General features: G+C 39.9%; 2 protein-coding genes and 1 non-coding gene across 3 annotated transcripts; 1 reads left to right on the top strand and 2 right to left on the bottom strand.

The window, feature by feature from the left end:
* Positions 1-32,685: 32,685 nt before the first annotated feature.
* LOC127017465 (U6 spliceosomal RNA) lies at positions 32,686-32,792 on the bottom strand. The gene has a single exon (XR_007766599.1). It is a non-coding gene; the product is annotated as a U6 spliceosomal RNA (small nuclear RNA).
* A 29,011-nt stretch (positions 32,793-61,803) lies between these two features.
* GPR65 (G protein-coupled receptor 65) lies at positions 61,804-62,841 on the bottom strand. The gene has a single exon (XM_050898319.1). It carries the CDS (start codon positions 62,839-62,841, stop codon positions 61,804-61,806), a length of 1,038 nt encoding a protein of 345 aa, XP_050754276.1.
* Positions 62,842-71,193: 8,352 nt separating this feature from the next.
* Positions 71,194-111,105, top strand: GALC (galactosylceramidase). The gene is made up of 17 exons (XM_050897299.1): positions 71,194-71,403; positions 72,377-72,445; positions 74,358-74,421; positions 76,425-76,538; positions 77,945-78,084; positions 80,360-80,398; positions 90,313-90,443; positions 95,904-96,059; positions 98,165-98,289; positions 99,535-99,662; positions 100,135-100,224; positions 101,526-101,615; positions 101,955-102,099; positions 102,632-102,812; positions 105,594-105,757; positions 108,105-108,181; positions 109,958-111,105. The coding sequence occupies exons 1-17, from the start codon at positions 71,194-71,196 to the stop codon at positions 110,099-110,101; spliced, it is 2,067 nt and encodes a 688-aa protein (XP_050753256.1). The 3' UTR covers positions 110,102-111,105.
* Positions 111,106-144,179: the final 33,074 nt, after the last annotated feature.

Raw genomic sequence — 144,179 nt, 5'->3', positions numbered from 1 at the left:
ACTGCCAATGAACTGAAACATGCAGAGATGGAGACAAGTATTAAGGCCAAAGGAGACCCACAGCAGCTTTGCTTACCTGCAGGGTTATGTCAGGTGTCAGATTAATTTAACTTGGGAAGAGAGCATGTTATTGTATAGCATGGGCTAGAACAGGTCCTGCAGTCACTGGGGAAAAATCCTACCAACAAGGTAGCTCCCTCCAAGGCCCAGCGTTCACAAGTCCTTCTTATTCCTTCTGCTGACAGCACTGCACTCATTTCACTGAAGAGTTTAGAAGTAGGAATGCTGATGGGAAAACACATATTTCAAAATGAGAAATTTAAATACGGATTTTTGATTAAATTTCAGAAAATATTCCTGTGGATTTAATGGATAAGGACTGAGGGAAAAGCAAAACAGTTGATAGCCTTTGCTATGTATAGAATGAAATATCTGAAACAAATTTTCTTCTTTTCAAGAAGTGAGGTCCTGGACTACTGTGTAAAGACTAGCTCCTGTACTCTTAGGTGTGTAAATCCAAAATGACACTGCTGGATTTACATACCAGTATAAGTATACAGTGCTGTGTCTTGGATAAGGATGGGGACTTCATTTCAATATGGCAATATGTCTCTGAGGACCCTTGCTAATGATAATCGATAAATAAAATAGGGCTGCGCAGGTCCAGTATCATCAATACATGTTATCATGCCATGCCACTTCAATGAGATTATCTGTTTATCTATGCATCAAAGGGGAGCAAAAAATGTTTAACTTGCTTCAGTGAGCTGTAAGCAGAAGGAGAATAGGTGATAGCTGAGGGTTTGGAGCACACTGCATCATATAATATCTCATTCAGGAAATCTTCTGAATTATTGATTACGCTTTTCTTTTTTCATTTTGCGAGTCACTCACCACATTCGTGTTAGCCAGCCATAGTCTTCTGAGGTTATCTGCATTAATTTACAAGTGGCTTCTAACTGTCACACTAGTTCAAAGTGGGATGTGCCCTTTTTTTCTGAGATCGTCAGCAGCCAGTATGGAGTGATTAATGAGGATTCCTGCCTGCTGCAGAATGGCTTGACAACAATACCTCCTTTCTGTTGTCTCCTAAGCAAGTATAAAGGCAACAAAGGCCTTTGGTTAATGAAAGAAGCCAAATTCAAATATGTCATTTAGAGGTGTTCACGTCTGCCTCTTTTAACCAGACCCATGAGGCTGCCTGTCTCCCTCCCCCTCTTGGGACTTCATACATTTTTACTGAAGATTAACTTCAAAAAGGGCTTGTGTTGTTTCATCCAGAGGGATGTACTGTCACTGTGCCTGGCAGGTGCTGACTGTCTGTCATGGGGACCAAAGTATCCAGAAAGTGAGGTCTGAAGGTAGTAAGAAGCCAGAGGAGAGGGAATGAGCTCTCCCATTTGAACATGGACTACGGCATACCACCTGGGACCAGCCGTCCTTTGTGGCAATGCTATTGTGCATGCCGGATGCTTTGTGATAAAGTGGTTTTAGGCAAACAAGGAGATGACAAACCTGCTCTGCCCTCCATTGCTTAGTGCTGTACGTGGCTGCCTGGTACTCCCTCCACTCCGCAGTGGTGATTAGCTGTGGCTCTGAAGCGTGAGATTCCCCAACGCTGAAGAAATAAATGCTGGCTTCCTTCTAAGCTCAAGGGACCCACAGGAAAGGGAGAAAGAGATGAAATTGTCTCTGCGGAAGTGTCACTGGCTCCTTGAGGTCTCAATGTTCAGCTAAATGGTTGAGTGATTCCTGATGAGCCTGCAGATAATTCAAAGGACTATTGGAAACCATATGGCTTGGTCTTTTGCTTACTTATTCTAATACATTTCAGTCTTCACTGTACAGTAAATACACAACTAGCAGATGGTAGGAAAGCAGAATCTACTCACCAAGATGAGATGATCATTTTTGCATGAATATGCCCTTGCATGTGCTGGGGTGGTTCTGGGCTTTATTGCCAGCCCTTGGTGAGAGCGGTCCTGGGTGGCTGCTGTGCCATGCCATGCCATGTGGCGCCTGCTTGGTGTTCCTCTGGCCCTTCGCGGGGGGCAGCTCCTCCCCACCGCAGGCCCTCCCCATCTGCCCTTTCCACGCTATGTCCTCATGACTCCCACAATGAGGAGGGAGAGGATATCGGATGCTCTTCTAGTCACTGAAAAACACTTCTTTTTTTCAGTGTGGGGAAAAGTGCAGCCATTGCCTGGACTCGTCAGAAGCACAGCAAGGAAGCCATTGTTCCTTGGGTCTTACCTTTTAGAGTACTTATCTCCTTTTAATATAGCTTTTCCACTATGTTGTTATCAGAGGAAAGTCTCTAGTCAACACGTGTCAGATGATTGTGTGGATTTTTATACACAAGCTTTTGATGTTATTTCATGTTGTTCATGATATACTTCTTTTAAAAGAAGCCACTGGGAGCTTCTTATTACCTCCCTTTATTGTTTGTTTTCTCAATGAGACAGAGATGAAATTCCTTCTCTGATCATCTGAAGTCTTGCTAGAGCTCAGCATCACTTATTTAAGGATTGCGAAATTACTGAGCCTGCCAGCTGATGGCCAAAAGCCTTTTGCTTCAGGCTCCCAAACCATCTCTGCAAAGTAAGTTCTGCTCCTCACTCCTAATTAGATCACAGCTAATTGCAGTGCCTGGTGCTGCATAAAGTGCAGCTGGGGAGAGCTGCCACCTGCTCCCAGGGCAGGTCACGGATCACCAGACTCGTGTGTGGACAGAGACCCTGCTGGGGTCAGAAGGGGAGGGAGTACTGCCAGGACACGCTTGTGGGCATCCTTGTGGGTAAAATCCATTGTGCTGCTGACAGTCATCACCCCTTTAATTCACAAGCCCATGGGAGAGGGAGAGCCTAAGTATCACAAGGCAATATTGACAAGGTTTTCTATTCCAGGAGAGTAGTGAAAATCTTTCTCAGGTATTTAGTGGAGTCCTTCACAGAGCAGACTGACTTGAGAGTGATGAGCATCTATCAAGTATTTGCCCTACAGTCAAAGGGACTGGTGCAGTTTAAGCTGTTCCATCAAAAATGATAACTAATACCGGGGGAGCAGGGTTAGCACTTCAAGTCACATGCTTTGCCTGCTAAAAACTATGAAGACTGAATTAATAAAACCTCTCATCTGGGAAATCCAACCCACAACGTTCAGCTGAGGAGATCCAACCACTACCAAGTGTCTCAGACCCACTGCAGCAGCACAGAGCATCCACGCCAGCTGTGGGTGTGCTGTTGTATTTGCTCTCCCCAAAGTCACTGTGCCTGGATCAGCCTGGATGGTCGATCTGATACACTCCAGTCTAGTTGGGGTGCTCCTCATTCAGTTTGGAGAGGAAGGGAAGAGTGGCCATGAAGCAGCTCTCCCCATCCTCTGGGTTAGGAAGAGCTGTGCGCTAGGAAAGCAGACGAGCCAGAGGAAGGAACTGAGCATGTGAGATGGCTCTAGCTGTGGGTGGTAAGAAGCTCAAGTGCCCTGGACTAAACTGTTTCCAGCACAGCTATTTACAGCAGCGATGTCACTGGTAGCAACAAAACCAATACATCTCAACAGGAGAAGAGAGATTTTCCACACTTCAGTAAAAAGACTAATTAACCTCTTTACTGTATTGCACCCAGTACACTGCTAGTCTGGCACCTAAATTCTGTACCAGAAGTCTTTGAGATAGGTTGAAAATCCCAGTGGTCTCACATTGCTCTGTGTTTGAGCTTCCAGGGTTCCATGACAGGGAAGCAAAGCTGTGCCTTCACCCTACTGCTCAGGGCAAGTGCATGGAGCTCACCCAAGCCACTCCTGCTCCAGCCAGCACTCAGGCTTCATCCACTGAGAGATAACACTACAGCGATGTCTCCACTTGAGAAAATCAGCATTAATCACTGCGATAGCCCCTGGGGAAACCACGTGGCTGAAGTTGACTGAGGACTGGAGAACAACTGGATGGTAAATTACAAAGTTCTCCTGGGAGCTGAGCAGCTTCTCTGCCTGAGCAGCCTGCCATAATGGGCTCTTATTTTGCTAATCTTCACTCTCTGGTGTTTTTCAGGCTGTTCCCTGACTGAGATTAAGACAGAGCTACAGCATTCACCCCCAAAGCGGAGTGAATGTAGGTGTAGATGGGAGGGAAACCTGCTGTTCTCTCCTCTGCACTAGCTCCCCCACCTGCCACTCAGCATGGAGTTGGCAATCAAAAGAAGAAAAAAGGGAGTGCTGCACATTGCACGAACGAAGGCCATCATCCCCAGGGGTAGAAGATCGCTTACCTGTTCAGTCCCTTGCCTGAGCATCGTGATAAATCCAAACACTTGAAATAAGCTTGGCAAGACCCAAGTGGTTAGTAACGGTGTGCAGTCCTCAGAGGCTCAATCCAAGGAAAATAAATACTGCAGAACCCTACTGGGAAGCTAGTTGTCTATTTGAGGATCATAAAGCATTTTAGAAATGTGCTTTAGCTCTCCATATCAAGTAAGAATATTGTTGTGCTGGGCCAGACCAGGTGTCTACCTTGGCTTTATGTCTCACTAAACTCCCTGTTAGATTTTACATGACAGTGCCATGAGATACAGAGGTAGGAGTGGAACATGCACCAAATCCTCCTCCTTCTGCTTGCTGCTTCTCCTCTACCTCCCTGTTCAAACTACCAGACAATATAGCTCCACGTTTTCCTTTTCCCACTGAGACCTCCTGGCTGATTATTACTATTAGCAAAGCAGCCTGACTATACTTTTCTCCTCCTTGCTACATTTTAGCAAAGGTCACCAGTGTTAATAATTGAAGCAATCATTTATATTACTACTTATCATCCAGACGGCTCAAGGCAGTAGTGTAAAATACAATAGGAAACAATTTAAAATAAATTAGTTCCTTTCTAGATTTAACAAAGAAACATTTTGACTCTGATGCCACAAATAGCAGGAGCTGGAACTTCAGAAGGTAACACGGTGATGGTAAATCTTTTAGTGCTAAAAAAATACGGCAGAAGCAATTTCAGGACAGCTAAGCATCCCTGTAGCAGCTTCATAATAGCTAGCACAAGTAAATAGGAGCAGACCTAGAAAGTGGGGGTGAGGGGACTGTTACAGATCCAGAAGAGTAAGTATATACACCAGCTGAATGGTGCTAAGGAGAACAAAGCCAACCCTGGAAATCTGCACACTGCTTGGCTTGCAAGGCTGTGTGGGAGTGCATGTGGCTGCATTGTCCCTGCTCTTGTTGCCTGTGCTACAAGGTGAGAGCAGCAGGATACATATCCCTGCTGCCACGCACCTGCAGCAGTGCGTGTAGACATGCTCAGGCAGGCCTAAATTTCCATGTGTCTTGCACAAGCTTGTTATGAAGATACAGTCCCTTATTCTCTATTATAATGACCTATGGGATCAATTTCAGTACATATATTTCTTTTTCCTCAGCCAAAATTTTATCATCAGGGTTAGATACAGCTTGTTCCTTGGGAAGTGAAACAAATGATGAGAGCAGATAAATCTGCTGCTCTGTGGAAGTTGTCTTCCCTGTGGGAAGCTCTCTCTGCTTGTGACCCCATCTGAAGCCAGATAATATCAAAAACGTAAAATGCACTTGAAATATCAGCCTCCATCACTCTGGACTGTCACAAATATGTAAACCTTCTGGTTTTATTGTTTATGTTAGGTCTTGCCCAAACTCTGAAGGAGCTGCCTGCTCTGAACAGACTCCAGCCTGGAAAGCCTGCAGTGGCTGAATGACAGTCCTCAGAGCTGTGCATTAACCGTGGCACTGGGTAAATCTGGGTGCAATTCCTTGCCTTGCCACAACTTCGTTTGCTTTACTTTTTCATGCCTCTGACTTCCATTGGGGTGTTATGAATAGCAAGATACTACAAGGAGAGGGACAGTATAAAAGCGCAAATGGCTGAAAAGTGGATATCTGTGATTAGAAGCCTTCATCAGGTGAGAGTTTAGACACCCAGCTTATGTTCCACGCTACGGGGAGTACTGAGGTGAGAAGTCAGTAGGTGTCTACTTAGGTCTTGGTGATATGCATTGCTCTGTTGCTTGTGCTTGCTGGGTATCCAATGGCCATAACTTGTTTAGTGCTTCAGTAGATGTCTAAAGATAGGTGGCCTGATCAGGACCCACTGCCTGAGATGTCACATCCCATCAAGGCTGGCTCGGCAGGCTGTCTCTTGCCAGCTATGGTGAAGTTTCACACCAGGCAGCTCCCCCGTGTGCTCTCCAAAACCAGGGTGTGCGGCCAGGCCCTCGCTCACCAAGGGATGGCCGCAGTAGGCCTGAGCACACCTTTCCAGCCCCACTATGTTGCTTACATGTGCAAACGGAGGAGGAAGGGCAGGGCTGCCTGACCTCAGAGAGCCGGGCTCGCTGCACTTACGCAGGGCTAGGAAGGGCAGGGCTGTAGCCACGCTTCCTCGGCAGTGCACACACCTCCCGGCTTGGCTGCAAGCACACCGCGCTGGCGCTTCCTCTGGGGCAGGCAGGAGGAGATCTTTGTTTGCTTACATGGTATTTAGCTCTGACAGCACTAGCTGCCCTCCCTTCCTCCCCTGCAAAGGTGCACAGGGCTGCCTGCCGGTCCAGGGGAAGGAAAGAGGTCAAGGGCAGGATCAGCTCGTTGCTTCTTTGCTCTCCTTGTGTGAATTAAAGACATTTATTTCCCTGCTCTCTTTTCACTGGTTTTTTTCCTCCTCAAAACATTCAGGGGCTCTTTTATCACAGTCCTCATGTGTTTTGTGTGTATGGGTGGTGTGGAGTAGAAAGAGCATATGAGTGTGGGAAAATCAGATAGACCTATGAGCTGGCAGTGGTGGCAGGAAGGAAGGACGCCAGTATGTGGGTTAGCATGCTACATGAGATAAGTGGGGAGGGACAAAGCTGGTAAGGCTGCAAGACAGTTACACTTTGATTGAAAAGGTGACATCAGAGAAGATATTACAGTACAAAGGACTCATACTGTAGCGTGTGGGTGGTTTTTGTTGAGTGTTTTTTCAAGAGGGGATGGTGATTTCATAACTGTGTTCTGCAATGACCCATGCACAAGAGATTAGAAGTTATGAGGGATTCGAGTTCTACTGCTGTGAGCAGAGATAAAAGGCTGGTCTCTTTGAAATGGTAAATACTGGCATGTTCATTCTCCCTGGATGTGGAGGTGATGGAAGAAAGTCATGAGCACCTGTTTTGAAAATGGAGATAATATTACAACTGAGTCTAGACAGGTCTGATGGCTGAAATGCAAAAACTTCCAATATCTAATAAATGGAGTTATGAAAGCATGATGAATATTTGGATTTCGGAGAGAAAACTCCCATCGTATTTTTTATGTTTGAAAATACAATTAGGAACGTAGGTGCCTTTAAGGAAAACAGTTAATCTTGTGATTGCTAAACACTGTTTATCTCCACCTTTTTCATGCAAGTGAGATTTTTGCATAAACAGAAAATAAGATTTCACTCTTTATGAATGAGATGGTTTTGGCTGGGATAGAGTTAATTTTCTTCTTAGTAGCTAGTATAAGGCTATGTTTTGGATTTGTGCTGAAAACAGTGTTGATAATGCAGGGATGTTTTAGTTATTGCTGAGCAGTGCTTACACAGAGTCAAGGCCTTTTCTGCTTCTCACCCCACCCCACCAGCGAGCAGGCTGGGGGTGCACAAGAGTGGGAGGGGACACAGCTGGGACAGCTGACCCCAACTGACCAAAGGGATATTCCATACCACATGATGTCATGCTCAGCATATAAAGCTAGGGGAAGGAGAAGGAAGGAGAGGACGTTCGGAGTGATGGCGTTTGTCTTCCCAAGTAACCGTTATGGGTGATGGAGCCCTGCTTTCCTGGAGATGGCTGAACACCTGCCTGCCGATGGGAAGTGGTGAATCAATTCCTTGTTTTGCTTTGCTTGCATGCACAGCTTTTGCTTTCCCTATTAACTGTCTTTATCTCAACCCATGAGTTTTCTCATTTTTACTCTTCCGATTCTCTCCCCCATCCCACCAGGGGGGAGTGAGTGAGCGGCTGTGTGGTGCTTAGTTGCCGGCTGGGGTTAAACCACGACAACGAAATATAGGAGCTCATTGTAAACAGTAATTATTTTGGATAGACCTATTTGAGACTTCTCCCAGGAGAGCCAATGATGCAATTTGGGGAAACTCATGTGACTCCAGTGTAGCTAGAGTTTAGCTGTTTTGCAAGTTATTAGAAGTAAGTACAGCTGTATTATAAAAGAAAAAAATGCTCCAAACTCCTCCCAAGAGAACTGTGGAAATATAATAAACTCTTGATTTATTGGCAGAGGGAACCATTATGGAGGAAATCTGTGTACTGAAACAATCTTTCTTAAAAATTCAGTCAAGGGCAGATGAATTCTGCTTGAATATCATCATTACAAGCAAGGAAATGCTATTTGTATTTGTTTTTAGTTTAAAGCAATTAAGACAAAAACTTTTATGCTTGAAGTTACCTACATATCACCGATTTTCTTCAGATAACCTGCCCAAAGGAATTTATGGGCCTATAGTTTCATATTCGTGTTCGTAGCTGTGACATTCAAGGGTTTTTTTGTCTCATGACTGCTAAACAAGTTCTTTAAAGATCTTGACTTCTTTTTCCTAGTCCCCAGGCAGTTATTAACTCACTTCCAAGCATCTTCTGTTTGTCAAAGTTGAAATACTGTGCTGATCCCAGATATGAGCTCCAAAACAAAAGGAATCAATGCCCCTTTTCCTCCCAAATATCCCATAGAACTGATTTTATGAGAAATTTATGGAAAATGTTAATCATTGAAAATGGCAAATTGAAATACTGTAAAGCCAATATTGCATTAAAGAAATGCTCAAGGTAGTATCACTTAACACATGAAGATAAACATCTTCATGCTGGAATCCTTATAAGCTTTACAACATTGAGAAATGCTAATATGTGTCCAGGCCACGAGTGCTGAACCTCACCCAAGCTGTTGGGCTTGCTAAGCTGAGAGGTAGCAAGGGCAGGAGCCTCAGCATGACCAACCATGAGTCCAGGGCCACAGGAATGCTGTGCCTGGGCACAGCCCATCTTTATTACCTGACCACTAACGGAGAGCTTCATCATTACAGGTATAAGTGGGTGTAACTAAATTATCAAAGTGTTGTTAAGCAAACTAGTTCTAACCTTCAGGCTTATTTCTGTATCTGTGGTTACCTAAGCTAGTCAGATCTCATTCTGGGAGCCTCTCTAACGTGTAGGTGAAAAGTTCACTTCTAGTGCTTCCTCTTGCTTGTGAACATTTCCCTTCCTCTCAGGTCAAAAGGATATGATAAAGCTTAAGCTAAGAGTCTTACTAAGCCTTAGTTTATAAAGCAGCCTAAAAAAAGAAACTTTAAAAAGTCTGTCAGTGCTACATACCCTGTAGCATTTCCTACTTATTATTTGTATTAGGAGCAGCACTCTGCTAGATAAGTCTTGGTTTCAGCTGGGATAGAGTTAAGTTTCTTCTTAGTAGCTGGTACAGCGCTGTGTTTTGGATTTAGTGTGAGAATAATGTTGATAACACACTGATGTTTTAGTTGTTGCTAAGTAGCGCTTATCTTAAGCCAAGGACTTTTCAGTTTCCCATGCTCTGCCAGCAAGCAGGTGTGCAAGAAGCTGGGAGGGAGCATCGCCAGGGCAGCTGACCCGAACTAGCCAAAGGGATATTCCATACCATAGAACGTCATGCCCAGTATATAAACAGGGGGGAGTTGGCTGGGAGGAGCGGATCGCTGCTCGGGCATTGGTCAGCGGGTGGTGAACAATTGTATTGTGCATCACTTGTCTTTTCTTGGGTTTTATTTCTCTTTTTTTTTTGTTATATTCCTTTTCATTACAATTATTATTATTATTACAGTATTATTATTAGTAGTAGCAGTATATTTTATTTTACTTTCGTTGTTAAACTGTTCTTATCTCAACCCATGAGCTTTACTTTTTTTTTTTTTTCCGATCCTCCTCCCCATCCCACTGGGAGTGGGGAGGGGGAAGTGACTGCATCGTGCTTAGTTGCTGGCTGGGGTTAAACCACGACAGTGCTGCACAAAGCACTAGCCTGTGACCAGGACTCCTAATTTCTGCCAAAAGTGTAGAGCAGGTGGAGAATAAGTGCAGATCTCAGAGCTTTTTTTTCTGCTAATACTACTCAGGGCATCTCTTCACATTACAGGCATAGTCTGTTTAGGCAAGAAGGTATCTGATCTGTACCAAGCTGGATCTATGCTGGGAAACATAAATTTCATAGGTTGTGAGAACTGTAAATCTATGTCATGATGCAGGAAAATCAAACAGACCAACACAAGTCTTCCCATAACAATTTGTTCATAATAGCCCTGAAGTCTTCCTCAATTACTGGAAGGCAGATAGGACAATTTGGCTGGTTTTTCTTCATGTTTTGATGTTGAGTCCTTCCAATGCAAGGATATCTTCTTTTTGCCTCTGTCACCTAAAAATTACCAAAGTGAGATTTGGTAATTAAACCAAAAAATTTACTGAGATCTACCAGATATCTTTTGGGTTTCCCAAGTCTGAACGCTACTTTGGAGAGTTTGCAGACTGAGAGGCCATTCTATGTTTTATTAATCTGCAAAGTCTAGCAGTATTTGCCTATCTCTTGCTTTTCATTTCTTCTCCCACCATCAAGGATCCTTCAGTTAGAAGGTGAAGGCAAAGAAATAACACCCCTTCCACGCTACTCTCAAACCTTAATAGGTTAAAAAAACAAGAAGTGGGAAGTTAAGGACCCTCCCAGGCTCACTGCTATGGGATCATTTCTAATTTACACTATCATTTGTTGCATTCACCTGAGAGCCTTTCTGTGGCAAGTTCAGCCTCATTATTCTCTGGATTGGAGAAGTAATGGTGTAGAAGTGCAGATGAAATTTATCCAGCTTCAGTCACAACTATGGAGCATCAAATACTATTTCATAATAATGCATGCAAACTGCCAGCCTACTGAAACCAAAGCACAAGAAAAATTGCACTAAACTCACAGTAAAAATGTGTGACTAACCACTACAGTGGTTAGCCAACGGGGTAGAGAGAGGAAGGATTGACTCATGCTAGGCTTTCTTGTAATGCTTCTTGAGGGGAAGAACACAGCTAGGGGAAGATACCCCCAGTGCTTCCTCTTTGGAGGGAATACTGAGCTTTCTGAAACCCATTACCCATCGCTTTTCCCTGGGAAGCCTTGAACTTGAGTCTATCATCTCCCCAGAATGAAAGACTACATCCTAAAAGTCTTTGGCTTTCCAGACCCACATGGACAAAGTTCATAAAAAAGGGATTCTTAGACTTACAGAATGATTTCTTTAAAAAAAAAAAAAAAGGGTGGACCAAGAATGATAAATTTTGATAGGTATGTGATTTTTCTAGAACCATGCTGGTCAACAGAAGAAAGAAACAATGTAGGGAGGTTTTGGCCTCAAAAGAAGGACCAAGTTCCTGTATAAGCAGAATTAGATAGAGTTCTAACTGGTACTCACATGCATAAAATGCCAGATCATGCACTTAGTACACTAAGAAGAACAATTTTTACTCTAAACTGTGGACTTGCCAATTTGAAGAATACGAGAAAAGTCTGGGTGGATTGGTTGACTGGATGATGATTAAGAAATGCTCAACTGGTTCATCTCTGAAAAAGAATTTTAGCTGATGTGAACCTGCTTTTACCACTCAGTAAGCTTTGATTTGGAATACTGCATATTGCTGTTGAAAAAGGGATTTAAATTAGAATAGATGGAGATAAGTCCACTAGGATGGTTTGGGAGCCTGATATTTGAAGCAAACCCTGGTTTGTTTAGCCTAATTAGCCAGAGAGAGGGTTAGAATGAGTTGTTGTAAGTATATTTCAGGGACAAGATGGGGTGATGGAAGGAGAATATTGTTTAAAGAAGAAAAAGCATTTAAGTTGTGCCATAGATGATGAATCTGACTGATGGGGAAAAAAATATGTGATGGAAGTTATTGTAATTTTCTAGAGTCAGTTCCTTTGTGTGAACTTCTCCCAGAGCACTAACATTTCTGACCTGAGAACCACATGTGTGCTTTGTGTCTTGTGATGCTTGGGAACTTCAAGATACAGCTTGATTTATAATAGCAACGACTTAATTAGAGACCTGTGGCATCAGCTTTTGAATTGATGTCTCCTTATCATTTCCTGTGGCACATCATATAGCTGTGATTTTTTTGGTCTTTACCACAGTTCTTAATTTTGTTGAAGGTTTTGGGAAGTGGCTTGTGCTGTTTGGTGGAATATGTTGTAGACTTCCCCTTGATGCTCCTCAAGTAGATTTGTATGCAGCACATGGTAGCCTAAGAGGGCATCAGTCTGGATGTGACTCCTAGTCCTGTGCTCTCAGTAAAACTTCTGACGTACAGACCAGATCTGAGGAGCCCCTGGGGGAGTGGGCAGAAATATATTTCCTTGATGGAAGCAGCCTACTCCTGCCCATCCTTTTTCCAAACTATTTCTCAGACCCAAATAGGGATTGGGCTGCCAGCAGGAACAGCTATATACAGAACTAATATTTCTTAGGTATGTAATAAATTATATTAAAACCAATTTATGATATTTTTGTGGATTAATGTGTATGTAGAAGTGTCCAAAGTCAGGCCTTGGTATCATTTCCCCCCAATTTCATCAAATGGTTGCATAGATGACTATTACATTGCAGAACTAACAACAATTTTGGCCAAATTCGTATGAAACAAGTGCTTGAAAGACCACAGTCAAAAAACAAACAAAAAACCCCACTCCCCAAGGCTTTCCTGAATGGTGATTCATTTCTATATTTACTTTGATGAACATGTATTCTGCTTTTAATAATGACCAGGAAAAGGAGAGTTTGGGGGGAATTAATTATTTTGTGGAGATAATGATTTGTCCATTCATCTAAGCTGGTAGTTAATTTCCAGGAAGTGGATCCATCGTACTTAAACAGTAGTCATATAAAATTTAAATTAAAATTACTTCGGGAAACTTAATTCAACATGAGTGACTGTGGGAATATGCTACCCTTATCTCAAGTCCAGCTGAACTGCATTCTAAAGACTTATTTGAATAGTCCTGTTATGAGCAGGTGTTCCTGGCATACCCACAAAGCCACAGATTTGTTATTGTGGCTGACATTTTCACAAATTTACAAGCTTAGGGCAAACAGGTACAGCCAGCTTTGGTATGATGTAAGAGCTCGATTACAGGTTACGCTTGTTTAACTCAACTAACAGGAACTGCATTGTATAGACACTCCTGCAATGACTTTGCTAATACTCCTCTGTGTCATGTATGGCTTTTTAGCTGTATCAAAAGCACCATATTAAATTTATATTTTGAGGTGATATGGTAAAGGAGTCTCTGTCTTAAGAGGTGGATGTTACATAGCAGTTCTTGAAAACTGCCTCTGAAGTTTGTGTAGTTTTTATGGATACATGTCTTTTTTTTTCCATGAAGCCTATTTTGCTCATCTTTGAAAGGAAAGTTTCTAGAAGTAGGATGCTGATTCTTTCTCCCTTCTTCAAAAAGTTTGTTCTTTGTTGCTTGTACAGTTTCTTTTTCCCCCCCCAAAAAAGAAGTAGAGATCATACCCCATTGCTCTTTACATAAGCTCCTTTCTTCTCCACTTCTCATATGATGTTATGTTGTTCACAACCCAGAAAAAATGGCTTGTGCGTCCCCCCCGGCGGAACAGAGGGATATCGTTGCAGAACGGAGAAGAAAGATTAATCCCAGCTCAGCTCCGGACCACCAGTGTGCTGACACAAGGTTGATTTAGAAAGGCATTACAGCAACTAGAGATATTATTGTCTGAACAGGAAGCAGAGAAGGAAACAGCCCAAAACTACCACAGAGAGTAGTGAAATCCCCTCTAGTATTGACCTGCTTAGGTCACAAATTGCTTTATTTCTGAGAACAGGGCCTGTTGCTTCCTGTCCTAAGATTTTTTGCATTTAGTTGCAAGGATAATAGGATAGGCTGTCCAGCGCAACTACTTCACCGGGTAAAGGAGCAGGTCACTTACCTTCTTTCTCCACCCACCGTTACCTAGTGGCTTTCTGTCATCAGGGTCCCAGAGTGAGCACAAGCGCAGCAGGCAAGGTTGTTCAAACCAGTCTGAGTGATCAGAGACTGTTTAACAAGCCCTGCTAATTTTTATCCTTTAGAAACTATTTCAGATTCATCTAAGTCAACATCTAAAGAGGCTAAAAAATCCCCCTTAAGATCAAAATGGAATGCTACCGTCTTATGGCAAATATTTTAAAACCCCATGAAATTAAAAGGTAAATACAGGGCAAACATGCTGCATTTTCCCGAAGCTCAGGTTTTCTGCCAAACAATTCAGATGGTAAAATTTTAAACAGCCTTCTGTGAGCTGCCTTTTTCATCTGGATTGGAAGCAGAAACTGAGAATTCTCACTCTCCATCAGACTGGAAATAAAGGATCTTCCACTCTCCAAAGTGCAGTACTCACTGAGTTCTCTGCTTATTTGTGCCCACATATATCAATCCTAAAATGGGCATGTGTCTTATAATTTGTATGCACATGATGAGATATGCATTTATTTAGAACTACATTCTCATCTGATGTTGCTCACATATGTAGTCAGCAGTTTTCAACTCAGAGCTCTATCTGAGAAGGAGCATCTGACTACAGCCAAAAAAATACGAACAAAAAAAGGACTGGAACAATGTCAGAAGTGGAGAGTGCATTAAAGATAAAAGTCAGTGTAATAGCCTTGAATATCTGCTGGCAGGTAACAGTGACTTTAATGGAAGTTTGATATAAAGTAAGGTTATGATGTTTCTTGCCTGATTTTTCTTTTCTCCTAGCCAGAAGCAGCAGATGAAAAATGAAATTTCTCAGCCCTATTAACCATTGATCTTTGTGGATTGTGGAGACATATTTTACCAGGCTGTTTCAGTTGCAATCCTAAACCAACAGTTTGTTCTGTTGATAAAAACAATTATAGAATTAGGTAAAACTAACAGTTTAAAAAAATGCATAGTATGTATTTCAAGGTTCCTTTTTGCCCTAATTTCTTTTTGAAAAATAATTCAACTGTCAGGTAAAAGAAGCAACTAGTTGTCTATGGCAATAGCTAGCTCTTTGACGGCTTCTTGAGCTGCATTCCCCATCCATCACTGAACAGTGACAGTCTGGCCACTGTTGTTCCCTCAGTAACCCCATTTCTCTGCAGTACTTTATAATAGAGCTCCATGTTTCAGATGGATGGTTTGATAATAAATACTGCAGTGATGCTTAGATTGTTCCTAGATTTTCTCTTTCTCTGAACAAAGGATTCCAGATTTGCAGCCAACAGCTTTTTCTGAAAACAAGTACTGCTATCTCTTCCCCCTGCTTTCTTTTAATGGTTTTAACTTTAGCTGAGACTGTACAGGAAAGGAGAAAAGAAAATGTATCTTAAAATCTTTTTTTTGATGACTGCTTCCATGTGACAGCTTTCTTCTGCTGTGACCACTTATTCCAAGATGCTTTCTGGTTTCTTCAGACCAACACAATCTGCAGTGTGAGCAATAAAATTTGCAGCAATGGCAGGAAACACAAGAGAAGCTGCGTTTCAAAGCGAGATGAACCTCAGCCATGTATTTTGTAGCACAGCAGTGATTGCAAATGTCCTCTGATGCTGAACATATTTGAATCTCATTTTTTATTAGTGCCATTTTACAAGCAGTCTTCTCCGCGTTTAGCTTTTCAATGAAGGCTTCTGACATTTTCTCCTACGTTTCACCTTTTCTGGCTTGTTCTAACCCCATCAAAAGACAGCTGTTTCAGCAGGCCACAGTATTGACGTGGCAGATGTGTACAGCATGGTTATTCACTACCTCACCCTTCAGAGCTCTGCCTAGAGAGCACTGGGCAAGCCTGATTTGATAGGTTTACTGTTGGTTTGAACGTGTGCAAATACTTCTGCAAGGGCCAAGTTGCAGAGAATTTGGATACAGTGACAGCAAGTTTAGAGATACTTAGGTTCCTGTCTTTCTACAGTGATGTTCAAGCCTCAAAGCTCCCTGTTTACACATCAAAAAATGGGTACATACTGTGTGAGGGGACAATTTTCTTGTGAATAATAATCATTGTTTTACAAGTCATGCTGCTTTTGTTTGAAGGATTTAATTCTGTGACAACCAGAAGGAAATGAAGGAAAGACAGGAGAATATTCCTAAATATCTATAGCTAGCAGAAAAAGAGAAAAGATCAAGGAGATTTCAGTGACGTTTCATATTGAGATACCTTATGAAATCCAATACATTGCTTATTGTTGTTTATAATTCTTTCTAAATACCTGCCTCTAACCGCTAACTTACTGCTCATGTCTGTAACATGCTTGTAAGATATTTTGCAGTTAATCCTTTTGAATGGAACGGTGTTAGAAAATGCCACTAAAATTTAGAAATACCAGCTGACATGGGCAGATTCTTAAACATAGATTGAACACAGGAAAAATATATTAGTAAAATTTTTATTTAAATTACAGGTGTTTCCATGATACGTAAATATGGGAAAGGGGAAGTGCCCACAATCTCACTCTTACCGCTTTTGGGTGAAAGATCATTGAGGAATGATCAGTGTTTCTGGTGTACAGTGGCTACCTCAGGCACATTGTGCTGATCTGCTCTGGCTGGCTGTGAATTACAGCAATACTCAGCCATGATTTTAATGAGTATTCTGCATTTGTAGCAGGAAATAACATTTAATTTTGGTTGTCCGTTGAGGACCTTCCTCTTCAGTACCAAAGCTGGTTTGTATTGACAGGGTGTATTTGCTCTTTCAGTAAGGTGGGGCCTGGCTTACTGCTGGAGAACACATGCAGTGTTCAAAGTAGGAAAGCAACTATGCGTATGAAAGTCTTTCAACAGTACTTAAGGATCAGTACACTGCTGAACAGAGGGGGTTTTGCATGTTTATGTATTTTAAATGTAAGCATACATACTTAATATTTTGCAGAATTAAATACTACAGCAACTTTTTCCAGCTATCCAGAATATAAAAATACGCTTACCTATATCATATGCTCCTCTGCTGTTACAGTATCTGATAGCAGCTCCTTTAGGTGTAGTGAAATGTCTGAGGGTAAATGCTGACTTTCTAATGGAAAACACTGCAAATGGAATAGCTATTTCCATGAAGTTATTCCTCAGTGTAAAAAATGTAATGAATGAACTTCATTTCTCTGTTCATAATAAATTGGTGGATTTCATTATAGCATCGATTCCCATGCCTCCCCCCAGCCCCTAATAATCATATTCAAAGTCTCCCAGCAGAAACCATATGAGAGGGAATACAGTTTTGTCTTGCCAGCTTGCAGTGCTAGGGCACTGCAGACAGAACTTTAATAAACATGTGGTTAAGTTCATGATTTAAAAATTATTTAATTGGTCAGGAATTTATATTCTGAAGTCCTCCTTAATGCCATTTGATTGCAGTAGTGTGCCAGGTAAATTAAAACAAACAAACAACCCCAAAGGTATCTCATTATGGCAAATCATAGTTCCCTCTGGATCATGTAAATGAGTTAATATACTACTGTATGCTTCCAAATGTATTTATTAGCAGTTTACTTTCACAATGTTCTTCAGTGAGCTGTTTCTTCTACTAGCCAGCTGTTTAATTAGATATTCTCTGTATGTCAGCAAATGATATCTTCTGTCACTTAAAATGTTAATGGGTAGCACAGGACTGATACATCTGTTTGAATTGGCAAGAATGTAAGAAAAATCCCATACTGTGCTGGTAGGTTCCTTCACATGACTGTTCCCACTTCTTTAGTGCAAACAAACTGTACTAATTTAAAAGATTTGCTATTATAACATTCAATCTAGATGAATCATAAAACTGCAGCTTTGAAAAACTGTAATGCCAATGTAGAATGAAATTGATGTAGAATAAAAATAACTTGGGTTGGTACTCTGTGAACTCTAAATGGTGTTGGAAGCCGTATCTACACTGCCTTAGCAAATGCTGCCTGTGTCTGGACTTGAGTTTGGAAGCCATGCAGAAGTGTTGCATCCACCATTCACTCTAGTGCTGCTTGTTCCACTCAACCTTGCATTTCTAATCGTGTGCCCTTCTTGGGACTGGGTCATGCCTCATTTGCCTGCTTTGAATGAAGCTGGTTGCTGTCTGTCTCTCCCCAACAGGCCTGATTGATTGACAAAACGAACTATATCAACCATGTCCACTCTGAGGCTGTCTCCCCACTGCACTGCAGCCACTGCTGGCAGATCAGTACAGCCTCTCACAGGGATGGAGGGGCCCATGTCAGGGGTCTGCGTGAACCAGGGAGCCCCATGGTGAGCAACTCCTCAACTTCTACCCCACCTTTCCTTCCAGGAGATATGGCAGATATCTTCCTGGGAAGCAATTTCTTTCATCCACCAGTAGCTGCCTGAACTTTGACTGAGTCTAGTCTCTCCTCTAGAAAGTTTTGGTTTTGGAGATGGTCTGTCAGCATCCACTGAAAGGACCCTCTTTTCCACTCTAGCATGCAGTGACACAGACGGAAAACTTCTGGATGAGGTAGGTCATGCTCGATACCAGGTACCTGCTCTGCAGATACAGCATTTTGCATGTTTGTCACAATTACCTCAATTGTAGGTTTCCCACAAAAAGAATGAGTCCAAAACAATTGGTAGGAGGGGCAACCAAATTCCAAAAAACCCACTTTACTGCTTTAAGCACACTTTGCACAGCTGAATTCAGTCCGAAAATGGTGGTGGGGCTGGGGGGGTGGGGGGCACGAAGTCCAGAGCTTGTTGACATTTGCTGACTGGCTTGAGTTTGGAAGGTCATCTTTTCTCAAAATCAACTGACTCTATATCTTGTCCGCAGACTTCACTGTCAATTTTGTATTGTATTGATACTTTGTTATTAAATCAAGCTACCTCTTAATTTACTAGGTGACTATTTTACTACTTTATTCTGGTCTGAAGGCTCTGTGATGCCTGAAGTCATCATCATTAATGCATTTTTAATAAAATCAAACACTCCCTCCATGAACTGTTCCCATGAAGTGCTTGTTTTTTGTTTTGAATAATTTAGTTTTGCAATATCCAGCCTTACACTGAGACACTTATTCACCTACTTTCAATGAATAATATAAGACCAAAGCTTTTCTCTTATTTTTCTTTTTTCTTCCCTTCCTTTCCCTTCCTTCCCTTCCCTTCACTTCCCTTCTCTAAAATACTGACATAAGTGAGCTTTGTCCTGAAATTCTCTACTTGCATTTTTGCAATTGTTTTGCACATTAGGGCAAATATGATCATAGTTAACCTGTTTCTGCTTTTGAACATCACGCAGTGGTGGCATCTTTGCTTGTCCGACTTCCATTGCCCTTCCAAACCGGTTTCTTGCTTGTACTCTCAGAGAGACAATTGGAATCATGTTGATGACTTCCTAAGGTGCAAAAATATATGGCAGACAATGGACAGTTATTTAACTTGCACAGAGGAAAAGAACTACTAGTGGTAATGATGCTGGTCAACAGGGATTTTAGCAGATGAGGATTCCTGTAACATAAGAGGACCTATAACCGATAGCCAACCTTGTACCACCTAATTCCCTGTCAAGTGTAAATGTAACAATGATTTGAAGGACACACACACAAAAAGTACTCAGCACCAACACTTCTTGGGCTTTCCTGACAAAGGAAACTATAGAGGCAGTGAGAGGAGAAGGATATCTTTGGGGCCATATACCTTCTTTACATTGCTGTCAAAGCAAAACAAAATGAGCAACAGAAGTCATGAATCTAAATTTGTTGCATGACTAAAGCAGGTGGGTCATGACTAAAGCTGTTATGAGACTCCACATACCAAACTGCCAACATTTAGTAGAAGGCTGAACTGTGTTCCTAACAAATATTAAAAGCACAAGTGTACAGTTGCCAAATATGTCTGGCTTGCAAAGTTCATTCTGTTTTATTCTAGCTGTTTTGTCCCCATCCTGCCCACTCACATCCCCTGTCATCAGTAATCCGTCTGGTGTCTAGAATGATGACGATTCTGTATGACTTCTGAGATAACAAAATCTTGATTAATAGGAAGCTTATTGTGAGAATTTCTGTTATAGAAGACCACTGTGGAAACAGCCTGAACATGCCTGCTTCTGCCAGCTTGAAGGTAGTCACTTGAGAACCTCCTGGGTGCTGGGCAAATGGAGAACTCGAGAATCTATCCAAGAGAAACTGAGAGTCTTTTTGATCTACAAATGGGTATATTGAAAAAGCAGTTTTTCCCTTGCTCACTTCATCAAACCTGAGTTCTGGCTTCCATAATTTCATTTTTTCCTCAATAAGAGTGTGAGATGCTTCTGTCTTTCTCCATTTTTGTATGATACTTTGCAGATTTGGTGCTCTCTTGGTGTTCAGAGACTGAACTGTGGACAGAATGGTTGAGATGAACAGTCCTAATGGCATGGTCCATGAGGCAGGCAGTATTCTGATGGAAATTAATTTTAAGAGAATTAAAGGTCATTAAAGAACAGTAAGCATGCAGGAAATCCCTTTACTGGCTGCTACTGCACAACTGGATAGAGACAGGCATTCCATGGAGAGCAAAATCAAAACCAATGTCTTGAATCCTGAAGTCCAGTATCTTGAAATCATGAAGTATACTTGCCTGAAGTCAGAAGACAGTGAACTGAAAGCTATGTTTATTTTAAGGCAAAAATGCAAGGTGAGTTTGGCAAAGCAAAGAGGAGTTTCTCCTTCGGTTCTAAATGGAAGTGTCACACAACATTTGTGTTTAGACAAGATGTACTGGATTCAGGTAATGAAACACCCAGAAGAAAGTCCGCATGAATCTGTTGACTTTATGAATGAATCCTGCAGTGTGTTTCAAAGGTACATTAAACACAAATAGTCTGTGACAGGCACATTAAACTGTTCATGCGTGTTCTCACCACAGAAAACAAAGCACAGCCAGTGGCTGGGTGATCCTGTAAAAGCTTTTCTTTTGGTTATATGTCTTTTTATTAAACCTCTTTTCTTGATGGAAGAGACTGGTAGAAAAAGAATTACTTTGGATAATTTCTATTTACAAAGATCAGGCACTTACATATTTTTTTTCTGTGCTGCTTCTTCTATTTTAGCTCTGATCTACCCTTCCCACTGTCACCTCCAAATTAATTTTGTGCAGTCTTATAGCAAAAACATTGATATTGAAGAAACATTTTCCCTGCAGCCATTTTGAGACTGGCTTACAGAGATATCTCATGAATGAGTGCCTGACAAGAGTCTGTGTAGGGGGACCAGGAGTAAGAATGGCTACTGCTCCATACAAGCTTTGCGATGGACGCTAAAAAATTCCTGTATACAGTGGAGGGAACAGGATTTTCACTGAATAATAATTTGAGGAGTTCCAATTTTCCTGAATTGACTGACAGATTGCAAAGTCTTGGACCTGTTAATTATTAGATATGTGAGTTTCCTTACTGGATAATTCTCCGGCTCCAATTTATGTGTAACGCAATAAATAAGCAGCTGAGTGTGTGAGGTTAGTTACTGGAGTTGTGTTCTGTCCTTACACATGTAACATGAGATTTATAGTGCAGCTTGCCACAGAATGCAAGAAAAAGCAGCAATATATGAAATATTTCCTTGGAGAATACTGGGGCTAATAGTGATCTTTTCACACACTACAAACGCCACTAGAGATCAAGACTGCAGCCGGTCCAAAGGAGTGTTCATCACCAAAAAGTCTCTAGCTAGTAGTAGGTATATGTAAACTAGCAAATTAAACCAGAGCTGGATTATCTGATACAAACACTTAAACGTGATCTTTTCTCTTCCTTTCTCTCATCCTACCTACAGTAGAGTGGGGAGATGTTCTGCCTCAGTGATCACAAGAAAATCATTACAGTAAACACAGCTGCAGTGTGCATGCTATGTGAGCAGAAACATGTGAAGGATGGGGCCCAGATCCTCCTAGACCCTCAGTGTCAAAGACCCTTGAAATCAGGGCCTCCATTTCTCTCAGATGGATGAATATTATTTCTTGCCACTCTCACTTTTGGAGTCCATGAAGGTCATGACAGAAATCAAGATGGATGGTTCTTCCACATCTGTAATGGCAGGGGATGCTGCGAAATGTGGCTCTCAAAACCCTGCAACTGAGTTTCATGCTGGACCCATTTTTAGATGGTTTGGAGTTAGGATGAACAGCCACACGGCCCAACACCAGGCAGGCTGTGAGCAAGGAGACAAGTGTTTGAGACTACAAGGGGGAATCCGAGGAATAACATAGTCATTAGAGTGGGAGCTTGCTCCAGGCATGGAGCTTGTTATTTCTGCTTATGCAGGGGATAGGCATGTCCGTGGATGCACCCATGTTTGTGTTAAAAAACGCAAGAAATAGATATTAGGTGAAACAATCGTTGGCCAAAACCAAGGCCCTCATACCTCAGTATCACCTTATACCTTGGGAATGGTGGGTCTCACCACCACCAGAGCTTCATAAACCTCAAATTTAAAATCCTAAAGTCATGTTTCCCTCCTGTGCTACGTGGTGATGACACACACGTAACCACGTCACACCAAGACACCCAAGCACACCATGCCCGCACAATAACCCCCAGCAGGGATCCCCATTGGCCAAAAGGCTTTAGAATCATCGCTAGCTGGAAGTAACCTCTTACTGAGCCAAATGCTATATAACAGCTTACAGTACAGGCAGGTTATAACCTCAGGCTGCAATGGCTATAACAGCTGATCTGAAATGATCTAGCTCAAGCTTTAACTTAATTTTTAATCCATCACCCTTGCACCATACCAAGGGCGAAGCTGCTGACATCTGACTCACTGTTTCCTGCAGCATGTAGGTGTTTCTTGGAGCTCCATCAAACAGTGACCCATCCTGAAGCTGCTCACCATGCGAGCTGCCTCTGAGTCACAGCCATGGCACCAGAGTACTGCTTAAAGCTGGAGCATCAAGGCTATTCATATAGAATAACAGAACAGGTATCTAGTAGCTAAATGCACCTACTGTATGTCTCCTACTTTGTAATATTTTTGCTTTGTTTTTGCACATTGAAAACAAAAGATGGAATTTAATTTCTGGTAGAACCAGGGTCATTGCAGTGGTGTTGGACTAAAATGAAAATGGCTCCAAAGATTTGGTTCACTGGCTGCAAAACTGAATAGCAGAAGGATTAAATGAATTGTAGAAGGCAGACAAAGCTTTCCCTGCCCGTCACTAAAAGTTAAAAGCATTACAATAAGTAACATGGTTGTCATGGTGACTGAGTGTTTGTTTATGGTAAAATACATCAGACAAAGCTGAAATGTTTTTAATTTAAAGCTCAAATGACAGGGAACTGAGTAGTGTAGGCAAGAGCAGGAATATATTTTTGGTAGATACATGCAAGTAATTATTTTTTCCTATGAAAATTCCTGTCACTGCTCAGTGTTTTTCCTGCCCCCTTCTTATCTTCATTCAAGTTCTGAATATGTTTGCCTTCTGCCAGTGCAAGGAGCCAGCAAGACAGGTTTAAAGGAAGATGGAAATGGGCGCTACTCATAGGCAAACTCCTGGTAGTAAACAGACAATAGGTCCTCTTATAGTAATGTTTTACAGAGAAGAATAATCCTTAAATCTGAATGCTGCACTATACATTCTGTGGTCCTGGCACCTGCAAATACATAAGCACTCAGCTGAACAATCTGCAGCATAGCATTAGTTCAGCATTTTTTTCTCCTGAAATTGTCAGATGACTCAATTGTCTGGGCTCCATGGACTAAAATTCAGTTTTCTTTGCCTAAAAATAGCAGTCATTAAAAAAAAAGTTAATGAAATATTCAATTTGCCTCTATTTAAATCGAGGGGAAAATCCTCTTAAGGGAGGGAGTGTCTGATAGACTAGAAGATAGTTTGCCACATGATTACAAATTAGTTGCATGTAAGTTACTCTTGTTAAGCTGTGATAGGCCCTACTTCTGCAAGGAGCTTTATGAAACCATTGGGGCGAAGTTGCCCACTTGAATTTGATAGCAAATTTCCCAGCGACTTCAGTGCCTCTGGGCTCAAAGACTAATGAACAACAGCATCCTCACCTACAACTGTATAGTTCCAGACAGTATTTCACATCCATGGCAAAATGTCCAATGGACTTTAATAGGAGATTTTCACGAGCTCTGGGACACAGAGATCAATTATTTAAGTGTTGGAAGCAGGGAATTTGCAGAAAGCCTAAAGATCATCATAGACATCACCTTGTCTCTCCTTCTCTCTGTCTCTGTTTAAGGGCAATGAATGTGATAAACGGAGATGAATATCTGAATGATTTGTGTGTAATGACTGCTAGTTTACAGGGGGCTTTTTGGTGGTAGTAGTAGGGAAATCAATTTTATTTTGTATTTAATGATATTTTTAGCAACATACCACTTTATGCTTTATGATTTTAAAAGAACTGGTAAAAAATTAGCTAGTAACAATCATTATAGATTAATAGTCAGAGATAAATCTCATTGAAATCAGCAGTAAGACATGTATTAACTTTCATAGGCATGAGATCAAGACTTTAATGGTACATGACATGAGCTAGGTACGTTTTGAAGATGTCACTTCAGAATAAAAGAGGAAAAATACTTAAAGTTCTCTGTCTGTAAGAAAGGAAAAGATGTGGTTTTATTTAAAGTTGAAAAACATATGAGATGACTTTGCTAAACAGTTTCATTTGTAGATAATCAGATTTGCAGATTCCTATATAGATTACCAAACTAGTAATTGTTTTTATGGCATCATTAGTAACCACAGCATTATTATTTACAAATTGCATAAGATGAAAATAAATATAAGGGATATGGGAAGTCACTTAATCCACTGGGCTAAGAAGCAGTAAGAATGATTCTGTCAAAAATGCTTGAATGCAGAAGTATCAACATTTTATAGAGGTTTTTTTCCCCCTATTTTTAAGAGGAATAAAATCCACCACTTTCCTGGGTGTCCTTAGACAGCTTTTTAGCAATGCATTGGTTTTCTGAAAGGAGAGCTGGGTGAAACGTTTACCACCCAAGTAGCTTTTGGATGAAATTTCCATCTCCCCACTTCATAATGTTTCTGCAAAATAGTATCAATTTCACGTTTATTGAATTTTCACAAAAACAGTCCTTAGGCATGGGTGAAACTGAAGAGTGAATTTTATTGTTTGGCCTAAGCAGATGTGTTAAATCAACGTGGCTCAAGTTATTTCAATAGTTCCATATTGCTTACAACCCAAAGCGTGTGCCTTTTAAAAAAGTTGAAGTTCCTCAAGGTCTCCGTTTTGCATAAGTGCAACACCTTTGAGATGCAAAACTGGGAATTGCCATGCAATTAGATAAAGGCTAATATTCATCCAAATAGGAATACTTGACTGGTGAAGGCTTGGTTTCAGTGAGAGCTGCAAGTATTCAGCCCTTGGTAAGTGAGCAAGGAGACCTGTGTGAGCATTTATATCTGGAAAACTTTTGGGATAGATAGCTTTTTTGGGAGGTGACTCAGAAGTCAACAGACCTGAGACCTAATACTAGTTCTATTACTGGCTACTTGTAGTACAGGCAGCACAGATACAGGTAAACATGGTAAACATGGTAAACAGCAGAGACATCTGCTTTCTTCCACTGGCCTTACACTTGAAGCAGAAGAAATACTTGCAGTAATGAAAAGTTTGTTCGTTCATCTTGGTCCTCACAGCTCTGAATGATGCCATGGGCTCTGTCATGAGGATATTTGGTCTCCTAGAAGGTGGACTGAGATCCCCTCACCCATCTCTCATAGTCCATAAAACCTTCTATTGCACTGGGCAGGAGTTGCATGCACATTTTTGGGAGTACCACGGTTCATTTTTTCCATCTTTTATAGGCTTCCCCTCATGTTCGTCACTGTAATATTTGAGCATATTATCCACCTCCCAGTCAGGTGCCAGTGGTAGCATTGTGCAGAAAATAAATGGTCACATAAATATAATTTTCTTTGTGTTTTGCTGCGTTTAAAGCTGCTATTTTGTTCTTACCATTTAATTTCATTATATAATTCAGATCTGAAACACTAGCCTGCGAGTTTCCACTGGAGTGTGTTAAAAGGGTATCTGATTTCCCGTCTGTTTCACCCACCTGCTTTATAACTGTTCAACAGAAAGAGAAAATCAAGGATACAGATTTTCCGCACAATGGCAGGGAGAAAGCTAAAACATTAAATGTGCCGAGGCTTCTTTGCTTATGTGAAATCAGGCATGTCCCTGCCCGTCGGCCAGGCTGGGGTCTGGAGCAGCTGCGAGTCACCTGCTCAGCCTCCAGCCCCGCACAATTACTTACCCTGCACAGCCGGCGCTAACACGTTGTGACGGAAGGGTCACAGGTGAAATAGGAGAACTTTTTTTCCTAATCCAGAGTAAATTACCTTTCCAATAACATATGGGTGCAACCTTCAGGGCGTCAGGGTTTAACTGTGAAGGTTAGGTTATTCAGAATGCAGAAATTACAGAAGCGATGACACACAATTCATTAAAATAAGCGCTTGTTTTCTAACAAGGATGAATACTGCACCTCTGTTGGAGCCCAGCTGGAGTTCTGGACACTTCTGAAAATCAGGCTTTTTATGCCTAAAGATCAACCAAAACCAAACCTAGGCATATTAAGCATAAATGCTGCTTTGTAGAGAAATGAAAAAAAAAAAAAAAAGGCTGGAATTTCAACAACTCATGAATGAGATTTTTCTTATGACGGTCTTCAGTAATTTTTGTTGGTGGTTTTCTGCCTCAGACCTAAATTAAGGATGATTGTAGTTAAGCTTGACTAGAGGTCTTCTGGCTACTCTCTAGAAATGCAAATAAGACCTTTAAAAAGTGTTAGCACATGCACAAAACACAATTCTAAACATTAAAAAAGCTCCTACTAGCACCAGATAGCCTTTGTTCAAACACTATTTTTTTCTTGATGAGTTTTTGCTGTGTTAAGAAACGATCCCTTAGCCTTTTTATTCTGAAGAATACTGGTCCAGAAAGGCATAGTATTTCTCAGTAATTTCAGAATGTTTGAGCTCTTCAATATCTTTAACGTATTCTTCTGGCAGCAGTTAACGCTTAGGTGAGTCCCATTTTCTTCTTTATTGGAGTATTATACAGTTTTGAATAATCCTTTCTTAATACTAAAGGTTACAGCACAGGGAGTTTCATAATCTTGTGTAGTGTTTATCTGTACCTAGACAGTTCCAGACCATCTGCCAGGACTATTTTTCCTTGGTTATGGATCAGAACAATTATAGTGATAATGAATAATTATTTTCCATGACAAACCAGGAGGTGGATGACTTAAAAGACTAGTAATGCCTAGAAAACAAGCCTTTGACTTCCAGTTCGCTGGTTCAAATGCAACTTGAGCCATGATGGACCAGAAATCAGGCCCAACTAATTCTTGGGGTACCATATGGAATAAGCTTGGTCATATTATTTTGGCTGTTGTGGCACTGTATGAGAAAGTGTGGTAGAATGAGAAAAGAGCCAATAACCTCACGACAGATTCAAAATCAAGTTAAGGTAGATAAAACAGTCTGAGGAAGTATTATGTATACCTATCTCTGTCCATCATTTGCTCTCTCCTGTTCTTTAACTGAATGTATTAACATGCTGGGGCATGGGGTGATACGCAACTCACCATCAGACAAATATACACCAAGATCTGCCTCCACCCTGCAAATGATGACATTTTACTGAGTAAGAATAGATTTAGGCATTTTTATTAGCTATCTTAGCAGAACGGTTGTGAAAACAGTAGGATGTGGAGAGTGGACTCCCTGTTATAGTGAGTTAAAGCTGCCCTGAGCCTGCATTTGTCCTGGGAGATGGGCAGACGAGAATACAGTCCTAACGTGGGTGCCCAAAAATGCCTTTACCCTGAGCTCTCCACACCTATGAGAGCTGCAGAAAGAAAAGAGCTGTGAATATAGCTGGCTGGAGTTGCAATGTTGCTGCAGGGGGAAAGCACTGGGCTGGGCAAACGCCTGCCTTAGCGGAAAGGGTTGCCTGATATTGTTGTACTTCAGGAATTAGATGTCGTGCATTGCTCTCCTTATCTCCTTTATTATTTTTTTTTTTCTTTCTTTCCTCCCTTTACGATAGTATTGTTAAGCCAATTGATTCGCTTGCCTAAGAGAAAGTCAAGGCAGAAAATTGAGTTTTGGTTTCTCTGGGTTTCTGAGCAGATGCTCCAGCTGGCCTTTTATTAGTGATCCCTTTAAATTTGAACCCAACCCTTGTTGCTGTCAGTCAGTGGTTGGCAGAAAGATTACAATAATAACATTAAACATCTAGTTCCATGGCAGTAACATGATGCATCAAGTAAAGGACTGCTCCTAGTGGTCATGGAAGAATGTCCAGTATTTAAGTGTCTCTCCTGGCACACATGGGAACCAGGCAACCAGGCTGAGACTGCATCTGCTGAGGACCATTAGCAAAGCAGCTGAAATACAAACGTAATAGAAGAAGCAGTGGGAAATCAGTCCTTGCAAATGGTTATGAAAATAATAACTATTTATACACTTAATGTATAAGTTTTCATCTGCATGTCTCAAATGGTTTTATAAACACCAATGAATTAAGTTTCAATGCACCCTTGTGAGATATTTTACTCCCATTTTGCTCCCATAATTAATGTATAAATAAATGCACAGGGAGCTGAAGTGATCTGGCAATAGGAGCGCTGTAGGTTTATGTGATATAGTATAAAAATAAGGTCTAATGGTCCCAGCTCTCTGCACCACAGCTATTAGATCCTTGGGCTTCCAAGGGCATCAGTTAATACACTCAGGGCTTCTCAGATTGCTCAGCTGCCCTTCTCATAAAGGATGGAAAGAAACAAAGGAAATTATTAGAATTTCTGTGCAACAATTACAGATCATATTCCCATCGATTAACGGATGGCTAGCTAGATGCATTTGTTTTCCTGGTTACTTAAAGAGATGTTTCCCCATGCACGATGATCTCTCTGCCCTACTAAAAATACAGGCAGAGATACCCCTCTGAAATTGTTTAAAAACTATGCAAAGTTTAGAGAGAATTATTATATATAATGACCAGCAATATCAACAGGGAGTACAGAAAGAAAAGACTCAGAGATTTATACCGAACTCCTTTCTTCTTGAATTCTCACTGGCTCCCATGGATTTCAGGTTTTGAATAGCTACAGAAAAGATGTACTATAGGATGTCTCTTTTTTGGTCTAGCAAACAGGACAAGTTCTCATTCTTTGAAAAAATTAACTCTGAGTAAAACGAAAATCAGCTGTCTTCCTGTAATCAAACTCTCTTTTCCCTTTAATGATTGCTGTATATGTAAGGAAACTGTTTTATCTTCTGGTTTTGATTTTTGGTTCAAAGCTCTGATTCACTACAGGTGCTTTCCCCATCCTTTTGAATCATTTTGTAGAGCAGACTTTGAAACAAGCTAAAATCCAGTTGGAGCAAATAACTGGCTTTGGTAAAAGCAAAAATACTGCTATATTTTTCACTTTTTTTTTTTTTTTAAATTCAAACTTCAAAAGATCTTTTTCATATAAGAGCAAGTTTAAAAAATTGGTAATTTTACAGAGAGAGAAATGTGCTTTGTCTGTGGTTTCCTTTGTTCGCTCTACTGTTGTTGAAGGTTTTGTACTTTATCACCTTACCTGCTGCAGTTCAGGGTTGCTGTCTCTCCAGAACAGCTCTTTGAAAGACAGGTCTGATTCTCCATGCCCTCACTCTAGCCTTAACTCTCCTGCTGTTTCCCTGATTTCAGGAGAGTATTCCTGATTTACATCACTGGGGAAGGAGGAGTGGCTGGAAATGACAGCAGGGGGTTAGAGGTATGGTGGGCAGCTCAGGAGCCCTTAATAACAGCTCTGCATCTCACTGACAGCCTTCACTTTCTGCTTGATTCTGGACTTCAGTCCTCATCATGTAGAGCCTATCTTTAGTGTGTAGATAATTAACAACAATAAGCACCAACTTCTGTATGAGAGGGACGAAGCCCAGCCTTCTGCGCAAGTAGCTTTCATTACAGTACACAGGGAGAGAGAAATTCTGACATGCACAGTTTGCATTGCACTGGCTTTCTCTCTTCTTCCTCCTAGAAAGGCAGGGATGATGTTAATAATTTTATTTTTAATTTTATTTTTCTTCAGTTCCACTTTCAAAATATTAGCTGCTCCTACACCCTTAAAAGGTTTATTAAATCTGCTTCTAGAAATGTGAAATGTCTTTTGGGGGAGATTGTCAAAAGCATATAAAGGATTTAGGAGCGCAAATTATTGGGCTTTTGAAATGTTTGTCTCCTCTTTTAACCCTTTTTACCTATACATCTGATGGTTTTATACAAAGCAGTACTTTTGTTTCAGTTTCTTCATAGCTTGGCAGACTGGCCACTGAGAGAGCTGTCAGTCAGCTCAGATGATGGCACATATGGCAGACTTGTTAGTGTGTTTGAAACTGAGACCTATCCCAGATGTTTCATATATTAATAATTTTCCACTCCTTTACTCAATCACGCCACTGAATACTTTCCTTGACTCTCTGTTCTTCAGCTGAGAGCCACTGTCATGGGTACAAGGCTTAAAAAATAAGCTCTTAGCTTGCTGTGTTAAGTGATGTATTAGTAAACAGGATTTACTTGATAAGATATACCCTCATTGCATGTTTAACTGGAGAGAAAGGTTGGACTGGCCTCACATCATTCTTCTTTGAATACCCCCAGTGCAGATCCCTTAGTTACCATGTCTCCATATTTCTATCTGCTTCTCCGTGCTGAAATATTCTCTCATAGCCATTTGTGTCACTTCGTGGAAAAGCTGTCATTCAGGGAGAAACTGGGGGATGGACAGTGAAGGACTTCAACCATTCAAAGTCAGCTTACCTTCATCACTTCTGCAAACTGAACTAGTTCTGAATGAAAGTAGCCTTGTGAATTGTTTGCGTTGTAGGTAAGTAGCACTGTGGCATTGCTTGAACATACTCCTTCAGTCAAATAAATTAGCCTGAATACAGAGCACTTCCCAACATGGGTCACACCTTTTCCAGATATATGCCAAGGGATTAAAGTTTATTCCAGGGGAGACTCCTATTTAACTGTATATTAATAAAATACACCTTCAGCGCTGACAGGGATAAATAGTACCCAGCACTGCCTACAGGGTAATTAGGCTTTATATGATACTGTGCATAAGCTGATGAAGTTTTCTAATTAGTACATTTCATACACACAACTAGAAATATAATGTGAACCTGAAAATGAAACTGATCGAAAAATCCTTCTTGTGGCTGGAGCTTGGTAGGAAGTTTTCTCCAGCTCAGAGTGGCAGTGGCTGGCCAGTCTATGCTTCATGCCTTCATGGCTTCCTCCACGGCTGTGTAGGATGGGATCACAGCCTTGGATCTCTTTTGTCTTACAGTTTCCCTGCTAGGGAAAGGACCTGGAGCATTAACAATGTCCTTGAGTTCACCTGCTTTCTCCATCTTTTTTTTGGAGTTGTGCCTGTGGGTATTTTATTAAAGGTTTAAGGTTGTTAGAGAGGCTTGGGGAGATGTTTTATGGTGTGTGGGAGTAAGGGGGAATATGTACTCCATGGATGTTTCTGCACCTCCCACTGTGCAGTCAAGTTTTTGGAGCTCATATGGTCTCTTCTGGTCTTACATTTCTCCTGTCCCAGTATCTTTTTAATTGACATGGAAAGGTTTTCACATGTTTATGTGTCACAGAAAGCTGTTTTTGAAAGTAGAATTTTTAAAGGGTGTCCTGGTTTTGGCTGGGATAGAGTTAATTTTCTTCTTAGTAGCTGGTACAGTGCTGTGTTTTGGATTTAGTGTGAGAATAATGTTGATAACACACCGATGTTTTTAGTTGTTGCTAAGTAGCGCTTATCTTAAGCCAAGGACTTTTCAGTTTCCCATGCTCTGCCAGCAAGCAGGTGTGCAAGAAGCTGGGAGGGAGCATGGCCAGGGCAGCTGACCCGAACTAGCCAAAGGGATCTTCCATACCATGGAATGTCATGCCCAGTATATAAACTGGGGGGAGTTGGCCGGGAGGCGTGGATCGCTGCTCGGGCATCGGTCAGCAGGTGGTGAGCAATTGCTTTGTGCATCACTTGTCTTTTCTTGGGTCTGATTTCTCTTTTGTTTTGTTACATTCCTTTTCATTACAGTTTTATTATTATTATTATTAGTTAGTAGTGTATTTTATTTTACTTCAGTTATTAAACTGTTCTTATCTCAACCCACGAGTTCTACTTTTTTTTCCTCCTCCCCACCCCACTAGGAGGGGGGAGGGGGAAGCGGCTGCGTGGTGCTGAGTTGCTGGCTGGGGTTAAACCACAACAGCCCTTTTTGGTGCCCAACGTGGGGCTCGAAGGGTTGAGATAACGACGGATCTGATCAGAGTGTGTTAAAACAAACTTGTTATAAGTATTCATTGTATTGGTTTGATAGTCACTGGTTACAACGTGGACTCTTTTGCTCTCAAGGTTGGTGTGGTTGTTCTTGAAGTTGCCTTATGTAATACCTTACTTGCAGTATATGCTCCCTGTTGTGCTATTTATTAAGTGTGGGAAGTGGATTAGAGTTATCATGTTGTTGTTGTTTGTAACACTGGCTTATGATATGATAGAAGTGCAGGCCGTGAACCTAATCGGGTGTTTGTACTCAGCATTGTTGTCACCTCTGTACTTCATAAATATGGAACGCTTCACGAATTTGTGTGTCATCCTTGCGCAGGGGCCATGCTAATCTTCTCTGTATTGTTCCAATTTTAGTATATGTGCTGCTGAAGCGAGCACATTTGTGGCATACCACTTGGCTGCTTTTGACTCCAGTTCATATTGAAGTTCTAGCATGTCTGGCACGGCAGCACTCAGCGGTGGCGTGACTTCATTCAGGCCACGATAGTCTACTGTTAGCCTCCATTCTCCGTAAGACTTTCACACTGGCCATATGGGGCCGTTAAAGGGTGAGTGAGTCCTGCTGATCACTCCTTGGCTCTCCAGTCGACGAATCAGCGTATGGATGGGAATCAGGGAGTCTCGGTTGGTGCAATATCGCTGTCGGTGCACCGTTGTGGTAGCGATCAGCACCTGTTGTTCTTTGACCCTCAGCAACCCCACAACAGAAGGGTCCTCAGAGAGACCAGGCAAGGTGGACAACTGTTCAGTTTCCTCTGTCTCCAAGGCAGCTATACCAAAGGCCCACTGGTACCGCTTTGTGTCCTTGAAATACCCTCTCCTGAGATAGTCTATGCCAAGAATGCATGGGGCCTCTGGGCCAGTCACAATGGGGTGTTTCTACCACTCATTCCCAGTTAGGCTTATTTCAGCCTCCAATACAGTTAGCTGTTGAGATCCCCCTGTCACCCCAGAAATACAAATGGGTTCTACCCCTTTATAGCTTGATGGCATTAGGGTACACTAAGTACTACTAGTACAGCTACTAGTGTCTACTAGAGCCTTATACTCCATGGGTCTGATGTGCCAGGCCATCGAATCCACACGGTCCAGTAAACCCGGTTGTCCCTCTCCTCCACCTGGCTGGAGGCAAGGCCCCTCTAGTCCTGGTCATAGGATTCTCCACTCATTTTTTGTAAAAATGGATTAGAATTCCTTCTCATAGGATCAGAAGTAAGATCAGCCCTTCCACTCTGTTGGCCACACCGCTCACAGTGCTCACCGGAGACTGAAGCAGCAATTTTCCTGGAAGAACCCTCATTTGTGATTGTTTTTCCTCGCAATTCACGTACCCGTGCATCTAGGACCGAGGTAGGTTTTCCATCCCACTTCATCATATCCTCTCCGTGCTCACGCAGGTAAAACCACAGGGTACCCTGTGGTGTGTACCTTCTCTCTCGTCTCTCTTGCCCAGAGGAATACCTTCTCCTAATAGCTGAGGTATTGGTCCGTACAGGTGGGCGGCCAAACTTATCCGCAAATCGCTGGAACTCCTGGGACCATTTCTCGGCTAGTATGTCTGGCAGTTTCTCCACAACCACAACGAGGGAGGAAGTGAGACTTTCTTCGTATTGCTGAAGTCAGCGAGCCAATTCATCTACTGTTTTTCTCTCTTCATCTTTCTGGTCCATTACTGCCAATGCATTGGCATACGATGATGGTGCGCTTCGTACAAACTTCCGCCACATGGGTCATGCACATTGGACTTCATCTGGATTGTGGGTAACTGCGCATCATCTGGGTCATAATAAACCATCTCCCGCACAGCTAATTCCCTCAGGTACTGGATACCTCTCTCCATGGTGGTCCACTTGCCTGGTCGACATACAACATCTTCCTTGAAGGGGTACCTTTCCCTCACGCCCGATAGAAGTTGCCTCCAGAGGCTGAGGGCTTGTGTTTTTTTTCTAATTGCCTTGTCAATGCCCCCTTCCTTAGAAAGGGATCCCAACTGCTTGACTTCCTTACCCTCTAATTCCAAGCTACCAGCCCCGTTGTTATCCCAGCATCGGAGCAGCCAGGTGATAATGTGCTCACCTGGATGACAGCTGAAGTCTTTTCACATAGCTCGCAGCTCACTCGGGGATAGGGATCGGGTGATTATCTCCGGTTCTGCCTCTTCTTCCTGTTCCCGTGATGACCCTCGTTCACCTTCATCCTTCACTAAGCAAACTGATTTTTTTGTATATTTCTTCTTCTGTATAGGGGCGATTGATACTGGCACCAGTTGATTCTCTAGTTCAGCTGCATCACCCATCGCCAAGGTTTGAGTAGCCACAGTGCCTGTCACTGGGGTCTGAGTAGCTACAGTGCTTATCGCTGGGGTTTGAGTAGCCACAGTTGTGAGGATTGGAGTAGCTGCAGCGCCTGTTGTCACGGTTTGAGTAGCCGCAGTGCTTGTTGCAGGAATTAGAGTAGCTGCAGTGCCTGTCGCCAGGGTTTCAGTAGCCGCAGCGCTTATTGCCAGGGTTTGAGTAGCTGCAGTGCTTGTTGTAGGGGTTAGAGTAGCTGTAATACCTGTTGCCAGAGTTTGAGTAGCCACAGTGCTTGTCGCTGGGGTTTGAGTAGTCACAGGGCCTGTCGCCGGAGTTCGAGTAGCCGCAGTCGTGGGAGGTGATCTCTGGGTGGTATTTTTAAATAGTTGTTTAACTCTAAACAAGATCTGAATCACATTCAGGAACATGCTGGTTCCTAGCAATAGGACCATGCTGAGTTCAACATCCCAAGGATATTAAAAATTTACAAACTGCTCCAATGCTATTGTAATTAACCTGGCAGAGAAAGGGAAGATGTGGGAAGATGTCTCCCCAATAGGCTGGCTCCCCGATGAGAAAAGGTAGAAAGTGTAATTATTAATATTCTCTAGGAGATAGCACCTGAAGTACGGAGATGTCTCCTCCATAGATTGGCTCCCAGAGGAGAAAAGGTAAAAGGTACAATTATTAATAGTCTCCCATAGGTGGCTCCCGAAGTACAGAGGTGACAACAATGCTGAGTACAAACACCCGATTAGGTTCACGGCCTGCACTTCTATCATATCATAAGCCAGTGTTACAAACAACAACAACATGATAACTCTAATCCACTTCCCACACTTAATAAATAGCACAACAGGGAGCATATACTGCAAGTAAGGTATTACATAAGGCAACTTCAAGAACAACCACACCAACCTTGAGAGCAAAAGAGTCCACGTTGTAGCCAGTGACTATCAAACCAATACAATGAATACTTATAACAAGTTTGTTTTAACACACTCTGATCAGATCCGTCGTTATCTCAACCCTTCGAGCCCCACGTTGGGCACCAAAAAGGGCTGTTGTGGTTTAACCCCAGCCAGCAACTCAGCACCACGCAGCCGCTTCCCCCTCCCCCCTCTTAGTGGGGTGGGGAGGAGGAAAAAAAAGTAGAACTCGTGGGTTGAGATAAGAACAGTTTAATAACTGAAGTAAAATAAAATACACTACTAACTAATAATAATAATAATAATAAAACTGTAATGAAAAGGAATGTAACAAAACAAAAGAGAAATCGGACCCAAGAAAAGACAAGTGATGCACAAAGCAATTGCTCACCACCTGCTGACCGATGCCCGAGCAGCGATCCGCTCCTCCCGGCCAACTCCCCCCAGTTTATATACTGGGCATGACATTCCATGGTATGGAATACCCCTTTGGCTAGTTCGGGTCAACTGCCCCGGCCATGCTCCCTCCCAGCTTCTTGCACACCTGCTTGCTGGCAGAGCATGGGAAACTGAAAAATCCTTGGCTTAAGATAAGCACTACTTAGCAACAACTAAAACATCAGAGTGTTATCAACATTATTCTCACACTAAATCCAAAACACAGCACTGTACCAGCTACTAAGAAGAAAATTAACTCTATCCCAGCCAAAACCAGGACAAAGGGGTTTCAGGAGTCTGAAAGGGAGAAAACAAACAGAAAAGGGAATGTGAACGGCAAAATGTACAGCTAAAGCAATTTTAGGTAGAAGGCAGAAGCGTTTCTGAGATGCCATGATACAGGGGATGCTTGTGTTAAAATAAAGTGCCCAGGGCAACAAAGAAAACAGCAATTTCTCAATTCATTGTAGGAACTGGACTTCCAAGGAAGTGAAGTAATTGAAATCAGACACTATTAGCCAGAAGGGAAAGCACAAATCACTAGCTGAGGAAAATGAAATGACAAATGGATGGGAGTGCTGGGGAATAGGCACTAGTACAGCTAAAATGACAACAACAACAACAAAAGATAAAATCTATAGCTGTTCTACAGAGCCAAGTTTTGTGGGTGGAGAGAAACAAGATATCCTGGTTTACTTATTTTTAATAATTTGGACAGTTGATTTCTGACTACATGCTTGCTACTTTTATTTTGCTAGTGGTTAGTCACAATTATGGACAGATCATGGAGAACATATTTGGAAATACTCTTCTGATGTCAGTGGAGTTTCTTGGATTTGATAGGTAATGCATATACCTGTATAACCACCACCAGTATTTTCTATACATGTAATAATTTCATTCTGTTGAAGACAGTGGCCATTTTGTAGTAGATTCAATTGTTGCATGCTCCAGACTTACCTCTATACTTCAAGCTGGGACTCTTTTTCATGGGAACTGGACTCCAGACTTTTTGACTGCTTTTAATCTGAAATTATTTCAGTTTAGATTGCAAAATGCCTTTTATGATAAAGAAACATGAAGTAACAGAAGGCAAACTTCTCCTCGAAGGTAATTTTTACCTACAGACTGCAGTATTTGAACATAAATGTGTAAATCTGACATGCTGTAGTTGTTTCAGCAAAAAACCCCCAAATCCCCAAACCAACAATATCCATATGTTTAAAGGGCATTATTTAGATACAGAAAGGCTGACCTGACACAGCACAGCACTTTCTACTACAAGTTTTTTTCTCTGACTTGTTTTAAACACAATGTCACATGAAAGTAAATACTTAACCTTTTGCCTCCTTCACAGGAGCCTGCATAAAGCATTTAGCATATACTTCAAAATCCTTTACTGTGCAGATTCTCCTGAACCTCAGGTGAATATCCCATTTAATTCACAGCCAGCAATCTTACTGGGGAAACCAGCTCATCTATGCTTTGGACCTCTGACTTCTGCTGTAACTATTCAATCTGTCTTTCTGTTTCTGTATGTGACATTTTCTGCCCTTTCATTCATTCCAAATAGGTTTTCTCTTTAACCTTGTGGTACCAAAACATTTCATTGTATTTGAAAGTAATGGCATTTGGTAATTGGTGATGCACCAAGTGGTAAAGGGCACCTCCAGTAATTTACTTGAATGCTGTCTGTATGAAAGCTGAAGTAATTTGATTCTTCAGCAAAGGGGTATGAGCATACTAACAGTATCTTCCAAGCCATTAGTGTAAAAAGGCTGATAGCAGGCTGCCTTGGCTGTGCACTTTCCCTTTCATTGCTTTAGTTAAAATTAATAATCAACACCTATTGATAAGGAGGATAAGTAGTAAAGGTTTAAAAGGGTTTGGAAGGATTTTTCATAGTTATTTTATTTGGCTACATTATATAGTAACATTACTGTAACTCTACATTTCAATATTTAATTTAAAATAGTCAGGAGCTTCTAGGGTTATGAATAATTTTCTGTCTATGTATTCGAAAGTTCAAAATGTTTCACATCATGAAATTGTAGTTTTCTGGCCAATCCTAAGTATTCTCTGTATGCACACATGGCAGAGGAAGAAAATGAAGTATAAATATACATTTGTGTGTGGATATGAGTGGATACAAAAGGGAGTGTGTACAAACATCATTGTGGATTAAAAGGCAATGATGTAAGCCATGGGGCTGTGTACAGGGCTGAGAGTTAGAAATTAAAAAGCATATGATGCTTGAACAAAATTATTGAAATATATGATTGACCATATGACTTTACATGAATTGTCTAGTGTGTCTTAAGTTTCTCCTTCTTCAAAATAGAAATGATGAATTCATCCTGTGGAGCATTTTGAGGTCTTTAAATATTTGTTCCAGGCAAGGAGGGACAGGCAGAACAGGGAGTCTTGCTAGCTGCTATTATTTTCTTCTGTTGATATAAAAATGTAAAGATTCATTTTGACCAAGTCTATAATTTTTAAGTTAGTGTTGTTCACCTTAGTAGGCATTATTATCTAATCATAATCAAAACATAAGCTAAGTATATGTATTTTGTTATTTGCCTAAACAGAAAAAGAAGGGAGTAAGGAGAGAGGCACAGGTATGTGAAGTGACTTGCATAATGATCTGGCTGAGAACGCCCACCAGAAATAGAAGAGCTTTCTAGATATATATTTTGATATGCAGTGCTTTTTTTTTTTGTCTACTGTTTCTCATTCAGAACAATTCTTACTCATTTGCATGTCATTATACAATGCTGATGGGCTGCTTAGTGACAAGAATTGCATAAGTCTGCAGGTTCAGCAATAGTTCAGCTACACAGATAGATGTTCGTTCATTCTTAATGGCATTAGTTTGGGTGACATTTGGCTTTCAGTGCACATTATTCATCCTCAATTATGATAGAATAGATGAAGAACTGGAAGACACAGTCACATCCGTGTTCCTGAATGAAGAGTCATTGTGTCATGCTTATAGAGACTGAAGTGTCATCCAAGTGAATTAATTATAACAATCTGTTTTCCAATTCAATCTGGTAATTATTCCCTTTTCAGAATAGTCAGCTTTGATTTTGTTTACAGATTTTGTACAAACTTTGCAACAGACCCATAACTATGTCCCCAATTCACTGCCTCTTCGAGGGGATAGGGAGACAGCTGTGCAACTGTGGAGGTTACAGCAGCATTGAGCCTGGAGGTGGGGGTCTTCATTCTCTGCCATTGTCTGAAAGCATCAGGGCAAGTCTATCTATCTGAGTCATGGATCAAATTTCTGAAGATGGATAATGAATGAGGTACCACAAATGACTCTGTTTCTCAGTCTTTCCAGTTCTGAAATCTTAATCTGTCTGTCTATAGTGCATAAGATCTACTTTGTGGAAGTGATAGTTTAATTGGTTTTCATAAAGCATTTTGATCCATTCATGTTGGAGCTTATAGGGCAAAAAAAGCTGAATGTGGCTCACGTCTGTCAGTGTGGATGTATGGAAATAGTAACATCATTTCTTGTTAGACTGAAGTTCCTTTTTAAACTCCTAACAGTGTCTTGTAATGCTTGTTGCTATGAGAGTTGTCTTCAAACTGCAGCTGAATTTCACACGTGCTGCTGGGATGCCTTTATCGTCAGCTCCCTTAGAATTACATACTTCTGTGCTAATACTTTTTTGACCTCCACATCACAACTTTAAAACAACTCTGTCCCTTTGGACATTTTAAGGTTAATATCAACTATATTTTTTCCTTCTATAAACCTAAATATAGTAAGACATAACAATCATTAACACATTTTTCCATTAGTGGGATATCTCCAAATTAATCCTACAAATAACTAGTACTAAACCTTGAAGTACTCAGAGCATGAATAAACAGGATCTGGATTTACATCTCATTACAGCAAGTCTGAAACTGGCTCTTATACTTCTTTAATGTCCAGCATAGTTTAACTAATGGTGGTCTTGAATCAAATGTTGGATGTGTGCATACAGCTGTATGTGTATGAAACTACATTATTTCTATCAAAAGATATTCCATTGGATTTTTCAAGGCGAATGAAGAACTGCAGGTTGAGGGAGGAATTTTTTTTAATTGAAACATGTTAGGTGTCTCATGGTTGTTCAATGAATGAATTCATCATGATAGTGCTGTCTTCAGGGAAACTTTGAAAGCTATTACCTAGAAAGTCAATGAAGATCAATTATCTCCTACAACCTGCACATGTGCAATACGTTTCAAGAATGGCAACTGCATGTAATGGAAATAGTGGCAAAGACAGGGTTTTTTTCTCCTTCATTATATCAGTCATAGTAATCAGCTGCTTCTTTCTGTGTCCTAATAGGTGGATTATGAGGAGAAAGTGCTTTGAATACAAGCAGAGATGTTGTCTTGCCACCATACGTCCCTTTGCTATATGATGTCGAAGTATCTTTACAAAAGGTAGGTCTTTCTCTGTGCCACTGTGCCATCAAGAGTAATCTCAAAGCAAAGAAGGTCCCTTACTAGCTAGATTCCTACCACAGAGCAGACTTTCTCTGATGGCTCAGGCAAAAGCTGTGTCTTGGGTTTGCTTAATCAGCAAGCGCTGCTGATTGCCAGCAATGGCAAAGCACGGGGAGATTCAGAGCCCTCCCTTCAGCACTGTAAGAGAAGAAAAGATTTTTACAGGTGAAGGAACAGCATGAACTGCTGCAGAAGTGATTCCTTTAATGATTCATGGATCTAATTACTATTGTTATTAATGATGATACAGTGCTTAGAGCCATTAGTACAAATCTTAAATAAATGCAGGGCAAGCAATTCTTTTATAGCCTGGAATTACACAGTCTAAGGGATATTCATAACTAGAAGGCTGCATTATAAAAATATGCATTATGATTGTTATATCAGCTAATTCTGCTGAATTTGTCTCATTTCTGGATTTGGTTATAAATCTTAATTAGCCACCATGGAATTGAAAGCAAATAAGAGATTACAGAAAACAAAATAAAAGGTTTAGATAAAATCTGTTAAATTATGAGAATGAATTCTGTCACTTATCAAGAATAATAAATTAATTGACTTTAGGTCTTACAACAACCATAGTAAAAAAGCACATTTTAATCCTGGTTTTCAATATTCAGAGCAAGTTGGCTTTGTATTTGCATGTGTCATGGTTTAACCCCAGCCAGCAACTAAGCACCATGCAGCCGCTTGCTCACTCCCCCCACCCAGTGGCACGGGGGAGAGGACTGAAAAAAAGATTAAAACTCGTGGGTTGAGATAAAGACAGTTTAATAGGACAGAAAAGGAAAATAATAATAACAATGATAATAATAATAATAATATGACAATAATAATAATAAAACAATTAGAATATACAAAACAAGTGATGCACAATGCAATTGCTCACCACTCGCGAACTGATGCCCAGTCAGTTCCTGAGCAGCAATCTGCCCCTCCTGGCCAACTCCCCTCAGTTTATATACTATGCATGACATCATATGGTATGGAATATCCCTTTGGCCAGTTTGGGTCAGCTGTCCTGGCTGTGTCCCCTCCCAACTTCTTGTGCCCCTCCAGCCTTCTTGCTGGCTGGGCATGAGAAGCTAAAAAATCCTTGACTTAGTATAAACACTACTGAGCAGCAACTATAAACATCAGTGTGTTATCAACATTATTTTCATACTAAATTCAAAACACAACACTATACCAGCTACTAGGAAGAAAATTAAGTCTATCCAAGCCGAAACCAGGAGAGCATGGAAGCAAGGACCTAAGAATGTAGATTCTTACGGAGATGCCATCAATATATATAAGGCAAGGAAGCTGTGGGTCTGGCCATGTCCTACATCCTCTGAAGTCAGATGGGAAAGTGTCTTCAAAATCATTTGCTTATGTAAAATGCAGACCGGCTTTGCCACTTTCAGCCCTAAAGTGTTATTTAAACCACCAAGTAAATATATGGTAACCGATTCCTTTGAAAGTTTTGGGGTGTTGATGGGAAAAATCCCATCACCAATGAAGAGATCAGAAAAGTAACTGAAGAAATGTTCATCCTCAACAGAACTGGAAACCATTCACTATATTCAGGGCACCTATCTGGATACCAGCACACACCCCACTCCTCACATCCAGTGGAAACAACCAGTTTAAGAGAAAATCTGATAGCCCAAGGGGAACCAACAGCTGCCAGTACTGCCGGACAAATGAAAACTCAGCAAATGAGTGAGAGGCCTGGGGACCCCCTGTGCTCTTTGATTCTGAAATGCCTCAGCCCCTCTGGATGTTAGCCTATAATATATTACAAAAAATACCCCGTAGCTCTACAATAATCTGTTTCTTCTGCTATCTCCTATTATAAATAGTCAATAGTTATAGGTCACTCACTGCACATACCAAGCCTCATGTTCTTTTTTTTTTTCCTGTCCTTGGTATTGAGTTACTGAATTTCAGCAGTAGTGGCTGTAGCTGCGATGCTGAGGGAGCAGCAGGAATGAAACTTCTCCAAGGCATAGCCTGTTCTCCCCTTCATGTTGCACTGAGCAGATAAAACACACTGCCATGCTAGCTGTGCAGGAGAAGGAACAGCTTCAACTCCTACAGCCACCCTAGAAAATCCCTGCTTGCATTCAGGATAAGTGGTGAGGATTCACTGACTCAAGGGCCAACACAGCCTATCCTGCTTATCTAGTTTGCAGCCTTGTACGCAGAATATTTACTGGAAAAAATGGATTATAGATTTTTTGAAACCGTCTTGCATCACTTCAGAGACTCCAAGTGACGGTGCTGCTGCCTAGGGAACTTACCGATGTTTTAACACCTCTGTCACAAGGAAACTTGGCCTTTTTCATATCTGACTGACAAACTGCACCTTCTAAGCCACTTGGTCCTACGATGCCTTTCTGGCTAGCCAAGCAGAGAAGCTGCCTCCTGTCACACACGTCTTCAATGTCTAAACATGTAAGGAAGTGATCAAATTACTCCTCAGCTTTCTTTTTGGGTAATCAAATATATTGAATCTTTGTGACATGCAATATGGTTTTCTAGCCCCTGCATAATTTTTGTGAAATTTAGACTGTGCAGCAGAAAGCAATTCACTTCTTTTAAAACTTGACACGCAGTTAAGATTTTATCATACAAAACAAGTAGCAGAGAGATGCTTCTCTCCTATTGTGGGCTCATCTGTGCTTCGCTACTAATGAATTAAAATCTCTCTGTTCACTGTATTGCCAAAATGTCATAGCTGTTGAACATCCCATTTATTTAGCCTTAGTGTTGCTCATTAGACTTGCTCTCTAGAAATTACTCTGCCATAGTTAGTGGTACTAACAAAGATTTGGATTATACCTCATGTATCGATTTCCAGTCAAACCAAGAGGAAACGCATTATTTCACAGGTATGCCTTCTCTTGTGTTACTAATGCAGACTTAGACTTTAGCCTTTTTTACCTGAAAGGTCAGAAATTTAGTAATATGTCAGCTAGTTGGCTCTTTTCTTATTAACTCATTAATATAAAAAAGGGCAGCTATATCCAGAATGGTTATTATGGAATATATGTTATGCCCATCTGTTACAGTAGGATATCGAGAGCCTAGAGAGGATGATTCATAATTCTGAGGCAATGTCCTATGGATAGTATAGAGCACGGTGGCAGATGGAAAAAGATGGATCCGAGCAGATGGATCTGGGTGTGGTTCATGTCTCACATACCGGTTTACGCTGGGGCAGAGCACCGGGGCTAATTTCTCGCCAGCAGGAACAGCCTGCAGTGTGGCACTCGAAGCAGTCACCAGCGATTACCAAAATAATTCAGCTGAGAAGGCAGGCGTGCTCACAGCACTGCGCATCCCGGCCCGAGCACTGGCAGCGCAGCTGCACAGGAATACCCAAGGGCAGTATTTTACTTCCAGAATCGTACGCCAGAGTGACAAACTCCATAATGTATTCAGGTATGACTGCTGATGGCATCTAGGTTTATTTTGGACTGACTGATAGGGCTTCCCAGATGCCCACAGTTACTAGTCAAAAAAGTCATTCTGCAGTGACAGGTGACAAGCACATTGATGGCAGAATGTACTGTACCGTACCATCTACTGAAATGGTGATTAGTACAGGAATGCCAGAATTTGCATGAAGAAGGCAGCTCTTGGTAATGCTAAAGATTATGGTTCGATTTGCAATACGGTGTTCTCAAAACAATGTAGTAATACTTGAGATACTCCAGAAAAGCAGCCTAACCAAATGAAACCTTTAGCAATGACACTGTTTTGGAAAAATGAATCACACTGATTAAATACTATTTTTTATTTAAAATTTGAACTTGCCATGACTAATATCACAAGTGCTACTCATTCTATGAAATAGGATGTAGCCTAGATCTCACCAAAGTCACTAGGAATCTTTCCTCACAGTCTGACAGGAGATAGCTTATGCCTTTTGTACACTGATATTGATTTCGGGAAGGAAGTTGCTCCATGAAAGAAACATTTACAGGCTGAGACAAGATGATGAGAAAGAGAAATAAGTAATATACCTTATTACAGTTATCGTTAATCACTTCTCTAACCTGACTTCTGTTCAATTCACAAATTGCACTAAGTCTGGGTTTGAGAAGGGAATATTCCCAATGTACCCTCTGCAGGAGCTTTCAGGCAAAATTCAGTTCTGGGTAACGGTGTAAGTTTCCAGTAAGCCCACTTAATTGAGTCTTTCTACTTAGAACTACATTTTCTTGCTTTCCTTTGATGCGCAGGTGGGAACTATCAGAATTCATCAAGTATATTTTAACCAATAGTGGGGTTTGGCAGTACAAATATGTGAATGGTCATTTCGACAGCCTTCTGGAGCCCTGTAAGGTTACTTCTTCACCACCATATCTACCTGCAAAGAGACAGCTTGAGGGAAGAGAGAAATAGATTTGAACTATGCCAAAAAGATATCTGTGCCCAAAGGATGTCCTCAGAAGCCTGTGTTGGGGCTCAAGGGTACACTATGATTTAAGAAGCATAAGTTTGGCACAGCGCTTGTGCACGTTTGACAGCTCTCTCCCTAACGTGCACAGAAAGAGCTCACATGTTGTGCTTTCCTCAGTGCAGGTAGCAAGAGCCCGCTTCTGCGAGGTCTCAGGCATCTGTCGGGTAGGCTCAGCAGCCTCCGTTCCCGTTAGCACCATGTTGTCTTGGATCCTGCTCTTCAAAGCTTCTGGATAAGTGATAATTAATGACTTAAGAGGATTTCGAGGACCTCTCAGGATCGTGGCAAACGGACCTCAGCTGGAGTCTCAGATGCTCAGAACCACTCAGAGTTGGCTTGTAATGAAAAACAGCATTGTAAAATAGGCTATATTTAATAACTTTGCACACTGCCAACAGTAGTATAAGGTTCAAGAGAAGCTCTGAAAGCAGGAGGCAGATGCATGTTGGTTGTATGGTCACATTTTGTACCTTTCTCCCTCTCCTTTCCCTTCAAAAGGATTTTTATAGCTACATTTCCCATTCTGTACCTTCTTCCTTTATGCCTATACTATAATCCCCATTGCCCCGAGCTGAAGAAATCAGCTGTCTAGCAGCCTTGTCTATTTTAGGAAATCTAATGATTTACCTATAAACAGAAAGGCACATGTCTGGAAGGTTCATCATAGTAAGCCTTGTGCTTCTAATAAAATATTGATTTCCTCTCATCCAATAATTTATGTCTTCAATTGGCTTGACCCGGCACCCTGCTTTTTCTTCACAAGATACAGCAATCACCAAGGGAGTTAAGGTCTTTTTAGAATAAGAATGTGCTGTTGTTTTTTTTTAAAAGATAGTATACTCATATGCAGCTTTGAATAGAGTGCTATTACAGACAGATGAATCCCTGCAAGGCAAGCACTGTCGCCATACCCAAGGGAAACACAATTTTATTTTTACACTTAGCTGAATTAATTTATTGAATTGGTGCATGCTATAGTTAAAGGTCACTACATACACATAATTTCTAATAACCGCAACTTTTTATGTGAATTCTCAAGTGCCATAGATAGAAAAATGAAAGCCAGGTTGAAGACAATGGGGTTCTCCCATTCTGCGCTGAGATGAAGACTTCTTCAATACCCTCTTTATAAGGATCTTCGTGGTTTAGCACCTCATACTAAACTTAATACTTTTCCACAAATGGCTGATAACAAGGAAGAAATACAATTATCTCAGGACAAAGAGGTTATTTTCAGAGCTCTGTATTGTCTGCTTGGCATCAGTTTTCTATAATACTTGATATTAGCATGACATATACAACATGTATATAATTGGACTACTCACTGCACTGTATTCAGACTCTGATTTTAATTATATCTTTGCTGTAGGAGGTTTATATCCACATATGGTGACTGACCAGCACAGCCATAGCCTTTTTTTACTGTCTGGTCCAGTCACTGGTAATGCAAATGTTATTGACAGCAGCAGTTCGCTAATAACCAATATAGAAGAAAAATGGGTATTTGGGAAAGAATGGCCATTAAAATCTATGTTTTTATATTCATTAGAAAATAGAGACTGTGCTGGTGACCTGTATTTAAGATGACATAATACTGGTTAGGTAGGGGTGGCCATGGGATACAGGATCTATGTTGTCATGGTTTTCCATAATTCAGGAAAGGGAATTTTCTTGGCTATGGTGATTCTTTGCAAAGCCATTTTCCAGAAGTCTGTGTCATCTTCCAGGTGTCTGTGACTGCGCACATATACTTGCACGCATGCTGCTCCCCTGCTGACCGCGTGCAGCGTGTCCTCAAAGAGAAGGGATGCCCGACACAAGAAAAGAGCAAAACAACATCCCAGAATGACAGCACAATAGGAGAGGGGAGAGTGTGGGCATAGTGACTCTGGCCCAGCAGATAAGGCTCTACCTTAATCAAAAGTTCTGTGTGTGGCTTAGTATGAATGGCAAGTACAGCTATTGCTAATGCTAATTACATAAACAGACAGTTCTGCACAGGATCAGGCCTGTACATTCCTTTAGTATCTGTTTCACTTGATCATGTTCCCACAAGACCAGAAATTTCAAATACCTTCCTTATTGACAAAACTTTCCGGTACATATTTTCTCATTCTGTCTTGAATGGCATAGAGTGAAAATGATGGGGATGTCTGTTTTTCTTTTGTTGAATTACACAACTACTTGTTCTTGAAGAAAGATTGTGTTAGTGGGAAATGATAATGATAATAATAACAATAATAATAAAAATTGTGTTGGTGGGAGCTGTTGATAACATTACCAAAATATATTCTGAGATTAAAAACTAAACCTGGTTCCAACACTTCAAAGAGTCTTGCAGTTACAGAGTCTGAAGCAGAAATCATGTTTTCTTGCCAGAGATTTATATTCCCAGAAGCAGAACATACTGCTGGTTCTCCTGACCCATTATTGATTAGTTCTATTTTTGTTGCTGATAAGTGTTGTTGGCATTGTTTACAGCTACAGACCATGATAGAGTCAATACTAATTGAGGCGAGAACATGCATCCTCCCTGCGTTCAGCTCTGGCACAAATTACTATTCCTAGATTGCAAAAGGGAAAGATGAAGGACATTTTTCAAGGTTCTTGAAAGGGAAGTGTAAATAGAAGAACTCAAAAAGCCTCCATTTCCTTGTTTTAATTCTTGATTTCCTTTCTTTGTCTGATAATGTGAAAATGGGTTTAGTCTGCGTGTAGGAATGACAAAACAATAAAACAAAATAGTGTCTGCATTTTTAAAGCAATGGCATGCTTTACAGAAAACACAAATACCCACATGGAGCAGATGCATTAAAACAATCTGAGGACACACAAATGTGTGGGGTACTGAACTAGGGGTTATAACTGGATGATTGCCTCCTCTTTCTCTTGTTTATCGTACTGGCTAGGGGAAATACTGAGTTTGAAGTTTTTTTATTCTCAGAAGACTTGGGTAACTTTAATTAAAGGAAGCTTTAGATAAGAGTGGTAACAGACTATACGCATACAAACCAATTCTGGAAATTTCTGTGTGCTCTGAGATCCTCTGACAAAAACTGTAAGCTGAGTATTCAATACTAGCAATGGGATCTAGAGCTAGAGCCAACACATCTCTCATCTTTGCTACCTATGTTCCCTCCTGTCATCAAAGGACAAGTTCTGTCATGGCTCAGACAAGTGCTGTCACAACTCGATATCTGAAGTCACAGCGTGGAAGCAGAACAGCTTAGTGGCAGATGTCACCGATGTGTCAACAGATGAAGCACCCTCAGAAACGGCAGCTACTAAGCCTTTCCAAAGCTTCTTGTGAATGTCCTCACTACTCACCCTAGGAAGTTTCTCAGCTGTGTTTGCAGTGCTGTCCACGTGTCCATCCCACAGCAGCCTGGCTGTCCTTGTAACTGTGCTTCCTTGGCAAGCTGTACTTAGAGCATAAGCAAGCAACAACATGCTGACTCCTGAGGGAGCTGGAAAGGCTTTTTGTGGATCTTGCATCAAGCTCCATGGTCAACAGCTCAGAGAACTTTTAGTTAGGTATAGCTCATTTAATTCTTTGAGCACCTCATTGCAATGCTTGCGTATCTATGAAAACATTTCAAAGCAAATAAATACATTTAATATTTTCCTCATTGCTACTCATATCTGAGAATAGGAAGAAAATTTCTCAACAATGAAAGCTGGTTATTAGCCAACTTAATGACAGAAATTTCTTCATGTGGTACTTTTGAAATGAGACTAATAAAAAGACAGTGGGGAACAATTCTGTAGGAGAAGGGGATGATGGTGTCATGTCATTATTAATTAGTGCTATTGTAACTCAAGTTCTGAACTGTGGATATTTACTTTTATTTTTAAGAGTCTAGATGTAGATTTCATACTTATGTGTTAGAAAAGCATTATTGACTCCTTAATTCGGTTTTCAATGGATCAATGAGGTTTTTGCCAGTGAAGTTAGCTCATGCATAATTAACTTATATTGGTATCCCCACAGCCTGATTCATGGCTGAATTTCTAAAACATGGTTTCATTTGGTACCCTACCTCTTATTAAATGTCTTTTACCTTAACTATCACTGCAATGGTGGATTTCCTAAAAATAGCTTGTGAACTATATATCAGTCTTTGCTGAGTCAACAAGACTAGTGGAAGACTCTCAGTCCAAGAAAATTACACTCAATAGATGGTGCAGGACAAAGAAATTTATTTTTTTATTTTAACTAACACAAACCCATCTTATTCTCTGGCAATTCTTTTTTTTTTTTCTGCCTGTCATTGCACAGAGGAAAAAGCATCCTCTTTCAAATAGGTAGCTGTTATTCCTGCCCAACATAGCACCCTACAGTTATTCCTACTGTGTTTATTCCCATATAATTATTAATATGATGTAAGGGCTCAGCAAGATTCTTCTCATTATTCTTCCCAAATGAGAGCAAAATGAACTAGCAGTGAGCTACCAAGAGCTAAAGCAGTGTGTGGGAGAACAGTATGGTGCTAAAAGGTTAAGGATCTGTCCTGCTGGCCCTCTGAGGATGCATAGGACAATTTTCCAGTGAGTGTGCACCAAGCAGAGTGCTGAGTGACACCCAGCATTTAAAAGTTGGAAGCTTTCCTGAAATAAAAGCCTGATGTGAGCTGATGGAAAGAGCCAGAGCTCTCACAGCAGCAACAGGAGGCTTTACTATCCAAAGGCTAGCTTCCTAATAGATGTAAAGCTGCCTGGCTACACCAAAAAATATCTTCTCCTTATGCCCAAGATTCTTTTTCATTTAAACATGAAAGCAGATTGAGAGCTTTAGGTGGGTTTCCTGGCAGACCACAAAATCAATTGAATAATGTTTTTTCTAGTTAAACAGAAAAGCAAAAAATTGATCTTAACATTTTGTCTCAAATGGGAATGTTTCATTGTGGCTTTGAGTTTCAAAATAGTAACATCTCCAAAATATTAGCAAATTTTATAAAGAGAACACTCTTTCAAATAATCTGGCATGTTTTTTTTAGAAAATGCCAAAAGAAAGCAGTATCATTTTTACAAATATTGTCTTCTAAATTATTTGGCTTAAACGGATGTGAATTCATAAATGCGTTCCAGTTATCTATTTTTTTAAATAAATATTGCTTTTCTTTTGCTTATCTCCAAAAAAGGAAACATGTAAGAAACACTAACAGTTACATTGCTCAAAAAAAAAAAAAAAAGCTAAAAAATAGGAATTTATGTATGTGTAGACAGCACATCTCAAGGAACTTTAAACAGCTATAAATGATCTTTTCTTTTTTTTTTTTGTCCATATGTGCATTTATGCTATAAGCTATTCTGCATAATACTTCTCTTTTATCTGGAGGTTGGAGACTTCAAGCAAATGGTGAATTTAAGACTGGTCCATCATTTGAAACATTATATTATCCCAGAGTCATCTAGGTATGAGGCTTAGGCACATGCAGGGAAATAGAGGTAAGACCTGTATGTAAAGGACATGCATCTACAGCCCATCATGACCTCACGGTCTCCGCATCATAAAAATAATTAGTCCTCTGCATGTCCACCTGGGACAAGGGTTGGGAACTGCACGGGTCGTAGGTCTTGGCACCATGATTCTGATTTGAAGGCTGATAAAAGGGCGTTTTACAGGAACCTTAGTCAGCCAGGGCAAATCACTGTAACACCAGCAAGGCTGTCTTTCCTTGGTATGCAGGTTCTGGGTGCCGGCAGTGTGGCGGGATGTCACCAGTGGCACTGCTGATAGCGGTGACAGTGGTTACAAAGACAACAACCAAGCTGATCAGAAGTGCAAAGTGCTTTTTCCAGGTTTTGGGGAAAGGCAGTTGGGCCAAACTGGAATCCTTGTAACCAAACTGCTACTAACTGGAGCTGCCTGAATTCAGAGATGAACCCGTTGACTTTCTGAAAAAGTGCCTCTGAAGGTAAGCAGAGGTAGGTGAATGTGGCTCCAGGACCTAGGGACATCCCAAACATGAGAGGATCACAGGTTTCTCAGAAACCACTCAATCAAGTCAGTATTATGTCTAAACTTGTACTTTTCTGAGCAAAGCTGATTTATCTGGTTATAGTAATTTCCTGAAATTCAATGTGAATTTAGATCAGGGTCACAGTATTCTGAGGTAAGGTAAAGACGTGATGTTTATTCTAATAAACAACTTTTAATGTTAAAATCACATTTTCTAAGTTACTTCAGTTGTATATTAAGAAGTTCTTCAGAGAAGTAACTAAAAGGGACAAAAATAACCCAAATAACAGGAAAAACAAAAAGGGGGAAAAAAACCCAGAAGGTTGCAGTAAAAAGGAACCTGGGTTACATGACATCAGTTTATTTTGTCATCGTATGTATTTGAGACTTCATGGTGGTCAGCTCTGGAGTTCATTCAAGCTCTGAGAAAATTCTCCTGAATTCTGCTTGTGGCTGTCATTGTGGTAAATGTGTCCTTCTGACCCAGCCAAAATACTGATGCCTAGTGAGCTTTTTTTTTTCCTTCCCCAACAACATGACACTTCCCTGTATTGTGCAGTGGCTCAGGGTTGCTTACGTTAGTAATAACGAAGTGAGGAAGTGAGCAGATATTATTTTATAAATATTCTTCTGGACATATAAGGGAGCAAGGTGGAGCAATATAGAAGAATGAACTTGGGAAAAAGAAAAGAAAAGAAGGGAATGGATGTCAAGGACTAGTGAAATGGAGGCAGAAGGAAAAGGAAGAAGAAGAGCCTAATGCTTCATATTGGATGGACTTGTACAACCTAACATTTAATTTTTTTCTTTGTTAAATTTAATATTTAAATATATATGATTGAACCAGCAAAATGAGGGTTGATGGTGTACTACAGGACACTATTTGCATTTTAGTGGCCACGTATGTCCTGATGGCAAAAAGAGAAGTACATACAGTTCAATGCAGGGATTATTAGCTTTAATTCCTTGTTTTAGTTGCAGACATTTGGAATAATCTCAGAGTATCACATTACTGAAATGTCATTTTTTCATATGAATAACATAGCTTAGAATAAAAACTAAGCACACAGGAGCAAAGTTAACAAATGCTCAGAATTTAATTCATTCCATATTGCTTCCTGAAACACATAAATCACTTTGAAATGAAGACCAGAATTGTTCATAAAGCTAGCTAATTAATGAATATTTTGACTTCTAGGGTTGAGAAGATTCATAAGCGTCACTAAAGTAATGAAAGAAGCTTTTGTAGTTGTTCCTTCTGGTCTTAATACACAGAAAGAAGAAAACCATGAATATAACAAAGGATAAAGGAATATTGATTGTAGTTACAGGCAGGAGAAGAAAGTAGTAGCATCAGCTAAAACTGTAACTGGCCTGCTGTACTGGTTTGGGCTGGGACAGAGTTCATTTTCTTCTCAGTAGCTTGTATGGTGCTATGTTTTGGATTTGTGATGAAAACAGTGTTAATAACAGAGGGATGTTTTAGTTATTGCTGAGCCGTGCTTACACAGAGTCAAGGCCTTTTCTGCTTCTCACCCTGCCCCACCAGCAAGTGGGCTGCGGGGGTACAAGAAGTTGGGAGGGGACACAGCCGGGACAGCTGACCTCAGCTGACCAAAGGGATATTCCATACCATATGATGTCATGCTCAGCATATAAAGCTGGGGGAAGAAGGCGGCAAGGGGGACGTTCAGTGTTACAGCGTTTTGTCTTCCCAAGTAACCGTTACGGGTGATGGGGCCCTGCTGTCCTGGAGATGGCTGAACACCTGCCTGCCGATGAGAAGTGGTAAATGAATTCCTTGTTTTGCTTTGCTTGCGTGCGTGGCTTTTGCTTTCCCTATTAAACCGTCTTTATTTCAATCCATGAGTTTTCTCACTTTTACCCTTCCGATTCTCCCTCCCATCCCACCAGGGGGGAGTGAGCGAGCGGCTGTGTGGGGCGGAACTGCCCACTGAGGTTAACCCACAACAGGTGGTAAGAGAGTTAACAGGAGGAGCAGGCCTAATCCTTCTGGGAACTACATATGGTGAGTGTAAAGCACCTGAAAAGCTTTACTCTAATGTGAGCTCCTGGGAGAAAATGGGGCAGAACAAGTACTGCTCAGGACATGAAGCTGGATACTGCAGAGATTAAAGAAGTGATGTGGAAGAACATGACTCTAGTGCAGCAAGTGAAAGGTCTGATCACTGAGAAAACATGCAGATGAAAATGATTTATTGTACTTCAGGGAAGTGAACGTCTGCAAAGAAATAAAAAGGTAAACCATGAATCTCTTTGGGGGGTTATTCAGCAGTACAAAGTGTATTCTGATGTACTTGGAGGCTGACAATAAGAGAGATGTAGCCTTCGGAACTCATCTACTATAAACGCCCAAGGAGAGGAGCTGACCAATCGCAGGATGAGTTTGAACTGCTGGTGAAATGCGTTATATGCGTGCTGGTGCGATATGTCAAATGTGGTGTTTTGGCAGACATAGGGGAGCATTCCAGCAGCTCTGAGTGAGCACTGGTGGTACCCTGGAGCTGGTGCCAGTCCCAAGAACAGAGCTTGGCTAGGACACGAGAAGAAAAAGGCTAGTGGGATGAGTTTGGGAATGAGGGGCTCGTCAGGCTAGAGGCTGGAAGAGCCTGCTTTGTTTAGTGCTATAGATGCCTGTTGCTTGTATATGTATATACATATTTATACTGGAATAAAACTGGGAAGAAAGGAGACACAATTAAACAAAAAAGTTGTTACAAAGAAAAGTAAGCATAAACCAGCTGTTAATAAATCCAGGCTGGAAGAAAGCTCATAAGGCTCAGTGTTAGGGCTTTTTTTTTTGAGCTCCCAGGTCTGATGATTCACAGCCTGACAGCTTGCAGCAGCTCAAGGCAGAGACTGAAAGGATCATGATGGCTCACCCCAGCTTCACAGGAACTCGGGGCACAGTGGCCAGCTCTGTTCCCAGACTCCCTTTTCTTCTGTATAAGAAACACATCTTTAAACTAGGATTTTTTTTTTTGCTCTTCTATAAAGCCTGGCTAAACAGACCAAAATCGCCACCTAGTGAGGACAGTCTCTCAGCTCACTCATTTCAGATAGTCTGCTGTAAATACAATAGAGACAATCTTCTCTATGTAATATTTTGCTGCATTTCTTTGAGTGAAAATGCTACATAATACTTTGCAAGAACAAATCAAGCATTTAAGGAAAAATTAATTTGCTGAGGTGACAGGAAAGCAGACATTTTCCAGAATATAATATGTATCCAAGCATAGGGATTCCTACCACCTCTCGCTACAATCATTAAGGTGCTTACTATAATGTCTTTGGAGTGTATTTACAGGGGTCTTGGGTGAAGCGCCAGGCTTAATGTCTGCACTGGGTGCCTTATGCCTCCTGCACAGGTAGTGCTTCAAAGGGTCTCTGAGTTCTTGGTCCTGGTTTCTCTGAATGAATTGCTAAAAATAAATAAACTGCCTAATGGGCTAAAAACCAAAGAAGTATCCACAAGTGGTTTCACTTGTAATATGTCTGTAATGAATTAAAATGAATGCACAGCAAAGAAAAGATAAACCTGCACGTACCAAGTTAGCAATTTTTTTGCAAAGGCTTCCAGTTAAATCCATTTTGCAGGTTCCTTTGGCTTGACCTGAGTGATTGAACAAGAATTTGTAGTCTGCAAAACTTTTCATAGCTACCAAATCATTCTTGAAGTTTACACTTTTCTATTATTTCTACCCTGACACCCTTTGCGGGTTGCTTCCTGTTACAGTGAAGAAATGAACTGAATGTTAAGCCTTAAAAAAATGCATAGCAAATCACGGTTAAGATTTTATTAAAAAATAATGACATTAAAAACATACTATATTTTGGATCCTTTTTTCCCCTCCTACATTTAGGCATTTAAAATTCACACTGTCAAGACTCTTTGTGCAGTGATAAACATAAAACACAAGAAAAGGTAAGGGAAAATACACAAGAACCTCTGGATACAACAGCTGTGACTTTCAAATAGCCACATGAAAATCAAAAAATTCTGAAGAAATCATGAGTATAAATAACAGTGAGACAGGAAGAATCAAGGTCTTTTTTCTCAAATAAAGTTATTTCCCTTGACTTCCCTTGGTAGAGATGGACTTGTGGTGCTTATTGCTGATAAATATTTCTAGATCTTTTTGAAACTGCATATGCCAGGCTTATCTAAAGTCAAATTTTGAATTTACTAGTGGTGTAATAGGGATCCAAAAAAACTTCAGGACTGAATTTTTCCTTTCCAAAAGAAGCTAATTTGAAACTGCTAAATGCTACGGCCTAGATTTATTTCCTGCTTTCCACAAAAATAAATCATCCTCTAAGTGTGAACACCAGACTTAGTGATGAAATGTACTACTCAAACAGAACATGGGGAATTACAATGGCTGCAAATTTCAATGAGAGGTTAAATGTTGAGTCACTGGCAATGCCTTCAGAATACATTGTAGTATCTTACTACTTCTATTATATTATGAGATCCCATAGCGATATGTGGACTGGATTAAGACACTACATTGTGCACCAACAGCCATACAGATGGGGAAGGAAGACTGGCACTTACGACATCAAAACAGGTGTCCAAGAAATTACATCCTGTATTTCACACATTTCTGGCACTAAATCTGTAACAAATGTGAATGCAGCATTGTTTCCCTGTACAACATCTCAGTATGAAGCTTTTTCTTAGGTTGGTAATGCTACACAGAACCTGTAGTAGGTTCACGTACACTGACTGAGCTGCCAGACAGTGACATGTGCTCATTCTCTGCATGCCAGGAAGGAGAGCTCACTTCTGCCTGCATGGGGTTACCATGAGTACATCAGGAGTCATCGATAGTTTGACCTTTTCTGGGTTTTTCTGCTGTGCTGCATTCTGAGAAGGAGCAGAAACTTTAGTTTACTGAGGATTATTTATTGTGTTCCACTCCATGATAAGCAAAGAAGATGGGTGAAGCCATGTGTTTATTCCCTCACTCTGAGAATACAGTGAATCTCAGGAATTGCTTCATAGATGTTTGGCACAGTTAGAGTTCCTCTTGCCATCTAAGAATTAGGGCTTTTTACCTTCTTTCCCATTCAGGAGTCCTTGGGTCTCCTAAGGTGAAAAGATAGCTCAGAAGATGAGTTGCCATAAGACATCTCCAGGGTCTCGCAAAGTGGGCTGGCATATGTGAGACCTGGTGCCTCAAACTAGGATACTAGTAGGAACAGTGGGCTGTCAAGGGAAGGAGAGGAAAACAGTGGGGAAGAGCTGTGTCCTGAGGTCATTGGCTGCCTACTCTCACACCCAGTAATCATCTGTTGTGTGTCTGGATGGACTGTGGAAAGCTGAAGTGGAAGAGACTGTAAGAGCTGTGGAGCCAGGAGGGTGACCTGATGTGGGTGCTGTACTGCTTTGGCTCAGTTTTCCGTCTGGCATCTAGTAGTCTGTTCAAGGGAATACAAGGGGAGGATGCATTTTCACTGGAGTTGTCTTTTCCAACCCTACCTTCTTTCTTTGCGCCCATTGTAGGGGAGCTGCTAATCTTTGTAACTTCCCCAGAAAAGGCCATCTCATCAGTCGTGCCTCCTCAGTCTCATCAGTTCATTTCATTTAAGGATGTGAGCCTAAGGGATTCTGCACACGCTACGTTTACAGGATGAACTGCATTTTCCTCACAGTGTTTCCTCACACATATAATTAAGTATGTGAAACAGAGGACAATGTATGGACCTCTCCTTTAGACTGTAGCTTTCTGGATTTAGTACTTGCTGTGACACCTGCTAAGGTACCAGCTATCAGATGAAGGAAACTGAGGTGACAGTTTTTCCAATAGCTCAATATATCCCTGAGATAGGGCTGGGATTGAGACACAAATAAACTCTGTGCTAAAATGCTAGAAATTTGAAACAAGACTGTTCCTGGGTGTAGTTCTTCATGTGGGGTCGGAAAAACAGCCATTACTTTGCACATCTGTTGTTAAAAGGGAGGAAGCTTTTAAACAGTGAGAAATGACAGGTAAGGTCAAGGTTCTACAAAAAATCAAAATAAAGCTTCAGCTAGGATGGAATATAGCACAAATTTGGGGATATTAGGACCTGCTCTTGGGAAAAGCTTGTGAAAGTCATTGCTGATGATAAATGAACTTCAGTATCTCATCTGAAAGGCAACGTGCCACATCCAAATGATCTGAAGAGCCATAGAGAAAACATGATAAGGCATGAGCTGCACCCCTATATTGTTTACTTTACCTTCATATGTAATGAAGGTAAAACTAAATGTGATGTTTATATATATATTTATGTGATTGGACACTAGTACAGTATCTGGGTGTCCTTTTACCCAATCTGTCACCACCTCAATTGTTCATCCAGCAACAGATCTTGACTTTACCAGGAAAACAAAACAATGGAAAAGAAAAGAATCTTTTGTCCCTGGTATTGAATCTTTAACCAAGTAGTTGCTATAGCAATAACATTTCTCAAAATACTAAATTTAAAGTAACAGCTCCTGAGAACTACCTCAGCTCTTGTGAGACATCATCTTTTTTTTTTTTTTTTTTTTCCCAATTTCTCTCATGCTCCATTTAAAGAAGCTGGGAGTCTGTACTCCCATCACCAAAATACTCAAAGTTAATTTTAAAAACAGAACAAAAAAAGGATTGACCAATTTTCCCACTTTTTTTTTTTTGCAGGTGTTTCAAACCTCCCACTGTTTTAGCATTCCCATTCCACATTAGTTATGTGATTAGTACATATGTGTGCACTCTGATGTTCAGTGAGAGATACCACGGGACACATGTTCCAGCTTTGCTGTACACAGGCGCGATAGAGGCTGTAGGTGATACACTCTGCTGACAGTGCCTATGGGTTGGCACAGATGAGGATCTGACTGTGTCTTGGGCAGTGTCTTTGTAATTCACCCGGATCAGGCTTTTTACATGTCACTTGATACAGCCTTTACTGTTTTCTGTTTGGTGGTGGTGGTTGTTGTTGTTTTGTTTGGTTTTTTTTCCCAAAGCCCCAGTCCAGAACAGACTTTATGTATTTCTAGGATATTACAAGATTTAGGTGAAATAGCTTGGTTACTTTTAATTCATAGCTAAGCAACTAAAACCTCCCTGGGTCAGCTTAGGCTAGCAATTTATCAGTAACACAGCCATTGTGGTGCAGCAATGAAAGAAAAACCTTTACGATATGCACAAGGTGTTTTTCTCTCTTTCCCCTTATCAGCGCCGGAGCATCACTTATCAGATGCCGCCTTGGATCAGCGCCATCGGGGACCCTGCAGGTGCAGCGCAGCAGGTGGCCTTGGGCAGAGGCAAGCTGCCATCTTGCAGGGTTCTGGGACCACGAGGAGCTGCCATCTCACACAGAAGGAAAACCCTGGCAATGGGCAGCACTGGCCTGTGGGTGCAGCAGCTGCCCCTGGCTCCCGCTCAGCTCAGAGCCAAGCTTCGCTTTCCTTCCCCGCAGCCTTGTTCTGCGCAAGCAGATCTTCTGCCGTGGTGGTCGCGCTGGTCCCAAGTGCCCTAATACTCCCACCCATGTTCTCTCTCTGTGCTGTGTGGAGGCGGGGAGCAAATGAACAGTTTGCTCCTTCACCACCTTAGAAAATAGAGAACTAGACCGATGATAACACGGTGAAACTGGTAAGTAATACGGAAAGTGGCACATGGCTAAACTATGGCCCAATGCTCCCTTCTTTACTGGCATTAAATTAAGGGTGACATTGCTGAAGATTGTCACTAGACTAATCAGAATTATTTCAGTAGCGTCATTCTCCGTGAATGGAAACAGGAAGTGGAATATATTAATCTTATAACTCAAATTCACACTTCCCTTCATCTTTCTCAGTGGGTCTGAAGTTAGATGTATTAGAGACTCAAAAAAACCCCCAACAAAAAGGCTAGGCAAGAGTCTCTGTTAGCCTACAACCATGTGAGTCAGGACTGACCCCACTGACATTAACAAAGTAAAGCTGATGTGTAGCTACATCAGAAAAGAATAATGCATCATGAATGCAGTGATGCAGGTTGTGGCTAAGATTCTAGGAAAAACAGATTAAATGAAGTCTGAAATTCCACCAGCTGGGTCACCACAGTTAATTGAAAAGCTCCCAACTTACGAAGCTGAGCTATATCTTTGCTGGACTTTTGGCAGTTGGATTCTGCTTTAAGTGAATTATTGACATATAAATTCACCTCTGCTGTTATGCTGACAACAATATCATTTGGCACTGGCATTTCATACCCTGTGGCTATTAACTAAATTACTATCACAGCCCTTTTAATTATCCATATTCTTATTGTATAAATTGGGAAGTGAGATAGGAACTACAGTGACTCACTGAGGCCATACACTAATGCTTTTAGGCATTGCCTGTGAAGAAAATGGAATCTGAATGCATGCATTTCTTCTTGCCATTAAACAGACATTTGGATTTTATAAACTTTTCTGTAAGGAATGGCCTTGCTTTGGGAACAGTTCCTGTGAATTTGCACTTGGTTTTTGTCTGCAGAGCCATCAGGAATTCTAAGTGGAATATTTAATAACAATAATACACAGCGTGGATTGAAGCCTGGATGAAGACATTTACTTTTCACTATGCCGTTTTTGCATAGTGATAAGTACCTCTCTTGTAACACTGCAATTTTAAAAAGAACATAGATGTTCACTTTCATATCGTAAATTTGGTCCAGCTAGGACAAACAAATTTGGAAAGAGAATGAAAAAAAGTGTAAATTTTTAGCTATGTAAGAATAATGAGGTAAATATACAAATGACTGAAGTACAGGACATTGTAGTCTCTACATCTAAAAGTTTCCTCATTTCTCCAGAGGGTCGTGATTTGAACACATGGACTGAGCATTTCAGAACAATCTAAGGGATTAGGTACCTACATTTTATTGTCATAAAGTGATAGGACTCTGAACTTATCTGAGCTTTTTCATGAAGCCCAGCCTACAGACCAGCCATCGTCATTGTTTTCCTTTATCTTGAAGTGGATCTTCAGCAATGCAGGGAGGTACTATAGGAAACAGTGCTATGAAAAACATCCACACATACCAATGTAAGCTGGTCCAAGCTATGGCTTTCATGAGCACTGGGGGAATATTAAAAAGTATAAAATCTCAGGGCCAAATTTTGTGGAAATTAAGCTCTTTCCACAGGGTCTGGGCCCTAAGTTTACCAACAGAGTCTGTGGTCTCTTCTCCTCAGTCCTTAGGGTTCGGCTGCCTGTGCGGAGGCCAATGCTGACATGGTGTGGCTGTGCCTGGCCCTGTACTTTGCTGATCCCGACCTTGCCTTCCTGACTTGGCTTCCCAGCTTGACCTCAGACCTGCCTCGTCACTATGGATTTGTCTGGTGATCACAGAGCTGTTGGCCAATGCTGGTTACCATCACCGGACCTGCTCAGTCTGCCTCACTGGGGTGCCGTGGGACTGCGTGGCTTCTCAGTGAGGAAGCTGCCCAGCCTGCCTGACTGTCACCCTCAGCTCCTGGCTCCCTGTCCCTTGCAGAGCAGCCAGCTCTCAGTACTCCCTGATGCATAAGTTAAATTTCACTCAGTTTTGTTGCTTAGTTTTCATTATTCTTTATTCAAAATAAATTAAAAGCCCCAATAGAATTAACTTTCCAACCTTTCTGGCATGTGAAATGTCTAGAAATGAACCACCGAGTTAGTTTTTCCATGAAGTTACAGTGAAGCTCGGTTCTGCTTTTATTCCAGTGCTGCAGTGAAATTTCATATTCTGTTGCAAAATACATACGTCAGCACAGGAACAAATCTGTGGTGAAGTAACTTGCACTGCTGCTTGCATACTTTTTCCTTCATAATATATAAGAAGGTATTACATAAAAAAACCCCACATGAAAACAAAACAAAATCCAGCAAATGGAAACAAAGAAGGGACTGGAACATACTTTTTTAGAGAGGAAGGCAACAGTCAGAATAGTGACATACACAGTTCATAGGATCACAGGACAATTCTGGTTGGAAGGGACCTCAGGAAGTCTCTAGTCCAACCTTCTGCTCAAAGGAGGGTCAGCTATGAGGCCAGACCAGGTTGCTCAGGGCTTTGTTCAGTTGGGTCTTGAAAACCTGTCAGGATGGAGCATGCAGAACATCTTGGTGCAATCTGTTCCACTGCTAGGCAGTCCTCATAGTTCAAAAGTTTTTCCTTATATCAACTCTGACCCTTCTTGCTTCAAGTTATGCACATGATTTCTTGTCCTCCTGCTATGCATTCTTGTGAGGAGCTTGGCTGCATCTTCTCAATACCCTCCTTGCAGGTATTGCAAGGCTGCCATTAGGTCCCCCAAAGTCTTCCCTTCTCCAGGCTGAACAAGCCCAGCCTCCTCAGCCTCTCAAGTTCCTCTCTTGGAATGTGAAATTAATTGAAAGTATAAATACACACAAACAGGAACTCATGAAAACAATGAAAGTGGCTCTTTGTAATGGAGAAATTTGTAATTTACATGCAGAGGGATCTTCTCATAAGCTGCGACAGGAGGTAATTCTGTGGGGGATCCTCAGTAATTTTGTCAGTGTGTCATGGTCATCTTTCTTGACTGTGCGTTTGTTTGTTGACATTGATTTATGTACCATGCCTCATTTAAAGATACGTGTTGATGCTCCATTGATTTAATTGACCCTGTAATAAGTTCTTAATAGCTCCAGCTACTGGTTTCACTTAGATTAGTATCTGTGACTTTTGGAGTATTTCCTAGGTACAGACTGGGGAAGAATTTTTCTTTCTTTCCCCTTTAGGTTATCCAATTTTGCTTTGAATGTGCTTGCTCAGGTGTTTTTGACAGTCTCTGTTTCACAGGAAGTTCTGTAGGTGATCAGTGCACTGCTCTTTGCAGCAGAACTGCACAGAGCATGGTCTTTCACTTGGTCTCCCTCACACTTTTGTAGGCACAAGCAACACCTGAGCAAATTCAGTATGTCTGTTCGTGCAGTTTCACTTACAAAGCAGTAAAGAATGGGATCAGCAATGCAATTCAAACTTGTTAAGGCCTGTGTGATTCTGTAAACCTTATACATCAACTGCAAAAGCTGTGGGTCAGTGGTGTAAGGTTCTTTGATGCTGCGAATAAGCAATATAACGTGATAAGGAGTGAAGCAAACAATGAAAGTAACTGTGATATTCAGAATAAGTTTCCTCACTTTTTTCTTTTCTTCATCTACTGTGGCTTGATTACACCTCACTACTTGGTAGATTTTATGGTAGCAAAACACGATGATTATCAAAGGGACCAGGTACCCTGAGCATATCCGGAATAAATTTATCCATACCTGCCACCATTCCAGGGGGTATTTATCATAGCATAATGTATGATTAGTGGAATTGCAAGGATCATTGAATACTTCTTTGTGCACCAATATGACTGAATTCAAGATGCTTTCCAGAAGCCAAACAATTATGCTGACAATCAACGAAAATCTTCTTGTGCGCAAGTGCTGGAGCTTCAAGGGGTGAACTAATGCCAGGTACCTGTTAACAGAGATGCAAGCAAGGAACGCCGTGCTGGTGTAGAAATTCATATACATAAGGAAGGCAGAAATCTGACAAAGCAAGGCAGAGAGCCTCCAGTTATCTCCATTCCAGGCATAATCAATCCACAGAGGCAGAATCAGAGAGTACAAAAGGTCAGCCAGGGATAGGCTGAAGATGTAGACTGCTAACTCATTCTTTTTCCTCACCTGAATGCAAGATGCATAGAGGGATATGCAGTTGATGGGAATACTGATCATCATCACAATGCTGTACACAAATGGAAACAAATACTTATCCAGGGTGTGATCATCATGGCACTTAGTGGTGTTGTTCATTGTCCACCCCGAGTAGTATCTTTGGGCTAATTCCAGCCTGGATGCAATAAAAAACCCTCTGTAGTCTGATGGGTGGTCATCTGTTAGTTCTTCAGGACCTGGTTGGTAAGATTCCAGCCTTCTGTTACCAAAAAGGAAAGATGTCAGCTATAACAACATATTTGTTTGTTTTTTATGAGCTTCTTGGTGGGTGTTTTTTTTAGAAGAAAGAAACTGTGTTTGCAGGAGATCAAAGGTTTTAAACAGTTCTGGAGTTAGGAGTGCATAGGAAGAGGAACCCAAATGTCTAAGATGGTCAAGGTCAGTTAGATGCAAGCTTCTACAGCCGAAGCAGGATGAGTAATTAAGACACTTCCAGAGGGGCAGGGTCTTGCAATCCCAGGTCCCTCTTGTGGGAGAGTCGAAGGAGATCAGAAAGTGCACCACAAATAACAGAAGTGCACTTTCTATTACTCTGGTGAGCAGAATAGGGTTTTTGGCCATACGAATATGCCAGATTTCTTATCCCCAATAACCTCCTCCCCTCTAAGTCAATGGAGAGACAAAGATAGAAAGACAGGGATTCAGGTACCACTAGATGTTGGATCTGCTCAGAAGAGGGGAATGTATGGCTGGTATGTCTCCCTGTCGCGAATCACTCTCTTGTCTTGTCGCATCCTCACACTTCCCTGCTTCCCCTCCCCTCCTTTGTATGCAATCCCCCAAGAACCTACCATCAACTGTGCTATTCCAGCAAAGCTTACTGCATGTCCCAGGAACCCTCATGTGAAACCTGGCAGGCTATTGGGTTCCTGCATGCACAGGAGAATCTGCCAGGGTGTCACTTAGACTCATATGAGGTGGAGAGTCTCTGAGTACAATTTTTCATTCACACTTCTTTCCTCTTAGAATTACAGTTGCCATGCATGAGTTTATAAAACCATTAGCAATTAAGCTTATCTTAGGCACTACCAGGGCTGTGGGTGTCAACAGATTCAACATGAAAATAACAGTAAAACGGCAGCCCTGACTAAAGCAGTGGGACTGGAGCAGTTGTGTGCGTGAGCCTTAGAAGCACTTAGAAGAGCTGATCTTTAAGTAAGAAAGGGTGTACAACCATAGCTATGAGACAGGTGTTACTCACTGATTATAACACAGCTCTGACACTCAGTAATTCTATTCTCCAAAGACCTAATTGTTAAGTTCAGGAAATACGAGAATGGGAAATATTTGATGTGGTCCAGTTCTACTGCCAAATACACTGCTTCAGAGATGGCCTGTGATAACTTATCTGTGGTTTGAGTCTAGACTGCCAGCAGAGGAGGTGATGAGGTTGTAGAATGAGTAGGCTGCAAGATAGCACCATCTACAACTGTTCCCACATAGGAAACAGCTCAAACTGAAGACAACTTGGGTGCAAGGATTTTCCCATGTGGTAGGCAAATTCATTCTGCCTTTTATGGGTTTCATGCATGTGTGTGTGGAGGTTTGTAGATTTATCAGAGAAACCCAAGTAGGTTATTGCCTCTGTTGAGAGGTTATTATATGGATCTATTTTCCATAAAAAAACCACTTTGATGCATATTCAGAAAAAAAAGGAGCAATGACAAAACTAGTCAGAAAGCACACAATTAATTTTACCAGCCACTTCTTTATTTGATCAATTTGGCTAACTTTTGACAGTCAGAGCTAAATTCATTCACAGGCTTGAAAGACAAGGAAAATTCTTGAAAAGGACTTGCCAATTCGGTCCATTGAGCAGTTTTACTTACATGATGACTAATTAAAAAAAAAAACGCAGTGTCTATATTTAAGACAAACATAAGATGTCTGCTTTTCGATGTGGTTTAATAAAACCACACGGTAAATAGGGCATCGTAAGTTTACCAGTATAGATAAGTATCACGAATTAAAAATCTAGCTCTAGAAATTGGATTCCAGGGTTTTGCTGACCCACTTCTCACCTAAAGCAAAGCAAACATATGCAGGCTGACCAGATGAGTAAAAGATAAAATACCTACCTCTTCTTCTAATCACATTTTAGCATCTCTTTTCCTATGACAGGCCTCTTCACGTCTAAAAGGGAAACGTGCCCTTTCAGAAGCATGTGTGTAATGTAGCAAGTGTATGAGGCAGTGTTTACTAGTCACGTGACTGAGAAACTGGAATTCCTTCTCCCTCCCCCACAAACTCTTTCTCCATTGTTAGTGAACTTGTTATATTACAGACTTCTCACCCTTATAAGCTCCCGACTTGTCTCCATGTTACTCACAACTCCTCTCACAGCTACCTTTATCAGCTCTTTCATACTTACTCACAGACCAACATGCCAACTTCTTCACACCACCCACCTTTATTTCTTCAGCTTTCTCTTTTTAGCTCACTGTTTCTAAAGTTTTGCTCTGTTGATCTCACTGATCATAACGTAAAACACTTGCCCTTATATGGGACGTGTCTGAATAAACCGCATGTTCTTTGGGGCAAGACCTTGCTTTGCTCTTCTGCCATCTGCCTTAAGGAACTAGTATCTTAAGATATAACTGGCCAACAGCAGGCTGGGACACTCAAGGTGGGATTCAAAGAAGAGAGTTGAGACCACATGAAATTTGCCACCTCTGCAATTTTTTTCTGTCCTTCATGTTCACAGGTCACTGTACCCCATGGTTTTATTTTTAACCAGTATCATCAATAGTTTCTATGAACAAAGCCCTGGAGGCTGCCTAAAATTCCCCAGGTAATCCATGTCCCAGCTTCGATGACACACTGATGTTTACTTACATGAGGACATGCTTTCAGTGAGAATAATAACTAGAAGTGTGTCATTCTGGCATGTATTGATGACCTCTACTGAAGTGTGTCAAAGAGCCAGCAAATGAAGTATACCGCAATGCATGCTGCAGTTTCTTGCACAGAAACATAAAAGCACAAAGCGCTGTTTTGCCCTGATTACAACACATTTCATTACAATTACTTGGGGCCTTATCTCAGGGGAAGTGGTCCATATCATACTTCCTTGCTTAGGTTTTTTCTGATACTTAGGACTACATAATGCAAAATTATTTGTCTTACCTGAATGCATGATCTGAAGCATTCCCAGGTCTTCTCTCAGCTACTGAGAGTACCTGCTGGTTTTGCCCAGGAAGATGGTATTGGCTTACGGCTATCCTAAATCACAATGTTTGATAATTTTTCCCACTGATTGTTAATTTTGTCTAAAAAACTATCGAGGAATTTCTGTTTAACAATATAGTCTAATGGTTTGACTTTCATGGTCCAAACCCACTGTGACTAATTCTGTAGACTTGTGACTTATTTTATAGACTTGTTTTGGTATCAGATGTGTTTCAAATGAAAAAAAAAATTCTCAACAGTAATTTTTTCTTTTAGCCACATTATTCAATGATTATCATTGTCCCTCTTTGTCATTTTGCTACAGAAAACCTGCTGTACAAGAACTCTGAAAAAAGTCAGTCAGACATAAAATTTAGAGAACTGGACTAGCAAATGCTACGCTTCAAGTAATGTATGCAAACAAGCCTATAAAGGAACGTTGTGAAAGTTTCTGGAGAAAAGTACTCATTACATATTGTATTTGTATTGATGCCTTCCTACAGTATCTTTTTCAGATGCAAGGAGAGCTTTATACGGTCTCTCCATTTATAACATTTTGAAAGTAAGTATAAAGTTACACTTTCCTAAGCACAAATACAAAATGATATTCCATACTCTTATCTGTAAACAGCTTTCTAAAGGAAGAATGGAAAAGCCTCTTTTATTTTTCAAATAAATGAATTCTACTATAGTTTGGGAAATTAGGAAAGATGAAGAAGACTGTAAGGATTTTGTGTTATTAACAGAAAAGTTTTGTCACTAATTAAAAAAAACAACTTCCATTACCTAATAAACACCAGTTTAATTTTGGAAACATCTGCGACTGATACATTTCACCCTTTATTTCAAATTCAAGTTCATAAAAGGGCAAGTTGCTGTAAGCAATATTCATTATAATGTGATAAGATTTTGCCAGTACTTTGCTTTTTAGATAAGTTTCAGGGGAAGAAAACCATGTTGTGTGAGCTAGTGCAGTAGCTGCCGTACAAGTGCTATTGTAGATCAGCCATAAGATGGAAGGACAGATGGTCGTCTTGATTTCTTTTTTCTCTCAAAGCAATTTCAACAAAGCAGACTGCTTTGTGTTCTCAAAATAAGTTATAGTGCAAGCTGATTTCCTCAAGTACAAGGACCTTCCATAGCTGGATCTTTTTCCCTAATGAGCATATCTCAAAACTTAATTCTGAAAAACTTCACAGTTTAGGAGAGTTGAAGTATGCCTTTCAGTAACATGGACATTTTTGCTTAAAATGAACAGCATTTTTCCCTCATGCAACACTAAATTTCTCTCACTGGTCTCCGTGAGATTCTGTAGAGACTCAACAAGGTCTAAAAGAGCTCAGTCTTAACTTTGAGATACACTTTATGGACTGTTTTACAGAGCACAAAAATTCTGTTAACATGAGCAAATAGAAAAAAAAGCTATGTTTTTTAGGATGTAGGCCATGCAGGCAAGTATTATTTTGCTATATCTTTATGTGCATCATGTTTTCCTCTATGCATACAGAAAGATGCTGTACAAAATATTTTTGTGCACCTGAAATTTGGTATTCTAAGAAGCTATTTTTAGCACAGCTTATTTTTCTGCTAAGTTTTAAGCATTGTGTATATTCATATAAATAGCGCTGAGTACCTTGTTAGTGCCATAAAATACTGAAGTCAATAATAGAAGAGCTACTGGAACCCCCTGTGAGGCCTGAGGCACTTTTTGCAGTGAAGACAGGACAGCTCAGAATCCTGAAAACTCACCCCCAAATACTGTTCTCCTCCACCCTTCCCCTCTCTCCTAAGCAACAGGTATTTTGATCATGGCAATACCATTACAACAATAAATCAAGCTGGCATGTCTTTCCTAATTCAGTCTTTTGATGTCGTTTGCCCTTTTGTCTCATGTTTCACTTGTGCTGGGAGTGAAATACTCCTTCTCCCAAAGCAATCTTTTTCAGCCCCTTTTGTGTCCCTTCTTTTTGTTATATGATGTCAGCATCACATTAAGGGAGAGCCAGGTTGAAATCCGTACCAGAACATAAGTTGTGTATCTGACTTCTTGGATTTTGAACACTTACCTAGGCAGCCATGTGTCACCGCGTAGCAGTTTCACTGTGATGCCATCAGTAGCGTAACCCGTGTCTGCTTCTGAGAAGAAAAACTGCTTCACCAGATAAAGCAACAGGAAGCTGCTCTTGGATACACCAATGAGGCAACAGCTCACATGTCTCAATTTTTTTTTTTGCCTCCTTTTGTTTTTTTATACCTTGTTAATCTAAACTTATCCATTGGAAAAAAGGCAACATAGTTACGTAAAAGTATGCACAAAGGATGGTACCAACCTTGGTAAATCTAGGAATACTTTTAGGAAGTTTATAAAAGTTTTATTGAAAATATTGCCTAATTACATGAGTGGAGTATATTACAAACCTCTTGTTTAGGACACAATACATTCTGCAGAGAAACCACTCCACAGAAATAAAATACTGTGGAGTGTGTATGTATTTATTTGTGTTTACTTGTATATGTTCAAACCACAGGGTCTTTTTTTGACTGAAGGACTTGTCACTTGCCTTTCCCAACAAATTTATCACAGAATCATATAAGAATCCACCTAAGAAGAGCCCATAAAAATACCTCACAATTACTTCAGGAGTTTGTGTAAAAAGAATTATTTTCAGAGTTTGTATTATTGTTTTTTCCCATTTGCCTACTGATGGGAGGAAGTTTGTGAACAGTTCTAGTTAACAAAGGATAACAGAATTTTATGCACTGCAACAGGTTGCATATTTATATATTTTTATATAAACTGAAGCTGAGGTTGGATGCAGCTTTCACAGGAGTGATTCTTTTAACAGATAATTCTATTCAATTAGGTGGAAAATTGTTACATGAGCACAGTTTCTGTTTTCCCTCTGTGATCAGAATAATTTATTGTGTGCTCTGATTTTTTTCTTAAATTCTGTTTGGAACGATTCAATTCTGCTTGTAAGAAACTGGGTACAATTTCACTTTAAATGTACATCTATTGGGTAACACAAAAACCGGCCTGTTTGATGATTCACATGCTAAGGAGAAATGAAACAGACAAGCAAATTTAAAAGCTCTAAAATAGGACATACTGACTTCCTTGAGAACAGTATCAGACAGCTCTATAATATTTAGCCATTGGATGCAGAGATTTGGTTCCTTCTTTTTTCCAGCCAGAGCATGACTTTTTCATCCACAGTTTTTCTATTGATGTGCTTGTTATATGAAGTCTAAATTACCAAATCATTCTATACTTGTGGTCATTCCTGAACTGGTATCATAGCCCCCCTCCAGTTTGGCGAAAGGGAGGCTTTCCAGCCACTTGGTTAGATTAATTTCTAAAATAAATTTCAGTCAAACCTTTATTTCTACTGAGAGAAAAGTCATTTGACAAAGACCTGTTTTATCACTTTTCACCTGCCTTTTACTAACATGGTACCTACTAAGAACAACGTCTGGTGAGCTGGTTCTGCTGTTCTGTTGAGGCACATCATAGAACGGAAATATGAGTTTTGAAAGCTGACACTTTTAGGCTCCTATGAGTGAATAAGAGACTGAATTCCACAGGTGAAGCCTTCTACCTGGAATAAATTGATGCATTAATTTAAGAAATTACCAAAATTAACCAATTAATAATTCATGATGGTTTTGCAAACCTTCCAGGTGTGCAAAGCGGTACAGTCTGCTAGAACGAATGTGAATTAGGACCATTAGCATAATTCTACCTCTGCCACTGACTCACTGTAGCCTTGAGGAAGTCACTTTGTCCTTCTGCATGTAATAATGACATTGTATAGCTCATTTGGGTGTGAGCAGGTTCATTAGTTAATGCTTGATATCGCTGTAAAGTCCAAAATGTTTTGTGAGTGTTTGGTATTGTTATTAAAAAAGAAATAAACAGGAAACGTCAGTCAGGTAATGTCATCACTGAGACATTAGATCCCTCAATGACATGGACGAGAGAGGCAGTGGCTCGAATAACAGCATTCTTTATGGACAGAAATGTGCAAAACCTGGGCTTTTCCACAGCTCTAACACACTGCCTGCACGACGTCAGTCACTGCATCTCCTGGTGCCTCATTCCTCTTTTAAGCACATGAAGCATCGCCTCTGTAAAACACTGAAGGTCAGCAGACAGACAGTTCCCCTTCAGGGATTTTTATAGGATAATCAAGCTGATCACCAGTCTCCTGATTACTTTTCCTCTAAGCTGAATGCTTTCATGAGCTGGAGCCTGAGGGAACACCCTGGCTATCCTCACGGAAACTTTTAACATGTGGCACAGCACCATCTCAGCTGGTCGTATTTTTAAGCAGCTGCCCTGCAGTGTGCCCCATGAAGGCTGTCAAACAGAAAGGCTTGTTCAGCCCCACTAGTGGCACAAGTCAAACCCCACTTTCCTGATCCCTCTCTGGGGCCCTGCTGACGCACCTGCGGATCTAACTGGGGCCAACTGGGATACCCGGGGAAGCCCGTGAGGCTGCCAGGATCTCCGGGGCAGGGCCTCTCCGGGCCTGGCCCTGTGCCCTAGCGCCACTCCCTGCCTGTTCCTGTGCAAGCGATCAAAGGTCTCACAGCGCGCTGGAGTTTTCTCCTTCACAGTGCTGATTTTTGCCGACTTTACGAGGGATTTGTGGCAGCCTGAGGGCAGGGCAAAACCAGGAAACTGGCTGCTGGCGAGGGCCTGGAAATGAGAGATTCACTGGGAAACACCATTCCTCTCCCAGGAAAACTGCCGTGCCTTGTCAGAGGCCCCGAAAAAAAGGTCAGTTTGGTGTAGCCCTCACAGCCTGGCTGCTTATGCTGCACTAAACGCAATTTCCCTGTGTGTTCCCAGCCAAACCCAGTCCAGCCGTGAAGCCCACACCCCGCCTCGTCTCACAGCCGGTCAGCTTTCCAACACCCAAGATGGCTCCACAATAGCTTCACTCGCTATTCAGTGCCCAATTCCAGCATGGCGGTACGCGTCCCACCAGCCGGAACTTGCCTTGCCCTTTCTCAAAATGGCAACCACTAACTTCAACCCGGGGAGGGGGGCTGCCCGTAAGGGCTGAAAGCCTTCCCCTCCCTTCACCTTTCCCTTTAGCAAGATGGCGGCGAAGGGTGCTGACGCCCCGCCCCCAGGTGACTGCCAGGTTGTGCGGTCACGTGACGCGCCCAGCCGGGTAGTGGCGAGTTGCTGTAGGGATGGGGCGGCGCGCCCGGGACGCTGCGGGCTGCGCGGAGCCTTGCGGAGGGGCTGGGATGGGGTGCGCGGCTTTGCTGTGGGGCTGGCTCCTGCTTGGCTGCAGCTGGGGCCCGGGGCCGCCCGGGGTCGGTGCCGCCGCGCTCTCGACGGCCACCTACGTGCTGGACGATGCCGGCGGGCTGGGCAGGCAGTTCGACGGGATCGGGGCTGTCAGCGGCGGCGGGGTGAGCGGCGCCGGCGGGCGTGGGGGCTCCTCCGGCGCTGTGGTGCTAATACCCTCCTCGGGGCGGCCGTTGCAACGGGCGCTTGGGCAGGGGGTTCCGTCAGTGGGAGTGTTTGGTGGCTTCGGTGCCGGCCCTCGAGGCTTCGGCGGGGCCTGTGCCGGGGGGAGGGGGTTGTCTCTGAGGGGAGCCGTGAGAGGTGAGGGAGGGGAGAAGTCTGAGGGGAACCGTGAGGGCGGAGGGGGGCCGGGGGGGGGGGGGAGGGGGGGCGTGAGCGGGGCTCTGAGGGGGAGTCCTGGAGCTGTACGGGCAGTGGTCCTGGCTGTGAGGAGAGCTGGAGCCGGGCCCTGGTTTGTGCCTGTCCGCCGATCAGCTGCTCAGTGGCTCTTTCTCATCAGGCTGCTCGGGGTGCCGGGGGCCAGCCACGTCCTCGGTGGCGTTGGAGGAGAGCTAAGCCAGGGTGGGATTTTTCTGTAGAGGGTCTTCCTAGCTACTTGTCTCTGAGTTTTAAAACGCTGGATGAGCCAACAGCCAGTCGTATGCTTTCCTGTAGTCCAGCCAGCAGAGCTGTGAGATCCTGCGAGTTCTAACCCACTCTTGGACCTGCTGAGTTGCTTTCCTTGCCCTCCTGCCTGTGTGCCCCGTGAGCTCCCATTGCCTTTGGTATACGGTGAGCCAAAGCAGGGAGATTCGAGTAGAGCGGGCGAAACGGTGCTGGGAGGCAGCTGCGTTTCACTTGAGATAAGTCTGTGAGATCTCTTTGTTTCTCTGTTCTCTGCACTCTCTTTGCAGTAAATTGCAGGTAACTGGAGTACAAGGCAATTGCAATCTATGAAACCAGAAATGCACAACTGAAGGGTTAGAAGAGAGTTTTTGTAGGGGCTTAGCTGAGTTCCTGCTGCCGTAATTATTTTTGTAGATGTAGTTGCTATGTGAAAGTCCTAGACTGACAAACTGGGATGTACTTACGTGTTTGAAAGTTAGGTTTTCATATTTTCATGTTTTCTTTCCATTTTAGGCCACATCTAGACTCCTGGTGAACTACCAAGAACCTTATCGCACCCAGATTTTAGATTATCTGTTCAAGGTAAAGTTGGTTTCACTGCTACAATAATGTCTAATTTAATGCAGAATTTCTTATTGTGTAATGTTGGAACTCCTATAGTGTATTCAGTACTACCTGAAATTTGACAAAATCCCATCTTGTAAAGCATCTACTTTAATGTTGATTTTTATCAGAACCTTACGTTTTAGCTGTTTTTTGACAACCAGCATGTTGTTCAGGAGCCTATTTCTTCAAATTACTATGAAAATTCCTTTTATGTTTTCACAATATGCTTTAAAAATACGTTTTCAACATATTTTGGTCATCCATGTGGGCTTAATGAGAATTAAATCATTTTTGTGGCTAAAATGAGGGGTTTAGCTGTTCATAGCGATTGCAGGAAGTGGGTCTTTGAGACAGTTTTGATGTTTTTGGAGTACAGATAGATTCACATAACGTGAAAATGACTGTGCAGACTGCATCATTTCAATAGCATATCTATTCCAAACTCATCTCAAGTATAAGTGCAGTTACTCTAGAAGGTGTGTGAACGTTATTGGTTTGCAAGCTGCTTTAGTTAGCAAGTGTAACCTGTGGAGTTACCCAACTTAATATATGGTAAGATTGTTGCACTGGATGGTAATAACTTGTTTTGCTTTTGGCACTGTAAATTACTCTGCTGGAAGAGAATGTCATGTCACTTTCAAGTAATGTAATCCAGATGGCTAGAGGGGAATAATTTACTGTGCAGTTTAAAGAATTGGTTTTAAAGGATAGAGTAAGGCATAATGTGTGACTGGGGGATCAAAACCTGTGGTTTTTTGAGACCGAAGCTGTGTGTTACAAATATGAGTTTTCTGAAGGAATCGATAGGCATGTGGTAAAAGAAAATCTAGCTGAGAAATCATGATTTTCAAAGAATTTTTGACATGTTCATTCACCAAAACCTCTTAAGCTGTCATGAGATACCTGGGAGGGGTATACCTTGCCTCATTCTCCTTGTCTTTTAATGTCAGTCAACTTTCATGATGGGGATGGGAGAGCAAATGTGTTAGAAGTTTAAAATCAGAAATGTCAGGAAGAGAAATGGTAAACTGGGAATATTTGCTTCTTATTTAAAAACAAATAAAAAAATCCAAAACTTGTAAGCCAAGCAAACTGTCGTCTATGCAGCATATTTTTTTAATCAAACTGCATTCTCGCATCTTAAAACTTTTTTTTGGATGCCAAAATTGTACTTGAATAATTCCATGGAGGAGGCCAGCTTGTTAGTGGTTATTAAAATAATGATTAGTTGTAACTTCTGGCTTGAGCAACTCTTAAGCCACTAATGGCTGGAAGAACATACTAGGAGTAGGATCACCTGTATGAGCTTGAATTTTATATCCTGCTCCACCAGTCAGATGCCAGGGAAAGAGGATAGTGGACTAGGTGGCCATTTGTTTTCTAGTTTGGTGGGTTTTTTCCGTCTTGCCTTTCTGCCTGTTGTTAGCAGATTATTTCTGACCCGTATGTATGCTCTTTCACATAGGCAGTGTAAACCTTTACACCAAAGAATAAGTTACTTACAGAAATATTAATGTCAATAATTTGATTTTAAAAGAAAACAAGCTTGACTTGTAATAACTTTAAAAATACTGTTGTGTTCCTCATATAGCCCATGTTCTACTTTAGGAGCGCTTCAGTATTTTCTTGAGCATAACCAATTTAAAATCTGCACAGTTGGAGAGAAGTTTTGTTAATGGTGCAAGAGTCAGTGAAACTGACTAAAGCTAAGTGTACTATTTATCTTGCTCGATTTCTTTTGAAGTGGAATTTTGTAATCTCTCATTGCATCGATAATGGGTGTTTAAAAAAAGATTATTCATTTTTTAGCATCCTCAAAATTGTACACTTGTTTATTGCTTTCTTGTTAACAGCAGGATTCTGTTTTTCTGTCTCTCTTTTTTTCTAGCCAAATTTTGGTGCTTCTTTACATATCCTCAAAGTAGAGATTGGAGGTGATGGACAATCAACAGGTATGGATTTTGTGTGAGCAGGGTTTAACTTCTTGTTGCAGTGATGCCATAAGTAACATGTCCTGCACGTGTCACTTTAGCTGAAGCATAGAGATGCATTCTGTAGTTGTACTGAAGTTGCAGAAAAACATAAACGATGTCTGCTAACTTGTAGAAGAGAAATTTACACTAACGTTCCAGAGACGGTTCTCACTATCATATGGTTGATAGGTTGCGTTCTGGAGCAAATGAGTTCTTTATTTCCCCCCAAGATTAAGGAAGCTCTAGTAGCTTACTGAATTACAGAGCATTTCTCAAATACCAGTTTTGCAATACAAACTGTAAAACTTGTGTAGGACTAGGTAGTTTATATCTTAAAAGCATGAAAATGTGAAGACAGCTAGTCAGAAGCAGTTATGTTTCTTTGGTTTAATGAGCTGCTACATTTCACTGGAGTAGTGTTGTCTGACAGTAGGCACTACTTTTTTTTTTGCCTGGCCGCAATTGCAATTGAAAATGTCTTGGTGTAATTTGCCTAGCCTACTATATTTACATATAGGAGAAACTGTTTAGTAACTGCTTGTAATTGGAAGCTGAGAAGCAGTAACTAGACTACAGTTCGTATTGTTTCTTTTTTTTTTTCCCCAGAAGTAAATCTTGGCCACTTCAAGAATAGACTTAGAGCAGACTCAGTTAATAAATAGAAAGCATAGCACCTGTATTTGTGGCATTTTATATATATATTTTTATAAATGTCTTTGTTTGTGTAATTAGATATTGTTTTTCATTCTTTGGTTTACTTTCCTGAAGAAAAATTAACATGGTGAAAAGTATTGTACGGGGTTTAAGAGCTTGATATTTGGTCAATAAATTGCTGGTTAGAGGAGAATGGAGTAGTCTTCATGCATGCACAGACCTTCTCTTCGAACATACTTGCTGCTGGCTAAGGAGAATGTTACATACTTCCGTGATGGCTTTCCAGATTTTAGAAGGAGAACAGTAAGATGCATATGTCTTAACACACTAGACTGCAGCTCTTATTCTGACCTCAGAGGTGTGATCAGGAGTCTGTTTGAAGTGTGATCAAGAGTCTTAAGTTTGGAATGTAATTGTTGTTCTATGTCTCTGACAAATAGAACTTCCAAATAGTAAAGTGTTAGTAAGGTAAAAAACCCAACCCTATTTTCTGTAATGAAATGTGCTGTTTCAGCAGGCTTCATTTAAAAAAAAAAAAGTCTCATCAGAAGAGATCTCTGTACAATGAGGCATATAGTTTAGCATAAGTAATTGTTGCAGTTGCGTGCACAAGTTGTTAATTGACTTTTGTGTGTAATGACTTCCCATGCAACACTGATTCTTTTGCACCTTTCTAGTTTGTTTACCTTTGCCTGAGGCAATTCAGTGCATAGCCTTCAATTCCAAAAGCTCTTCCTGCAGTCATGGGACACTGTGGAAATTATAAACTAGGTCTTTTACTATAAAAATAAAAAAAATCTCTTTCCTGTCACGGAAAAACTTCATGGCAGTTCCTTTCTTTTCTCTCCCTGGACTTGCCTTGCACAGAAGAAACAAACTGTAACCTTCTTTTGTTTGCTTTTTGGTTGAGATATAATCTGCTTCTACAAATGTTTGGGTTTTTTTCCCTCCTGATCTTAATGCTGAAACTTCCCTGGTGGTTGTTGGGACCAAGATAATAATGAATATAGATTTAGTATTATCATAGCTAGGGATAGAAAATGCCCAATAGTTCATCACATTCTGATGTTAAAAGCAGGCATAGTCCCTTAAAAATAAAAAATATTAAATTTATGCTAAGTTAATATGCTAAGAATGAAGGGTGACAAGTCTTGCGTGTTCCCTCCCACTGCTCATTTTGCTTTGAAATGCATGCCAAAGAACTTGTGAACCATGTTGGGGATATGTGCTTGCATACTGTGGCAGTGAGCAATACATAAAACTTTATAATGTGTAACAGCTTATGACACAGAAGATAATTGTGAACTACCTGTCTCTTTCCTTCCTAGATGGTACTGAACCCTCCCATATGCACTATGAAAATGATGAGAACTACTTCCGGGGCTATGAATGGTGGCTGATGAAAGAAGCTAAAAAGAGGAACCCCAAAATTAAACTGATTGGTAAATTGCTTCAAGCTTTAGGATTTGAATGCTTTTTCCCCCCTAACTAAATTACATATCTGACCCTTAATTGGCATATTAATTTTAATGGGCAGATGTTTTGATGTTGCAGTAGACAAAGTAGAATCTCTAATATTTGGTAAGCTTGCCTTGATGCTTCACTTAAACTTACTGTGTTTTACTTTGTTACAGTAGCACAACATAAGAATGTAACAAGTAGCATAGGATAAGAAATTACGCTCTAATCATTTGCTTGTATCAAGTTACATTAATGCTTAGACTGTGTCACAGCAATGAACTTCAATGATTTATTATGAGACCTGAATTTCTGACTAATAGAGTAAAAAAATTGGGAGGGATAAAGTAAACTTACAGGAAGTATAAATTAGTAAATGTTTTACGCACTAAATTCAGTTACATGTTCTTCTTACAAACCCATCACCCCCTCCCCATTATAGTGGTTCTTGTCTTCTGATTTGTCTTACGTATGTAGTTGAGTTGTAAGAGGACTTTCCTGTCTCCCTGTTTTGATCGTGGGTTGTGTGTGTGCTGTGACAGTACAAATGTCGAACTCTAGATTTTAATTGAAACACTTCACAAAATGTATTTCACATGAAACAAGGTAAGAAATCTATCAGTTAAGAAGTATCTAATTCCCCCTCTTCCAGGGATCAAGCTTTGCCATATCCAGCCACAAAGCATGACGTGGTGCAGGGTTTGCTAGTCAGGTTCTGTTAAACAGGCAGCGTGACAAGCAGTAAGCTTACCATCTATGACTAATTGTGATTATTAATAACCTCCCTCTTCCCTCAGACCAAGCTCTCAACAAAGGAAGGAGGGTTTGCCTTTGAATTAGCCGATACAAAGTCAGCTGAAAATTTGGCAGGATCTGGTTAGGTTAATTTGTTGTTTTTATTTACTACAAGATCCAGTAAACAGCTGAGACTCAGAAATGCTTTTTCATGATCCTAATCTTTCTTCCTCTATTATGATCAGATCATCACTTCTTCTGAAATTCATATTCAGGAGATTAACAATTTTTGGTGTGCGGTATTGATCCTTTGTCTATAACTCTGTAAATTTTTATCCTAAAATCTTTGGAATTTTAAACCTGTTAGAGCTAATACCACACAATGGAAAGATTGTAGGTAGTCACTTGTTCTCTAGTAATGAAGGTTTTCGAGCTTAAAAAAAAAGCAGTTATTAATATGTTTGATCACAATTTATATTAGAGCATACTCTCCGGTTAAATAAGTTATGTTTCATTGTCTTCACTGGAACTATGTGAATTTGAAGTGCATATCTGCTCCTTCATTTTAGGTAGAACAAATTACAGCTTGCTATTGAAGCTTACTGAGTAATGTAGGCCAACCACTTATTTATTTGTTTTTCTTCTCTCTTTCCAGGATTACCCTGGACATTTCCAGCATGGATAGGGAAGGGTGAAAACTGGCCCTATGACTATCCAGATGTCACTGCTTACTATATTGTTTCTTGGATATTAGGAGCTAAACAGTATCATGATTTGGACATTGATTATATTGGGGTCAGTAAAGCAAAATCTCCTGTATATTTTATCTATCTTCATTTCTAAGATCTTGGTCTTGTCTCTCTCTGTTGATTACTGGAGGAGGGGGGTGGGAAGAGAAATCGTTTTGCAATTGCAGTTTGGGCTTTTTCTGTTGCAAGGGGAAAGGCAAAAGTTGTGTTAGTTTACAGTCTTTCTGCAATAATGGCCATTAAAGCAGAACCAGTGTAAAATGGCTAGTCTCCTGCCTTCCCAAATCTAGAACAAAGTTACCAGAGAATTTGAGAATTCGGAAATCTGTTTGACTCTTGGGCTTGTCGTTTTCTGCCTTGCTTGTTCTGCTTGGGTTTCAGCAGTTACCACCTAACAAAAAGCATTAGTTAAGACGGAGTTTGTGAAAGTCAGCTAATGTGACTTCTTGGCATAAAATATGGTTGCTGCTTTGTGGAAGGGCAATCCTCTACAACTTCTTCCATTTTTACCTGCGTTATTTATAGTAGATAAAGGTGCATGTGTTACAGTACATTATAACTACTGTATTGTGTTACAGTGCAATATATGGAAGTAGTGAACGAATGTCTGAGAAAAATGTCGTAATTTGGAGATGAGAGAGAGAAGCAGACAATTTGGAAAAACACTTTTCAAGTTCATTATTTGACTGAGATTCAACTCTTTACTTTTTCTTCTGATTAAGAAAACGTGTGGCTAGGATGCATCTAAAGTCAGTCCTGTACTTATTGAAACACTTATTTTGGATTTTTAAGTGTTTTGATATGAGACAGTTGTTTAACTGCAGAAAAGCTGAAAATCACTTCAGCAGTCCAGAGCAAAGCTTCTGAAACTATGGTTCCCATCCCTCAAAGGAAGTCTGACCTTTCTGCTATAATGTGGAAAGGTATATCTGATGTGTATCTCCTCTGGAATACATCCCCTTTGATGTTGCTGACTTATTTCAGCTGTGTCAGTCTTACACTTTGGATAACACAGTGATGCTTCAGCAATTCAAGTGGGGGAACAGGGAGAACAACCGCTGTTAATTTTTCTCCTTGCTACGCTCTTAGAGTAGAAGGCAAGTTCTACACTTTACATACTTGAGTAATGTCTGGCTTCTGTGTTGTTACTTCACAGTGATTGGCCTTTTGAGTTCTATACTTCTAAGAAATGGGAATTTCTGCTTCTACAGGCAATGTGGTGACATTGCATATTGTCCAATTTCTTTGTGGGTATAATCTGAAATACAGGAAAGCAGTGAGGTCTGTGAAGGCTCAGAAACTTTCAAAACAATTTTAATGCTGTTCTGATTCTACATTGTTAGCCTTTACTGCTCTTTTGGCTTATAGCATGTGTTATATATCATTATCTGCTTTATGATGAAATGAGCCTTTCAGTAAGTAATTTTTTGATTGGCTCATTTCTGAAGTCATGTATTAGCACTTATGGAAAGATCTAGAAATATCAAAATCAAATGGACATAGCCCACCTGCAAGAAACTATCTGCTTGTACATGGTTGAGTAATATACACCTATGCGGGATACTTTTGCCTTTACTGATGAATGTAAGTCACAGTGTTTGTGTTGTGGTTAGAAAAAAAGAAAGTAAGAAGGTTTCTGACTATGCATTTTGTTGGCCAGGGTATTTGATAGAAAGGAAGACCAGCCTTCCTGCTTTTGAATTTTGAGCTGTGTTTAGCTTGAACACTCTTTCCATAAAAGATGGAAAATCCAGAGCAACGGAAATGAGATCATTTTGTGTCTGTTTACATAAACTATGCTGGATCTCTCATGTTCAAGTATGCATATAGTCCTGTGTAAATTAGAAAAAACTGTAAGTGTCAGTGAATAACCCCCTGAAACTGTAGGCAGTTGTTCGATATGTAACTTATTCTAGCTCTCCTATGTCAGTGTACGGCAACAGGGCCCATTCATTAGGACCGCACCTTGAAGCCGCAATGTGTTTCTCAATGATTTCTAACAAACTGTAGACCCATTGGTAATAATGTCATGTGTAACACTGCTACCATTGTAGAGCTCAAGCAGCTCTAGAGTTCTTTTTGGCAAGAAGGCAATCAGTAGACCTTAGAGATAGATAAACAAGCAGCTATTTTGAACTTTCATACGGAATTTTCCCCTGAAGAGCTGATAATAAAACCAACCAGAGCACTTTCCTCTAGCAAACTGAAATCATGGAGTTCATTAATGGATTGTATAATCTTACATATACTTAAATAAAATCTTTCATTATGTATTGCCATATCCTGATTTTTCTAAATGGCTTTTTACTTTTCTTTTATAGATATGGAATGAAAGGGCATTTAGTAGCAAATATATTAAGGTATGTATTTTTTCTTATTTCTCTAAAGTGAAATCTCTAATATCTCTCACTGCTGCCTGCCCCTGCTGCCCCCCTGCCCTTCTTCAAAAACTCACTTCTGTTTGTTATTTTGAAGTGGAATCTTAAGTACAAGCTTCTGCTTGGTTCATTTCCTTGTTGCTGTTTCGAGGCTAAGAAGCAATAGCATTACCTCTTCTTAAAAGCAAATAAGAGTTAAATTGAGTGTGTAGAAAAACTGCTGATTTTTTTTCTTTTTCAGAACTCAGCAGGGATTGGATCCCATCTGTTTAAAGTTAGTCAATTAGTGGCTATAAGAAAAGTTTCAGTTCTTACAGTTTGTGTACACTAGATGAGGTTAGTCACATCATTTGTCCTTGGCAACTTCTGTAGTTGTTTTGTTCAACGATTAGTTTTAGTAGAATGATACAGGAAATGGCGTACAACAGTTAAACTTGACATTGCAATAAGAGCAAAAAAGTATCTTTAAGTATCTTTCATGAGGCTGGCATATATAAAATTCTGCCTACTCCTGAAAACAGAGAATGCTCTCCTATAAAACATTTCTTTTTAAAATTATATTTCCTAGAATGTAGAATTAGATTAATACCCTTATAGCTGTTTCCTATGATTTGTGCAGTGCTTTGACTGAGGGAGGGCAGGAAGCACTGGCAGAAAGCTCTGTGCTGGTTGTATACCTTGTACAAAGAAAGAGGAATACGTTTTATCCAGCTTTATGGGTTTCTTGTTAACAAATATGTTAATCAACCATGTATTTTAAACTGATTTACTGGTTCCACTGCCACCACAGTAACTTAGTTTCCAAGTCTTATCACATCTTAGACCAAATTCTGTTATATATACTTCACTCCACAACTAATTTCATTAAAGGTATTTTCTAGACTCTCACTTTTGTAGTGAGGCCATTAGTTCCTTTTGGACACAGAGGTTTGGCACTAGGGTTTTCAAGTGACTTACAAAATCCCTTCCAGAGAAAACACAAATACACTGAAGTGTGACACAGCAGGATATCTTCGCATCTATGTCAAGGTGTCTTGTTTCTTTGGGCATGTTAAGTAAAAAAACACTGGTGGATATGTAGATGCTTCAGATTTTGCTAGTGAAGCTACTTAAACCCCTGTCTAAGCTTGTTCAGTGGGTGTGCTTAGAATCCTCTTAAAACATCCCACCCCAATGTGTGTTCAGGACAAACCATAGCCTAACTTTTTTTAAAGCTAGGAAACGATTTCATAGGGTGCTCTTTTTGTTACAAAAAACCTTCAGGAACTAGAAGTTTTCTGTTATATTTAGCCTCAGGCAATGTGGATTCTAGGCTTTTCTTTTTCAAAAAGAAAAGTGGTTCACTAATCGGGTATAGGCTAATGGAGAAATCAGTAAGGATACTAGTACTCTCCTAAAGGATAATCCTAGTCATAGGTAAGTTATGCTGGTAGGGGAGGAGGGGGAAATGTGTGTGTGTGGATTTCAAGTAGAAATCTCTAGTTGTTCAGTATGTATGTTATAGAAGCAACACCAAACAGAACTGAAAGTACTTGTTTGCAGGCTGGAATAAAACAATGCAAGTAAGATGGAAGATAAATAGTGAGAATTTTTTTTTTTTTTTTTTTTTTGAGCTGCAAGTTTTATTTCTTCACTGACTAGATGTTATGTTGCTTGGAATGCCTATGAGACCAAACCCTTTGTAAAAAGAATCATCAAGGAGAGAAGGCAGATCTTACTATAAAGTACTCATTTTATTTCCCTGTATCACTGATTGGCTCTTTTTAAAACTCGTTTTCTGGCTTTCTGTATGTCTTGTAAGAAATAGAAATGTTCCGTTTTGCTCAGTGCTGTGTCATGTCACCTGGAGGCTTTCTATCTGTTTGTCTTGGCTTTCTAATGTGGGGAGAATGAATGTGGAGAACTAACTGTTGAGTGTAGGTGCGGCATTCTACTTGTTAGCTTTTTAAATGCTGTTGAATTGGGTCTAAGCTTTTGGCTTCTAGAGCTAAATGTTTAGTTTAAAATTTGATCTTAAAATCACACAAATATTTCCTGAAAAATGTCAGCCTTCCTTCCACTATACGTTAATTGATATAAGGCTTTTTATTTAACACCCGTTTTACCGTTCATTCTCTTACACTCTGCGGTGTCATGTGGCATCTATTCTCTAATCAGCACGGTAGTTCTATTTGCAGTCTGCCATCTATTTCCTGAAGTGTGCTGTGGCACACTAAACACTTTCTGTAATGTCTGACAAATACATGACATAGATAAGCTCTTAGTTATCTTGCTAAATTTTACTTGTAAGAAGTTATGTTTAGTTACTTCATCCACTAAGGCGCTAGTTATGTTTCTTATTAAGTAGAAAAAATGAAAAAATAAATTATTCTATTGCTTATAAATTCTGATTCAAGAAGATCCTATTCTTCCAATTATATTTGTAAATACTGTCATCCTAAATTAACTCTAAAATTTAGGCAGTATCTGTATATAAACATGAATACTGGGTGTGGGGGAACCATTCTACATATGTTATTATGGAGTGCATTTTGAGTGTCTACAGTTCTGTGTCCTTGGTACTTATCTTTCAACATGGAAGTTCTGCAGTCTTTCTAGTCATTTTGTTCTTCTGAAATACCTCTATGATTAGGCAGTTTTTCCGAATGTCTAGCTAGCTAGAAAGCTTTAAATTGCAAGGACTTTACTGTAAGTATTTCTACCATTATGAATTTTTCTTTTGGTAAACTTTAGGCTTCAAAGGCTTCAAGCAGCTGCACAGACCTTCATTGCTACTTTTCTTCTTCTTAATAAGTTTTATGTCCTTTAGATCCAGGCTTTCATTGTCACCAACACTTGGACTTTGCTTTGTGTCGTTATTTGACTACACATCAAAATAGAAATGCTCTACAAGAAATTATTTAAGGATTCATGCCTACTCATCTTCAAATGGTTGGAAAAATCTTTCTTATGCATGCATGTGTACATACAGCACATAGTACATCATTCCTTTATATCCAAGATTGAAAAAAGGTTTTTAGACTGTGGACTGATGTCCTTTTTCAGATGCAACTGTATGTGGAAGTGGCTGAAAATACTTTTTTATTTTTTTTTTTTTTTTTTAATTGAGTGTTCAGATAAAACATGCTTGTATAATACCAGCCCTGTATAAGCCTGGTTCATTCTTAACTGTTAGAGCTGGGTATATTTTGCCTGGGTATATTTTGTCTAAGTAGTTCCACAGGCAGATGTGAGAGTTTTATCATCTTTGACAGTGAAATAGTAAGGAGAAGCTGGAAAGAGAATAGGAATTCTCTTCTGCTGGCATGTTTGAATTCAAAGTTGACTGCCCTCAGGTTTGTTGTAAATGTGCAAATCCAGTTTTATGCGTTACGTTCCTGAAAATTAGTGAGACATATGAGAGCCAAGTAGTGGGTAAACTTAAATATCAGACACTTACAACATCAAGGATTTTTTTTGTTCAGTAAAATAATGCTTAGGTGCTCTTCACTTGAAAAGGACAGATGTTTGGCAAAGATTTCTGTTCTTGTAGAGAACTGCATGGTTACAAGGTCTTTTCTATTTTAAAACTTCACCCCCTGTTTTCTCAACATACTTTTTTTGGGATCGGGTTAACTTTCACTTCTGATCACTTGCGGAGGTATGTCCACTTCCACATTCCAGCCAGTCATCATTTTTAGATCAACTTAATGTCACTGACTTTATGATAAATCTTTACTCATACGTAATGAATTACATGCATGCAATGGATGAAGTCAGTATGTTGAGAGTGTCCGAGTGGAGTACATGTATGCACATGGGGTGTCAAAAGTAATCCAAGTGACGAGAAGCCCATTTTTGTGTAATGGCTATCTTGAATGTCATAGATCACCCTTCAGTGTTAAAAATACTTATTAATTTTGTCTTAGTTGTCGTTATGGCTCTCCTTTGAGAAGTGAGAACTTTTCTTATCCATCTTGGTCTGAAGACAAATGCTTCCACCGACGACTCCTACAGTTCTTAAATTGTTTTCAGTCTTAAATTTTCATGTTGCCTGGTTGATGAAGGCTATAGTTTAAGTGGTGTTATCTGTTACTAAGGTACTTCGACAATCTTTGGACAGACTGGGTCTAAGGAACATCGGCATCATCGCTGCGGATGGAGATTGGAACGTTTCAAAGGAGATGATAGTTGATCCCTATCTTAATGATGCTATTGAGGTAGTTGGGTAAGTGTGGGAGAAGGGAGGAGTTTTACACATTGCTTCATTTCTGTAAGTAAGTCTTCATCTCTGTATTGAGAAGTCATATATTCTTATTTCATACTTCCTAGCCATTCCCAGTTTTTTCATCATCATATATGGTGGTGACTGATTACTCTTTCCTGTCTTCCTCTCTTCTTTCAGTTTAGCACGTGTCAGGTAACCTCACTACTCTTCCATCGTTTCTTTCAAGTGTTCAGTTAGGAGCTATGTTTTAGGCTTCATATCTTAGCACTAGCGAATGACAGGAGACTTCTAGCTAATCTGCATGTGCATCTTCAAAGTCAGAAAAACCTTAGGACTGAATTCGTGGTCTGCAATCAGTTTTAATTTCAGGTGAACTTGAACTTTCACACTGGAACTTATCACCCTGGGACTTCCCATGCTTACAGCATTCCCTGTTACGCATCCTTTGCTTGAGATTTTTCTGGTCATGTCCTAAAGCTAGGAGTTTCTGTTTGTTGCTTATATCTGATAACAGTATTAGAAGCGCACACACAGACAGTAAAGTAGAAGTAAAAACAAGCATCCAAAGTTTGTTCTTAAACTAATACAACCTATCTCAATTTTAGCAGCTAGGAATGCCCACTGTTGTAGTTCTAGAAAATGGCAACTTAATTGTTTGCCTGCGCTCTTGCTCCATAATACACTTTCTAACTACCTTGCTTCTGTCAACTGGCTTGATACTTATTCTGCTGCTCTTGCTTTCTTGGTAATCTCTGATTTCTCAAAACTATAAATAAGTTTTTAAAAATTATAACATATTCTCAGTGGAAATGACCTATACATGTATAAATTGTTCACTTGTGTTACATTTGTTAACTTGCTTACCTCTGTTGTTAACCTTACTGTGATAAGAACATGCTTGTGGTCACTAGTGTACCATTTATCCTTATCTATACATAAGGGGGTGTGATATGCTTATAATTGTTTAAACTAATGCATGGTTCAAAGGTTATAGCAAGTCAGTTAAGCAGGGATTTTATAAAGAAACTGCTTTCATATGTGTTGAGCTTGTAAACACTTATCACCTGGAAGTGGCTGCCTGAGAAATACCAGTTATAATGCCAGCATTAAGTAACTCATTTGGTTTAAAAACTTATAACTTTCTTAGGTTAGGCAAGACTTGCATCTCAGCAAGTTCTAGTGCATTAGGAGATGTTTTAGTTATGATTTCCATGCCAATGAAACTTGCAGACTGAATGCACTGAGTGTGTATGCTTCTTACTTCTTCAAGCGCTTGACAGAATCAAGGTTAGGAGTACCTTTTTTTGTTTGTAGCCTTTAGGACCACAGACATGTTTTAGTTGTTCTTTAAGATGAAAGTTCTTTTTGTCAGAGGTTTTTCTTGAATGTTATGTGGATTTTTCCCCAACTCCCCCACCCCCACTGATCACAAAAAATGAAGAGTTAGGAGAATATTTCCTGTGCAGTAGTGTTGTTATCTATCAAGAAATTAAGGTTAGTACAAAATGAGAACACCGTGTTTCTCAGCCAATGCTGACTTTAAGGCACCAACTACCGAACAGTTCTTGCTGACCTAGAAAAAGATAATAGTATTTAGGCATCTGTCCTTCAAATGCTCAGGTTCAGAAAGTTGCTAAAAGTATACTGTATCTGTATGTCTCTTAGATAACTGTGTCTAGTTGTTTGCAAAATCTGCTAGTCAATCTGTTTTCCTAAATAGTCTTAAATTCTTTTCTCAGAAGTCCTTTCCTGTACGTTGTTCTGTAATCTCTTTTCAAGTATAACCCTCTCTTTGACTTTTTCTTAGTTCTTCTATTTTGGAATGGAAACCTGGGATTAAATTTGTATTGTTTTACTTAGAAATTATCAAGATAATTGAAATGATTGTTTTGGCATCCATTCACAAAAAGTAACTAACCTTTCCCTTTCTTTGTGTTTCCTTTCATTTTCTTTTTTCCTTTCCTTTTTTTTTTCGCATCAGGTAATTTTTACCTTGATACCATTGCTCCCCATGGAGCTTTATCCCTGCCTAAAATACCATTTGCAATCTGAAGCATATCTAAGGTAGATTTAAGGTAAAGTTTCTATGTCTGTTTTTTCCCCTCCGTATTTGCTGTCTGCTGGCTTGTGATTTGAAAGATGGAGGACTTCATATTTTCTCATTAGAACGAAGGCTACCAAGCTGTTATCATTCAGTGTGTTTCAGTTTCATTGGTTGAAGGAGTGGTCTTGCTGAACATATTGCTTGCCATCATTTCATACCAAAGAGTTGCAGCACTTGCCATTGAAAACAGGAATTTTGTTAGAAGAAGAAAAGAAAAAAGCCTTTGTCTGCTACTAAATCAAATTACTTACCCAGTATTCATAAAGTGCTTGAAAATGGGGAAAAAAAAAAAAATTGTAATATAGTTAGCTCAAGTCTTAGTGTTATGTTATGCTTCCTTATTTTGTTTGCAAGACCATCTTCACTACTGTCTTCCTATGTTATTTTGATGAGTGCTATTTCTGTGTTTGTATAGTATATATTCATATTACTTTTCTCCCAGGATGTATTATGGCTCAGTACTACATCTTCTGTGTTAGACATGGATTTTGTTTGCTGTGTTTAACAAAGCCTGTAGAGCCTATAGCTCTATTTGGCAAGTCCTTTCTTGAAGGCCTATGTGCCAATACACAATTAGACTTGAATGTATTCCACAATATTTTTTTCTGATGTTTATCTAGAAGTAGACAAATTGAAAATGTTTTTCCATAGTTCTCAATTATTTAAGTTATCTTTGACTTGTCAGTCATTATTAGTGGACAGTAATTGTATGTTGGGTGGTGGAAAAAAATCTGCCTTCGTCAGTTTTTATTTACCAGATGGAACAAATCATATTTTATTTCTAGTTGACGTAGCATGTGTCTTTTCTAACACAATGATCAAATAGCAGAAAGGATTGCTGCCATTTTGATTTCTGTTTTTTCCCTGTCTCCTAGTGTCTGTCATTTAAAAAAAATTAAAAAATCGTGGTAAGTCTTAATGAACAAAGAAGATGGGTGACATATTTAAGAGCTATTTGTCAATGACTATGGCTTTTATGTAAGGGGTTCTTGTTCTGTTGATTTTCATAGTTAATATAGTTGCAACTTTAGGGAATCATTAGTCTTATGATCCAGAAATGCTTTCTCAGTTCAATAGGAAGAACAAGTTCAGTTCACTGTTATTTGTTCTCTCTGAGGTAGAAAACATTTGCTGTAAGAGAGAAAGATGAATTGACTTGTCTAAGACTATGCTAAGCTGGTGGAAGAATAAAGATTAATTATAGAAAATACTGTCTTCTGGATTTATTTTATGATTTTGGACCATGCTGCTTTTGCCTTAGTTTTAAACAGAATTTTTGTATTACATAGTTCAAAGCACAAGCTAGAAACTTAATTTTGGATTTATGTAACTGATCTTAAGACATAATATTTGTCTCAATTTAAAACAATAGATTTTACTGGTAGAACAGCCTTGTCTTTTTTTTTTTTTTAATGTCTTATTTCTGGGGATGTTATCTGTAACTAGATAGAATTATTGACCAACTTGGTTTGCACAGGACCTCTGGAGGTCATCTGACTGAACCCCCCTGCATCAAGCAGGTGCAATTAGATCATGGTGCTGAGGCTTGTTCAGCTTTAGTATCTTCACAACCCTTTTGGACAACTTATTCCACGTGTTTGATCATATTCATGCTCTTTTTTTCCTTTTTCTTTTTTTTTTTCCTTTTAAGTTCTTATCCCTAACTGAATTTTTCATCAGTCCACAGCCTGTACTGTTGCAAGGGGTTATTCTGTCCCAGGTGTAGGACTTCGTGTTTGCATCTGTTGAACTTGACAAGGTTCCTGCCAGCCTGTTTTTTCCTGTCTGTTAGTTCCCTCTAAATAACAGCCCTCCTTTTCAGCATATAACTGTTGTTGTGGGTTAACCCCGATAGGCAGCTCAGCTCCACACAGCCACTCGTTCACTCCCCCTCAATGGGATGGGGGGGAGAATCAGAAGGGTGAAAGTGAGAAAACTCATGGGTCAAGATAAAGACAGCTTAATAGGGAAGCAAAAGCTGTGTGTGCAAGCAAAGCAAAATGTGAACTTCCTGAATTTTATTAAAGACATCAAACAGTATTGGCCCTAATGTCAGTCTATGGGGACATCGCTAGCAATCTGCACTGTGGTTGGACTTTTCTATCCACCTTGGTGGGCGACTATGCTAAAGTCAAGGTATATAACATCCACTGATTTCACCTTGACCACACAGGTCATCATCTTGTCATAGAAAGCAGTCGTGTTTGTCAGGCATGATTTGCCCTCGGTAAATCCATGAATCCATGCTGCTGTTCCCAGTCTTCCTCATATCCTTCTTGTGCTTGGAAATGGCTTCCAGGAAGACTTGCTCTGTAACCTTCCTGGGGACTGAGGCTAGATTGATGGGCCTGTAGTTTCTTAGATCCTCCTTGAAAACGGGCATTAAAACTGTTTTTCTCTAGTCATCAGGAACCTCCTCTAGTCACTAAATACTGTAGCCTTTGTATGTATATTAAGTCTGCAAACCAAATACTGCCTTATTCTAATGCAAGATGTAACAGGAAAATATAATATAGAAGTAATACGCTGTGTTCAGACAAAGGTCTTAAGACTTTGGGGCAGGAAATCTTGATGTTTCAGGCTACTGGCAGATTGCACGTAAGCTAGTTCAGATTCTGATCTGTGGAAAAAAAAAAAAATCTTGCAGCACTGTTTCCTGCAGATAGTATTCCCTGTTAGAGAAGATTATATATGGTAGAAATATACAGAATTATTTGAAGGTAGTTAGGCATTTGATGTTATCTGAATTTACAAGTACAGCAAATGTTGTTTAGGGGACCTCTGGACTTCAAGAAACTACATCATTAGACTCGATCTTAAGTGACATTTTAGATTTGTTTCATTGACTTTCAAGGCCTTAAAATGTCTCTAGGGAAGTGTACAGTGGTTGCAATTTTAAAACTTGAAATAAAATGCAGTTGAGTAATAAGGTATGCATGTGTTGGGTTTTTTCTCGTTTCTTGTGTTGGTTGTGTTTAGGAAGAGCTCATCTCATTTGTGTTGCTTCACTGTTAAACTGAAATAGTTGATTAGCAGGGAGAATAGGGGGAATCAACTCCTTTTCTTAATTAAATGTTTACTGTGCTTTCACAAGGTTTATAAGTTATAATTCAGTTGTCCTTGCCCTGTATGTGGTCCTTGTAGCCTAACCCTCAGCATTGTAACATCTAAGTGGCTGATCTGCAAATAAGAGTATCTTGCATGAAATGTGATATGCTTTGTCTTTCACTTTATCTGCAGTTTTGTGTGTGTAAGAAAATAAGAACCAAATGTTTTTAATTTTCTCTTTTGTCATGTACTTTGGGGTTTGGTGTGGTAGAGGAAGCAGGTGTCCTTCTTTGAAGGCACTTTGTGCTTGACAATCTATTATATTTTGTTTGGTGTAACAGTTGTTGTCCAAGTTGTAAAAACAAGAATTGGAATATGATCTGTTTTTGAAATATGTTCAAATAGTGCTGAAGAAGATGCTGCCTTTCCCAATATAAATATTTGACAATTTGAAAAACATTTTTTTATTTGTCCCTTCTCTCTGTTCTTTGCTCTCCGTTTTTTTTTTTTTTTTTTTTTTTTTTTTTTTCCCCAAAGCTGTTGAGATACACATTGGATAAGCACGGTCTGCAGCAGGTGAGGATCATAGCCAGCGATAGACTGTGGGAGCCCATTTCCTTTGTCTTGCTGCTTGACTCTGAGCTCCACGGAGTGGTCGATGTGATTGGGTAGGGGGTTCTCTCTGTTTTTCTTTCTTGGTGGTTTGTTCATAGCTTGTCTTCATCTTGCTTATTTATAACTAGCACAGCCAAAGCTTTACCTCTCTATACTCTTACCTGCAACGAGAGGATTGATACTATAATCTTTCCTACTAACCCACATCAAATCACATGGGCTGTTGTCCTGGTGACAGCCTCAACCCTTTAATTGAATCATGAGTCTCCTATCATCTGGAAGATTCCTATTGGCTGTGATTGCACTTTTGAAGAATTAAAGGTTTTTTGGACAACCCTGTTTATTCTGAGGGTTGTTTTGGTTCCTGTATTTGGTATGCAAAAAGTGCTTTAGCTTTACAGCTTTGTATACAGCCTTGTATTACTGACTTCGACTGGTCTGTTACAGAAATGGGTGTGATCCAGAAATTAATTGGGGCTATGATTCTTTTTTTAGTTACAATAATGTCTTGATTCTTACTTCCCATTTTGTTTTGATGGGAAGGTTGTGTTTGGAAAGCATGCAACCAGCTGACTTGTTTTTCTAGTTCTGGGTTTCATCATATGATACTAGTATTTTGCAAAAGTAGTAGACTAAATTTGAGATTGATTACTGACTTGTCTGCTGAATGGAAATGTGTGTAAGACTTGCTCATTAACTTTTCTTTTTACAGTAGCTCTAAATTTTAATTATTAGGTTCCATGAACTTGCCTGACCCAATCACATGCTTCAAATGTGGCTGTTCCTTGCTTCAACTTGAGTCTTTTTCATTCATCTTTATATATCTCACCCATAGGAGGTGTAAAAATGAAGGCTTTCCCTCCAAATACAGATAGGCAGGCAGTGCCCTCCCAAATCAATCCCTCCCCCCATTCTGAACAACAAAAAGTATCCTGACAGTTTTTTTCAAGTGGAGTCTTGGATCATGTGTGGATCAACTAGTGAAAGCAACTGTGAACTCACTCTGACTAGATGCAAATCCACTGTAATTACCATGATCCCAACGTGGTGAGCGTGCTTCCTTTCTGTTTTTTGGCAGCTACGAGTATGCACCAAGAGTCAGTTGTGAGGCTCAACTGTTTTTACACTATCTCAGTAAGCTGTAGTTGCTTAACTTTGCAAGTGTAAGTTTTGCATTCCTACTCTGATTCAGTCTTAACAGGGAGATGAAATACTCTCTTGTGTAATGGATAATCAGTTGGCTACTGGACATTTAGTGGTGCACATCTCACCATGGTATCTTTAAAAAAAAAAATTGTTGTCTTTCATTTCTGTTTGAAACTATAAGAAGTATTTCAGATAGCCAGGGTTTTATATGAATGTACATAAAATCAATTTTGGTCTTGGTAATGTAATTTGTGATCTGTGAGGTTTCTCATCAGGCAAGCTGGATGGGAGATTAGTTAAAGCTGCTGCTTTTGTTTTATTTTGCACTATTTGCATCCATGCTTCATCTGCAAGATATTGTAATGGCTAGAAATTAGAGGGAGCCCTGAAGACACACTGTAAAACTATTAATAGATGTTCACTCACATAGGAATGACCCAGGTCACCAAAGCTTTTTATAATGTGCTATTTCCAAACAGCTTTTCAGAGCTATTACGGTTGCATCAATTTTACCAGTGAAATGAAATATAATGAATTATAAACAAGTATTACTCCTACTTTGAACACATTTAAATTACATTGTAGCTCTTGAAAACAATGTTTTTCAAGGATGGGCTTGCAAATTCCACGGCTACTCATAGGAGTACTTTAGATATGCTACTTGTTTGTAACAGTCAAACCAGTTAGATTTTTGTATGCTATACAGTTAGAGACCAAGCTATTCTGACTCTACATGTTGAAAATTCCACCCCCAGGCCCCGCCGCCCCCCCCCCCCCCCCCCCCCCCCCCCGCTTCCTGCTGCTAATTGAAAGAAAATAGGAAGTGTTTAGAAAGTGTCAGTGAGTTTAGGAGTAACAACTTTCATTTTCACCTAATATAAATTTAGTATGCCATTAGGTGACAACTCAGTCTTTTTGGTTAGAAGCATCAGTGTTCTTAACTAGGTCTGTTCTAAACACACATTTGGCTGAATGTGTTGCAGAAAACCAAGCATTTTAAAGAAATTTATTAGACCTAATTACGCCCAAGTTAACAACCTAAGAACAAGAAGATGATGTTGTGACATTAGTGCATGATGAAATCATGATGTGGTGCCTGTAGTAGTGGGAATTCAAACCATCCCAAGTCCCTCCCAGGCCTGTGCTGATACAGAATAAGTAGGAAAGACAGTGTTGTTAGCTGACGATTCTGTTTTCTAGAGATGTTTTTGAGAACTAGATGTTGAGGTTTTCATAGGCAGTGCTTTTCTGCAAAGCTTCATTGTAGTGATGGTATTACATAGGCTGATCTTTTTTAAGATTTATTTAATTTCTACAGCCTTGTACTGATGCATGAGAGAAAAATGGTGGAAAACCGGCTATTTCTATCCTGATTTTTCCCCTTCCTCCCCTTTGGGCCATTGCTATATGCAAAACAAAAAATAACACAAAGTCTTTTGTTTGTTTGGTTTTTAACTAAATTATCCAAATGAAGTCACTATGGGCAATTATGCGAAGTGGCATTTGCAATCCATAAGTAGAAGAGCTTTTCTAAATTAATGTTACTTTCTTAATATATCTGATTTAGTTTAGCTGCCCTACACAGGCAACTGTGGATTTTTTTCCCATTGGAGTTACATTGCTTCCTCATCTGCTGTATAAAACACACTTAATCTCACAATGGTTAACATTTTAAAAATACTTTGTTACTACTCTAACAGCTAGAGGCCCTGATGATGAACCAGCCATCTGCTGGTTCCAGAGAGATTGAAAGAAGGAGGGAACAATGAAAATACTTTTTTAGTAAATGACGATGATTTGAAGAACGCAGACACTGATAATAATAGCTATTGGTAAATTCTTCTCTCACAGTGATAAGAGGTTTAAACTTATGTGTCACTCTTGTTGTAATTCTGTTCCTACTATTCCTTTCACTACCTTTTCTCCACCAAGATCCATTCTTTTTCCCCCTTTGATGATATACATCACTTTTTCCTCTCTCTTTGCAATGTTCTTCTGTTAGTGTGTCTGACTCTCTGCTCTTTTGAGCAGAGAATCCCAAATCCCACTGCTTCTGCTGAAGCATCGCATCTGTAAGAATGATGCATAAACTCTACTCCAGTTCATCTTTTTAGGAAGCAAGAAGGGTAGGTGTTTAGGATTCTGTGGTTTTTCCTGAAACGTTAATCAGGATACTCAAGTCTCTCCAAATGGTAGTGGTCCTTGAGTGGACCAATTATTTCCTGAAAGTACTTTGAGTATAGTCACTCCTTTGTAGGAGTTTTCACTTCCAGTGAAGTAAAAAGATTGTTTTCACTACTGAAGGAGCAGAGCATGCTGTTCTGGACACAGCTAATCTCCTGTCCTTTGCTGCACACCTTGTGTTGAGGCTGTAGAGTGGCACAGGATGTCTAAAAGAGGGCTGTAGTATGATCTAGTGTTTTCTTTAAATATAAATCACATAGAGTTCAACAAATCCAGCACATACTGGGTGTGAAATCCTTCACTATAATCTGATAGCAAATGTTTATTTTGTGCATTTGGGTGGGTCTTTTTAAAGTATACACTCTAGAGTGCTATTAAAAGTTTAAAAACCCAAAAGATTCGTGTACTTATTTTTTAAAAAAAATAGTTTTCATATGGAATAGGAGTTATGCACTCTAGTCGTCCTGCTTTTTAAGAACTAATTTAGATATTAATGAAAGTAAAAGAAAACCCCTTGGTTAACAGCACTGTAAGTGAAAAGCAAATACAGTGTAAATTGTGTTCATTAACAGTAATAGAAATTGCATCTAAGAGCAGAGAAAAATGATTCATTTCTCAACTGGTGGTAGAACTGTTTTACCCGATTGCATATCAATGGGACAAAATGAGAATGTTATGAGTGGGCTTTAAGTGGAGCAAAGCTGCTAATAGAGATACACTGAAGGAGTCTGCCTCTAGAACCTGTTTGTTCTCCCTGTAACTTTAATCCTGTTTATCATCCCTATTTTTCCAATTTATTTCCATAGCTTTAGTGTCTTTGCATTGAATTATTTCTCTTCCCTCTTATGCAAATAAAGGTGACCCTCTATCTTAGTGCAGGAAATCAGAGCTCTATAGATCTTGTTCCTGTGTAATCTTACATAAAGCTCTCTGTAACACCCCCTCCGCTTTTTTTTTTTCCTTTTTGTAAAGTACAGCTTGTATTCGGCAGGAACGTTGACTCTTAATATTTAAGAAACAGCTCTTCAGGATATGGAGTGTAGAAACACAAATTATTCCTTCTTTGCCTTGTCTTTGCAAGCTACACACTTTATGCCATTACAAAAACCTTTGCTTGGTATTAAGATAATACTTGTGTTTCCAAGCCAAAGGGGAAATACACAGTAATCTGTACAGCAGAGAAGGATGTAGCTAAAATCTCTACTATCTGTTACATTATCATTAGTGAAGCTATGAATGAAGGACTACAACACTGGGAAATGGTCCATTGTCCAATAGGGGGAAAATAATGAAAAAACCCCAACAGTCAGCCTAGAAAAACTGGTATTTCTTGTGTCCCTATCACAAATTTATCAATTTGTCAAGTTTCAGGTTAATAGTAAAGGAAATATTTATGCCTTCCTTCCCAGTGCTGATAGTCTCATTTTAGTGTATGTATTTAGTGTGTTCAATGAGCGTGCTGAGGCGAAAATCATGACCCTGTTTTCTGCAAGTGATTTGAAAGGTTTTATTTCAGTCAGACTAATTTGGCACAGTGAATCAATGTTGTGATTGAGTGTAATCAGTAGTCTTCATTTGGGAGAAAGCATGTCTCCTCATACTAAGGAAGATCTTGGAAAGAAAATTAGCTTTCATTATATGTTTCAACTATTTTCAGTTTATACCTCCTTAACCTTTATAGTCCAACTAGCATGCCTTTTTGAAACCTGGGTTTACTAAAAAGGTGTGAAAAATTAATCAAGTTCATATTTAGGTCCTAAGACATTCATGCAGTTCTTACTGTTGATTTTTATAATTATTTACAGTTTTGTTTAAGATAGTACAAGGTAGCATGTATTTTCTCTGTTTAGCACATTACAGTTATGAAAATCTTCAAGCTCAATTTCAGGATAAAGCTTTGCTTTAGCAAGCTGCAGAAATTGCACGATATATTTAAAGCTAGGTTTACTTATATGCTGGCATGTATCAGAAGAAATAGTCTTCTACTGATGCAAATACAATAAGCTATGGAATAGTATAGCGTGCTCTCATTCCGTTTTCTTCTATTCCATTAGTATTATTCCAAAGAAAGTTTGTTTTTCATTTTCAGTTTGGAGGAGGTGAATCATTGCTGCTGTATGTACTTCCAGGCTTTGATTTTTCTTTTTGTGCTAAGTGCTCGCTCTTTTTAAAATATTGTGCAGGGCTCACTATCCTGGAACAAAAACAGTGCCAAATGCCTTACTAACTAAGAAGAAACTGTGGTCTTCAGAAGATTACAGTACTTTCAATGATGAAGTAGGTGCAGGCTGCTGGGCTCGGATCCTGAACCAAAACTACGTGAATGGAAACATAACCTCGTAAGTGTTGTGCACCGTTGCTCGTTTTCACAACTTCATATGTAAGAATTGTTTAAAGTACTGTATAACACATCCATCTGCTATGGTAAGATAGTAGGTAAACTGAAACTCTCTCCACTGTCAGTCTGAATTCAAATATAGTAAGGTATGAAGTCTACTGTCCTTACCTCTTTCTGGGGTAGAAGTCCCACAAGTTTTAATGTATTCTTGAGTTACTGTTCCACAGTATCCAATGGCTTATGCAGCTGAGTTCAGATGCCTTTGAGACTCTGATGGTATTTGTTAAAAAGAGAATGATCTTAAGAAGAACTAACAACATGAAAAACATTGGAGGAAAATAACAATAAAGTTAATTTATCTGTATTTTTCTTAAGGTCTTTATCATGTTGTCTTCAGTTAAAAGTAGTAGGTATGGATGTAATTATCTAGTTTTTCCATACAGCTTCTTTCTCAGAGTCCATTCTAAAACATGCTATAGTCTTTTGATATGTTTACTGTTTCCTGCACAGTTTCTTTCCAAACTGAAATCTGGAATAAAGCTGTTCTATTTACTGGGAAAATACATAACTCACAGTTTTAGAAGAGAATAGAAAACATACTTCGATGTTTCCAGTGCAAAACCTGCTAATCTGAAAGAAAAAAAAAAAAGGTTTGATTAAAGAAAATGTAGGCATCAAGATGCAAGCAAAATTGTTCAAAGCTTTTAGTTTTTATGTAACTTCATTTTGGAACAATAAAGAGAAATCTTTTTGTCTGAAATGCTTGAAATGGAGCACAGCACAAAGCACTTAAATAGTTGTAAAGGGAAGTTTCTTGAGTCACTTGGTTTCTATGAATCTTCTGTCTCCTCTGCAAGCTGAAACTTTCTAACAGATGAATATTTCCTATGTGAATTCCTGACCATTCCAGTTGCCTTTTGACTCTCATATGCTTTAATATCTTACTTTGGGGTCTTTCTTTTCCCATTTTTTTCTTTTTTTATGAGCCCTTTGTAATTATATATGCCCCATTTGTTTAGGAACCTGATAGCCAGACCTACGTATTGCATTTAGAAATTATTGTAGAATAGTTCCAAGTCCATATATCCAATATTGAAGTTATCTTGGCTTTTATGTTGAAAACAGAGTCTTTCTGATGAAAGGCAGCTCATCTTTCTGCTAAACTCATTTCCTTTGAACTTGAGTTCCCTATATTTTTTTCTGAGTTTGAAACTCTGCAGAACAAGTTTAACGTGAGCAAGTTGAGTTTACAACTCAAGAGTTGTTTATTTTATGAGCATCTTTTTTGTAAGATTTCAGGATCTCTTCTGAAATGCTTGCGTAGCGTGATAAATCTATGGCAATGACTTTAGAATGAGGTCTTTGCACAAATCTGTATGCAATAGCAGAACAAGATGCCAGCTTTTGCTTTCTACATAACTGCTTTATTAAGCAGTATTTCCATACTTATGCCACACAGGTCTTAAGTTTAAAGTCCTAGCAAAAGATTTTCAGTGAAGACCAAATCAAAAGACTTGAAGTAATTAATCTTGTCACTATCCTGACAACTTCTTGAAATAGCAACAGCTCCTGGAGGATGGCTGGTTAGAGTTGTTTTCTGTTTGTTATTTATATAGATAAAGGAAGGATATATATGTATTTTTTTTTTTTAGTGGTACTTAACCACTTTCCCAAACCCCTCCCCCCCAAAAACCTACCACCAGCAACAACCAACCAATGAAAAAAACCAAAACACCCCAACAAAAAGCTGTAAACCGTGCTAACTTAATTTTTTCCCCTTCAAAACAGGGGGAAAAAACAACAAATGGAGTCTTTAACCCTCAGTACACTTTTCCTTTAATGTGCAGCTTTTTATGGTGATATAGCCAGAGAATGTATCATCAGTTTTGTAAGAAGTTCTCAACACTGGAAGTTCATTTGTTTCATTTTCCTCTCCTGTGTTGGTTTTTTTTTTTCCCTCCTTCAGCTGGGAAGATTTTTTTTTTCTTTTTTTGCCTTAAACTTCTTTTCATTGTATGCTGAAGAAGAAAGAGGAATAAATTCTTGTACTAAATTCATCTAATACTATCCGTATGAATGGAGCAAACAAACCTGTTTTTCTTCCAGAACCATTGCATGGAACTTGGTGGCTAGTTATTATGAAGAGTTACCCTTTGGTCGATGTGGATTAATGACAGCGCAAGAGCCATGGAGCGGCCACTACAAAGTAGAAGCTCCTATCTGGATTACAGGTAAAAAGTTTGCAGTTAAAAGTTTGGTGATCTAACACAGAGCATAACTGTATTTTCCGAGGCCTTTATTTATTTAGTGGTTTCTTATGTGTATTATTTTTTATACCAAATTAAAGTAGATTTGTGGAAAGTTTTGTGAATACTTTAAAAAAGAAGAAGAAAAAAAGCTTCTTTCAGTAGAAAACAGAAAGATCTAATAGCAAGGGAAATCTTAATACTTGATTGCTAGATACAGCAGAAATGAATGAACTACTACCTTTTATAGCTGTTACTATTAAAATATTTTGATCTGAAGTGCCCATAAAGGTTAGTGTGCTTTCCTAGTTCCTTTCCCTCTTCTTTTTTAATCCTTAAGTAGACATTTGATACCTCTCAGTTTGAGAAAATGGAACAAAGAACCTCTGTATTCTTGTCCTGCTTGAGATTCTTGGCTTGTGTAAGTCAACATTTCCTTGTGCTTGGGGAAAGGGGAGTGTGTTCACATAGTGTCTATGGACACATGGATTCACTGGCTACTCTGTAGTCCTTCTGTAATATTTTATTGTCTTTGCCACAGTTCAGTAGAGCAAGTAGCATATGCAATGCCATAAAGGAGGAACAAGGCAAATGCCTTCATTTTTAGTCTTATGCTAGTTACCTGTATATGTAAAAGCACTAAAAAAAAAAAAGGCCATACTGTCATATGAACAGTTCAGAACAACTGAGCAGTTGTTTCTGTTTCCATGTTGCTCACGATTTTCATGATCTAGGTCATATTCTTCTTTGGTACTCTCTCTTATATGCTGGAAACCTTATTTATTCAGTTATTCCTCATGGAGATGCCCATCTATGCTTTCTCTGGCTCAACTGTTTATTTAAAAAAAAAAAAAAAAAAAAAAAAAAGAAAAAAAGAAAAAGGAGAGATGTGGGAAAATCTAAACTGTGATGAATATTCATATTGCATGTACATGATTGACTTATATAGTGGTGTAATAGATTTTTTTTTTCTTCCTGTCTAAATAATCGCTGTCATTTTAACTGTTTTGTCTGCCACAGAGCTGATGTTTTTAATCATGCCTTAGTATTATTCTTTAATCTTTCTTCTTGTGTAGGTAGAATTTGTTTTGGAGGTTCCATTACTTTCTTCCCAAAATCAAGTTTTTGTTGTGTAAGCATGTATGAGAGAAAAATTTAATTCAGACTACAAATATTTTTTATTAAGACTTAATTATTTTCTTCTGATTTTTTTGTTCTGTTTTGTCTCAGCACACACAACGCAATTTACTCAGCCAGGCTGGTCATACTTGCAAGTGGATGGACACTTAGAAGGAGGTGGCAGTTTTGTAGCTCTGACAGATGGCCTAGGAAACCTTACCATCATCATTGAAACTATGGTATGTGCATCAGCAATTCTAATGAACTAGAAAAGATAAAGGAAATGTTTTGTTATGAAGAACCTGTTTTGATTTATGCAGTTCAATATCTGTGAATATATTCTTTGATGCTTGTAGCTTTGTTAGTGAGACCACTAGAGGTCCTTTTTTCTATCTAAACTTTGAATAGCTAGTTGAATCTTCCTGGAGACCAATGTATATGTCATCTTTATATCACAAATTAGCTTTAATTTGATGACACACTCTGGGACGAAATTAAATCATGTGCTTTTTTTAAGCAGTATTCAAAATCAAATTATTAAGCTAGTATAATTGCAGCTGTCATTAAGATAACAGTGAAATAAATAGTTGCAAATTGATCCTATGTTGCCTTTTTAATTTCAATTTCTACTGTATGTTTTTAATTAACATTGCCATGTGATGCATTCCAGTAATGGATGTTCCTTCTGTTACATTTATTTTTTTTCTTCAGACTCATAATCACTCTCAGTGTATCAGGCCTCCACTGCCTCATTTCAGTGTGACACCTCAGAGAGCAACTTTCTACCTCAAAGGGTCATTTGTAAGTAGATCTTGAATGCATTTGATCAGTCTTGTAAAATGAATTGCTATCCATAATCAAATACATGCCAGACAATATCACAGGTTAGCAAGAAATTGGAGTTCTTTACCTCCAATACTAGAGGCTGTTACACACCTGGCAAAGTTTTGAGCATTCTAGTTCTACTTTTACCATGAGATGTAACGTCATAACTGAATTCGTAGAATTCCTACCTCCCAGTCTAATCATCTGTATATTGAAGAAGAAATTCCCCAGAACAGAAATGCAATTGGATTTTTCTTTAGGATTTATTCCAAGGCTGTGTGCTCTGACATGCTGACATAGTTTGACGGGCCAGCATGGCCATGACCTTTCTAGTTGTTATCAGCTCCTTTCCAGGGGAGTAACTGCAGTTGATTGTACACTGTAGGTTATGTTGTTCTATCTTGTGAAGAGATACTCTGAGAATCTCCCAGTTGTTTGTTTTTTGTTTTTTTTATCTCACTAAACTGAGTTTCCCTCCGAAACGTGAACAATACTTTCACAGTGTAAACTGGAGTGAATCTTTGTTAGTTGATTTGGATGATTGCTTCTCAGAAGCTCAAAGTGTTTACTTGTTTGGAATTTGTTTTTTGATGGCATTAGTTTGCTTTCATTTAGGAGGAGATAGTTTGGACAATACTTTTGGCAATAAGATGGTTTGCTTAGGAAAAGTAGTTGAGCATCACTTCTGATATACAGCTCCCTTTGGGGGAAGTATCAGACGGCTTATCCAAACCAAACTCGAGGTTGCTTGCTTTGTTGTTCATCTGGGTAACTAAAAAAAATTGTAGGGGTTGGGTATGATTAAAATCTGTAACTAATGTAGTAGATATGCCATAGTATTGCAGAAGTTTGGAGATCTGTAAGTGAAGTACTTTGCTCAAAAATGAATATCAAAGAATCAGCAACTAAACTAAAGGTCTCATTAAAGCAAAATTAGCAGGAGATTATTTCAGCCTGGTTGCTCCTAGGTTGGTAATAGAGAAGCTAAAGATTGCATGTGTGATTGCAATGCTTTCTGTCTTTATAAGCAACATTACTGCATGTTAGGACAATGGCTTATTGACGTATAATCTATAAAAAGATAAGCCATACGTAATGGCTAGCTGAATAGAGTGGTGGCCTCTAATGTGATCAACAGCTCTAAAATAACAAAAATCAGACACCCTTAGAGGACCGATTTTTCTCAAGGTGAATATTTAAGGGGGGTTTTTGTTGTTGTTGGGGGTTTTTTTTGTTTGTTTGTTTTTTTTTTAATTTTATATTGTGTTTCATTGTAGTATATGGTGGAAACCCTTCAAGTGTGGCATTCTAGACTTGGTTTTGAATCTGGAAACTCTAGTCTTTTCCAGCAACTCCATCCTGTAAAGGTAAGTTGATCAGTTTTAATTACAGTCTCTCTACAGTTTCAGGTGTTTCTTCCCCCTTTGCTGGAACTCCTGGACTTTCATGCCTAAACTACATATTAGGGCATGTTTTATTAGCTCCGTTTGACTACAATTTTACCACTATATACAGGCTTACCTGGAGGTAACAGAGTTTGGGGGAAAGGGCTTTTCAAAATAGCTCAGAGATATTAAATGCTGGGGCAAGAAGACAGGATTTTTGCCTTAAATCTGGATTTTAGAGGATCTTCTTTAATTCAGAAACTTGGGTATTTTGTTATTTAGTTGTTTGATTTTTGCAGCTTGAGCTTTCTTTAATTCCAGGTGTGGAAGGGAAGTTTTTCTTTAGATCTAAACGTGGATGAAGTCTACACTTTAACCACACTCAAGACAGGGCAGAAATGTGGTTGCCCAGAGCCTCCACCCCCTCAGCCCTTTCCTTCAAATTACAAAGATGATTTCAATATTCGTAAGTCAGAATTCTCTTATCCACAAACTTAATTCACACAGAGATACAGTCTTAATGTAGAAAGGCAATAACAATTATGTTATCTGAGTCCTCTAATGTAGTGACATGAAGTAGTCTGAATGCGTGTTTTATTTTTGTTTATTTATGTCTGCTTCTCCAACAACTTACACCTGTATACTTCGCTTGCAATGAGGTGTATTTAATTCTGTGTCTTAACGGGGTGATCACTAACAGTTTTAAAATTCTTGATGCAAATGATATAGCTCATAACTATAGTGAACTAATTTTTGGAAGGAAGATAGAGAAGAAGGTAATTTACTTTTTCATGTGTTTGCAAAAACTGGCGTCTGCTTAAAAACAAAACCAAAACTAAAATCACCTTCCAACTCCCAAAACTTCCGTTTTGGAGACTGTGCTTTGATAGAGTAAGTCAAAATTCTGGAGAATATTTTCAGAGGAAATTTCTGAAAACAAGAGTACACAGAAGAAAAATACTGTTTTGGTATTGATATGTATTTTATTTTCTGAACAGGTAATCCACCTTTCAGTGAAGCCCCAAATTTTGCAGATCAGACAGGTGTATTTGAATACTTCATAAATGCTTCTGACCCAGGAGATCATGTGTTCACACTCCGCCAGGTGGTGGTTCAGCGACCCATCACTTGGGCTTCTGATGCAGACCAGACCATCAGTCTCATAGGAAATTTTCAGTGGTATGTAAATACCATTTTCTAGTCACATCCGGGGAAATGTCCTCCTTACAGTGTGAGTTATGATCAGTTAATCTGTCTCAAGCCTCATTTCTCTTGGACAGAGGGCTTTTGCATTCAGACTCTCTGTAGACATGTAGAAATGATGACTTAAAGGGACTTCCAAAAGTCATTGGGCCCTGCTCAGGGCTATTGCCAACTCTAAGAGATCAACTGTGTCTTTGTCTAAATGAGTCTTAAAAATATCCAAGGATGGAGAGTCCACCACATTTCTTGGTAGCTTGACCCACTGCTGTGCTGTCTTGGAAAGTTTTTTTCCTAATGTCCTGCTGGGCATATTTGTTCAAGCTGATTTTTCAGAATAATGGATCTGGGTTGGCACACTAGAAAGACCAAGTCAAAATCCTAATTCAGAGTGTGCACTGAGTTTCAATACGTTTTTAAATGAGACAAAATAACTTATGCAGTTTAAATTACTTAGTATTGAGTCGTCTTGATTGTTAGCGATTTGATCAATCTCATCTCAATGAAATAGTCTGGGAGTTAATTCAGTTGTATTTGTTGCAGACTGCCATCTTCTGAGCAGTTCCTAGAATTGTGTGGATTTGATTCAACTGCTACTTAGAACAGTTTTATTTCTGAGTAAACATAACTGAGATTTACTGGTTTGATAAGAATATGGTTATGATTGCAATTCTTTCTAGGAGCTATAATGATGGTAATTTGGAATCAAGCAGCATATTTTAGCGTAATGCTTATTTAAAATTAAAAAGCATTTGGGAAAGAGCCTGTTCATTAATTGGTTTAGTAATGGTAAGTGATAATAAACTTTGTTTAAAACTTTTTCTTCTATTTGGAAGTCAAGCTTAAATTCTTTTGATATGTTCTTTACAATAGCCATTCTGTCAGTTTTTTTTCCACTTTGATTGGATCATTGATCCCCCAAATGCTTGTTCAGAACATGCTTCACAATTCTAATTTCTGGCTTGGACAAGTGATTGAATCACTTTGCATTGAAGCCTGGAAGAATACCACCATCTTGTAGCTGGAGGTTGTTCTTCAGTTACCTGATGTTTTCTTCTGCAGCCCTCTGTTAAGCAAGGTCTCGTATTCCCCTTATAATCAACTTTCCCTCATTGAGTAGATCATATTCAGTGATCCCTATAACAGGTACACAGGATGTATTCTTAAATTACTGTACTGAGATTCCTAAAAACTTCCTATTATTTCATTTTGGTTCCATTTCTTTCTGAATTTTCGTCTTGCTTTCAGAACCAAGCTTGCTTCCTGAATATTCAGCAGATTATTCAAGTTTTACTGATCTGTAATTTTTCATAATGATAGTCTTCAATTTCAAGCCCTCTGATTTATTTGCCTCATCTTCAGTTTAAGGCTCATCTTGTCCTAGGTCGATGTTTTCAACCATTAGTGTATGCTATTGAAATACTGAACCAATCTTGCACTGAATTTATCTGTGGAATGATATTTGACTTCAGTCATCAATGGCAATTTATTATGATTAAATTTCAGGATTATTTAGTTGGTTTTAGTTTGGATTTTAATCTTGTGCTTCTGAAAGCTTTTTGTTCCTACTCCTGAACTTGTTAGTGTTTTGCTCTGATGGTTTTATTGAACCTAGCTGTATCCTGAAAATAGTACTATTTAACTCATTCTACATTGCTTCCAATCTCTTTATAACGGCTTAAGCAAGATGTGGAGTTCTCTTGTTTAATGCATCAGGAGGCAAGAAAGAAATCTTGTTTGTGTAATGAATATGTATCCAAGAGACTGATACCTCTAATAGCATTACATTAGAATGAAATCTCAGGTTGTTCTTACTATTATGTAAGAGGTGGGAGAAGAGTTGCTAAAATAAATATTCTTTATGATTTAGTTATCAGCTGAGCTGTTGTCATAGAGAGTCTTTTCACATTCTGTAAATAATTGTAGATAATTAGAAACTTCCTAAATATGCGACCTTGTGGCTGTATCCATATTGCAAGTCCTTTCAGACATGGGATGTAGATTTGTAGTTTGAATGTACATTAATAGAGGTAAAGAATGCTCTTAATTTTTATTGTTAAGAGGCTTGTAGCGCAACTTTGGGGCAGGGGAGGTTGTAAATTTTCTAGGTGGCATTTGATTGGTCTGCTATTCCTTTGCTTTTTTCACCTTTACAGCTGTCATTATATGTATAACATGGTGCTTTGCTGTTGAGCTGAAGTATCACCTCAGGAAAATAATAATTTCAACATGTTTGAACATTTTGTTTAAAAACGTTTGTTTTGGCTTTTGGGCAAGAGGGCTGGATTACTTAAGACTTGGCCTGTATTAAAAATCCTAGAGAAATGAAGATCAAATTTTTGCAGATGTGGTGCTATGACCTTGAATCTTGGATTTGATTTAGTTATCTAAAAGCAACTTTTCATTTTGCAGACCTGACAGTTTTTCTGTGGAGATGCAAACCTTCTGTTTGTTTTTTTGTTTGTTTGTTTGTTTTTGTGGTTGTTTTTTTTTTTTAATACTTAATTGAAAGTTGCTGACAATACACTTCATTTTGGTTGGTTTCTGAGAACTGCTTTTCCTAAGAAAATCTATGGACTCATAGGTGGGAAACAACCAGTCTAGACAAGTCCAGTACATCTTGCACCTGTAGGTCACAATTCAGATTGCTAAGTCTTTCCTCAAAAAGGTTGCTGTACTACATAGGGAATACTCTTCTACCTACTGCCTGCTCAAAAAAGCCGATTCCTTGCTTGTTAAAGCACTAAACTTCTCTTATAGGGTAAACATGACAGTCACTTGTGACATCTACATAGAAAAACAACGTGATGGGGGCGTGTTTATCGCAGGAAGAGTCGACAATGGTGGTATATATGTTCGACGTACCAAAGGAGTTTTCTTCTGGATTTTTGCAGATGGCACCTACAGAGTCACTGGTGACCTAGGTAAGCAGCCCTTTGCTGAAGTGGATGCTGACATATGGACATGTCATTTTGATAGTCTTGATAAAAATGACTAACATTCAGATTTTGTAATTCAGTTGTCATCATTACGAATTTAACCCATTGTGCTCTAATGATGGCCACATTTTGTATGTGAAGAGAGCATCTGAAGGCTACTGGCTGGTCCACTTCTCAGTCTCAGCTTTCTGGATTTTTTTTTTCTGCTGATGTCGTGGTTTAACCCCAGTCAGCAACTAAGCACCACGCAGCCGCTTCCCCCTTCCCCCTCCCAGTGGGGTGAGGAGGAGGAAAGAGAAAAAAAAAAAAAGTAAAACTCATGGGTTGAGATAAACAGTTTAATAACTAAAGTAAAATATAATACTAACAATAGTAATAATGAAATATAATAATAATAGTAGTAATGAAAAGGAATATAACAAAAAAAGGAAGGGGGGGAAGGAAAAAAAAAACCAGTGATGTACAATGCAATTGCTCACCACCCGCTGACCGATGCCCAGTTAGTTCCCGAGCCGTGATCCGCACCCCCGGCCAGCTCCCCCCTGTTTATATACTGGGCATGACATTCCATGGTATGGAATACCCCTTTGGCTAGTTCGGGTCAGCTGCCCTGGCTATGCTCCTCCCAGCTTCTTGCACACCTGCTTGCTGGCAGAGCATGGGAAACTGAAAAGTCCTTGGCTTAAGATAAGCGCTACTTAGCAACAACTGAAACCTCAGAGTGTTATCAACATCATTCTCACACTAAATCCAAAACACAGCACTGTACCAGCTACTAAAAAGAAAGTTAACTCTGTCCCAGCCGAAACCAGGACAGCTGACAAAACCTATTTTACACTAGCAAATGTAAATTATTTTGCTTTTCATAAATACTCTGAAACAATATTAATTACAGAAAGGTTTGATCTGTATTCTTATATGACACCTAAAAAGAAAATCCTGCTTGAAATGCAGTGGCCTGTCTTGTAGAGCAGTGCAAGTCAATATACATACATCTGGCTTAGGTGATGATGATGACTGGCCTACTGTTTCCACAAATTATGCATTCTGCTGTTAGTCTAGCTCAGTAGAGTGAGACCATATTCTGCTTGTGATGCTAACATTCATATGTGTTCATCTATAGAGCACTTGACAGGCACATGAAAGAGTGTATGTCATAATACTTCATCAATAGCTAAAAGTTCTTTTCGATTTGCTTTGAAATAGTGGCAGGTTTTGTTGTTTAAATGCATTTCCTATCACTTCATGAGTACAAATTAAAATTTTCAATGGTTTCTGATGAGTCGAAGACAACTTCTAGAACTACAGTATATCTGATATGAAGACAGCCTATAATGACCCGTTTCACACTGTACTGGACCTTAAAAATAGTTTTGTCTTCTATTTGGTAGCTGTAGTTTCTCATTTCTACTCATTTTGGGTTTTTGTGGTGGTGGTTTCCCCCACACCCCCTTTTTTACCATGGATGGGTAGCATAAAGAAGGCTTTATGTTAGCTTGTCTTAACATACCGGTGCTCTCTAGGGAAACTTCGCAATGTCTAACTCCATAACAACTTAAGTTTCAGCTGTATGTAAAAACATACTTATGTTTAGGATCAATTCCAGTATTTCTTTTTAATAAGACATAACAACATTACCCAATTAGTTTCTCAGGCTGTCAAAAATAATTTTTCCTAGATGAAAAGAGAGGATTTTGATTAACCACCTCGTTATTTCAGACTGAGACACTCGTTATACAATATGATAATTTTTTTCTGTACAGCTATTTTCAGTGATCTTCATATTTTTCTAGAAGGAAGCCTGAATGTTAAATTAACTTGCAGCTAAAACTGTCTACTGAATAACTGAAGATTCTACTTGTAGCACTTAATTTTTTTCAGGTCTTCCATCCAGGTGTCAGTCACATCCAATTTTTGCTTAGCTTAAATTTTGACTAGAACTAAGCAACATGATGATGTGGCAACTCAAACCTCTGATTTAAAAAAGTTCCAATACATAAACAGGAGATCTATAGAGCAAGCAGAGCAATAGCTACTGTCACACTTCATGAACCCGTACTCTCAATAGAGGGAATCCTTATCTCAGGCCAAATTCCGAAGAGCATTGGAGATTTCAGTGGAAAAATAGTCCTGGCAAAACAGGAGAGTGCACTGATAATGTAGAGTCCAGGTTTGCATGTTAAGCCTTCTATGCTGCAATTGAAATTGGTAAGATGTCAATCCTGAACGCTTGTGAAAAATAGGTATTATTTTCCTTTTGTTGGCTTGGTATTTTTTCAGTCTCAGCAAGGGAGTGAAGTAACACTTTGCTAACCTTAAACATGTTTTGCAGCTGGAGAAGAAATATTAATGAAAGGACTTTCTGGTGTCCGGGATAATGTGTGGCACACGCTTACTCTCAACATTCAGGTAAGGACACGGGCAAAAAGCTAGAAAACCAGTTATGAAACTTCCAGTCCTAAATGGTTTAGGCAAAACTATGCTATACTATTGACTGTCTACTTGCATTAGTTTGGCCCATCTAAAACATAAATATCTCTGCTATTTTAAACCAATATTAAAATACCACAGCAAGTTCTGCTGCCTGTATTTTTAAAGAGATCTTGAGAAACTGGAGAGGGTATAGAAAATAACTGGAAAGATGAGTTGAAAGCTGGAGATAGGAGGGCTAGAGAGGCAAATCTTTTGTTTAATCTAATGAAAAGATCATGAGCTGACTTCCTGTTCTGAAGACTGTCAGTAAACTACTAAACAAGCCTGTTTTGCAAATCTGGCTCCCACCAATTCCCTTTGCATGCTAAGGGCTTGTATGTGGAGCTAATTAAGGACCGGGGAACTCAGAGGAGCTGCCATCTTTCTTTCCTGTACTTAAAAAGCATGGGCATAGTGTTGCTTTAAAAATGGGCCACAGTTAATGAGAAGTCTGTCCACATTTTTTCCTTCCCCCCGATTCCACCTTTTTTGGCCATAGTCACTTGGTGAGGAAAGTAGTCCCAAGCTCTACTTTAAATATACCTGTGCACTTGGCTGGGTGTGACGTTGGTACAAGCAACTAAAAGGCTTTAAGTGCCTCTGCTGAATGCCAAATCCCTTTGCCTAATGTAACCTTTGCAACTGCAATGTGGGCTGAAATACGGGGAAGCTTGAATCCTAGCTGGGGAGATCTCCTACTGAAGCAAACTCTCTTTTAAAATTATGCACTGAGTCTTTCCCTCATCCTAAAATGTCAGTGAGGATTAGAAGATGTTTTTTGTCTTTTGTGCTTTCACATTGGGAGACAAAGGGACGCTTGTACCTGGGGCATTCACTGGAATGGATGTAGTTTAGTTTTGGCTATTGTACACCCACACTTAGGACAGTGATTGCCATCTGTAAAATGGGCCAAGACATTTGCTAACCTGAATGGGGTGCTGAAGATGAACATAAATCATTTAAAACATAAAACAGTGGTGGTAATTTTAAAATGATGATGCTACAAACTTCCATCTGTGCTGTTAAAGTATTTTGTACCAAATATGCCTTTGATGTAATGACAGAAGTGCAGAGCCCTCTTTAAAGAATTCTCATGCTGACTCCTTCTTGAAAGGCATTCTTTGCTTTTACCTGTGTCTGTAATTGTCTTTCAGATTAAGAAATACAAGTAAACTGAAGTACTTTTTTTCTAAATACTGTTTAGTGAAACACTGGCAAGATAAATTGTAACTTTTCCTGAAACTGTTTTTAATTTTAAGGGCAACATGATACTTGAAAGTTCTGCTGTCCCCTCTTCATCTCAGCTTAATGACTAAAATACATCTCTCCTATTGACTTTTGCCTAATTCTGCAGAATCAGTGCCAGGTGTATCATATCCCCTTAAGACAGTTGGGCTGTTTGAAGGAGCCTGACACAAGTGGAAGAGGAAAACCAGTTTACCTTTCAGATTCTACACTGAGTTTGCAAAGCTGTGAGTTAGGGGAAGATGAGCCTTTTATATATTCACTGTAAAGGCATTAGATGTGTTTCACAGAGCTGCTAGGCACTAGAGGATTCTATGCAATATTTAGAAGCGCCTCTGCATGGAAAATGTGTGAAATGTAGTTGAAAGTTGACATCTTTCTGCCTTGTCTCTTCTCCCATGTGAGTAGGCTCAGTGTCAACACAATCACTGGATTTTACAAAGCGAACTTTTTCCTTTTTTTTGACAGGGCACTTCTGCCTCAGGACTGTTAAATGGTTATCCACTCTGGGAGAATGTCACCATTCCTAAACCAAGTAACGGCTGGGCTGCTATTGGAACTCGCTCGTTTGAATTTGCACAGTTCGACAACTTTCATGTTGAAGCTAGCTGAGGTGGCTTTTGCATTTGGAGAACCCAGTTCTCATATTACTTTGAATAGGAGCCAGTTCAAACTTTGAGGTCAACTTAATGCTATGCTGAGATTGATCTGTTGGCAAGGAATCAGCATTCTGTCCTTATTATTTGTTAAAGGTTTACTTGAGTCGGTATCAACATGACTGTAACTTTATCTCCTGGTTGCTATGGGATTTTTGCCCTTCAATTTTTGGGGGTAAATTTTACTTCAAGGTAATGATGAAAACAAAATCATGGATTTAAATCTCTTTTAATAACAACATCTTAACTTCCCAGCTCACTTTTAAGATAACTTTAGAAGTTAACAGAAGACGGAGGCATCTCAAGCTGCATTTTTAACACTTACATGACTGTGTCCATTCCTTTCACTCTGAAAGAAAGTTAAATGCCAGTAAGCTTTATGAGCCAGTGGCCCCATACTTTTGTAGATCTGTCATTCTCAAATTTCATTTGGACGAAGTACCTATTTTTTCTATAGTAAAAAAAAGGATGTTTTGTCTGTTTTTCTGAGGCTAGACATTACAGTACTCCAAGTGCATTTGATTACTTCTTCCAACTTCATTGCCAGCCTTAAAATAGATGATATTTTCGGTGGAATGGAAATGTGCCTTATGGCTGATCACGCAGTGCAGGATGTGCCTTACTTCTAAACTACCTCCTCTTCCCAATGAAAGGGTTGACATGGATGAAAAGGTACCATAACTTGCAGTTCGTTAATGATAGCCTTGTGGCTTTTTTTGCACGGTGCAAAGAATAAAAGCTTTGCATCATGGATGCTGGCAAGCAGAGTGATTACTTTCCTGTCAGGTCGCATGTGGAAAAACTGGCCTTTTGTTCCTAGAAACTTGGGCAACCATCTCTCACTTTTGATGGATCTAAAGCTTAGAGCAGAAAATAACTAAAGCATAACAATGTTGTTTAGCTTATTATATTAATGTAGCACAGAGGAGATATGGATACTATCACATCCTGGTATAAAATTAAAAAAAAAAAAAAAAAAAATCTTTGCCCTTAAGAGCTTGCAATCTGTTCATAAGGTAAGTGACAGTAGTGGATGCAGACAGAATTGTTTAGTGTGCCAGGCAGTGGCAGTGACACAATAGTGTCTGTTTTTAAACTTTTCCTAGGTGTCACGCAGTAAAGTTCACAGGGAATTTCAGGTCCTTGAGAAAGGAGGGATTCTGTTTTGCTGTTGCTTCATTGTATTTTTTCCACGTTAATGTGCTACAAAAAAAAAAAATTCTTTGAGAATATAGTGAGGTACTAAATGGGATTTTCATCACACACATTCCAAATTCGGTTGGCTTCTGAATTTTTCTTGTTTGCTGTTGGTCAATTTGAATGAAGATGATGTTTGTTGCCATAACGAAACATGCCTCCTGTGTCCGTCTACTTTCCACATTCACATCCTATTTAATTGACAAGCAAGTAGTTCCACGGGCTTGATAGGGCACTAATAGCTGTATGAGGCTATCTGTAACAGGCAATATCTTATCTTGAGAAACAGATTTGCAGTATACTTCTATTTATACAGATTATTATTCTGATCCACTTTATTTTTAAGGCTGATTCCAGTAAATGTTAACTTCAGTCTTCGAATTTGTCATCTAATGTAGGGTTAATGTAATACGAATCATTACTGGAAAATTTTTATAAAGGTTATCTTCCAAATTAGCTTTTGGAGAAGAGATCTCAAAATTCCATCTCTAATAAGTAAAAATGTTTTATCTTTTAGCTATTATACTGATATTGCTATTAATTGGTTATGAATCATTCATGTGTGCAAGTTTCATACCTGCTAGTAACTTTGAAAAATGGTCCAAAGCACTAAACTTCAAAACTCTTGTAGAAGGCTTCCAAATATTAAGTAACTATTTACTTATTTACTTAACTGAGTGAAAAATGAAAGCCATTTTTCCACTTCAGTTTCATTTGATGGTTGAAGTATGGATGCAAATCTGTTCATTACTTACCTGATTTCAGAAGGGATGTCACTGGTAACTCCAGATGTGAAGGAATCTAATTTTAGGTCCTCATAATCAAATAATGAGTATAGGAGAAGTAGTTCTCAGAATAAACTTGTTTCAGCTGTGATGGATTTTCCTAGTAGGATACTTCTTGGAGACTTCCTGGTAGCTTGTGTGGCTGCAAGCAGTGTTTGTGTAAGAGCTCAGAAATGATACAGTTATTCCAAAGGAGCTGTCCAGTTTTTTTACCTTTAATGCACTAGTGTAATAAACTGTACTGTTATATTGTGTACTAAACACAATGTATTTTATCACTGGAAGTGTTGATTTTTTTTTTCTAATCTTAATTTATAATGTTAGAGGATTAAACTGTTATGAACAGAGTGATTTAATGGTGATATAATGTTATTCATCTTTATATGTCTGTAATTCTTCACCCTTCAGCAGGCTGCAATATGTTTGGCAATAACAAGCTGTCAGGTCTTTCACTGAGGGGTGGATTTATGTTGTTGATTATAAATACTAATCATTCCAAATGGACAAATAAAACACTTAAAACCCCTTTATTTGTGCAGAATGCTTCTGTAAATGGGTCTTGGTTTTCTCCAGTAAGAAAGCTCACAGTTTTTTCCATTGTGATTCCTGATAAATATGCTTGGCATTAGCTTAATTGGGTTGGAAGAGGTTTTCTGACACTCTGAATAGCCAAACAGTCCTCATTAACAAATATCTCAAAATCCATATGCATTAGGACTTGTGCTGTTGATAAAATGATTTTTTTGTAGTGCTCAATATACATTTTGCTTCTTTCTGGGTTTTTTTGCATTTAGTTAAGGGAATTAAATTGTATTTGAGGGCCAGTCATGCAAAACTGCTGAGTACTAAGTCCTTGTGAGATTTAGCGAAAGTCTTTTTCTAGGTATGGAAACAGATAGTGCTGTATGGAGGTACTTTTAAAGTTTAAATGAGTCTTCTTTACTTTGAATATCCTTTTGAATCTAGCTTCAAATGTGCTTCCCCCTCGCCCCCAAACTTAAGGGTTCAACTTTAAAAGGGGGACAGAGATTCCATAGAGCTAGCCATGTTTTCCAGGCCATCATGCCAGTAGATACCAATTACCCTGGAAATACTGTCTTCCAGTAGCCAGGTATGTGCTACCGCCTACACAAACACTGCATCAAAATCAATTCTGTCCCTTCTCTGCCACCTCACCTTTGAGGTTAGACATGATGAGCAGTTCTTGGGATTTTCAAATTCCTGCAGAACACCAGGACTCCTTTGCTTTAAAATTACAGGAGACTCTATTACTTTAGGCTACTGATGATGGTTCTTTTTGCAGCCGCCTCCTGGTTTCACTGTATCAAAAGTAAATTTCTAGTTCAGGATTTGATTTGGAGTGGTAGTGGTTTGCTCTTTCCTTATTGAATCAGTTTTATTGCATGGTAGCAGCAGGTTGGTTGTTTTCACTTAATTTTTCATTGGCTTACCTGAAGTTTCTATCGAGAGTCCATTTTCTGGAGGAGTGTGCATATTATGAAAATAGCCACCGTAATTATTGCTGTCTTTGATTTCAGCAGCATGGCCAAAGAGGGACAGTGCTTGGAGACCTTATTATCCTCCCTTCGATGTTTTGGTGGTGTGTTTGGTTTGGGTTTGTTTTTTTTTAACTGCCCTTGTAAGTACTACATTCATTCAAGTCTAGCACATGCTGGGAGTGGGGGAGGGGGAGAAGGTTGTAAAAAAACCCTAATTTTGAAAGACTTGCTAGGCTGGTAGCGGAATCATCAGGTAGCTATTTTAAGGTTTTGAGCGTATTATACTTTGATACTTGATAGGAAGAAATATCATGTGCTGATTAATGTCAGGGCTTGCTGAAACAGAGAAATAAAATGCAAATGATTATCCATTTTCTTAACAAAGATATCTTAGGTAAAGGTTAAAAGCTTTTTGTGTGTGGCTGGAACCTTAACAATCATCCTGCCCGTATTGGTAATGCACAAAAAAGTTAGCATGAGCAAGTTCCTCTTGCCACTAGATATGTTGCTTCCATTTATGCTCAAGTGTCACTGAAACAATAAAGGTGGTGTTTCTAGAACTTGTGTTTTTAAAAAAACCCCAAACACCTGCTCACAACTGAGCAGAGGAAAAAGTGTGGTGCAGCAGTGTTGCCAAGCTTTCACTGTGTGCCAAGATACTTCTGTGTGGTTTTCATAGTAGCTAAGACAAACAACTGTAAAACAGTATTTTTCCCCTCAAGGAATTATATTCGGATAAGATTAGAAACAGATACAGAACCCAAACATTAATTTCGTCGGGGGCTCCAAGTAACTTTGCAACTAGTGTGTTAAATGTGTGCTTTACTTTTGTACACCCCAGGCTAAACCTAGACATATCTCTGGAAAGTGGAGACAAAAGTAACCTAAAAGTATTTGTTAGTGTTGATTTTTTTTTTTTTTTAAATGCCTTTTCTGTTGGTATCAAGTGTGCCTGACTGAGAGTTAAAACTTCATTTAGAGCAGGAAAACAGTCATTTTGGTTTTACTGTGCTCACGGATGCATTTCAAAACGCAGAACTGTAGTAGAGGATGGCTCAGTACAGTACTAACTTGAGGGTTTGCAAGAGAAAACAGAACCCTAGTACACTAGGCTAATGTTGCGCAGCCATGGTCTGGGAACCCTTGATGGTCTAAGACAGAGAAGATAACACCAAAATGACTATTTAAAAAAACCCAACCAAGCAACAACAAAAAACCCAAAACAAACTCTGCACGTGTATACCCAAATAATACGGGGAAAAGCAAAGAACACTCCAGGTTTAGCTTGACTTCCTTTGTTCAGTTCCTGCTGGGAAATGCAGTCATCTTCCTTGCTGTTTTCCATGAGCAATAATTTAATTAAAATGCCTATAGAGAATACAGGACTTAAATTTTGCTAAAAAGCAAATGTTGTTTAGCTAATTATAGAGACTGCCATTTTCCAAGAACACTAGGATTAGAAAAGGTAAGAAAACGTGACAACAGGTTATGCGGCTGAAAGGCATGCCTGTGATGTGCGAATCAGTCCTGCTCCTGGTTGCAGAAGGTTTCTTCTCTGCTAGCATAGCAGCAGAGCTGTAAGAAAAGGGAAAATGTTTCTCTCTTACTGCCACCCTCCTTCCAAGGTTTTGGGAAGCTTCATGTACATCAGCCAACCTGAGATTGCCCAGGAGCGGCTCTGTAGCCTCTTAGCTTGATTATACAGAGTTAAGCGGGTCATTTGAAAGAACACGCAGCAATGACGAAGGGCAAATCCTATTAAGGATGTCCGTATTCCCTTCTGATGCGATTGCTTTTGTAGTGGGAGCAATAAATGGTAGTGTTCGCTGGCAAGAGATCAGACAGGTTTTGTGCTGAGCTGAGGTGCATGCTAGTGTCTCGGTGTGAGATCTGTAAAGCTGCATTGGGGTGCACAATGTCTCTGGCATAAGCTGCCTATTTCCTGTTCAGTCTAAGATTGCTGCTTAGTGGTTCAACTTCAATTTTCTTTTCTCGCTGCTCAGCTGATACTTTATTGTAAAAAAATGTTTTGCCAGCATTATAGGAAGTTCACTCAACGCAGCAGGGCAAGTCTGTACCAGAAGGAGGCGGCTGAGAATGGAAAGTGGAGACGAGAGTAACCTAAAAGTATTTGTTCGGGTGTTGACTTGACCCTGTTGATCATTCAGCCCATCTCCTTGCCAAATAAGAATTTTTTCCTGTTGTACATTTTTGGGGCCTGCCTTAGTTGAGTGCTGAGGCAAAAGGGTGGGAGAGCTTCCACTTCTCTTTTGTAGGTGGCTACTCTGCTATTGATTTTAAAACAGACAGCATCATTAGTTTCATTTATGATCTGTGTAAGGGGAGGAGGGAGATAGTTGAGCTTTTCTTCCCAATTCATGCTAAAAGCAAGGTTGATACTGCAGAATGTGTCTAATATTTATTGAGCTCTAGTATTTACTTGTGGGGTGGCTTGAGTCCTTCATGAAACACTTGTGATTCTACCTTGAGAGACAAAATGCTTTGATTAGATGAATGCTTTCGTATAGATATATCGACTGAATACCCACTTCTCAAGCCAATGGGAGTTTCTGTTACGGTGTTACTGAATCCATTTTGGAGACTCCTTTCAAATGCCATAATGAGAAAGATGTAAATAATTTTTTCTTAATGATAGTTCTAGCAGATCTCTGCAACAAAAATCCCACCCTCCCCAAAGGTAAATATATTCTTTACATCTCTCGGTTTCATTCTCCTTCCCTGTTTGCGCTTTTTAAATGGTGAATATTTGCAGACATCTGTTGCACTTCCCACTCAAATACTTAGCCAGGTGAAAATGCAATAATCTTCATCTTTTGTACAATTCAATCTTTTTAGCTCTGTATTACAGCTAATGAATTTTTTTCTTGTGCTGAATCTGAATATTGTCACTTCACTGGATTTTGCCACATGGTCTACAGTCAATGAAACTGAATAGGTTTTCACTGGAACCTGTTTTTTTAATCAATAGAATTCATATAAACCAGGTTCTGCAAGGGGGCATCAGCAGGACCCTGTAGGCAACTAAACTTTCTTCTGGTGTTTTAGCTGCCAAGCCATAAGTCATCTTACCAGTATTTTTTCTTCCCTACCTTTATCGCCCCACACACTCCCTGGTGCCATATAGGGTGGCTACCAGGGTAACATCCTCAATGGTAATATTAAGGATTGAAGGTGAGTGTTTTTCTTGTGTGTTACATGGAGAACTGGGAATGGTAGATGCCAATCTTCTGTACCTTCTTTGTACAAGTCAACCTCCTAGAAGTCAGGCAGGGTTTTGATCACTTTTCATGTACAATCAGGCATTGGAGTGTTAATAGTCTGAAGGATTTTCTTTCTTTCCTTTTGGACCATGTTTCTATTTATCATTTCTCCTTTTACCACCCCCAAGTTCACATTTGACTCCCCCCCCTGCACCCCCCCCCCCCGCCGAAAGCCTGATGCAGAAAGGGTGCTGGGTTACTTTTATTACATCAAAACCTGATTACAGCAATTCTGTGTTTAGCAACCTCCCTGATGAGCATATACTGCATCCTCAGATGCCTTTGAAGACTTCTGCTGGGGGTAGTTATCCATACTAGGTCATTTCAGAAGGCAATTTCTCTGAAAAAGTTGCTAGCTTCCACTAAAGTAATGTGCTGATTCTAAGTGTGGTGGTGATTATTTTCTGCCCTGTGAGGTTTTAGCCTTGCATTGTCTAACTGAAATGTCTTTTTCTGCCTGTGCCTGCTTGTTCCAAAAGATTGTGGACCACATCCCACTTCTTTAATCCTGCAAGGAGCTCAGTACCATGTAAATATTACCAGTGCCCTCTACTGCAGATAAAAGAGAAGTGCGTGTTGCGTGCTGTACATTTCTGATGATCTGGAGATTCTCTATTTAGGTTTGTCTCTGTTGGGGGCAGTGCTCTGAAAGCAGAATATAATGAATTTACCGATGAAGCTGTATTGACTTTTCAAAATGTACTGTTCTGTTTTTAAGTGATTATGGAGCACTGTGTGCAGTCCTGGATAGTCCTGGATTTTTTAATAACATTTAAATTCACTACACTTACCAGAGCTTTAAGTGAGTGGTAGATGGAAATATGGAGTGCATCAAAGGATAGAAAACTGCAACTGTTGCTCAAAGTGCTTATGCAACCCAGAATGAATACGAGCAGTTTGAAGATTTAAATAAGCCTTGGATGTTGCAGAATGGTATTTATTCCGAACGTGGTGTCCTGGGTTCACTCCATGCCTCAGTTTCCTCATTAGAAAAAGGATGCAACACAGAGATATAGTGAGCATTCTTACTTAATAGACCTGAAATAGAGCTGCTGCTTTAACTTCCTTCCTACAAAGACTAAAAGCGTTAGCAGGGAAAAGCACTGATTAAAAGCTCAGTGTCACGTCCTATCGAAAGTGTAAGTGGGAAAATGACAGTGCTCTGAGAGCAAGCCACTGCGGACGTGCCTCTGCTTGGCAGTTGTCACCTCTGCGTTAGTGATGGTGGGGGACTGGGAGTGGTGACTTTATTTCCTTTTGAATCTGCCACTGAACATGCTGCCTTTTTTGTTCTTCATGTCAGAGAGCTACAGCGCATAGGACGGTGATGACACTCTACCTCTAATGACAGTCATGCTATGTGTGTGGGTCTTTTCACAGAGTTTTGGAAGGGGCTCCCTTGACTCCATGTACCAGCAGTACATTGGTGTCCTGTGGTTTCTCTGTCCAACAGTCTCACAGCAGGGAAAAAAGAGGCAAAAGTGATGGAGTCAGTGAGCTGAAACACAGGCACATCACCAACAGCTGCCACTGCCCGCAAGGAAATCTTCCGCAGAAGGTAAGGCAACGTGCTGTGCTTCGTGGAGCTGCCTTTCTAGTGGAACCAGTAGAATGGAGATGAGTAGGATAGGTTGACAATGGCCTTGTTTGGTATAGAAACACATAAGGGAGTGATGTAAAGCTTACATGGTGTCTCCTTGGAGTTTTATCAGTCCCTGCATACTTATCATGACTAAACAAGGTAGGAGGTGTTGTGTTAATGCATCTATAAAAAGCCTGAGTCCATAATATGCCCTCAGAAGTGCTTGTCTCCAGGCTCTCTCCCTTTTTTTCATTGAAAAAAATGATATAGGTCATACCTAGCAAAAGAGCAGAATGGTTCGAGAGGAAAACAAGGCCAAGTCCACTTGTTACATCTGCAGTCACCTTTTCTCAATGTCGTATTCCTGAAGCTAATGAACACTGTTCACATTATTGCTTAACTATAGCTGCTACTTTTCCTCCAGAGACCTAATTCCCTGTGAAAAGTCTCTCGATCCTAACCAAAACCAGATAAACAGCAATGCTATTCCAGTTCACTGAGTGTGACTGACATGGTATTTGAAACTACCACTCAGCCCAGACAGTCAGGAGGGGTACCTCATACTTCAGGCTACAAAAAAAAAACCAAACCTCATTACAGCAAGTCTGATCTGTACTCAGGAAAAAATCTATAGTGGTATCACAAAGATTGGTTTCCGAATGAAAAATTGAGGTTTGACATGAACCTTAGGACTTTTTATCTTTTGTGACAAGTTCGTAAAGAAAGAGGACCTTGCGGTCTGTGCTGGAGGCACTAGATGGCAGTGGAAGTATGACTAACAAAACAACTGTCTTGCTGGGTTTGGAGCCAGCCTCTCTGAGCCATGAAAACCAGGAATGAAGGCAGCTTTACTTGAGAAGAAAGATAAGGTTGAGACTGTGGACAGCCTTCTGTGTACAAAACCCTTACAAGGAATACTAATTTGTCTTTTAATAATTTTGCATCTGCTTTAAGCAGATTAACCTATAAAAACCCAAATGCTTCGTAAAGCATCTATTACCTACAGTGGTTTGTCTGGATCAAAGTCATTAAAACGAGAAAAAGCCCCAAACGTGCAATTGCTGCCAGTGGCGTAGCTTTTGTGTGAGTCTCGGTAATCTTTAACTCGTGTGTTCAAGCTATGAAAGGATCTGCAATGATTATTTTTAGTGCACAATGAGTTTGCTCTTCCCTGATAACTGTGCTGCTACAGCCCGTATCCTATAAGCCTTTTACACACCACAGCCCTGATATTGGAAGGTCTCCCTACCACCGTGCACATGTGTACTGCTGCATGCAGCCATATGTGCTCTGCTGACACTGTACAGGAGAGCTGTGCACGTGCACAGACACAATCACAGGACGAAACCCCAGACTAGATGTGACAGCAAATGAGAAAGGTGTATAGGAGCTTTTTACAGTGTACAGCTGCAAGATTGTTATTTTCTGTCAGTTTGAGGTTTTCTGAGGTGTGGGGCTCATATTTTCTGCTTTAATTTTAAAGTATCAAATTGGTAGCTTGGGCAGCTGCAAGGGACAGAGACACTTTGTGAGAAAGAAGCAGCATGTTTGCACTGGTAGAGGAATTGTCATCCAGCTTACCCTTGAACAAGGCAGTTCTTTGCTCAAAGAGGTCTGGAGACAAGGAAAGGCAGCAGCCCTGTAGACACGTGTGAGGGGAGGACACAAAGAGCACGTCGGAAACTGGAACTGCCTGACTTTGGGGTGATTGAGAAACTTATAAAAACAAAGGGGTCAACAGTGTGAAAGCAGAAAGGGAGGATGGGTTTGGCCATTATCAAGTGTCTCAGAACAGCATAATCAGAAATATGGGAGAGGTAAATGAGCAGTGATTACCGGGAAAGCAATTCACTCCCTCATGCCAGGTTTTCAAAAGCTTTATGTGCCGTAGGTTAATAGCCAGCTATTTGCTTTCACTCTGGATTAAGCCCCAGACTTCCTGAGGCAATGTCCTTCCCTGTCCCTCACAGGCCACCAACGTCAGGCAGCTCAACGCTGGCCATAAGCATGGGCTGTCTCAGCTCAGCCTTTCTGGTAACACCTTGCTCAAGGAAATCCTTAGTTATGGGTGCACAGGTTTTTTTTTCTGTGCCCTTTGCATTGCCCCAGAAAGGGCCTACCCAGATGTGTGTAGGGACTGGGAAGCAGAAGGATTGTGTGGAATTTAAAACGAAGATACAAGATCCTGATGTGAAAATGTATTGCTGTGCCTTGCCTCCTGGAAAGCAAAGAGAAATGCTTCTGATTTTGACAGAGATTATAGCAATACCCAGAGGACGTGCGAAACTGAAGTGGGGACTGTTCTTTAGTCCTGCTTTTATGTAAGGTATCCCTGAGGTTTGCTTCTCTAAAGGGTGGATACATCATTTGTGTGGTGGGGAAAGGCACAAGGCGGGGAACTTGGTGCTTATTTGTCTTAAGTGGCTCTTACAACCAGCATTTTATATGAGTTTCTGTGGAGAAAGAAGATAATGTTTTCTGTGGGAGTGTCATGCCCCTCTGTCTAATGAGAGGGAACATCTTTGAAGAACTACAGAAATTTTGCTTATTGGTTTATAACCTTAATACTGTCTGCGTATTTTTTGTCCATTTTCTTGATGAAATTCCTCCAAGTGTTGTTGGTTATCTTTACAGGTCCTTAGGTGCTCTGTGCTGTCTGGGTCACAGCTCTTTTCCTTGCAGTTTGCTCTGATAGAACATGATCTTCAGGAACATTTAAAGTTTTCATTTTGCCTTTCCTTGCTATAACTTTACCTTCTTGTGCAAAAGTGAGGAAGAAAACTTTCCATGAGGTGCTAAGGGACTGAAATGTGATCATTAAACCTTAATAGGTTTTCCCTTTCACCCACAGTACTTTGAAGGCAAATTGCTTACCAAAAAATGTGTTTGGATAAGTGAAGGATCTACAGGAAAGTGGAAGAGACATCCCAAGACATCATATAGCCTGTAGAGGACAGTGGTTATTTACAAGTATCTGTGGAGCAGGTGAGTGTTATGGCCCTGTCTTGGGTCTTGCTGGTCATGGCCAGCAAGATAACATCAGGACGACTGCGTTTTGTGTAGTCAGCGCAGGGATGCAGCTTGGCAGCCTGTTAGCAGTGTTTTGACTCATTTCAAAAAGTTCCTTGTGGATTATTTAGTGAGTGCATTTACTTAAGGCAGAGCCTTTAGCTCCTGAGAGAGAAGGAAGAGACCAGATGAGCCGCTGTTGTAAATCTGCGCTTGCCAGTCGCTGCCAAGAGCTCCTGTTTCTGGCTTCCCCGTCCGTAATGACAAACCACTGAATCCATGTGCAGCGCGGGTGGGCGCTTGGGCTGCTTCGTGCTGTAATACATAGCACAGAGCAGTAAAGTTAATAAGAAGGAGTTCTAGTAACAGAGCTGAGCTATAATCCGATGCCTCAGAGAGCCATACATAACGCTCGGCAGAGCACAGTCTTCTGAGAGCTGTAATGTGGAAAATGCTACATCAAATGGAGGGCTCGCACCATTCTCTAGACCAAGAGAGTAAGGGAGGGTACCTGGAATAGCCGGCTAAGGAGCAACCGTCTGTTAGTTGTAAGATGTTTTAAGTGAGGGAATGGACCTAACTCCCAGAGGAATTGAAGATATGGAACTTGGTGACCTTCAGCTGGAGCTGTGGGTAGTTAGCCCTTCTGCAGAGCAGATCCGTGAAGGTTTCCTGTTAGGCTTCATTTGTGCAGTCTGTCCTTACAACTCACTTGGTGAAAAGACAGGAAGGCTACTCAGATGATTAAGGAAGTTTAGGAGGTAGGATTTCACGTTCAGACCAAGGGGACAGAATGCCACCACCTTAATCTGCTGGTGGCTTTTAGTACTGCTGATACTCCTGTAGAGTGATAGGCCAGACAGAGAAGTGTTGTCAGCCCATTGGTAGAGTTCTAATAGTAGAGAAAAGAAACCCTTGTGTACCTGAACTTGGGATGTTTGTGAATTACTGAAGAATTACCCAGTCTTGACTCCAAGTCGAGTCCTGGAGTCAAGATTTTGTAGAGTCTTTTGCCACTGATGTGAGTTTCTTGTATCTGAGATTCCCTGTCTGTAAAATGGTGTGCCAGTGACATTATTCCATTTTTCCAGCCTTGACATCTATTCATAAAAATGCTATCACAAATGAAAAAGTATGATTATAACTCAGACAATAAATACAGGAATTACAGCTCTTGCCTTTTAAAATTCCCCCCCCCCCCCCCCCCCGCCCCGGAAAGAGTAGCTTGCATTATAGAAAGGCAGCATCATGTAATGGAATTTACCCTGGAGAACTGGAATATTAAAACTTGGACTGTAGTTAGGCGATGGCAATGCAACAACTGAGAAATGACAGATCAATTGCTATGCACACAAAAATGGTTTAAGCTGAGCTCTGGACGCTGGGACTTGCTTCAGGCAGAGAATTGTGGCCAAGACCTAAGAGGCATTAGTCTGTCGTGTAAAGTATGCGTAAATATTTAACTTCATTTGGATGAATGCAATGATAAGGCTTCTTTTTCATATTTTATTTATTCACCTTTTTATAACTGTCACGGAAAAATGCAATTTCTGTCCTGTGGCAAATGATGTCTTTGGTATGGGAAAAAATTAATCTTGGAAAATTCTGGGGAAAAATTCCACTTGGAGAGAACAATGACATCACAGTTCTGATTTCTTCCTAGCTTCTATCAAGGCAGCCAGATCTCTGGAAAAAATGAGGAGACTGAGGAAATCAGAATCAGCTTCTCACAAATAAATGATGATGTTTAACAAGTACCTGATGGGGTAGCAAAGGGATAGCAGTGCATTCCTTGTGATGTTTTCAAAATTACTTCTGCCAGAGCAGAGAAAGACCCACCAATGGGCAACTTTCAAAGCCATCTCATTGCTGCAGCATCCTCTTAAGCATAATACAGGGTACCTGTCACCTGTGCCTGTGGTTGGAATGCAGTGACATGTTTCATCATGGTTATAAGAAAAAGGAATTTATCATTTGCAGGGAAATTGTAGCTTCAGTGACCTCTTTCTTTGAGCTTCCATTGATTGCATACAGATCAGGATTTTAACTCTAGGGGAATTCAGATTAAGAAGCCACACTAGATCCATTATGTTCACAAAAAATGTGCAAAATTTTGATAAGAGGTCTAATAACTTTCCTGGATTTGTTGCTTGAGGAGCATAAGAACTTCAAAAGAAGAGTCTTTTTCAGTATGGTCCTTCCTTGAATCCACTTGATGCATCTGGCATTTCTCCTTGTCTTGGATTTAACCAAAAGCACCAAAACAAGTGACTTCAAGCTTGACTTCAGTGCTTCCTATGAATATTTCATGGCTTATAGTAGATACAGGCAGCCCTTCCTAATGCTGATTTTAAATGGATATATTACCATTGCAGAGCAGATCAGGATTTTTCAGATAGAGGAAAGAAGAGTTCACAGTTCAGAGCAACACACAGCCTGGCAGCCAGGTTGGTGGGTCTGGATTTGGAATAAAAAGATCCAGACCCTTGTTCTCCCTGATTTAGTCCTGGAAATTAAACTGGCAGTCTGTTTTTCCATAATGTTGAGGTTGTTTGCTCTTTTGGGGGGGGTACATGAGGGTTCACTCTGGACTGAGCCTCATCTTATGGTGGTTTACAATTGCTGTCAGATGAGTTATGGTATTTGAGCTGAGCCGTTGTAAAAACATATGTATGTTCTTTGCTTGCAACAAATTTTAGTAATTTAATGATGCTTAAGACAGATCCAGCATAGAGAAGACACCCTATTAAAAACAGTAAATCAAGCTCTGCAAGCACGATAGCTGAATTGGAATTTGAGCTATTCCATTGTCTTTACATTCTGCTTCTTTCCTGATATGTACAGACACAGACATATAAACTATTTGCATTTATAGTTTTGCAACTCAGTGTGTTGCTTACAGCCACGATACATTTTAAGAAAACAGCACAAATTTTGAGATGTTCAAAACATTGGACCAGCTATCACCAATAATGCTAGTTTTGCTTCATGAAATCCTCCTCAGTACGTTCCCTCTTGTCCAAACTGAATATCTTCATAAACCACGTTTTGAAGCATCTTGTAGAAAGACTGAATACCTGAATAATGACAAAATCTGTTTCCCATTTACCACTGTCTGATGGGGGGGGAAGTAGTAGGGGGGGAAAACTCTTTTTCCTGGTTCTGCACTGAATGATTTTTGCAGTATCCATATCCCAATAGAGTGAACAAGGGAGAAATCTCAGCAAAGGCACTGTGACATGAGAAGGTATCTTGAACTGGGCTCAACCCTAAATTCTAGTGTCTTTTATGGAATACGAGCGTTAAACACTAATCCCAGTTCACTCTGACAGATGAGATTCAACTGATGGGCTCTCTGGATGAGAGATTGGTACCCGTATTATCTCTGGCTTCAGAACATGCTCAGTAGCTACTTCCTCTCCTCCTACCTTCAGCTTTCTGTATTCTCTTCGCATCTCAGACTACAGGTACACAAAGTCCTTCCATCTTTCGCCTTTCAACTACACAGGGCAACACTGCTTAAAATTCCAGAGGCCTGTCTTTCATATTCCATGAGCCCCTGGGAAGTCAATAAATGTCAAAGAAATGTTGGATTATTTATGTATGTATTAGGTCTATGCTACATTTCTGAGAAGGCCTTGTGGCATTTGGTCATCACATCCTCAGAAGACACAACACAGGGTAACAGCGCTGTAAATATATCAAAAGAATTTCGACGTTTCCTACAGTACGATAAATCTGTATTGTTCTTGAGACATTATTGTGTTGAGAAAGCACTTCTCTCTTCATAATTTCCTTTGCCAAATGACTTGCTCAGGTCTAATTTTTTTTGTGCTTTTTTAAGGATCCATAAGCAAATGTTTAGTGCAAGAAGGAAGGGGGCTGGTCTTAGACTGCATATTTCACACAATAATTTTTCTCTGAATCAGTTCCAAGTTGTGAGTGCTCTCTCACAACATATGCAAAGAGAAGAATCTCATCAGGATGATGCTTAAGCCCTTTGGTAGGATTCAGGCAAAGATTTATGGCTGTAGCATTGGTGATAGTGTCTTTCTAGCCGCACAGTTGGTACCCTGTAATGAATTGCATTCCCTGCTGAGGCTGTTTGACCAGGCATACTCTGACACTCCGCTTTGGCTAGTTACGGGTAGGGTCAGCACCGTCTACCCCATTGTGCTTTAATCAAATGGTGCAGACAGCAGCTTTCTCTTAAACCTGGATGTTCCACCCATGGATGTGACAAGCACTCTATTGTCATGCCCTGCTGTGATCTCTCTGGAAGTCACACAGCTTCAACAGCCTTTGAAATCGAAATTATTTGCAGACACCAACCCTGGTGTCAGGGGGTCCTAGGGGCTCCCCTCTCCCCCTCCCACCCCCTCATCCCCACAACTTCTGTGTGCCCGTTGTTTTGGCTGACAGCTGTGTTTTAGAGTTCAGCTGAATTTGGCTTATGGGTTGTCTTTCAATTCGCATGGGAAAGGCAAACTAATACTTTCTCTGTTAGTGATGTTAGTTATGGTCTAGTCTGGTAAATGAAATGGAAAGACAGAACCTGTAGCTTTCATGGTCTGCAATAAGCTTTCAGATCAGTGTGACAAGGCAAGGGACTGCGCAGAAACAGAACTATGTGGTATGCATAAAATAAAAAGCCACCGTCCACAGCTTTGCAACAAACAGAAAGATATGAGTCATGCATAGCGTGCCCATGCTGGACTTGAGAAGATTGGCCAAGGACACTGTTGACTAATTCTTTTCCTTTAATGAAAAACTAATATGTGATTGTTATTATCCTGGCAGGGGAGACTGCTTTCTAAGTCTTATCTGCATTCAGTAAACATCCCGATATGTGGCCTATCATCCATAAAGGGACAAAAGGTCGTGCTGATGCCTGGATTCAAACCAGTAGTTCATGGGCATTCAAATACTTCAAAACACATTGTGCTCAGACTATTGAGGCATGTCTTCTGAAATCCAGTGTCTGCTGCGGTCTGATAGTTAAACCTGGTAAACTGGTAATACTCATTTAATGAATTCTAATCACTTCTCTTTATGACTAATCTGTCAATAGGCCCTGTTTTCTCTATGTATTTGTCCATCGATCTGTTTATGTTAACAGCTTTTGCTCTGTTACTTACAAATTATTCTCTGACTGTGTTGTTCTCCTTTTGGAAAGTGCTGACAGCCAAGTGGACAAGATGTTGTTTTTGATCAGATAATCAATGACCTGATCATTTATGCCTAACAAGAAGTAAATCAAAGGCCTTTCCAAATGGTCCCATGGACATTACTGGATATTGGCATTTGAGGTGGTGTGTTTATTCTCCACAATCACTCGTGTGCACAAATACATCACTCGTGGCTACTCGTTAAATTAATAGGAAAAGCTGGCATCATGCTAGAAGTGAACAAATATCCATTAAAGCTTTATTGTTGTTCTGTATTATTTTTAAGGCTTCTGGATGTGTGTTGGTTGCTTTGCAGGCCAGACAGGGACGTAAGAATAGATTGCCCAAATGATTCTGCAATAAGACATAGTGTAAGCAACATCTGAGGCAGCAAGGAAGAGAACTGTAGAGGGGAATAAAGGTTACCTCTAAGATATTAGATTCAGGTAGGTCCACAGCTTGATGGCTTACTCACTTGGATGCAAACATATTCACCTAAGTGTGCATAAAGTCTTATTACTTCTTTAATGCATCAATTTAGGACTAAGCCCAAGAATTCTAGGGTCAATTATTTGTATTTTTCATTACTGTAGATAATAAATAAAGTGGCTGCCAATGTCATTGGGGTACCATTTTACTGAGTATGAAGGTGGAGTGCTATAGGATCTGCAAGGGGGTGATAATTTTTGGCAACACAGTTCTGCAGTCAACTGGGAAAGGAGTTTATTACTGACAGAATTTTTATTATGCTGGCTGTAAGTTTATTAAGCACTATACTGCGTAATTTCTGTCAGCATATTGTATCATTTTCTGAGCCATATAATAATATTGCTTTGAACTTCTACAGTGCCTTCCATTTCTGTAGCTTCCTAAAAAGTTATACCCATGTTAATTGCCATGGCATCTCAGAGAGGCAAAGAAATATTCTCCTCCTCTTGGGATAACCAGTATTACTTTTAGCAGTGAAAGTGAAGTGAAATGAAAGGCTCAAAATCAAGCTGAAAGTTTGTCAGGGCTGGGCTTACAAAGGGAGGAATATCTTGTGTTTTAGCTGTTAGACTGACTGGTCTCAAAGCAGCTGGTCTCAGCCACAGACTTCCTGCATGACAGTTAGTGAATCCCTTTTGCCTCAGTTCTGCAGATGTGACTGTATTTCCTGCTCCTAGTCTTTGTCATGGCTTTTGTAGAAACTGGTTCTTTGGGGCAATATGCTTTCTGGAGTGTGCTTTGGTCAATGAAGGTGGCTGGGTTCTTGGGACCACTATATTAACTATCAAAAAACCCCTCCCAAAGTAACAATGTATATTTACAAGAGTCTCATTTTTCCCTAGACAGCAATAGTAAGGCTTTCCCTGTATAGTACAGCACAACCATAGTTCCACCTGTGACAGCTGATGGACTCAGCTGAGGGTGGAACCAAGTGTCTTTGATTATCTCAGCATATGCCCAGAGCACCAACACTCGGGGACCCTGAGCTCATCAATCTTCGTAAGCTGGCCAGAACCTGGACAGGAAACCTCTGAGGGAAACCCAGGATGCTGTAGGCCACTGAGCTGGAGATTTCCCTCGCTGGCCCGTGCATCAGCCAAAGGTACACAATGATGTTAGGATGCACGATGCCTCCTCAATGACTGCCTTTTAGATGTGGTATGAGACAAGGCCTGATTATTTGTAGGACTTAATTAGGCAGTGTCAGGCTTTGCAACACTGAGGCTGTGAGCCCTGTAACCTGTAATAATGTGCACTGTGCTCTGCCTGCCTGCATTGGTTCTTGATTACTGGTACACTATTTTCTTCTGCATCGCTGTCCCTCTGTGGTGTGGCTGTGTTTCAGTGATGGGTGTAGTGAACAGGACCTATTTCATACAGAGTACTGGGATTACAGCTGTGATACGCACTAACTGCTTTGTGATGCTTCGTTCTGAACTACAGAAACAACCCACCCACTTCAGGATGAAACAATCTCACTTGCTTTTCATAGTGGAGCAGGTGACTCAGCACAGAGGAAAAAAAGATAATGTCCCCTTCTGCATCCTTTTTATCCTGTTGCCATAGCAGCTGCAGGCAAGGTCTCTGCACAAGAGGACTAGGTCTTTCCACCCCAGAGCAGCAGATGTGTTAGTCACTGCCTTGACTCTCCTGCATGAGTGCCCGAGCTCTCTGCCTGGGATGCACAAATACAGCCGAGGGCTCTCAGCCTCATTGCCTGCCTCTCCCAAGTAAACACTTCTGCTGCCTGCGGAGCCTTCTGCTCCTGCTACAGAGACAAGAAATAAAAGAGGATTAGTGTTTGACTTCTGTTTACCATAGGATTCTTTAAACCCCCACCGCCCTGTAGACATAAATCCCAGAAAACATGTATTCCTTTCTTCCTTCATCTAAACCCCTTCAGCCTTTGTAATGGGCTTAGAGCTGTAAATATGTCGATGGGACCAGTTCTATGTGGGTGCAACTTGCTCTAAGCAGGTCAGCAGATAACCATCTTATAAGAGGGTCACTGACACCCTGGTGTCTATTATTTAGTCAAGACTGTAAGGGTGACCTGCAGAATCAGGTTTCTTCTCTTTTTCATATCTTTATCTGAGGGCAGAAACAACCCAAAAGGTTTTTATCAAGAAAAAAAAAAAAAAGGATTTTTCCCTAAATTTCTTTTCCACCTCTGTCAGTGCTGGGAACATTAAGATTAGATTTTCTGGTTTCGCTGGAGATTTCCTTGGAGGGCTAAGGAAGGGATGAGCATGGCTCGAACAGTCTGTCCTGGTTTCGGTTGGGATAGAGTTAATTTTCTTCCTAGTAGCTGGTATAGTGTTATGTTTTGAATTTAGTATGAGAATAATGTTGATAACACACTGATGTTTTTAGTTGTTGCTAAGTAGTGTTTATACTAAGTCAAGGATTTTTTAGCTTCTCATGCCCAGCCGGCAAGAAGGCTGGAGGGGCACAAGAAGTTGGGAGGGACACAGCCAGGGCAGCTGACCCAAACTGGCCAAAGGGATATTCCATACCATATGATGTCATGCCCAGTACATAAACTGAGGGGAGTTGGCCGGGAGGGGCAGATCGCCGCTCAGGAACTGACTGGGCATTGGTCGGTGAGTGGTGAGCAATTGCATTGTGCATCACTTGTTTTGTATATTCTAACTCTTTTAGTATTATTATTGTAATTTTATTATTACTATTATTATCATTATTATTATTTTCTTCCTTTCTGTCCTATTAAACTGTCTTTATCTCAACCCACGAGTTTTATTTTTTTGTTTCGATTCTCTCCCCCATGCCACTGGGTGGGGGGAGTGAGCAAGCGGCTGCGTGGTGCTTAGTTACCTGCTGAGGTTAAACCACGACACAGTCCTAGAACAGTTCTAATTGAAGAGGTAAGGTCTAGTTCTCTATTGAAGAGTTCTTCATTTTCAGGATTTTGACTCCCAAGACACTTTCTCATGAGTGTTGTTGATTCCCCTTTTACATGAACAGAGCAGCCGGCAGCTGCTGTTCTGCTCTGTGATATCAGAGTGATAGGGAAATCTTGAGTGCTTTGGAAAATTAGGTCAAATTTGATTCATGAGCTATTTGTAGGATTAATCAAAAGGACAGGTTGAGCGTCCACAACTCAAGTGGACTTGAGGAAGAGTTTTGGGGTGAACAGCACCTCAGAATCAGTCCATATCAAGCTTTAGCAACTATATTGCATCAGACTGATGCCTTGCTCTTTTGTAGTCTTCTTTAACCTCCCTATTGTACCTATTTATCTGTTTTTATTCTGAAGAGGACTACTGCAAAACCTGCATGAAAATAAGTTCTTACTTTTGATAGGTCTTGTAAAAGCAGTACATGTGTTTAATAAATATCACCACAGAAGAGAGAGGAAAAAGGCAGTGGGACCTGGTGTCTACCCATCAAAACAAAGAACAGAAGCAAATCCCAGAGAGAGTTATTCCAATTAATAGTCCTGCTTTTTACAGAAGGCAGAATGCACCAGCCTAGGAAAGGGGGAAATACTCTTGGCAGATCACTGGTGGAATAAGTGAGTGAAGGAGATTGAACTGAGCCTTGAGGATGAAACACCTACACTGATGAGAAATAGGTTAAGTAATGCTCTGCTTTTCAATTATGTTAGAGCTGCAGGTGCTAAAGCCTGCTCATTAGCTGAGGCTATAAAATGCCACATTTATTGTGTCATTATTCTTTCAAATATTTGCCTGATGGGCTTGTGAGACGTTTAGCTCTTGCTGCCTGAAATTCCCACCGGTTCTACCAAAGGAAGCTTCTCTGCCTGGCTCTATACTCAGAAATGTCAAATCCTCACCTGTTAGCTCTCCCTCTATTAACAGTGCTTAGTACTAACTTTTTTCCCTAGTCTTTGTGAAGAGAAACATCATGTGCTACTCACCCTGCTGCTGACCATCAAAGCTGAGCTGACTCTGTAGATTCATTTCTAGATAGCCCTCTGGGTCAGTCTGTCCTAGCATCTTACTCCTCACTGAACTCTCCAGCCACCTGAGGCTATTACCTGAGTCAGTTTTTCTCCACAAAATGAGCATGTGGCAGCTTAGCTTTATTTCAGGGCCTGAGCTATTGCTTTATTAATCAAACAGTAACTCTATTTGCCTTACATTTAGTACTTGTCTAAGTCAATCTCCATCAGTCTTCCAGCACTTTTCTTACCCCAAACCACCTTTGAACTGTCACATTTTGCTTTGCTAGTGGCAGGGTATCAGGACTTCTTGTCCTGGTACTTGGGGAACTCAAACAACAGCAAGTCTCCTTACTGGTCTGTGCCTCTCTCCCTTTTACATGTGAGCGTCCTTTCTCTGGTGTCAAAGGGTTGTCTTGGGGGGGTTCATACGTGATTCAGCTCTCGAGATGTAAGGATATGACTGTTGTCGCTTTTTGCAAACGATCTCTTCAATTTTCTAAGAGTTTCCACCCAAATGACAATGTGTTTCCATAACAACCTGCATGACATGTTTCCTGCTATACAGCATACATGTACTGGACCTTCGATATATTTCCAGTTCTATTAAAAACTGATAATTGCTTTCATAGTCAAGGTGCATTTTCTTCCTGCTGATATTTTCACCTATTGTGGGCTATAGACTAGCTGAATATTATCCTTTAGCCTTTAACTGTTGCCTTCTATTTGCTGGATAATAACTGACTGAATTCAGACAACCCCATGAAGTAAGAAACAAAGAGATGTAAGCATTGCAATGCCTCCTTCATGTGTCACCTGATGCTTTTCCTGGTCTGATCATTATCTAATGCAGTAACAGAGAAATGGTCAGAGCTGTTGCATGTGGCTGCTTGTGAACGTAAATTTTCAGCTTATTTTTGGCTTGTCATGTATATAATCTCCTGGCAATGGATATTTGCATTTCACTCCCATGATTTAGGATTTTTTTTTTTTTTTGCCTGTGTTTGAAATCACTTTCAGTGCTCTTTGCAAAATGTGCTTTGCAGCAGTGCAATGTACTTTCTGAGTTTATTTTGGAAGTTTGGTTTTGGTCCTCCCCTTTACTTCTGGTATCAGTCAGTCTGGTGTAGGGGCAGTATGAAGGAGGTGGGAGAGTAGGAAAGTATGCTGGTAGATGATTTGTAACTTAATAAAAATAAAGAATATAGTTCAGTTTATAATATAAACCAAAAAATTAACTTCTCTGCAGGGATTAACATGCAGAGGTTTCTAACCTGTGTGCTTGTACATGCTCACAGTGAATTACTATTATTATTAAATCTAAGGTGGGGAGGAAAGCACTGGGGAAGAAACACAGCATTTCCCTGACTCCTCTGGATTTCTGCAAATACAAACAAACTTGTAGGACAGACAACACATGACATGAGAGGTGCCCAGAGATGTCTGTTTTGATAGTTACAGTGCTTGCAGTGTTTTCGTCTCAGAAGCAGTGTTAGTATGCAGGGCAAACCATATGGCTGGTTTCACTCATCTCGCCTCTGAGCCAGTCAGTGCCTTCTGGGGAAAAGTTTTGAATAGAGGAGGTGGTAAAAGCCTTATAAGTTGAAGACAGGATTTAAATGTATCTTCAGGGACATCTGTATGCCAGGTTTGTGCCACTTTGGGTTCAGACAACGGGCTCCCTTATTTCCAGAGCAGTGAGCCCACACACTGGGCTGTGCAGAGATCATGTGTTTTAGGGGGTCGTTTCTTCTGGCAGACAGATCTTGTATCATCTGTCTAAACTATGGGTACCGTTGGTCCCATAATTCAGGTGGTCGATGCCCTATGCCTGTCAGTGTTTAAGAGGCATTTGGACAATGCCCTTAATAATTTGCTTTAACTTTTGGTCAGCCCTGAAGTGGTCAGGCAGTTGGACTAGATGATTCTTGTAGATCCCTTCCAACTGAAATATTCTATTCTGTTCTATTCTGGCTCTAAGTTAAATATTTCACATTTTTCCTTCTTTTCAGAGTTCTCACGTCTCTCTGCTTCAGATGAATCATTTTATAGAATAGTTCTAGAAACAAGTCCAGAGAGGTTTGTTATGTATTGTTATACCTATTGATAGTAGAAACAATTCCCTCCCTTAAAACTTGAAGTCCAAGTAGCAAAATCAGTCTTTTTTTGAGAGCTGTTCTCTTCAGTTTGGAGGGTTTGGTCATCCCGTCTACTGACTATTATTAGTGTAAATTGTATGTTTGCAAAGAAATATGTGGATGTAATTGAAGAGAAGAGCAATGGGAATAATCAACAGCCTAGAGAAACATGGGTTGGGAGGAAAAAAATGAATGTGTGACTGTTTGATCTTCTAACATATATAAAAGATTGCTGCAAAGAGGAAGGCAATAATTCATTTTCCATGCTCAGGGCACAAGTAGTTATGGTTTTAAGCTGCAATTCTGCATCTCTCTGAGCATTCTCCATTGCCTTGTATTTCTTTCAAGCGACTGATTAGTCACCTGTTTGCTGTTCTCATAAAATGTGCTCCAGTCAGGGCTATGCAGTATAATTTCACCTGTGAACTCTCTGTGACTCTCCAGACAGTGGTGCGGTGGGGCAGCTCTCTGATCTAAATGCAGGTGGGGCAAAAATCTGGTGTAGGTTGGGCAGGGAGCCCGGCAGCAGAGCTGGGGAAGGACCTTGGATCTGGGAATCAGGCAAGAGACTCATACAGGAGAGGGACAAATGTGAGCCTGCAAATGAAATCACTGTTCAGGAGTCTCTTATCTCTGAGAGTCTGACTTCAACATCTTCCTCTTTCCTTCTTTATGACCTCACCGATAACCATCATATGACCTAACTCACATGACCCTCATCATGACGTGTGTACCCCCGTTCCATGGTCTGTAATGGGTCAGAAAATGGGCTATCTGCTCTGATGATTAGTAATATAAATGTTATCTGTGACTGAAGGAAACTTTATACTGTTTCTTAATCTGCTGGACATCCTGCTTGGAAGGAGGAGTAGTTTTTCAGCTGCAGGAAAACCATGAAAAGGAAATCTTTTGTTGCTGTTTGACTGATTTTCACGCTGACAAATGAAAACAATCAATGGAAGTTACCAGCCCAGGAACATCTATCTTCACTTTTTCCCATGTGAAAAATTCCCCAGCCTAGAATGAGATCAACTTTATCGGGAAGCTGAACTAGAATTCAGGTGTTTGCACTAATAAGGTGGTCTTTCCCCTCAGACCCCATCACATTTACAGTGTGTCATGAATGCAGAAGCTGAATATTGCTGTCAGTAACGCACATCTACTTCGTACAGCTTCCAAGACTTGTAATCAGAGCTGTTTGGATAATACTGATATCAGTTTAAGTCTCTGAGAACCTTCTTGTTGTGACTACATGAATCAACATGTACTCTGTCACATCTGCCATACCTGCAGTCCTAATTTTGAATCTTTTCTTTTTTTTCCACTTAAAAAGGTGGAATTAATGTTGAGTGTGTATTTAATGGTCTTGCTTGGGCTACTTCACATTCATCTGGTAACACGTGGCAAAAAAAGGTATGAAGGAACGGGAACTAAAGATGTATGATGGCTTCTCTTAGTAATGTCATCCCTTAAAATATAGTATCTTCCATAACGATCATTCCATCTGCTGTAGTACGGAAAATACTCTCTTAGGCTGCATTTCCCTCATAATAATGATACAGATGCAGGTAGCGCTTCCTTGGCTGAGGCTTTGGCTCCCATTACATCTCCTCTCCATCCCAGTCCCTGGATCTGGCACATGGCTCACATTCCTGCATGTCTGGCACTGGTGTGCGTCTGCTGCTCTCTCCTTTCTCAGCCAAACAGTTGGGGGAAGAGGGGTGTCTGTTTTAAATTATCTTTTCTTTTGCTTTATCCTTGATCTAAAAAGGAGGCTGTATTTGTTCAGATGCCAACAGGAACTGAAAACTTTTTTTCCAGACGGCAAGGAATATCCGGGCAGACTTTATAGCATAAGGAGCTAGGCAGGAGTCTTAGCAACTTTGTCATGCAGTGGGTACTTGAATTTTTGAATTCAGTCTTAACACTCAATAACTCTGTTTGATCTTGTTGTACTGTTATACAGATGATGCATCTCACCAAACTGTGATCCCTGTTGTTTTTATGCCAGAAGTAACCAAAAGCTTGGTGCGGCCTGGTAGCCCATAGTCTTTAGGCCAACACTTCGTAGCGCAGTTATGGGTGAGGTAGAAGAGAGGGTAGATGAAGGGGCCTGAAAAGTAGGCCAAAGGAACTGCAGGGTAGTATTGACTACAGACCTGTGCTCTGCAGCTCACGATTCAACTAGAGCCACACGCTGAGGTCAGGCTTCAGTCTCAGTTGAAGTAGATCCGAGTTCTGTATACAGGAGCTAGAGAAAGCAAATACACATTCACCATATCCGTATAATCTTATAAACCCAGGTTTCCAGGTTTTGCACATGGCTGATGGGGGATTTGAACCTTAAACCCAGAAGGATCCTGGGAAAAGAAATGCCTTAGTTATACAAAAGAATATTTTTGCAACTCTATAGCTTCTAGCACGTCTGCCTTCCTGCTCTATCCTGCCTCTTTGTTTTGGAGGGAAATGGCTCATTTTTTAGTTCAGTGGTAAATAGAGCTGATGACTGAAGCCAAGATGTTTTTAGCCAAAATAAGGACCCCATAAAAAGAATGATCCACACAAACAACTTTGGTTACTGTTGTTCAGACTCCTACAACACATAAAGAAAGTAATTTTGGGAATTCCTTTGCAAACAGACAGACCTGCCACAAACCTAATCCAGAATCTGGACCAGGTCTGATAACTTCTTTCAAGATTTACAATAGTTTGGTTATCTTTTTCTGTTTCATCTTTTCCTGTTTTGCATTTACATTTAGTTCATGCTGATGTGGAAAGTACCGAACTGCTGCAAATGCAGGGGATTCTGATATTTTCATCCCGAGCAGAGGCAGTGAAAGGGAGAAGAAGTCTCATGCAAGTCCTCCTCCCTGGAGATCCAGAAACTGCCTCAAAGCCCAGAGACGGGCATGAGTAGCCATACGTACTCGCACTAGGCACCACACTGACACGAAAGAAGGCCCTGCAAAGAATTGCTGTGCTGCTTTTGCTACAGTAAGAAGGACTGAAGAAGTTTTCATCTGAGGCTAGGTAGTGCTTTTCAGGCACAGCTCTAGATATTGAAGAAATGTGTGTCTCTGCTTGTTGGAGAGTTTTAGGAGGTTTTGTGCTTGCGAAGCCATGAGAAACAGCACCTTGACTCTGTACACTGCTATTCCCTCCCTGTGTGCTCCACTTAAGTGGGAAAGCAACTGACAATCAAATCCAGTCTTACAAAATACTATCAATCTCCACATAGATACTCAAAGAAAGAGAACCTCTGCTTTGCAACCCTGCCTAAAGTAGTCTTAGAGGATCACTGCCCATTTTAGTATTTGGTTTACTCCTTTTCTATCAGTAAAATAGTCCTTGGCCATTTTCTGTTTGGATGCACCGAGTCCAAATGAGAATGTACTCTTGACAATACAGTTAAATAACCAACTTAACTACATTAAAATAAATTTACTTTAAACCAACTTCAATGAAATAAATGCATAAACAAACCATTCCGACATGGACATGAGTAAAAATGGGCATGAGTATAAATACATTTGTGATCAGAGAACACCTACACACAGAGAGCTGGTACTTCTTTACACTTACTGAGAGCCATGCATGCTGTACCAAAGAGCCATAATCATGTAAGACTTTTGGGGGGTAGAAGTATCCTGTTGAGTTTCACCTCTGTTCCATCTAATTTCCCTGGTCTTCTGCAGCTTGTATTGTTTTTCTAAGTAAAAGGAAACAGTTTGCTTGCTAACAAGACACTGGTTTAAATAGACCTTCAGGTATAGATTTTCCATAAACCAGGAAACCAGCCCAGCTTATCTGTTGGCTTTTAATTCTGAAATTTATTAGCTCTCTGCATCCATTGCAGATACAAGCACAGTCTTAATTGCTCCATTTTTATTCTCACAGAAAATGCAGTAAATCTTAATGGTTGTGCTTCAAACATTAAGAGGCAATGTAGTAGCTGTAGGAGAAAAGTATTCGAAACACATTAAATTAATAAGTGCTTAATAACATTTTCAAGCTGTTCATCAGAATTTATTTTGAGTTTGAAAGAGTAAATGTCCCAAGAATTCTTAAAGGAGACATCCAACTGGAACACTTTTTTCCCCCAACCTTGAGATTTCCTTAAAACATTTTCCCCACTCCTCCTCCCTTTATGAGATATTCAGAACTGTGAAAACAATATTTTTTTATTTTAATTATAATGCTAGTTGAGAATGTGTTCTGTTATTTTGGCTACATTACCAGCTCACACACTGTTTGTTTATAGCTCTCTGAAAAGCCATTTTAATAAGGTCAGATTTGCAATTTAAATTAACTTTAATGTTTCTTGCAAACTCCAGCTCTGTTTGTTTATGCAAGGGGTAAACATACTGGAAATTTATTGTTTTAAATATACATTCCTTTGTTTTATTTTCAAATTGGTACATGTCAGGTAATAAACAGTCTTGACTTAATACATTTTCCTGTGTGAAAAGGAAGAAAACTTTTTTCTTTTTTGCAGGGGGAGAAGAAAAGAACATGGGAGAGTGAGAAAGAATGAAATCAGTTATTCAAAATGGAAATTTCATCTGGAGAAAGAATTCACAATGAACTATTTATTTTACAAATGAAGACTTTTTCCTGTTGCAAAATTTTTTCCAGGGGACTGCTGCTTTAAATGAATTTGACTATTAGGATTTGTTAAATCCTTTGTAAAAACAAATATGTACGTGAATATCTTATGACTCTTCACTGGGAATTTTTATTCCCATACTGGAACTGAATCTTAAAATTGGATAGTCAGTCATCTACGTTATGATACCATTTCATTTTCTTTTTTAAATTAGATGACCTGAACTTTTTCTTTCATCAGAAAATTTTCTTTCATCCCTATCTATATCAACTGTAGATATTTTCAATGCCTAGCATTTTAATAACTAATGCTATACTCTTCACAGAAGACACCACTGCGAAGCCCGAACATGAAACAAATTCAATTTTGCAATTAAATGAATTTTGAAGTCAAGAATTTGGTTTTTTCAGACATTCATATGAATATACTCCACATAACACCTATCATGTGGTAGCTTGCCAACAGGAATGTGAACATCATCAGATGAATTTCTGATGAGAAGTTCCTGAAACAGCGTGAAATAATTGTTTTCATTTTTCACTACCTCTGTTAAGCAGCTAATATTTGATATTGCCTGGTTTCTATAAAACCTGTATAACTGTCTCACTGTAGATCATAGGCATGGCTTAATTCCTACCACTTTGAGCTAGTGGTATAACTGCATGAGCTCACCAGTAACAAGTTATTTTATTTTCTGAGTGCTAGAAAAAGATATGAAACACATTCTTGGCTGGAAGTATAGTTTACATGCACAGAGACCTAGATCTTCAGTTACGGTATATTGATGCCTCTCACCTGATTTTCACCCATCCATGAAGGCTGTCCCTTTAGCCAAGAGCCACTGTTGCTGGAGAATAACTTGTTTACAGATATGAAATACATTTTGGGCAGATTTGAAGTGACAGGGTCTTAGTACCCTGGCAATGGCAGGCAGGCAGGTAGGTGTGACAAATGCACCCATGCTTAGAGGACTCCTGCCGTCCCTGCAGTCCTTTGGATCCAGGGTAACCCTGTATCTTCTCCAGCTCTTCGCTTCCCTGCACAGACACATAAGGTCCTCCCTCATTTTCTGCTTTCTGCCTAACGGCCCTCCTGGTAGAGGTGGCAGTCAAGTCTGCAGGGCTCAGACACTTCTTGATCTTCAGAGACAGCCAGTGGCGCGGCCAGGTAGTGTGTGTAGTTTTGTGCCTGCGGACATTTGTTTGCTGAGCTTACCCTACAACCTTCTCGTAAGGAGAACAACTTATTGCTAACGAAGCTAGCTATGAAAGGCCCTGTGTTGTGTTGCCTGGATATTTCAGAAGTGATGGCTTTATGGTTTTTTTTGTGTGTGCCTGCTTGCCATTTTTAAAACAGAGATAAACATGGACCCCTTCTTGTGAGGTTAAATGAGTAAGGGTGTGAAAAGCACAGCACCTTTTTCAGGCAGGAGAAGGGAAGAGAGGACAAAGCTTGAGAAGCTCAGAGAAAGAAAACAGAGGATGCTAACAGCAGTGAAGCAGAGGTTATGTTCTGGATTTATTTCCCTTCTTAAAGGTTATTCTGTTTTGTTGGTTTTGAGAAGAGAATTTCCACCTGCTTTGAAGAAATACAGATCTTGAAATCATTTGTCTCTAGCAGCAGCAAGCAAGAAAGGAAGGCATGGAGTAGGATTTTCAAGGTGGTGATGATAGCCTTTGCCCTGCTTTGTCCTAATTTGTCTAGAAACAGCTATGGCAGAGACATGGATGTTGATGAGGGCAGAAATTTATCTTGTAGCTATTGAAAATGAAGATATTTCTGGTTCATGAGAAGACTAAGCAGGACATTTTCAGCAAAATATCTTTTGTTAGAGAACTCAGTATAAAATTGAAGTTCTTAACAGAAATACATGAGTTTTGACTAAATTATTTTCTCAAAAAAATTTCTGATGTGGAATTTGGGTCAGACCACAGTGGATCAGTGAACCACCAGCCCTTCCAGTAGCTTGGTGCTTAGGATATTGGCCTAAAATCTGAAGTTCTCACAAATCCATGCAGCTGACTATCCCATGAATAGCTGGATGTTCTGGGGAAGTACACTGTTTTCCATCAAAAAAACAGCAACAAGAAAATGTAAAACACAACCTCCTCCTGCCCCATCTAAAATAATTAAAAATCCACAGCTTCTTTCAATGTGCAATGAAAACTCCTTTCAAAACCTTGGCTGTTTGACAGAGAAGAAGTATTGTTTTCTGATCAATCTTAAATACAAGCTGCTTCCACAGAGTTTCCTTCTGCTGTTGCAAGAGAGAAAAATTAGATGGGTAGGAAAGTTAAATTTCCCAGCAGACTGTCTGAGAGTCTGACACAAGCTTAAGGGAGAAGAGGACGATTTCTTCTCAGGGGCTTCTGCTCTTGAAGAAATACCACTCCTCTGGTTTTCCTGTTCTACACCTGGTGCATCAGAGCTTGCTGCCATGTGCCTTTGCATCTTCTTAATGGCGCATGGCAATTCTGTTCCTGGCTGAATCTATTAATATATTTCATAATTATCCATGCCATTTTTCTTCTCTGCTCCCTGACTAGCTGTGCATTGCTTAAGGCTGCGGCACTGAAGTTTCCACCTGGTGGATTCTGTTTGTTGTCAGTATCATTGTAGGATATATTTAATAATTTGTTCAGATTTTGGAGGTTGAAGAGAGAGGTTAATCCCATTTAAAATGTAACATCTGTCAAAGCATTTAAAATCCAATTTAACAGCTCCACAACCTGACTCTTTCTGTGTACACAAATAGAAAAAAATAGTTACGTTACACAAGATGTCGTGATGAAACATTACCCACGCTCCCCTCCACCCTTAATAAGTCAGTGGGAAGTGATAGGTTTGGCCCTGGGATGCTGTTACAGTGTAAACATCATTAAGGGGATAAAATTGGTTCAAACATTGTTACTGAAGGTTTTTGCAATGTGGAGAAATATGAAATGCTTGAAATTAGTCCTCAGACAGGTTAGAAACCAAAACGAATCATGGCACAAAATTTCAATCCACAACCAAACTCTTGAAAAATCTTAGGGTAAATATGTCCAGCTGGATCAGCCTGTTTCTGGGAGTGAGATAACCTTTAGAAAAGAGTTCCCCATTCTGGTATTGTTTTTTTTATCAAAATAATTTTTGTTTCCTGGCCTCCATTTCCCACAGCATGACTTTGTGTATCTCTCATCTGCGCTGGCAAGAGGGAAAACTGAAGCTGACTGGAAATATCTTTCTTTCAGAGGATCCTCCTGGAAGACTCATGCTGTGGATATATGGGGACAATGGGTAAATTTCTTCCTTCAAGATTACTAGTTTAGGACCAACACCTTCAGTGATTTTCTCTGAATCTGCTCTGCTTAGATTTTGATGCTTTGTTTACATCAAAATCTCCTGTTTACATTGACTTCTGAGTCTGCTGATGACTTTAATCTGAACCTGGGCTTAACATTAGCTTTGTTTGGAGGGTCGTGTTTTCAAACCAAAATGCACTGGAAAAATTTCAAGAGCGTGTGCCTTCCTTGACTCAAAAATATGAACTATCATCACATGCCAGTGAGAATTCTCAATGGCTATGTGTATTATGTCTTCTTTTTTTTTAATAAATTGAGCACTCAGTAATGGCCACTGTTGAGAGCAAAACGCCAATCTTGATCAACGAGTAAAGTCATCCACATGAGGAAATGCTGTATTTCAATGAAGATAATAAACCATCTGTTCAGTTATCCATTATTGCTCATATTTTTACATCTCACAAAGGTGTACATTTTTTCACTTCTCACAAAGGGTTGGATGTAGGCTTTTTAATCTATTTGCTGCCTGTTCTTCTCCCTTTCCACTAGTAGATCACCAGTACTAATTCTTCTTTTTACATGATTCTGCCTTACAAGATAGGAACACTGAGTGAGATTGATTGGCTGTATGACAGTGGAGTTACGTTCAAGAAGTAACATGCAGAAATCCTATCATCTTTGTTGTTTGACTGTGCAATGTCCTCCCAGTGGAAAAAGCCATGAGCTTTCTGCCTTTTGAAATATATAGTACAACCATATTTAATAATCCCTAAAGACATAACTATCAAGCTGAAGAATGGAAAAAGAGGAAAGAAGTGGTCATGACCTCTGCATTAGCTGTGGGGCAGGAACAGGGATTGATATGAACCACCTCTTGCACTGGAATGCACATGCTAAGCTGCTCCAAACCCTGCTTGCAAGCAGAAGCTATGGGATGTCTTAATTCCTATCAGGTTGGAGCCTTCTTATCGTCTTAGGCCAGTGTCCCAGTGACAAGAGCACTTGGTGTAGAATGAGGACCCTGGCATTGTATTCCTGATTCTGCCATTGACTTGCTACATCACTTGACTTGAGTTATTTAATCTCTATGTCTTAAACTGTCTACAAAATGAAGATAATTCTACCCACTTCATATGGATGTTGAGGTTTATGTCTTTTTTGTTAATGACAGTACTGTGTGATCTATAACAACCAGGCTGCTTGTCATTATGCTCTTGGTCTATATTTCATGAGTCTTCAGTGATAAGTAGTATTGTAATTAGTCTTAAACTGGGCATATTTTGGCCTTCCTTTCCCAGAGACACTTCTTCATTCGCTATTCATTCCCTTGTCATAGCACTGCAGCAGTACACAATGATCAATCATTGCAATGTAACATATGCCAGCTCCAAAAGAAATTGAGCCAACAGCACTCAGAATAAGTGAGTTTCTTAACGTAACACACGGCTGATAAAAAGGGAAAGATAAATGAAGCCCATAATTCCTTCACTGTTTGCACTTTCTGGTAGTGAGGCATATCAAGTTGCTGAGTAGGATTTTAAATGAAACCCCCTTACTATTTGTCATAAAAAAAAAATACCAGTTATATAAAATAAAGTGAAAGCAACCTTCAAAAAATGAAGTGTAACCAAGCAGTACAATTAAATGAGATCACTTTCCTTTTAGGTTTGTTACTTTCGATCAGACGTTATGTAATGAGAATTGAAATTAAATTAAAAAATTCTCTGGTGCAGCAGAAAATATAAATGTACAATGCTGTTAATGCTCTTTCACTACACAGTGGCTATAATCATGGCTGTCATTGGGGTTGCTACTGGAGTTGCTAAAAAGCTGATTAGATGAAGCATTGTTTCCAGAAAGACTATGCACACATTAATAGATTTTTGTCCATTCTGTGGTCAACCAATTTAGAATCCACTTAAGTACTGTGGTTTTGAAAGTCTGACAGAACCACAGAATTTTTTGGTTTCCTGTTTCAACCTAGGTTGGCTATCATGAGAAAGAGCAGAGGGGAAAGCTGAGTTACAGATGGCATGGAAAACTGATGACAGGACGGGAAGTGCAAAAAAATGAATATGACGCAACTGTGCATAGAGAAAGATGGGTGGGGAAAAGGGCAAAAAGCTAAGAGATATTTCCACTGTCCTCTACAAAGTGTTTGTTCCTGCAAATTCTTTGGCCTTATTATTCTGCTCTGACACAGAACGTAGCCCTTGTGTTAGTTTAAGAAATATGCCATTGTTTGACTTCCCAGATAAGAGATTTTGGGAACCTTGTCTCATTTAGCAAATCCACAGACAGTCTGAGACATTTACATTGATTCAGAGTCAAGGAAGTGCCCCTTCTCTGCTTATGATATCATCAAGTAGGAACAAATAATATACATTACCCATTAAGCTGCAAACATCTGGTAGGAGCAGTGGTCTGGGAAATTTCACATAGCAGCTTATTTTTTCATTTATGCTTTCATGTATATAGTGCAATATTAGGAGTACTGAGTTATGAATATTGAGGTTTAAGTTGGGAGAGAGAGATTTTATAAGGTGAATAAAATTTGAAAAATGAAGGGCATTTCTAGGCCTGTCCACAGACATATCATTCTCTTCAAGAGTTATCCTGTAAGATTTTGTTGAAATATTTTGCATAACAGATCCTGATAATTCATCTCAATGCAGCAGCATAAAAGAGACAAGACAGAGTTTGATTTAAATTCATTTTTTATTAAAAATTAATAGATTTTTAAGGCCAGAAGGGATCATTATGATAATCTAATCTGACCTATAGCAGGCCATCAAATTTTAGCCAGTAATTCTATCTTAAGACTGTTACCTGCCCTTAAACAGGGCTTTTTCTTTCCCTTTCATACAGGTAATCTTGATTTAAAGCAACCAAGTAATGGAGATGTTGATGCATTCTTTGATAAGCTATTTCAGCATCACAGTTGAAGAAGCTCTGTTAACAACAGTATGATTTGATGGGGTCATGACGGATATAGCCAGTGGTAGAAGGCTTCTTGGGTTAGCAGTGGTTATCCTGATGGACGCATGGAATACATTTATATATGTGTGTGT

The sequence above is a fragment of the Gymnogyps californianus genome, chromosome 5, assembly GCF_018139145.2.
Source record: "Gymnogyps californianus isolate 813 chromosome 5, ASM1813914v2, whole genome shotgun sequence".
Taxonomy (NCBI): domain Eukaryota; kingdom Metazoa; phylum Chordata; class Aves; order Accipitriformes; family Cathartidae; genus Gymnogyps; species Gymnogyps californianus.
This window is presented reverse-complemented; position numbering and strand designations above follow the sequence as displayed.

What these genes read in the sequence shown, in the direction of transcription:
- GALC (XM_050897299.1), top strand. Translation starts at nt 71,194, where the DNA reads ATGGGGTGCGCGGCTTTGCTGTGGGGCTGGCTCCTGCTTGGCTGCAGC. An exon ending in TTAGTAGCAAATATATTAAG is followed by an intron (nt 80,399 to 90,312) that starts GTATGTATTTTT and finishes TTTTCCCCAAAG; the next exon opens with CTGTTGAGATACACATTGGA. An exon ending in CAAAGATGATTTCAATATTC is followed by an intron (nt 102,100 to 102,631) that starts GTAAGTCAGAAT and finishes TTTTCTGAACAG; the next exon opens with GTAATCCACCTTTCAGTGAA.
- GPR65 (XM_050898319.1), bottom strand. Translation starts at nt 62,841, where the DNA reads ATGAACAACACCACTAAGTGCCATGATGATCACACCCTGGATAAGTAT.